Genomic DNA, 144,179 nt, shown 5'->3' with positions numbered 1-144,179 from the left:
TTAAAATATATCGGTAAAAAAAAAAAGAATGTCAACCTGCTGGTGGGGATAGAGGTAGCATCGGGGGATCACCAGTGTCAGGCGTTACCCTCTGGAAACATGAATATCTGTACAAAAATGTAGGGGTACTAATTCACTAATAGTGGTTTTGATATCTCGTCCAGACCAAAGTGGTTGAAGGATCAGGAAAAGAAAAGCCCTTGATGCCAGTCTGGTAGAGTTTAAGCCGCCATGATGGATTGAGCAGTGAATGACAAATATGTATATACAATATTACAAATATGATATTATTTGTAACCAATCCTCTCCAGCTCTGGATGCTACCTCCTCGATCAGAGTGTCTTTTTAGGCCTGGTAAAGGTTAAAAGAAAAAAATACCCATGTTTCCATGCCAGCCCATCCTACTCTGGCATCCTCTACACTTCATTCTTATGCTGCACTGGCACTAGGCCCAGCCAGGTGGCAGTGTGCACATGTCTGGTACTGTCCTCCTTGTTCAACCATCCATCATCCCGTCACAAAATACAAGACTTTCTCTGTGGCGCTTCGTACAATAAAACCCTCGGCCACCCTCCCATCTTTCCGTTTTCTCCTCCAGCCCTTCAGGGGTCTGGCTGTCACAGTATGTTTCCTGTTACAACTCTTCTGGTTCCTTCCTCTGCTGTCAGCCCAACACCCCGTTATCTATTCATCTGAAACACGGAGGCTGACACCAGCTGCTGCCTGCTCTGCAGTGGTTCCACTTGAGTCGGAGGGTGGTGGTCAATTTTTGAGGGGGGTCTGATAGACATGACAGTTTGAGCTCCATCACATTGTCACATATGACCTGTGATGAAAGCAATAGTTCCTTTTGTTGTTAGTACATGGCAAATGGGATTTCTGAGAATTTTTCCATAACAAATTGATAAATCAATTTTCCTTGTAGAATAAAGGGTATTTGCAGCCATGGTGACATTGGCACGGAAATGGGGTTGCTGAAGGGGATAAAGTCCCCCCATACTGGCCAGGTAAACACCAGGGCAGGTATTACTTTACCCTTTTAATTAATCTCTGATAAGCTGTTTTGGATGTGTTTAGTTTAGTGAGGTATCCTTTCTTGACTTCACCTCAGCTAAATGTTTGAAGGAGCTGTTCGACACAATTGGCCATAGCAGATTAATGATGCAGAAAAATGTTCCTATCCAACTTGATAATGACTAATTATCAATTTTTCGATATTTTGTTCAAAGTAATTCTCAGTGTCCTCTTGTGTACACAGTGCAGTAATTAACTCACCACAGACTTTTGCAGGTAAGAAGATGAAATGATAATCAATCATAAACATGTGTATAAACCAGGGATAACATAACAATAGCAACAATTTAGAAATCTCTCACTAAGCCAATGTTAGCGTCTGTTATACTGTAATAATATTCATTTTCAATACACAAAAGCAGTGTAAAAAAACACCTTGCAGCTCTGATTCTACAGGAGGTAATGGACTCAGAAAAATAGTGAAGAAATCCAAGTGAATATGATACTAAACCTTGAGCATAGTCATAATGTAATAGGCTATTTAATTGAATTCCAAGTGTGCGCGCGGTGTCAGGTTCAGTAGGGCTCTTGATTTTGTAGCAAAGCTGGAAAAGCTGTCTGTTCTTGTTCGAATAGTTTACCTCAGTAAATCCCCATTTGAAATATGTATTACGATGATGTTCTCAATGGTTCTCTACATACAATGTCTAATTTAACAATACCATAAGTTTATGGTCTTTAGTTGTTATTATTCTAATTGTGTTTTAGAAAGTATTTTTTACTCCAAATACTGTGATATCCCTGAGCCTCAGCTTTCTTTTCCAGGGATAAGTCAGGTGTGCAAATCAGATCTGAAGCAATGTTAGAACGCTTTTTTTATTGCAACTGCGAAAAATCATGGCACCCTTTGGAAGTCATTAGTTCAGTTATTTCTTACTAAAACACTTTTAGGAGTCCTTGACTTCTGTGCTTAAAGGAATAGATTGAACATTTCAGGAAAAAACAATATGAATTCTCTTGCTGAGTTAGATAAAAGGATGGATACCATTTTCATCTCTGTGCGGTCAATTTGAAGCTCCAGCCAGCTGCCAGGTATCTGCTGTAAATGGTGAAACTGTTGGCTAATTCTGTTCATCAGTAGATTACTAATTAATATGTGACATCTCGTTGGTTTAGTTTGTCCAAAGCTAAAAACGAACAGGTAGTGGTTTTAGGTGAGTTCATGTAAGGGACTATTTATCTCTGGGGGCGGTGACTTCCTAGAGTCATGTCGCACCGTGACGTTGCCAGGCAAGAAAATTGGTCCCACACATTACCCGCCGTATAATCACAAGTTGTTGCTTCAAACTTTGTGTTATTACTGTCTTTGAAGTGCATGCTGGTAGCTGTATTTCCCACTCTTTATGTCAGGCTTAGATAACAGGCTGATTGAAGTAGCTTCATGTTTAGCTTTTAGACATTAGAGTAGCAATTCTCATCTAACTCGGCTTGAAACTTTTAACGTATATAATAGCTGTGTTTGTCCTTCACTTTTGATAAAAGAACCAGCTATTTTCTAACACAGTTGCTCAACATTTATACGAATAATTCATGCCCATTTAAGCCTTGGAAGTGCTTCAACTACTGTACCAGCACTTTTATTTCCAGAATCCGAGATGCCCAGATTCATTCCTTTCACTTTGATACCTGACGTCTTGCTTAAGAACAAATGGGCAGGGTGGATGTTTGTCTTTGTCTTTGGCTGCTGATCTACAAGCCTCTTGCAGTGTCTTACTGAGAACTGTACAGGAGTACAACACGATACGATGAATGCTTATGGATTTTCTTACATATGGATTACATGGCTATGAATTTGTGCATTCACTGAAGCTGCACAGGCTTTAAAATGAAATATTGGTTTTATGCAGATTGCACATGAAGCAATCGAAAAGTGTTAAAAAGGAGAACGTGAGAACTGGCTGCAGAGACTCACGTAGCAACGCAGCATACGAAGAAGCAGCAAGAGGAAAAAGCGACAGATGAGAGGAGAGGACAGAAAGAGCAGGCAGAGGAGAGGAAAAGATTACTACCATAGTACATCAGGCTTAGCTTCACATCCTTAATGGTAACCATGGAAATAATTATAGAGCAGACAGACAGACTGTGTTCGAGAGAAAGGGAGGGAGTGAGCGCTACAGAGAAAGGGAGGGAGAGAAGAGACAACGGGAGAGGAAGAGAGAGAAAACCACGGGGGGGTAAAGTAGCTAAAATGTTTGTTGGAATCCCTCCAACCATGTTTCTACACACTGGTGATTGGGAACTATTTGAAGATGGCATGAGCGGTGTGATGGAGTGTAAACCTGCGGAAAGTCAGTTTCACCACCGACTGACAGAAGCTGCAGTGGAGGGAATTATATGGTGAAAACAGGCATTAATAAATATATCCACCATCTGCACAGAGGTCATTTGACTTTAATCCATATTTATATCTTACAGCAGTAAGGGACTCTGGCGCGGTGAGTACAGCAAGAGTACAGTGACATAATACGACGATGGTTAAAAAAGTTGCTTCAAACCCACAGTTGTCATGGAAACAGATCTAAGATACTCTTTACCCCTCTGGAAGTGCTGATTGCTTATCATTGCTGAAAGCCCAATCAATGTTAATGTTTTATGTTGATGACAGTTGCACATTTATACTAAGTCAGATACAGCCCACAGTCAGATGTATAAATATTTGGGACATTTACATAATTGCATGCATTAGTTAGCTATTATATGGATTTCTGAGCCGTATTTATATATTAATATGGAGCAGCATGTGAGCTCTTGGGAAATTATCCTGGATCATGCAAGGCTTGGGTATAGAAATTAGCATTCTCATTTTTTATTTTGGATTGGTCATGATTCACCCGTGGGTGGGTGTGTGTGTGTAACAGCATGCATGGGCAGGTGGTACACTCTGGGCTCTGTGGATATTGTATGGGTAATGACATGCTTGCATGCTTCCACACGTTTGCCCCTGGCACTGAACTTCATCGTTTGACGTGTGTGCAGTGCACATGTGCGTGACTGTATAAGGTGGTAGGGAAACAGAAAGAGGTGAGAAGCAACGAGGAAAACAAGGAGAGGAAGAATTAGACAGAGGAGAAAAAGTGATGAGGGTTTCTGGTGGGCTTAAAATCACGTCCCAGTGGGGATGCAGCCAACCAAACCCCTCCCAAATATCTCTCTCTCTCTCACACTCTCACACTCTCTCTCTCTCTCCTGTTCCTACACACTACTCGCAATACACAGATAGAGGGAGAGGGGAGAGAGCGAGAGAGAGAGCTTGAAGCGCAGGGCAGGGCATCAGTGCGCCGCTGCTCCTCGCTACACTGTAGTCTCTGTCCACCTGCACAGGATTATCTCCGTCCAGGCAGCAGACAGGAGACACTAACATCCACAGCTGCCAGGTGGATTACTTGACGATAACCTCCGTTGGTGGGAAGGAGGACGGACTAAGTTGCCATTATCATCTCGTTTTTTTTCTAAGTGCTGCCCGACAGCTACTGGCACAGAGTATCCGTTTTTATCCATTTTATCCGTTTTTAGAATACTTTACTCTGTGGTGATTTCTTCACCACTCCAACGACTCACTCCGATTTGTCTCTATTTAAAAAAACGCTCTGGGTTTTTTGGTGCTGGTTCTCTCATTTCCGTGCATTTGAAAATTGAATTTTCCGTTTTTTTTCCTGGTGTGCTCGGTCGCTGCCCCACGGAAAGGGGTCCGTTCAGGAGGAAAAGGCACAGTGGACAGCAGAGAGGAGCACATACAGAGAGGCGGACCTATTCCGCACAGCCCCTTCACGTGCACGGGCATGCACGCTCACATGCACGTGCACACACACACGAATGCCAGCCACGCAGCTCTTTCCTTCTGCGAGCATATAGCTTTTGTTTACTATTAAACACCAGAGTTTCGTTCTGAGTACAAAGCAGAAACGCGTTCACCTTCCACCCATCCATTCTTGGCAAGTTTATTTTTCACATGAACAAGATGGACAACCACTAAGGAAACCATCGCAGAAACATTCCCATCTAAAAGATGAGAGAAATTGGCCTCAGCGGATCTTCCGTCAGTCACCGGAAGTTGCGAGTGGAGGTCGGGGCGGAGTGCACCGGGGAGAGAGGACAGGGAGAGGCCAGGGAGGAGGAGCTCTCAGCCGGACCGCCCGCTGCGAAACAGTCGCTGCTGCCGGTGCTCCAGAAGCAGGCTGCCGGGGGGAGGCGGGGGGAGGGTGAACAGTGCCTCAGTGTAAAATTATAACACTCAGCTGGCTTTGGGAGTGTTTGTTTTGCTGTCGTTTTACTTCTCTCTAATTAGTTTGAAGTTGCGAGATAACGAACAGTGGCCTACTTAATAACTGTCACCCTTTCTCTTATCATCGTGGCACTTTTGGGTCATCTTAAAGGTAAATTAAGGCCTCCAGTTCCGAATTTACCTGTGCAGTACCTTTTTTAAGGACATCCTCCCACCTACAGGCCACTTACAACAGTTTAACGTTGTGTATGATTACTTTTTTTAATAGTGTTTGTAGTCAGATTTAGTCAAGCAAAAATATTAATAATATTCCTATAGTCTTTGTATAGGGACTTCTAGTGTGTCTGTGGACCTCAGTAGTGAGTTTATGGTCACCATATTGCACTTGATGGTATTTTTTATCTCTCTAATATTACTAAGCTATTATATTTATTTAACATATTATATATAAATATATCGTTTATAGTTTTATGTGAGATTTGTAGAGTACTGTACTTGCATTTATTATAAGCCAATACAGTTCTTTATCTATTATTCTTTAAGATTTACTGTAATATATCCAAATACCTTGAAGAGCCCCGTTTCTAGGTGCCTTGGTAGGGAAGGCTAGCTGTTTATTATTTATTCATATACCTAATTATCTATAAAATATTTAGAGCTCATGGATTGAAGACCAACATTCATAAATTTGCAATATGGAAGTGTGCTGCTGGGCTTTTGTAGTAAGATAGTAGAGTCAATTTAACTGGCTTTTGTTAAGTTATTGTCCTAATATTTGTTGGTGTAATTTACTGCTGGCTATTTTAGCAATATTTCCTTGTCGGAACTTCAACCTGGCCTTAAAAACCCTCCAGAGGATGGTCACCTGCTCATCAGAAACTCAGACAAACACATGTGTGTCTCGACACTCGTTGGCAGGTGCCGTTTGCAGATACACTAACACGCTCAGTTATTTATAGACGTTAATATCACTGTGTGATTTTGGAGTATCGATTCAGAACAAGCGTCGATGCTCGGTGGAATGTAACACAAACTACGGCGCTGCTGCAGTTTCAAACATACACCGACACTCGGTGGAATACAGGCTGAAGTCAGTGAAGGCATCTCATCAGCTCACTGTGGGGTCATATAAACTGGAAACCCAGAGACATTTTCTTGGAAAGTCCGGACACAAAGCACAACAAGCCCCACCTGATCTAGGTAGGACATATTTGTGTTCTTATTTGACCTTTGTTCCCCTTAAATTCATATACTGTATGTGAATGCAACTCATATCATCCAATGTAGGCATACAGTATGTTTTAATCTTAGTCAAAAAAGGATTGAACATGTTGTCTCTGACAGGAATATTCATGAATATCTCAGTTTTAAACTGCAGTTTTCTAATTACAGAAATGAAAATGACAATGACATGGGTTTAACTGTCATAGTGCCTTTCTTTCCAGCAGTCATGATTTACGTATCAATTTCACTGACGTATAAGATAAGAAGTACTTTATTGATCCCAATTTGGGACATTTTTTATTCTAGGATTACATTATTTGAATTACTTTTAAATACATAAAAAAGTGTCCATGTACTTGAATAGCTGTAAATATACTTCTAATCGTCACGTCATTTGCTCCCATCCTCGAATGGTGACATCACTTCTGTCTCTGTGTTTCTGGGGTTTTCATCAAGCTCAGAGCACAAATAGTCCACTGCGTACCATCTGCTGTTTCCTCACATGCAATGTGATATTCAAGCAAAAGGCTCGGCATAACACATTATTCATCTTGCTGATTCAATGATGGACAGTTCAGTTCATTTTTGTGACTGTTTAAAACAACTCTTCACCAAAGCTAAAAGCAACATTAAAGATTTAAACTCTTCATAAATCCGACACCTGTTATGTGCCACTTTGAGCATTGCTCACATCGCTGTTTGATGTCAGGGTTTAGGTGTCTGGTGGCTCCAGAAGTGTTTGTGTTGCACCGTGGGGAGAAACACATGTAGTACACAAATAATTTACTTCGAGAAGCATTAGCCAGGTAAATCAGATCAGACTGTACTCTCCTCTCTGTGGCCTAAAAATCCAATAATTCCCAACGTGAAACAAAAGCATGATCCAAAATTAGACTTTTTTATTTCTTTGCGTTGAAGCTGCAGTAGGTGCGTTTGGCAGAGAATCAGAGTACCTTGCTCTCCCCCTCCTCTTCTATTCGGCAGGCAATTGATTGACAGCTCAGAATAAAGCTCTGCTGCTCAAAGGTTTACCTCATATGCTTCACAACATTAACGTTGGCAGAAAATAACCGAAAAATGGCACTATCAATATCATCCAGAATCTGCCATTATCTTACTCATTTTTCTAAACCCGGCATGAGCATTACTTTTGCCTGATTCATAGAAAATGTCAACTTATAAAGATCTACATATTTAGCCATGTACAGATAATAAGAAAAGAGAGAAAAACTGTGGCTAGTGGTTATGGAATTCTAAAATAATATTTCCAGGCAGCCCCGCTTTGAAACATGAAAGGATTGTCCAGGATTGTGGTGGTCTGCCAACTTGGCTCTTACTGTTCATGTAGAGTAGAGAAACTTCTGATCAGCAGTCAAAATGTGCCATGATCGGACTGTTCGCTGATGCTTGTTTGTCACGTGACATTGAGTTTGCAGCTACAGTTACTATTAGAACCCCCATAATCTCACTGTACATTTGAGTATGATTGTGTGTTTTGTGCTTTCAGCTGTTGTGTAACATTCACACACTAGAGATTATTTGACTTGTTTATGTAACAATGAGTGCATTTCTATTTTAGACTTTCAAATATTGTTCTTCCAGTCAGGGTTTTCATGGCATGCTGTATATTTTATTTGCTGTAGTTGTTAGTTGATTATCATTCCACTGGGTAAAGGTGCTTGCTTCTGTTGCATTCGCTTCTATAACTTGATGCAAGTGTGTTTTAATGGATTAGTAACTATATTGTAAGACAAAACAGGAAGAGTGGGGGGATATGAAGTCAAATGTATTGCAGTAGCCAATCCTTGGTATTACAACCTCAGGGTCTGTCACATAATGACTTACATTGGGGAACAGATTGCTGTTGATCTGCATATCCATTTTTCAACTAATATAATGTTTATTTAAATCCGTCCTAAAAATTGTAAAGAGTAAATGACCAAATCCAGAGTTATTTTTTCTTACTCTGTTCATTTAAATTAGCCCAACTAGATGGCGGATATCTGCATAAGATCTGGGTAATTGTATCACTTGACAGTCAAGCAATTTGGCTTGGAGCGCCACTGAGAATCGTTAATAGGAATGAACAGGGCACCGCCTCCAATGCTGTGTTCAGTTATCTTCATACAACTATGTGCAGGAACTGCATTTAGAAATTGAAATCTTCTTGATAAATGAGTGAAATTTGTCCGTTTCCATGAGTCAACACAACATTCAAAGTGGGTCCCTCTTCTCCAGCTAAACAGCACTAGCCTGCCAGTTTAGCAACCTTCAGTTTATCTTAACATAGTATCTGTGTCCAGACACGAGAATGTAATGTGTCCTGCACCTCCGACTCACAAAACACCGATTACAGTGTCAGCCAGGGCCGAGCAGTGCCCCGGGGAAGAAGAGGAGTGATAGCTGAATGCAGAGGCACAGCGAAGGGCAGAGAAATGCCCAGAAATGTCCCGAACAAAGCAAAGTGAAAAGATCAAATACAGGCAGATATTAGATATTTATATTAGTATCAATAATTGAGAAATTATGTTAAGCTGAATTAGTTAGCATTTATTAATAATCATGCTCATACTCATCATAATGGCATAAAGCATTTTTATACAAAAATATCCTTTATTCTTATTTAAGTTATGTTAAAAAAAAAAAAACTCTGGCATACCCCCTGCATTACTCCAAATTACCCCTAGGAGTACACATTTCCCCATTTGAAAAACACAGATCTAAGTTTTGTGGGCAATTATGTTTATTAAGGGCCTCTAAAAAAACGTAGTATTTAGGTGATTTACAAATTATAGTCCATAATAACACCTACTAGCGTCTTTCAAGTGACCCTCCCTCCCTGTTGAACACCAACGTCTTTCCAACTCCACACATGACAGTTGGTAACACAGGTTCTCGGTTGAAAGTTTGAAGTCTTGAACTGAAACTGAAATGATGTTGAAGACTTTAGAAAGATCCCCTGGAGCCACAGAACTCATTATATAACTGAATAATGATGAGCAAAATGAAACCGGTGGAGTGCACCTGTCATTTACTTAGCAAAAATGCCAAATATTTGCTGTTTCCAGCTCCTCAAATAATGTGCCAATTTTCCTGTTTTATAAGAGTATAGTGGTCTTCGTCCAAATAAAATTGTAACAGATTTGTGATGACCATTTATCACAGATATTTTGTATACTAAGTGATTACTCATTATCATTAAAACAACAGCTGCATCTAAAATGACAAGGCCTGTCAGTTGCAGCTGTATTTATATGCATGCAGCATTACCATCAAAAGCCTCTCACATAAACTAATATGCCTTCTCAGCAAATAGACCCTTACACAGTTAACTTGTCAAATCTATAAATCACATTTATCATTCATTGAAACATACCATAGCTGTTTGCACACACTCCATTAGCAAATTGTTCAGAAAGCAGAATGGACTTCGATAGAGAAGTCAAGGTCTGCTTTGCTGCTGCTGCTCTTTAGAGGATTGAATCTTCACACGTTATCTGTGTTTCAAATCATCTCTGTGCCTGTGTTTCTCCACAACCGAGCACATTTTCCTCTTTTGGATCAGTTTGAACAGCCACTGCAGAGCTTTTATCAGCTCAGCGAGTGTCCAAGACTCTGCCAGATAAGGTTTGAAAAATATTAGCACTCCAAAAGGTTTTCTGTATGTATTTACGGTAGGGAGTGAAACCCTAAGGTCTAGTGCATTGCTTTACCTGCTGGGTAGTTATACATCAAATGATGTAATGAGAGGAACACGGGAGAGGCTGCATTGCATCTGTAGTCACAGTTCATGGATCAAAAGCAAACAGGGAGCCAAACAGTGTTCTATCATAACAAAGGCAAACATACAAAAAGCCCTGAGCGTTTCAGCGCTATTAAGACACCCACTCCCACTCCAGCCTCCATCTCTGGCTCTTGTACTCCCTCCCTCTCTCATTCCAACTCCCCCTTCCTCAGTGCAACTCCCCCTCATCCTCCCTTTCTCTTGTTACTGCTCCCCCTGATGCATTTCCTCCATTTCACTCCGTTCTTTATTTGTTCCTCTCTCCATCTCTCTTTTCTGTCTTCACTGCATAAAGTCTTGCTCTTGCCCTGTCCCTGCTACTCCTACACAAACACTTACCCACCAACCCTACACACACACACACACACACAGTGTTCCTTTTTCTGTTTTTTTAACCAACCTCTTACTCATGTGTGTCTACATCCCTGCCTCCCACTCTTTTAACTCTGTCTCTCTCTCAGTTCTCTCAGAGGGTCTAAGCTGGAAGCGATTGCCACCCACACATTCCCTCTTCAGCGTTCTGCTTGACATCAGATTTACATTCACAATGAGCAAGCGCAGCATTTCACATGTTGCCTAGCACATGGCTATTCATACAAACATGTGAACACATGAACCGGTGGTCCGCACACATGAATACTCCTTCCTTTACCGTGAATGTGGGGTTGCAGGTTCGTTTTCTGTGGTGTACCTGCTGATCTTATGCTGGACTGATCAACCAGTAAACCCAGCTTGTCTGAGCATTTCTCTCTGTTATGTAAGATTTTAAATCCATTATTGCATTTTTTTTCTTTTTATCTGGTGGGACAAAGAAGCAATGGAAAAAATGTCACCTTACACTCTGAAAAAATATGTTAATGTATTACAATTTACGAGCAAATGTTTTCATACAGCGTACGAATATAGCAGCAAACTATTTTCTAACAAAATGGCTACCTTAGCCAAAACCAAGACTTTCGTTTGTTTGGAATAGCACTGAGTGGAGATAGTGGACAAGATCCCAAATGTAGAATAGGATAGGATGGTGATCTGGAGTGGCACCAAGAATACTTCTATATGAGCATATGCCCTGTGTAGCACACATTACAGTGCGGTGAATCAACAGCAGGTTTTTGCTTTAGCTAAGTGAAATGACGGTCCTCCAATACGTGTGATTTAATCATGATTAATCACGGATTATTATGTTGTTACGTGATTACATTGTATTCGATTGACCTTACAAATAGCTACTTTTGGACACAGCCATTGCCTGTATTAACGTCTCATGTGAATAATCAAGTGGAAATGGAGTTTCACTTGTGATTACAGTGATCTGATCGGTGTGGTTTCTTACACAAGATTTGGCGAGACCCTTTTTCCCCCTGTTTCATCATCACGGATTAAGGTCTTAATAGACTTGCACCGGCCATCACAACACAGTGATAGTGATAATAGGAACTTGAACCATGTTATTTCAGCACATGGATGATTTATTAAGAAGCCTAAATAAAAGAGACAAGCATGTCTAACCGGCCGCATGACCCCAGCCAGACCGAATCACCACCTCCTGTGACAAGATGATGTCTCAGCACGGCTGCATATTTAAAGTCTGCTTTTCAAGCTATTACATCATCTCCACACAGTAGATTCATAATTGCATTTTAAAAGAGGTATTCATGGGTTTGCAGATGTCTCCACGCTTTGCATGGGCGTCTCTTTATTCTTGTTGTATGGCATGTTTTAAACCAAAAGGTAAGGTACTTCAGGATAAAAAAAGAAAAAAACGGTTGCCATGGCAACGAAATACAGAGCCTTGTTGTGATTGAAAGGGAGAGTGAGTGAGGAAAAGATTCAAACGGACTTGTCCCGACTTTTTTTGTTAGCAGACCGAGGCTTTTGTCACACTTTAATATGCCATTAAAGTGAGAATGCAAGTGTTTGAAAAAAGACAATGACCATGCCATTAATTTTGGTTTAATTTGTCACACCGCTCAATAGCCCTGCTAACTCCACCCATCTCACATTCTCCCATTGCATAAAAACTGTGGATCAGATGATTATACACTGATTCTGAATAGGGTTTTACTCGCGCAGCCACCCACATTTCTCCACCCAGCGCATGTTAAGTGTAAAAAGTGGCAGGTATGGTGTACTGTATTACTGTATGTTCGAGCAGAACATGAATTTTGGTCTCTGTTCAGTTGAAGAATGCCATTTTCCAAATGAGACAAACACTCTCAGCATTTACTCTGACCAAATGATAGATAATGCCGCCTGGGGAGTAAATCTAGGTGCATGAAAAAAAAAAATGTCAGGTATCCAAACCTGTGTAAGAGCTTTATTCTGGGTATAAATCTAAACAGGCTTTTAGCAAGTAACTGTCTCATCTATTTCCCACTATCCTTTGAGAGCAAAATGTGACAATATTCTTTAAAATAAACAGGAAGTAACTTTATTCTTTTGTTGGATACAATCTGCAGCCAAAACTTAAATGATTAGTCATAACTTAAGCCATTTTCTTAGAGTTATCTAAGGAGATTTCTGTGTAGGATAGAATATCAGTTTAGGAGCAGAAGTTATTAGATGAGAGTTATGTTTTGATTCAATCAATGTTGTTACAACCCACTCCTAAAGACAGACTTCTTAGTATCCTTAATCACTTCTCTGCTTGCTGATTGAGAAAAAGCAAAACACATTTTATATTTGGACAAAAACAATGTTAATGAAGATCCACTTACTTGTTTTGTCAGGGGCTTTCAACCATATCCAACGGTCTTATCAGCGATTCAATCCTTTACAAGGGATCATATCTTAGTACATTGTTTGTGAGTGAACATTACCCCTTACCCTGCTTTATACTTTCACAACGATATTCCTTTTTAGGGGTCACTACTAACTTGAGTCCACAAATGGACTTTGGCCATTTTAAAGCAATATAAGATAATGTGCACATTCCTTATTCCCTATATACAGCATGTAAATAAATGAATGAATAATATATTTTACCAGCTTATTATGTAGTTAGTGAATTGTAAAAAGAAAAGCACAAAGTCATTGCCATTTGTTTTAGGGGGACTACTGTGAGATACCAAGGAATCTGAATGAAAGCAGACAATGTTCTCACTGGGAAAGTCTAGAAATATAATGTCTTTGAGGTCAAACTGCATTTAAATCCCAACACTGCTTCGGAGTCTCTTTGGAGATTAGGAAAGTAAATTGCTTACACGGCGCAGGGGATTCTTGCTCAGCAATTTCTGAATAAAAATATAATGTGAACACAAACTGCTGCGAGTGGCTGTGTTTACATGCTTATATAGTAAAACACTTAGTAATTATGATAGAATTTTGTTTCTTGTTAACGGGTCACTCGATAATTTAACATTCACATCCATAATTTGTTTTCCATTAGGCTATTTAATGAATTTATCCCCCTGATTATCACTGCATGGACAGCCTGAATATCATTTTAAGTCGTTACTGAGGTCGCCAGTTTAGGTTTCAAATATTTCATATGTTCATGCCTTTTATTTCTTTTAGGAGATAGACATTATTGATGTGGTTTTCTTTGAAGTATACGATGCTAGTGGCCAAATATCACCAGAGTTCAGCGCACCTGAAGAGCAGCACCCCTCACTAAACTAGTTAAAATAAAACGTACAGGTCAAATCTGAATCCGTCAGCTTTTAGGGGGCAGTCATAGTGGTTAGTCAAGACAAAACAAACTCTAAAAAAAGAAAGTAGTTCATCCGACGACATCGTGTTTAAAAATGTTATTAACAGCAGCATATAGTTTGAGTTTGGCTTCAAGGCTCCGGCCTCATCACTCCCAGCGAGTTCTTTTTACATAGAACATTGAGAAGTGATGATTAAATAACTATTCCTCTGAGCCTACAGATGGAAGCTGGGTTTGTAGTGGGGCAGAAAAGCAGCATTAGCGAGGCAGAGGAAGAGATGACAAATCTTTCAATTTTAAATAGAGCGTCAGATTACAGGAAATGTGTTTGGTTGGTTGTATGAGGAGGTAAGGCATGTCACATGTGTATGAATCATTGGTGTTTGAGTGAACTGCCTGAAGTAGCTGGCAGGCTGCGCTCCATTTTCTTTTTGTCGTACACACTTTCTATCCTTGAGGGGAAAACAACAAGAGCTGCAACTACATAAAGCAGACAAAAACTTGTTTGATTTCCAACCAAAATTCTGACCCCAATGAAACCCTCCATTGAAGGATGTAATATAACACATGCTCTCACTGAATCTCATGACTCAAAATTGGCACCCAAAGAAGAGGTTTTTTAAAAGGGGTGGGGCGATATTACCCGAAGGCTTTGGATGGTACACTCACAGACTGCTTTTTGTTTTTCAGAACTCAGTTGTATTCTAATTTTTTGTTTACCCTCGTACAGATTCCAGTTGAGTGTACCAGAATGCTCTGTCTAGCACAGTCTGCTCCTCCAGGAGAAACTAATTAGTTTGGGGAAACAATATATTCTGGAGCTAATCTGGATATCACTGCTCTGAGGCCTTTTAATTGAGATGGCTGCAGTTGTGATGCATACATAAAGCTGGCGTAACCTCCAGCCGTACAGGGCAGCACCCATGATAACTGCTCCTCATTAACCACTTCATGCAGAGTAACAAACACCTAAGAAACTGGGAGTCGTACTATGGAGAGCAGAGAGAGATGGCTGCCACACTAGGATACATTCAGCATATTTTCTCCAAATGTCCTGAACTGAAATTCTCTATATTTGAAGAATATAAATTCCTGGAACAATTTAGCCCCATCAGTAACATGGAGTTATAAAAATCTACCAGGAACTGTATAATTGCCTTTCATTTCTGTCAATCTTCCTGAAAGCGTAGGTTTACATTTTCAAAGGAGGAAGGGAAATTGCCATTATGCAACCAGCTATCACAAAACGCAGGTGATTTAAAATGCCCTACTATTCATGAAATTACGATTAACTGTTAAAGGTGCATTTTAAACCTTTTAATGGAACTAGATGGTGAGTTATTTCTCCCTCCACTGTGATTTCTCAGTCACCTCTTCATGTTTGATCCCTGCTCTCTCAGATTTAATTTAGAAGACTCCTCCACCAGTCAGTCATCTTGCAGAGTTTGATTTGGTAGCTGTTAAACTGTGGATTTTGCAAGAAGACAATTGCATAGCTGGGTTCCAAACACCTTCCTGGTCATCTTTTTCCCTCCTCTTGTGGGTAAAGAAAATGTCAGGATTGCAGACAGTCGTTGCGGTGAAAAAAATTGTCCCATTTGGACAGGTTAAATGAAGAGTAGAACGATAGGGGCGACAAGGATAAAAGAGGAATTCAGATGCAGGTAATGTGGAAAATGGAGGTTCTAGATGCCACAAATGTCTGAAGGGGGAGAGAGCGAGAGAACGCGTATGAAAAGAGGGAGAGGGTGCAAGGAGGAGAAAGGATAGGAGAGAAAGAGAGAGGGCGTGAAGAGACGAGAGGGGATAATGCACTATTTGAATTATGTAAAAATAGCTGCGTTGGGAGAGAAGAGGTGCCGTGGTGTGTGTGGTGGGTGTGTGTGTGTGGGGTGTGTTAAGTGTGTGTGTGTTGTGTGTGTGTGTGTGTGTGTGTGTGTGTGTGTGTGTGTGTGTGTGTGTGTGTGTGTGTGTGTGGTGTGTGTGTGTGTGTGTGTGTGTGTGTGTGTGTGTGTGTGTGTTATTAGTGTGACTGTGACAGGCTGAGATGGGAGGAGGCAAAGGAAAAAGCAGAGACAGACATCATGAGGACAGGCTGCAATGCAGAAAGAAATAGACAAGACTTAAGAACAAACAAGCAAATGTAACCAAACTTGTATTTTATGTGAGGGTTATAATGCTGTGTAGATGTTTCTTGATAGGGACATGCAAATAAAAAAGGGAAAAAACAAGGAAAGGAACACATGAATATGAAACGGGGAAAAAACAGGATGTGCAGAAATGTACTTTGATATCATCCTGCTGTTTAGAGACAATAACAAAAGACTGTAATGAATAATGCTCACCCAGGCTTTATAAGACAAGGCACTGTTGCGTCTTCATCTGGTGGAAACGGTAGAAAAACTGTTGACTTCCAATAACTTTACATATTCTTGTCTAATCGTGTATGTACTTCTTTTTCTGTAGCGGCATGGCTCTAGGGATGGAAATCAGTTTGTCTGAAATATCAGAGAACTGTTACTATTATACTATTTTGCCTGGTGTGCGTTACATTTTGTGAAGACATCTTGACCCCCGAGGATGATTTAGCAGTCCTCCTATTTTCATTTAACTCCACCAGCCGTTCAAATGTTCCACTTGTGAAATATAGCACATCGATTTGTAAGAGATTTTTTGTACATCCACGGTTCCAAGACGATGAGTCTAAAGACTGAATTTGATATTGTTATAGCAAACTGCCAAAACAGCAAAGCATTTCAAAAATCTTCCACATGCAAGAAATGACTCTGTTTTAGCCCTTCCTCTAAACATGGTCAGTCGGACACATGGTAGATCCTTTGATCATTTATTTTATAGTGTGGATCAATTTCATATTTTAGAAGCAAGTCTTTTATGGTCCAACTATTTATTGATTTATCCAACTATCCTGAGTTTTGGTATGTCATTCTGTGGATCATGAGGGCCATTTCTAGTCTTTCTTTTGTTCACTGGTTGTCCTAAATGTCACACTCCTCATACAAGGCATGTATAAGACTTTCCCTTAAGGACGTTTGAGATAGACATACAGTCCTGACATTTTATTGAGTTTTCCAACAGTTGGGCGAGGGACAGCAGGGACGGGGAAGTGGAAGTCAGGCAATATATGTACACTTTCAACATTCACTCACATTGTTGTGGCTGCAGTTCATCTGAGTTCAACCAGGCCTCTTGTGTTTTGTTTCCTTTGTTCTCTAAACTAACTCGCTCCATCATCCATCATGCGCAGGACACAAGTTTATTCCCTTACTCACCAATCAAGTGCATTAGGCACCGACTCTCTGACGGAAGTCAATAAGTGCTTTGTTTGTTTAATGCATGCTTCTCTCTATCTGTTCATCTCCCGGTCCCTCCCCTCTCCCTCGCCTCAACATACAGGCTGTTAACATTCGCTCATCTGATGTCCAGACAGAAAATCTATCTCTGAATAGTCTCTCGCCCACTTCGTCCACCTCTCCCCCTCCACACAGATGACGGTGTATTACAGTTCATGAGTCCGCGCAGCAGCGCTGGTGGACGACCAAAGATGGTTTTATTTAGACAGACTGTCAGTAACAGCTCTCCCATAGCTGTTTATTTCCACAATGGCAAGTCTTTCTCTCCCCACATCCTCTCGCTAAAGGACTAAAACCAGACTAATGGACAGTTTCATCCCTCAGGCCATAAGACTGTTAAACACCTGAACTTTTGAAAGGACATCCATAACATTCATCTGTTTGCAACTTATATATATCAATATTGTAATTACTTGTATATAGACTATTCTGCACTATTGCTACCATATTCTATTTTATTTTATTTACTTGCACTGTTGGAGGAGCCTGTGACCTAAGATTTCCATTGACATAACTACACTGTAGCTATGTACAAATGACAATAAAAGCCTTGAATCCTTGAATCCTTTAGCTTTGTCTCGGCGCCGTCACTCCTTGTTCTGCCCTCATTTTACCTTCAGATGTTTCCCTCCTCCTGATATTTAGTCTTACCTGTCGACCTTTTCTCTCTCTCTGTCTGTTAGATCATCGCGCCCGGCGGAAGAGCATAGCCACTGGGAAGCAGCCCAGCATGGAGATCCCTCCCAGTGCCCCAATTCAACCCTTCCGACAATCCGTGAGTAACCCTCCCTGTTCCCGGCCTCGCTCGCTGCCCCCGACCCTCTCTCTCTCCTTCCTCCCGTCTCCCGCCCTGGGCCCGCCACCCTCCTGTTGTCGCAGGGCCAGCGGGACCCCGCATTACCCTTTTCCCCTCTCCCTGGCTGTCTCCCCCTCACATGCCCTTGATCGGCAGAAGCAGAAAAAAAAGGGCTCCAAAAAAGGGCCCGGCACGCCCCCCTTGCCCCGCTCGCTGCCCCTCTCCCTGTCCTCCTCCCTCTCCCTCTCCCTGCCCCACTCGCCTGCCACCTTCTCCTCCACCTCCCCCTTCTTGTACTGGGGCGGAGACTGGAGGGCTGCTAGTTCGATTCCAGTGGCAGGAGGGACGTTCATTTCACCACTGCCCCCCGTTGAGGTATGTGACACAACTGTGGCTGAAGCAGAGACACTGGCTACTGCATTTATGATGCCTGTAGAATGGAAACATCTTGTCTCTCAAATTCAAATTCAATATTCACAGAATGATTAGAACAGTATACCACAAAGGGTCATACGTGTGTGTTTGCTAGTTTTTGTTGGTCCTTAAAAGTAAACTGAATATTTTCAATTGAATGTATTTCTACTTTTCGTGGTAGCCGTTGGTCTCCATTCATTTCCAGAAGATACGAAAATCAATTAGCCACCTTTTGAAACATAGTCTAATTGAGATGGGTAATAGGCATTCATGTCTGTCAAAGTTACTTCATCATGGTGTGGTAATGAAGTTTAAAGTGTGGTTTTATTTAATACATCTGCACTGCTTTTGCCTAATGAATAGAAAGAGTAGAGGAGAAATTGAAAAGGTGATACAGAAACAATTAAAATAAAAGGTCAACATGTTTTATGTCGCTTATTATATATAGCAGCTTGTTATTATCCTTATAGGAACTGAATCTCCATATAATCTTATTGTAAAGCACTTCTCAACTGTTTTGAAAAGTTCTATATATATTCTATACAGTATAAATAATAAAAATGATGATTATTTAAAAGGGACCTATCATGCAAAATGCACTCTTGTATGTCTTTTATACATGAATATGTGTCCCCGGTGTGTCAGGGAACTCACCAAGTGTCAGAAAACACAACCCTCTCTCTTTTCCTCCAATACCCAAATCTCTAAAAACGGGGCTGCAACGGAGCTGATACAGATTTGAAATTGTTCTGACGTCAGAAACAGGGAGCTCCGCCTATATGGGCAACTCTCCACCTATCAGGGGAATGGGGGGTTGGGCCACGGCCACGGCCATTGCCGCTCGAAAGCGCTGGAGACGCTGTAGTACATATGCCAGGCCTGTAAGTGGCGCTGTAGTCTGCCACAAAAGCAGCGAAGAAGACTTCTCACAGAATCAGCCCTTGCAAAAACAGGGCTGGAAAAGAGCAAATAGAGCGAAATGAAGCATGGCTAAAATGCATGATCTGTTTGGTATTTTGAAAAAAAAACTTCACAGACATGTTTTATATAGGTATGGCCCTACAATATATTATTCAAATATAGCATGATAGGTCCACTTTAAGGTATTTTTATGTAATGCATATAAAGGAAAAGCAGACTTAATATTCACTTTGATAAAGTGCACACGCCTGCTAAAAGGATGTCATCCAATGGGAACTAAATAATAACCAATGATTACCTTCAATGTCCTGAATTGACTCGTAGTAAATCGGTTAAAACACGCAGAACACATGGTATGATTCTTTAATGTCACCAAAAGAAGAGTCATATCTTTTTCAAAGTGTACTGTCACTGCTACTCCTGGGATCATTGTGTCTCTTTGTTGTACTGGAGACAACTTCAGTTAGAGGAACTGGCAGCAAAACATATTCTGTCTGTGGACGGAAATAATCTGTTTATTGTTTTATTCATAGCAACAGAAATTAAATCCCATTGTATCACACGTGCACCTCAAAGGGCTTAAAGGATAGATTGGTGTCTTATTAAGTTTGTGCAAGTGCTCCATGTTACCCATCTCCTTTCTATTATTTCTGCTGGTGTTTGCGCTTTAGCTGGAAATAGCCGGACTTGTTTTTCTCTCTACACAGGAAACTATTTGCAGCCCGTTCACTGTTGCAGTATGAGAAACGGCAGGAGCCAGATAATCCATTAGCGTGAACGCAAAGCCCAGTTTGGCTTTTGGCTCAAACTTTTTGTTTTTCATGAATATTTCATAGTGGCTAAGATGAGAGATTTCATATCAATATTTCAGCTTTCTCAGATTCAATGAGCAAGCCTAAAGTGCAGGACAAGTGTTGCAGTTTAAAGACCTTTGAACCCTTAAAGACAGCCTTTGTTATTATCCTAAATCTAGCTCACTTTAAATCTGTATTATATTCTGTATTCGATCTATTGGCTGGCACTCGTTTAATGTACGCTGTGGCTTTAACCTTCCCGCAAGAGACTCATTTGATACTAAAAGTACCCCAACACAAGGGAAAGTCTATCATAGAAAGTATGACGTAAGTATAAGTATGTAAGTAGCATTTCATAGTGAAATTGTACCTACATAATCAAAAGTACCAATACTTATAATACTGGAAGTTGCCCTTGTGAGTGTGTCAGTATTTAACACTGCTTTGTAGGGCTGGAACTAACTGTTATTTTCTTCATGAATTCATCTGCATATATATTTAATAAATGTATAATAGTAAAACATTGAAATACAGTAGAAGTATACATTTGTGAAATATAGTGCCAAAGTAAATGTACTTTGATGCAACCTGCTTCTAAATGGATACAGAAACATATAGGGTTAAAGCCCTAAATAACACTAATATTCTTCTTTAAACTGAAGTGAATCCGAGTCACTCTGAGCATGCAAACAAAGCCACTTAATATAAAGTCCCCCACTCTCTCTATTACCTCATTTTATAGTATCTCTCTCTTTAATGTATCACTTTCTCTCTATCGCTCTCTCTTTTTGTCTCCCTCTGTATTTAATTCTTTGACTTTTTGAGACTTAAAGTGTCAGACGGAGCAGCTAATCTAATCAGATTTAGTCATGCAGGCTATTAGCTTGGAACCAGCAGATGGAGCCAAGTCTTTAGTCATATCCTCAAGACAGGCATCAAAGCTTTTTGACTCATGACAGATGATGAGGTGTCATTTGCCTGCAGCCATTCCCCCGCTCGACAATGCTGTTATGCTATAGGTATACAAATGATATTGTTTATGAGTCTTCAGGATTCACTTTATAAATGAATATATGAAGTGTCACAGTTTTACAGTACAAAAAAAGTCAAATTTCATGCATGATTTAGGCTTTGAAGTTATTTACACAGCCATCAGTTCAAGCTTCAAGCTCATATTAACATCCAAACATATGAAAACAGGAGAAAAAAGCTATGAGAATTAAAAACACTGTTCTGAAAGGTGTTAAATATGCAGTTACGCCACAGTTGTGACTTAACAGCTCAAGGATGCTGGTTGTCAATGTAACAGAAAACGCTTTCTGGCTGGGGAGTCTTTTTAGGAGCTCTACGTTCAGAAAGAATAATCACGACCAGAGCAAGAGATTCTTTGACAAAGTAACAGAGGTCAAATAACTGCTGACACATCCATCTTCAGTTTGTGACAAACAAATCTGAGCCACCCTACAAAACTAAAATCAAACTGAACACTAATCCACTAACAGCTTAAAATACATATTCTGGCTGCTTGTGTTAGAAACCATAAATGTGCGATCTGGCTCTCTCATCCCTAGTATGCGCAAAATCAAGTTTAGTCAGAGTTCAGAGTTGTGCTGCTTCAGTTTAAAACGGCTGAAACCTTATTTTTGTTGCATTGAACGCAAGCCTTTGTTCATTTAGAAGAAAAATAAAATATATATTGTGTTCCATATATTTGTCACACAAGTAGACACAGAAATACCCCTCAGTGAGTATTGGTACACACCCCAAGTAATGACCTCATCAATGAGCAATTTCCTGCTTATCAGTGTCTCCAGATTGTGTTTCTGATCATTCACTGACATGTACTGTCGAGCTTATTTTTGGACTGTATGGCTCAGCACTGCCCACCGCAGGATCTGAGACCACACTGCAGTTCAATGTGACAAATTGCCATGTGTGGGTGTATGATTTTTAGTTGATAATAAATGTATCTTGTGCTTTCCCCTGTCATGCATCATGTATTTCATTTGTCTGTGTCTTTTTGTCACTTAAATACGTTCTACACAAACCACACCGACTCCATGGAAACCATTTTATATTTTACAATCAATCTTTCTTCTTAAATCATCCCTCACTCTCTCTTCACATCTCATCTTATCATCTCCAACTCACGCCGACCACTTCTTCTTCTTCTTCTCCTCTGTCACTTTGCACCATGCACGTCCTCCCTTTCCTCCTCCATCTGTCTTGTCCTTGTTGTTTCTCCCCTCCTCCCTCCACCTCCAGAGCTTTCTCAGCAGAAGGTTGAAGGGCTCGATCAAGAGGGCTAAGAGTCAGCCCAAACTGGACCGAACCAGCAGTTTCCGCCACATGATCCTCCCCCGCTTCCGCAGTGCCGACCAAGACAGGTCAGTGAGTGAGAGTGATGTTGGACATTCATGTGTGGATTAATCTGCTGTGTCAGGCTGTGATTGGCTGCTAATCTGCAAACACTGTGCAGTTGCATTTATGTATGATAGCTAATTTTTGTCTTGTTCTCCCAGTCTGTTTGTGTAAATGCTTTGGCATCACAAAAACAATTTACTCTCCATCTAATTCTACAATATAAAGCTTTGTTTTGAATCAAAAAGGAAGTGTGGATGGAGCTTAACACACTCAGCGGAAATTAAACAGTGTAAACTAATTCAGATTGGACACAATGTGAGTTTTATAAGACAACTGATGTGGAGTATCTATCTATCTATCTATCTATCCATCCATCTATCTATCTCTCTCTAAACCTCTTTCTATGTATCTTGTCTATCTATATTTGTCTTTATCTGCCTATGTATCTCTATCTCCTTCCATCATTTGCTGGAAATGGTTTTTTATTTCTCACTCTGTGTCACATACAATTAAAGCACTCGGCACCATCGTTGTTTCTCTGCTGGGTGAAGAAAAAACATTGCCTCTTTCTCCATGGCAACCAGCTGACAGCCATATGGCGGCTGTACAGACCATAATGAGTCAGTGGGAGATTTGCTTAATTATACCTCCTCTGTATCTTGTTCCTAGTTGCAGCAGCACCAGCGTTCGTCAGGCACAGCAGCACAAGAGTTACAAGGATCATTTTTGAGGGGAAATATCCTCAGAGACTCAAGTTTGGCAGAAGTTTGTTCTAAAAAAAATAATCTCGAAAGGGAAATCAATGATATATCCATATAACAATTGAAGTTGTTCATTTTTCAAGTAATGTTTTTCATTTTTTACCTTAGAATTATCTTAATTGCTGTTTAAGACAGCAGCATTGTGTCAGTATTTTATGAAATTATTTCATTAGAGTTTTAGGGAATTATAAGAGAAATAAATGAGGAAGGCTTTTTTTCTACCTAAACTAGCCTGGTTAACAGTTATTCAATAGCATTGGTCTCTTATGTGCACTTCGATAGCTCAACTAGCGCAAATGCCATGTACTGAAGGCTTGAGCCCTTTCCACAGAATGAATCTGTGATGTTGCCCTCTCTCTTTACCCCTTTCTCGTCTATATTCAGCTGCACTAATGAAACAGAGTTAACAAGAAAACTACAAATAGTTCGAAATAGAGATAACTATAGTATTTTATCTATCCCTGCAATAATGATAACGTTCTCAATGAATCAATACTGAAAAATCACCATTTTCTGTATTCCCTAAACTCTAATGTGACAAAAAAAATCTCTTTCCTCGAACGATAAATGCGCTGAAACCCCAAAACATTCACTCTCAATGTAACTTAATAAGAAAAAGACCAGCCACTCATCAAAATTGAGGAGTTCGAGCGAGATAACTTTAAAAAAAAACGTTTTAAATGACTTGTCAAAAACAATTAGCAATTTATTTTCTGCCTGTCGGACAAATGAATTAACCCACAAGAAGTTCTAACCTTTATTTTGTTAATTTATTTTCATCTATAAGCTCCCACTGAACAGCCACAGCCAGGACAAACGTCCGATGTGAACAAGGTCATGTTGATGATCTAAACACAGCGCGGCCGAGCACTCGAGAGCGCTGAAACCTTCCCTGAGCCAGGTTTCTGCCATGGTGCGTCTACACATGATTTATTCACTCGGGAAGGTTGTAGGTGTCTATTATCCACGGCCAGTCTGAGAAAACACTGAACAGACAGAAAAGTCAAGAGGCGAGGTTGAAGTCGGGGTTGTTTGCCTCTTTCACATCTCCTGCTTTACTCTGGGTGTTCCCTGTCAGCCATGACGGTGAACATCGGCAGCTTTGATTATTATTATTCTCTTTTTTTATCTTTATTAAGTTTGCACAGACAGAACACACGCTGCTTTTTTCAGCGTGGATTGATATTCATGCAGCTATAAACACACCTCTGAGTTCCCACACAGGCTGTAAAATAATGATATATTTTTCCACATGTTCTCTATAAAAATATCTTTGAATTGATTGCTCATGCAAACACCCAATGGGTCTCAGAGCTACCCTCCTTTACATACTGGAGATAAATAAATATTCTCTGTATCCTAGCCTGTTACTGACTGAAAGTATTTCCTGTCGTGCAAGGTATAATAGAATAGATAGAATAGGGAGGGATGAAACCCTCTTTAATGGTCACACATGCAGAGCACACAGCACACACAGTGAAATTTGGCCTCTGCTTTTAACCCATCCTAGTACAAGGAGTCTAGTACTAGGAGCAGTGGGCAGCTATTGTACAGCGCCCGGGGAGCAATGGGAGTGGGGGGGAAGGGGGGTGTCCGGTGCCTTGCTCAAGGGCACCACGGCAGGGCAGGAGGTGAACTGGGACCTCTCCAAGTAGAAGTCCACACTCCATATTTAGGTCTGGTCGGGGACTTGAACCAGCAACCCTACGGCTCCCAGTCCAAGCCCCTACTGACTGAGCCACTGCCGGACTGTTCTAATGTTCTATTTACTATTTTATTTTGTAGATTACTCACATTTTCTAATTATAAATTGTCACAAGATAATAATATTCACCAGTCATACCTTTTTGCATGAACCTTTAAACATAATAAAACATTTATTTGAAATCATATAAAATAGAAATGTAGCAACTTAACATTTGAGATGTTAGAACCTGCACATTTGAGTTATTTCTGCTTAATAGATGATCAAAAATAATCATCCATTATCAACATGTTTGCTGATTTATTATCTGTATCATATCAATATAAAGCTTTTTATTCATTACTATGTTTACATTATATTCATTTTAATCGTTTAGTTTATGAATTTGGGAAAAACGAAGTGAAGAAAGTCCATCACAAGTTCTAAAAAGCCCAACTTGACGTCTCCATCTGCTTGTTTTGCAGCCCATAAATCAAAGCTATTCCATTTTTAATTATTTTAAAAAGGGGAAAGCAGAACATCCTCTGTTTTTACACTGGAAGCAGAATCATGTCTAACATGTATCGCTTGATTCAAAAGATAAGATTCATTTTCTACCAAGGAACTAATACTTTAATGTACTCTTAGTTTCACCTCTACTCTACAGAGTGGTGTCGTTGAGTTACGTGTCTTTGTATCAGACGTCTTTTCACTGCAGTGAAGCACAAAACAATATTTTAAATCTGAAGAATTGTATCTGCTAATTGTATTCTTGTTTCTAGTCTATCATTAGAGGTGCTTAGGTGGTTTTCTTAGATTTGAAGTTTATCAGTCGTGACTAGTGGATTACAATTTGTGAGTTGTGTGTGTGTGTCTTTTCATGTTTGACTCCTTCCTGCACTTCAGCTCCCCACTGAGACCTTGCATAGACCTTCTTTTACCTCCAGCGCTCTTTCTCTCATCTCAGTCCCTCTCTCCACCTCTCTTCCCTTCTCCTTCTTCCCTTTAATCCACGCTCTCACTTTCTTCCTCTCCAAAGGATCCACTGTTTACATAATCAAAGTGATTTCTCTCTCTATCCCCTCACCCTTACCTCTCCCAGTCTTTCCTTCTCTCTCATCCTCTCATGACCTCCCCCACTCTTTCTCTCTTCTCCTCTGTATTCCCCCTCAATCTGACTCATTCCTTTGGGTCTATTTTTATCTATCTCCCTCTCTCTCTCCCCCCTGGTCCCATACAAGTAATCAGTGCACTGTTGATGAACGTTACGATTGAATGTAGACAAAATCAGTGTGAGCGCAGGGAAGAAGCTGAGAGCCGGACGCAGCACGGAGGACATACTGTATCTTTTCTTTCTTTCTTTCTTTCCATCCACTATTTTCTTCTCTGAGGGGCTTCGTTCACACGTGACCATCCCTCCTCGCGCTCTGGTTGGACTCCCTGTGTCATCATGCGTCCGTTTTAGTGACCGTCTGTTGAGCTAGTCTGTAATTTGACATCCCTTTGTGCCTGCATGAGTGTGGGAGAAAGTGTGTAGGTGAGCATGATGGAGGGGCTTTAGCGAAAACCTTGTTTACTTATGGGTTTCAGGATTATTGTTAGTATTAAGTACCATCTTGAAACATTGTGTGGAGAGTTACACATGTTTAGCCTGGAGGGGAAAGGCTGGATATATCTGGTAAGACAGTTATGTAAAAACAAACAACAATTAAGATCTCTCCTTTCGTTTTGCCGCCAGTCATCTTTATTCTATTGGTTTATCAAACTGCCGAAAATAGATATAATCAAATAATGTGACACATTATGGGGAACATCCTTTTGATTGTGTGTAATGAAAGGAGTGATTATTTACATTTCAAACAAGGTTATAATGAGCATTTCAGTCACTTTGGTGTCAATTCTTTTTACTGGATTTTCTTAAAAGTTATTCAAATGAACTCTTGCTATTAGAGGTTTGATAAGTCTGTTCACTTTAAAGCTGCCTGTTCAATTATTTACAATGGATAGTTTCAACGTCTTCATTCATTTTCAGAAGTGTCTCATTTGCCTCTTAATAATACAAGCTTTGAGTAATCACTTGCTTTCTGATTGCTGTTTTTGTACTAGGAGCTTATTCCTGTATTTCCATTTGCAGACTGCAGTATGAATAGTAGACAATTTCACCATGTTATATAATGAATATATGTTGTGTTATTTACATATCATACATCATATCCACCATTGCACACAGACACTTTTGCGTTATCAAGGTACAAGGGTTCAGAATTATAGAGAGTATAGTTAAGACTTACATTTTGTATAAAAAACAAAGCAGTTTCTTGTACACTGAACTGAAATATAATGCAACCTTTAAAAAAAAAAGGCTCCCCCCCTCCTCATGTCTAACCACAACTATCATTCCCCCAGGACCCGTTTGATGCAGAGCTTCAAAGAGTCGCACTCCCATGAGTCCTTGCTGTCCCCGAGCAGCGCTGCCGAAGCTCTGGACCTCACCCTGGATGAGGACGCCGTTATCAAACCTGTCCACTCGAGCATCCTGGGACAAGAGTACTGCTTTGAGGTGAGAGCTGAGCTGCTCAGTGTGGACAAACAGCTGTCACACACTCAGTGCACAGAGAAGTAAAAAGCATCAGAATCCTGACAGTGATCTTAAAGGTCCCCTATTATACTGTTTTTCATCAATATATTATAGGTCTCAGATATATACAAAACATGTCTCTGAAGTGTTTGGCTCCAAATACCAAACAGACCATGCATTGTAGCATCCCATAATCCTCTCTGTTTCAGCCCTGTTTCAAAAGTGCTGATTCTCTGTCTGTTACTTTAGATGAAAATAAGGAGACACTCCCCACGCCCCTCTGAGAGATATTTGGTTACAAATAACACAATGGTGCTCTAGGAGGAAATTCAGGTGATAAGGTGGGGGGGGGGGGTTACCTTGGTTGGTGATTGGCTAATGGTTACACAAGCCAAAAAAACGTTATGACATCATAAAGTGTCCAAAATCTAATCAGCTCATTTTCAGACAGGTTTTTATATAAATGGATCAGGACAAAAAGAGAAAGAATCTTTTTTCCTGAAACTTTCAGAATCTCTTTACACAGAGGGGACACATGTTGATGTATAAAATACATGAAACTGTGGATTTTGCATAATAGGTGACCTTTAAAGAGACTGTGAATTGAAAATATAACATGTGAAGAATGAAAGGACATTGAAATGAGTCCCAAAATAATTTCCTGTAGGAGTCTGTCAGCTTTTCCCATCATTTTTCCATTAGTGCAACATGACAGAGGTTGAGAGTGAATACAAGACATTATTTTGGCGCTTTAGCTGCAGTCTCCATAGTTACTAATGGCTGTGGTTGTTGAATTTACCATTGGCTATAACCTCAGGTGACTACGGCATCGGGAACCAAGTGCTTTGCGTGTCGCTCAGCTGCAGAGAGAGACAAATGGATCGAGAACCTGCAGAGAGCTGTCAAGCCCAACAAGGTGAGGGGAGAGAAAGGGATGCGGTAGAGGAAGAAAAAACTAAAAGGATGATCCCTCTGTCTGTGTGTCTCTCTCTCTCCTCCCCGTCTCCCGTTGTTGTCTGTTTTCAATAAGAGCGCACCGCTTCATTTCTCTGTGTGAACTCCATCCTTGTGTCTGTGTGTGTCTGTGTTGAACAATTTAGTCGCTTCTCCACACAGAAATATTAAATCTGCACAGGGTAATGCGAGATGGTGGGGGATTGGTGGCAATTGCTGTTATTTGGAAAAAACTATGATATCCACCAATCAGGTAATGCGAGGTCAGTACTGTAAATTGCACACAGCAGGATCATTGTTACCAACCCAGCATGTGTGTGATGCTTAATACTGAAGAATACTGAAGGAACAAGAGCTGAGAGAATGAATTCTGATGAGTCCAGGTCATTGCTCTCTGTGGGCCTAATTTATTCACGCCAATTTAGTCCAGTTTGGATCACTCGTGCTACTGTGAGTTTATATCCATCCTCACAGCTCAAATAAATGAAATCTCCAAACTTTATATCGACTCAAAATCAAATTTTCAACCAGCTTACTTAGTAAAATTGTCCTGTAACTTCCCTCTCTGTTATTAAAAAAACGTGAACACACATGCAAGAAATGCCGCTTTGATGGCAACCAGGCAGTAAGAGTTATTAAGCCAGACTGAGATGGAACATCGCCCGAGCCGAATGCCTCGGCCAGATGCTCGGGCCGCGGGGGTCCTGGCTGAGTCATGGAGCTCCAAGGACTCCACATGGGGGCTCACTCCAAAAATCATCGCCCTCCTACCCCTAAACAACATGCACTGTGCATCTCAGACCAGATGCATCTTCAGAGATAAGACTCACTGCAGAGACAAAGATTATCATTATGCTTCTTAACTTCCTGGAGCCTTTCAAATCCCTGTTTGAGCTTTGAGTGTTTGTACTTCAAAAAGGAGAGCTGCCACTTCACCCTGTTTTCATGTTTTACTCGTTTTTTTTTGCTAGTCAAATCAAGATCTGACTGAAACGAGTGAAGATGTAACATAATATCAAAGCAGAGGACTCGAGCCCATGCTGTTGTTGCTGCACTGTATGTGCACTAGCAAACTGAGCCACCAGATGTCCAGCACATTCAAACTGCCTTGTGTTTGGCGCTGATTATCAAAGCGCATGCAAATGGAGAACTTAAGAACTGTGGATATAGAACCGTGGTGCTCGCATATTGAGTTGTCTAAATTAGGACTTCAATAGTCTGCAGACAAACAGGGGGCTAACAACAATGACATTTAAGCCTAGTTGAAATGACTCAGAAAACATCATTCTGCAATCAACACGGCACTCTCTCCTCCCATGGGGGAAGTCAAATATTGCTTGAGCTTTGTGATCATGATTAGGAAGTGTAGCTGTCTACAGAAACATTACCATCATTGTTTGTCCCTCGTCTTTGCAGCACATGTGCATCGTCTCATTTGTGTCTTTCTACTTTTTAATGGACCCATTTTTCTAGCCTTCGCAACCTACTCCCCTCCTTCACAGTTTCATTCCTTCTGTGTCCCTGTCATTCTGCCGTCTGTCTCTGTACTCAAGCCCTGAGTTGAAAGCAATGTATCAAGTACATCCTCCACAGTCACCAGCTACTTCTCTCCTGTCATTTGCTCCTGCAGGCTGACCTGCTGTCGCCCTTTATTCACATTCACCGTCTCAGTTTTCATATCTCTGATCTTTTTTCTTTGTCGTGTTTTCCCCTGCATTGTATCATCTTGTCTTGTAAAGCTTTTTTAATGACAGTAAATGCTCTCGACCTGATTTGACCCAGCTTTATCTCCTCGCAGGACAACAGCAGGAGGGTGGACAATGTGCTCAAACTGTGGATCATCGAGGCCCGCGAGCTTCCAGCCAAGAAACGCTACTACTGCGAACTTTGTCTGGACGACATGCTGTACGCACGCACCACCAGCAAACCCCGCACCGACACCGTTTTCTGGGGCGAGCATTTTGAGTTCAACAACCTGCCAGCTGTCCGCAACCTACGCCTTCATCTATACAAGGAGACAGACAAGAAGAGACGCAAGGTGACACACACATCTCACCATGGAGGTCTCATATGAAAGAAGCACTTATTTGATATTTGGGTTAATTTAGCATTTTGTTGCTGAAAGATGTGGTACGATTTTAAGGGAGTAAAATGTTTCAATTACTAAAAAATACCTTAAAAATAATGCTTAAAGGTAGGGTAGGTAAGTTTGAGAAACCGGCTCGAGACACACTTTTTGTTATATTTCATGGAATGCTCTTAACATCCCGATAGCAATGAATATCTGAAGTGCTTTGACAAAAAATCCATTAAAAAAAGTCATCTGTGGAAGCCGTAATACTGTAAAAAGCACGACCAATCATTTTAGCCGGGCCGGCTAAAATGATTGGATGGCCTACCTGCCTGTCAGCCTTCCATCTGTGCACAAACTTATCTCGTGCCCTCATTGGTCATGTGCGCGTTCGTGTGTGTTGGAGGAGGGGCTCTGTAAGGAAGTGGGAGATTTTCTCCGGTTGTGTATTTTCAAATTCTAGCGCACTCGAGCTGGTTTCTCCAAAATGACCTACCCCACCTTTAAGTGGATGGAATTGAAAATGTTCACAATAAAATCAATTCTATGATAATGAGAAAACAATTTGACACAGTGACAAAAGGCACTTGTGATGATAAACCTGCAGGAATGTATCACCCTTATCTCAAGATCCCCTTAGCAACACATTTTCAGCTCATTATTTAGCTGTCATACCTGTAGCTTTACACGTTTTGCTACTCTCATTGGGCTGTTCAGCAAAAACAAGAAACAACTTTACCATAACTTCTCACCACCAAAACGACAGACAGACACAGTTGGCCACTAGCTGGTGCAGCATTTAGAGGCAATATACCACATATTTCCCTCAGGAGTTAGATGAGACCAAAAACAACAAAAAGAAGCACTTTGGCTCATTAGAGCATCACTTCAACAAGAACAAGAGATGAAAAAATGACATACTGTGAGGAGTGAACATTATGTTTAAAGAGCTACATTGTCATTCAGTCGTCTTATAATGAAATAGCCAGTAGCAAAATGGGGTCTTGTCTGCAGTGGCTCTGCTTTTGTCTTTGTCATTTGCTTTAATAGCCTTATAACAAAATTATGCAACGTCCATAGTTTGTGTTGGAGGGAAACAGGAGTGTCTTCAAACTGCACTGACTCTGTGAAAAAGCAGAGGGCCGGACGTGAAGAATGAAAATCCAGAACAATCTTAATTTATGACAAATTGATTAGGTCAATGCCATGATTTATTATTACAATACCATTGCCATTTACTATTTGGCAGTAAAAATTGTATTTTTTGCCCCCTCATGTCGCTTTTAGAAATAAATTATAGTGAGTCACAAATATGGTAATTCCTTTTTCTCAATTTAGTACAAGAGTACCAACACCATAGCTACATAAACTTATTTCTAGCTTCAAACGACACTCCAGGGATCTGGTGTTTCTTCTCGTTATTTATTCAGTGCAGAAGCTTGAAATTAACTTTTTTGACATTTTAAGATTTTCATTTTTATAAATGTATGAGGTTATTATTATAAAATCAAACAGCGCAGCTTTATTTAATAGCTTATTATTAACTTATTAGCTTTCTTTATTAGCTGCTGCAACAAAATGTTTTCCCAAACTGGGATTAATAAAGTACATCTAATCTTGTGAAAAAGTACTCTAAGCATGCTTATCTCTATGTCTACTCTTTTTTTGTTTTAAGGAAAAGAGCACATACTTAGGACTGGTCAGCATCCCCATCTCGAGCATCACTGGACGTCAGTTTGTGGAGCAGTGGTACCCGCTCATCCAGCCCAGCGTCCTCACAAAGGGAGCCGGTGGGGGGGGCGGGAAGATCATCAACGCATCCCTACGCCTCAAATCACGCTTCCAGACCATGAACATCCTGCCCATGGAGCTGTATAAGGAGTTTGCAGAGTACGTCACCAATAACTACCGCACCCTGTGTGCTGTGCTGGAGCCCGTGCTGAGTGTGAAGAGCAAAGAGGAAGTGGCCTGTGCGTTGGTGCATATACTGCAGAGCACAGGGAAAGCTAAGGTAGGGGCTACTCTATCAGTATGTGAAGTTGAAAACAAAGATTTTTCAGTCCTTACTTCTGCTGTAAACATTGTGTGTAAGAACAATAGTTGAGTTTTTTCTTTTCCTCAGGACTTCCTGTCAGACATGGCGATGTGCGAGGTAGACAGATTCATCGACCGAGAACACCTTATCTTCAGAGAGAACACTCTGGCCACCAAAGCCATAGAAGAGTACCTCAAACTGATCGGACATAAGTACCTCAAGGACGCTATAGGTGAGCCATGCCAGTGAAGCACATGCAGTTGAGTTAGTCATGGTATAAACAGGGACATATTCCATTTTGAAATGATTTAAAATTCAGGAGATAAGTTTTGGAAAGACAACACTTTTAATTAACACTAGAACCGCCAGAGATTTGTTATACCTAAAACCGCCACCTGGGTCAAATTGACCCGCTATTACAATGCATTGATTTTCAAGGTAAAATGTTATTTTATTGAACAGTGAGTTTTGATCGCACAGGGATGAAACGTATACCAATATAATCTGTGGACTCTCAGGGCTCGACATTATAAATGGCCCGCTGGCCCGGAAGCATTATTTAGACACCGCGGCCAGCATAATGTACTTTCAACTCGCCCCACAGCTGTTTGCTGCGGAGCACAGCGCGAGCAGTTTCCCGTGAGCGGGAGCGCACTCCTTCACTACAGACTGTCTCTATCTCTCTCTCTCTCTCTCTCTCTCTCTCTCTCTCTCTCTCTCTCTCTCTCTCTCTCTCTCTCTCTCTATCTATAACTATCTATCAATATATCTATCCATCTATCTCTCTCTCTCTCAATCTATCTCTCAATCTATAAGGAACCGCAGTAGACAAAAGGCGTTGCTATAGCAACACGTCATGTTTATATGAAAAGGGGTGGGGTCAATATGACCCGCTGGGCGGAAATAGGTATAAATGGCAATTTTTTGGGCGATTTCTTCAATCTGACTTCATATTGACAATTGTTAACAACATAGGGTGCTACATAACACACATTCAGGAAGATTCACGGACTGGAAGACTTTAATATTTTATTGAAAAAAAGTTACACACAATAAAAAACAGCTCTGGGTCAAATTGACCCGATTGGCGGTTCTAGTGTTAAAGGAAAATTCGTCCCTTAGATACTGTTTCTTTCAGTCTTCCTCCATTCCTTTGCTTGATGGGGGATTTTAGATTTTTCCATCTTACCCACAGAATAATATTTTGTCATATCTTTGCACTGAGTTTGACGATATACTGAATTATTTGATCAGCCAAGTGCAGCTCAAGTGCCTGAAGTCTGTGGGATAGGGAAGCAGCTATTCTTGTGGATAAATAAAGCTTTCTTAAAGAGAGAGAAGGACATCAAATATAATGTTCTCATTAGCTTTGTGTCGTTAATGAATGTTTTCACGAGCATGTACAAAAACTTGATAATAACATTGTTTTATAGTCAACCACCATTACTCTGGATACTTGTAAACAGGAAGTGAAAATGATGCAAGATAATGTCAGTTTGTACTGTACAAATAATATTAATTATGATGAAGATGGGTTGAAAATATGCAGTATCACTCATGTAGTCAATATTCTAAATGTCGTTTTTTTGCCCCAATCTAGTCCACTTTGAATTTTGTCTTACTTTGATTTCAAGTATATAGTTCCACGTCCAACATTAAGCATTTTTCTTTATTTCTGTTAATTACTTCCTACTTTTAATTTAAATGTAATGTATTTTATTTTTCTTTCTAAATCTAAATGTGTACAATGTTATGTTGTTGCCTGTGCTTTCTGTATTAACAAAACTGAAATCTTCAAGGCTTTTTTTTTACAATTTCACCAGTTACTAATGAATATAATTTGTAGGGGAGTTCATAAGGGCCTTGTATGAGTCAGAGGAAAATTGCGAAGTGGACCCCATGAGAACCCCACCCTCCGTGCTCCCAGACCACCAAGCCAATCTCCGAATGTGCTGTGAACTAGCACTCTGCAAGATCGTTAACTCCCATTGGTGAGTAGCTATGCATGCTTGTTTTCAGTGTGTCTTTTCCTCTCTGCCTTTTTAAAGATGCATGAGATTTCAGACTCTTTCACGGGGGACTTGAAAAAACTCTGAATTTCTACTGAGTCTGTATTTGGTATTTCCCCTTCCCAGTGTTTTCCCTCGAGAGCTAAAGGAAGTTTTTGCCTCGTGGAGAGTGCGTTGTGCAGAGAGAGGTCGGGAAGACATCGCTGACCGTCTCATCAGTGGTTCCCTCTTCTTGCGCTTCCTGTGTCCTGCCATCATGTCCCCATCGCTCTTCAACCTCACCCAGGAGTATCCCGATGAACAGACGTCTCGCACACTCACCCTTATCGCCAAAGTAGTGCAAAACCTGGCTAACTTCTCCAAGTCAGTTTCATTTCACTTTATCTACAGCTTTTAGTTTAGTACTTTGTAACAGTCAGTTTTTCTCCTTAATTATGAACCTATGAAAAGATGCATGTTTCTTCACAATCTGAAAAACATAGCTTGAGTTAAAAATGTGTAAAAAATGTTACCTTATTTTCAGTCATATTGTGCTACAACTATAGTATATACAAAGATATGTCTCAACAAAATGGCAGTGGATATAAAGGACATGTAAGAAACAGTGTTTCAGTTTAAGAGTTATCCGAAATTGTGGCTCCAGTTGACATTACATTTCACCGTCATGTGTTGCTCTGTCACTTTCCTATCTCTACTCGTTCTAACCCTCCATCGGCTTATCTCCTTACTGCCCTTTCCCTCCTTTCCCACTTGCAGGTTTGGCAATAAAGAAGAGTACATGGGTTTCATGAATGAGTTTTTAGAGATGGAGTGGGGCTCCATGCAGCAGTTTCTGTATGAGATCTCCAACCTGGACAGTGTGAGCAATGCGGGCGGCTTTGAGGGATACATCGACCTGGGCAGGGAGCTGTCCATCCTGCACAGCCTCCTCTGGGAGGTCATCGCTCAGCTCAGCAAGGTACGCCCAATCATGGCAATATCTGTGCCATTATACTATACAGCCATTTCCAACTGTAATTGATTCCAAAATAAAATTCTAGACCATAGTAATATTAATGGATATTTAAGTAATATTATTTATGTAACATTTAAACGTTTTTGTCCCTTTTTTGCTTTTAGATTTCTCCTCTTTTTACACAAGATTTCACTAAGGTCTTTATCAAAATTTGAGTTTTTCTATCAATTATTCATTGTTCTTATTTAGTCATAATGCTGTATTTTAAGCTATTTGATATATTGGGATAAGGCACCTACATTTAAATGGATATAAACCATAGCTACACGTGATAGTATATTGTTAAAATTCAAAACCACCAGTAATTACATATTTTATTAAATACATTTCCATAGATGAGTTAACACCTTTCCAACAACAGAAGTCTTATTCATACTATAGCTTTTACATTGAATTACATTATGTTGTGCAGGTTTTGTGTCCATCCCTTGTACATCCCTTCAGGTTTTATTACAGTGAGGCCAAACTTAAACAAACTCAGACTGAATATTTCAGGATTTTTCACCTTATACCTAAAGTCTTGCTTAATTTTAGCTGTAGAGTAAGTCTTTAATCAGGCTTGAGCCCTCATTAACTTAGGTGGAGATGGACATATGGCATTTTTATAAAAGAAACCTTGCATTAAATAACTCAAAAATATTAAATTTTTTAATTCCGCAGCAAAACTCAGCCAAAATGGTTTTTCTTGAACCACAGGATGCCATCATCAAACTGGGTCCTTTGCCCCGCCTCCTGAATGACATCAGTATGGCCTTGCGTAACCCTCACCTCCAGAGGCAGCCCAGCCATCAGACAGACAGGGTGGTGGAGCGGCAGGCCGACAGGCTGCTGTCCCGGCCCAGCTTCAACAGGGGCATCTCGTCCGAGTTCCAAAATCTAATGATGAGGGATCTGAATAGGTAGGCTGTAGCGGACTCTAGGTACATACCTCACCATTGTCTGTGTTATCACGAGCAATCAACATCAATCAATTACTTTCACATTAACCCAGCAACTGTTGGACAGTGTCAGTGTGTTACTATGGAAACAGAATGTTGAGTATAACGTGTGCCAACATTTTTTCTTGTTACATTTTTTGGCTGGTAAATACACAACGTACTCATTGAAAGAAGAGAAAGAAAGTAAGATAGAAGTTGTTTGTATGTATTTTTTTTTTCACATCTACATGGGTATGTTAAACACTAAACGTTTCACTTTATCTTAAGAATTATTTCCAATTGAAATAACTTAGAAATGTATAAAACACGCAGCCAGAGTGCTATGGCAGTATATCTTAAAAGATTAGTCTAGAGATCAACTAGCTGTTTAATCAACAAGTTGTTCCTTCTCTAGTAACCCCTAGTCTCTATCTCCAGCTATTGTTGGCCTTACTAACTGCTGTTCTCCAGCTCTATAGATATCACTCGCTTGCCTTCCCCCACCTCCACCGGAGGGGTCATGCCATCCCGCTCCCAGATGAATTTCCAGGACCGTGACCACCTCCATCGAGTGCCCTCCAAAGACATGTTTTACGTATCCCGTCCTCCCCTGGCCCGATCCAGCCCGGCCTACTGCACGAGCAGCTCGGACATCACAGAACCAGACCCTAAGGTGAGTTTTTAACACGTAGACATGGGGACTCATCATCCCATTCGCTAGGTCTATTTTTTATCAAAGTGAGGTTAGTATAACGTGCATGTTAGTCATACTTGTTAGAATCTGCCATCGTGTGATCGAGGCTGTAGTTTATCATGACATCTGCTTTTTTTCCACTGATTCACCACGCAACTCATCATAACGGTATTTCCTGGGAAATACTTTGAGGCAATCCGATATCCAGGCCTCGCGGTAAAAACACCCCGCACCACCCTCACCCATATCATCCGTGGCCACGTAACATACATAATATTAGGAGGCACAAAGGCCTCTCATATCCCTTATAAATTAGATTTTCAGTGTCAATAAAAGCGTATCTATGATGGACCTCCAGGATTCCCGATTGAACAGCGTGTCTAACCTGCAGTCGGTGGAAATGCTCAACTCCTCCCAGGCCTCCATCGCCGGCATGGGCAGCTTCGGAGGGCTGAGCAGCGGAGGCGGTGGCGGCCTGGGGTCCGGCCTGAGCAGCCAGCTGCGGGCCGGTGGGAGGTTGTCAGCTGGCTCTGGCGGCTCCAGCATGTCCGGCGGCCTACGGCTGAGCCAGCTGAGCCAGATGGGCAACACCACCGACTCGCTATCCCAGCAGCAGCAACAGCAGGCCGCCGCCATGCGCTACCCGCTTTCCTTCCAGAATCCCCTCTTTCATCTGGCGACTGCTGACGGGCCCCAGCAGCCACAGCTCCACCACCAGCACAGCCGGGCTCCACCTCCAGCGCCGCTGCTCCTGACCCCAGAGCCCGACCCCTCTCACCCGAACTACATGCCACAGTTCGCCCACGGGGGGTTCTCTCGCAGCGAGGACCTGTCCACCCTCAGGACCAGGGACGGCCACCTGGGCCAACCCAGCATCATCCACTCTCACAGCTACAGCGACGACTACAGCAGGGCCGACTACGGACGCAGGCAGATGTCCATGCATGCGCAGGTACATGTGTGTTGTATTCTGGTGACGTCTTAAAGCCACTGAGTGGAGATGTATATGTCTCTTTCGAGTGAAAGGGGGAGGACGTCAACTAAGGGTTGTTGTCATTATTAATAGATCTATTCTGATTTTAAAAAGTGAATGTTTGTAGATCACACATTTCCAGAGCCCAAGGTAACTTCCTCAGGTTGTTTGTTTTGTCGACTATATTACAAATTAGAAGTAGTTTGGATAACTAAACTTCCTGGATCACATTTCAAGATTCAAGAAGATTGTCTATCGGTAGAAATGTGTGTGAGTGGCTCACAAACAGCATAAAAACAAACACACCCATGAAAACCTCACATAATACTACATTAAAATACAGTTAAAAAAAAATTACTACCCAAAAAAGAACTGTATCAAAAATGAAAATGCTAACTTAATATCTACTATTTTTCTTCCTAAGGATAACCTCCAACCACAACAACAAATGATGGGTATAGCCAACCAGACAGGAACCTCACACTCCTCCCTGGCTGCCACACCCCCCACCACAGTCCTACCCATGCGCCAGAGTTCTGTGGCCCCGCCTCCCACCCAGCGCGTCAGGTCCCAGACGTCCCACCAGCTGTCCGTCAGTGCGGCAGCTGCACCTGCTGCTCTGGCAAAGACTCGGCCGCCGAGCGCGAACCTCCTCCAGTCGCCGGAGACGGGCTACGCCGGCAGGCAGCACGGGCCCCGGCAGCTGTCCGTCAAAGACAACACCGCCCCGGGCCTGCCCCACCAGCAGAGCTCTGTCAGGGAGAACCAGAGTCCGCAGGGAACCACCACTCAGAGCGCTCAACAGTCACCACAGCAACAGCAACAGTCTCAGCACCTGCTCAAACCCACCATGAGCAAACAGGTAACACCGGCAAGCTCTCACTTCATTTTTATTCTCTTTGTTCTTCTCTGAAGTATTCATGTGTATCCACCAGCACCTGTGCTCATGATTATTTCTCAACAATGTTTGTAACCCATTTCCCCATTCCCCGTTTATAAAAGTATTCCTAATTCTGATTCTGGAGATGTCTGTTACTGTATAAGTGAGAACAGCCCTAAAAATGTCAGGAGTTACAACACAAAATGAATAAACTCATGCAACTCAGAAGATCTCTTGTTGTGTCCTGACCTCCTCAACAGAAGAACTCATGTTCTCATATTGAGTGTGTTGGCCTTTCTTCCCAGGGCTCCCAGACTCCATCCACTCTCAATCCCCCGACCCCAGCCAATGAGCGAACAGTGGCCTGGGTCTCCAACATGCCTCATCTGTCGGCTGACGTTGAAAGTTCGCGGATTGACCGTGAAGAGTTCAAACTGAAGGAGTACTCAAAGAGCATGGATGAGTCACGCATGGACAGGGTAGGTATTCTTCTAAAGTTTCAGAACTGCCCTTTAAATAAATGAAACTTTTGTCCATGCTTTGAGGAACATTGAGTCATGTCTATCATTTCTGGGCAGATGGCGCTCAGAGCTGGTCTTAACACAGACATCAAGAGGTCACAGTGTGGGAATCAGCCAAGTGTTCAAATGTTTTTCAGTGTATATCAGACTCATCATTTTGAAAGCTTTTAGGTGGTTTCCTACTTCACAGTGTGTCTTGTTGAATATAAATGTGGATAAAGAAACTTTAAATCCACAAGCCATTGAGGTCTCAAGGTTGGTCAACACTAACCCAGTTGAATCCTTTCTAATTCCTCCTTCTCTCCACACCTCCGCCTCAGGTAAAGGAGTACGAGGAGGAGATCACCTCCCTGAAGGGCCGCCTGGTGATGTCCCACCAAAAGCTGGAGGAGTACGAGCGGAGGCTCCTCACGCAGGAGCAGCAGACCAATAAGATCCTCCTTCAGTACCAAAATCGACTGGATGACAGTGAGAGGAAGCTACGGGCACAGCAAGTGGAGAAAGACTCCCAAATTAAAGGAATAATTAGCAGGTAAATGGAGGCTGTTGTTGGGATGGAGGGCAAAAGACATTATGTGGTCTTTTATAGGGCGGCCATTTTGCGGGCCGCATTGACTTTATCTTTGTATATTTTCCTTTGTTGAGTACACTATGAGTCTTCTTCTGAAATATGTGGAAAAGGGGACATATTCTCTCAGATAAAGAATGCTAGCATTAATTAAAATGCATTCTCTGCTTCTGAGGGGTTGCAGAAGTCTTTGGTTGATACACTACTACTTTAGCTTATTGGATTCTATTTAACACGAGCGAAACACAAACTTGAAGCGGCAATGTTTTTTTTTCCTGAAATACTTATATTGCATATTGGAATATAACTCTATTTGCAGGGGTTGTTATCTTGCAGAGAATATTGGAGAGTAGGAGGTTGTTTCAATTTCATTAAGTAATATACAGCCCTGGGAGCAAGGCAAGGAGCCGCACTGTATATTGGAGCCAGAGCTGCAGATATGTAATGAGTGACAAATTAAATGAGAGACTATTATAAAGGGAGACAGAGATCGATATCTTCTGAGATACGCGTGCAGAGCATGTTCCCTTGGCGGTTGGGTGTTTACAACTGAGTTAAAGTGGTCAGAGGAGTCTGATTGTCCTCTGAGCTCTTGTAGTGATAATATGCCATATGACCTATTTGGATCCCTTTGGAGACTTCCAGATGAGTCCTAATATTATTCCGTGCTTGCAGTTTTGGAGCTCTGTCTTGAGATTGTATTAATCCCCAGAAAATGTTAGTAGTTGATGGGAAAAGAGTGGAATATTGATCGAATCTCATTTGTGTTCAGGCACAAAAACACAAAAGTTGTGCGTTTGAATGGATTCCTTGAGCAAGTGTGACTGCACATTTGCAATACTGCCCAAATTTAGTTCAATCGATGTTTTCTTGCAGAGAGAGTTCAGATAGGAAGGCTGTGTAAGAAAGACAATACAGTATTTTCTTGTTCTGCAACCAAAGGGTGGATATCTGTGAGAATATTGCCACTTCTAATCCACTCCAGGAAAGAAGACTTCGAATGAAGACAGAGACAGTCCTGCTCGTCTTTTATGGGAAAACATCGTTAACGCTATAACCTTGTATATAAAACCTTTTCAAGCACCGTCCCATATTTCTGTGCTGCGGCACTTATCATCAGCCTTTTTAATGAACACAACTTTGAAATGGATCCCGGGATCATTTAACATGATTCAAGCTATCCTAATTTCCAATTGACTCCAACAAGATTGCACTGTAAAAGCACAAGAGGATGAAATTTGATAACTTCAGAAACATGTCTGCACTTTTTAAAGCGACGCGTAGTTTTGGACCTTCAGGCACTGGACTATGGAAGACCATGGTTTAATATTAGCTCTTCCATTTTAATCACGGTGAACCATGTCCACTGAAGGACTGCTGACGTATCTTTCTGGGGACGCTTCTCTCCTTTTGTTTTACATAAATACGATGTGATATAAGGAGGGGAGAAAGGCACACATAATGATAAAGATACAAGCATGAAAGCAAAAACAAATATGCCACATAATAGAGAAACTTTATCAGAGCACTTAGAGCCAAACCTTTGTTTATTGTTCTCCTGGAGTGTAAACTTAAAGCAAATACAGTCAATCTGCTGCACTCATAGAGCATTGTGTGCAGGTATCTGATATCTCCAAGGAATGCACTTGTATCCTGTGTGACTTTTATTATCTGACCACACAAGGGTGAATTAAGTAGCAGATCTGGATGCTTCCAAGTCAGTTTTACTCACAATTCACTGAGCCAGACCATATCATTGAACGCATTAAGACTTGCATTGTCTGGATTTTTAGTTTTAACGCATGTATGAGCAAGAAAAAGTGGAAGCCAAGAAACACGGTCAGGCCATGGAACGCCAACACCTTATTGAAATGACAAGGGTATCCATAGCCTTATAATATATTTTACCTTACATTTATGATTATGATATATCTTCACATTCAAATACATTATGCCGATGCAAATGCCAGCTCAGGTTCTGCAAAAGGAGCTTAAAGTGATGCTGAATTCATGGCTCCTTTGTCAACATTTCCTTTTCTGCAGAACTAAAACACTTAGCATTGTGTTTTAAGTGTCAGAGATTTTCTTTCAGAGAAGCCTTAATGTTCTGTGTATAAACTTTACTTTAAGCTCGGAGCAAACCTGTCATTAGGTCAGATACACTTTCTGTCCTTTAACAACTTCATTTAAACCAAAGCCAAATATTCCGTTTTCAGTTATGCTAGGTTAAATCCACTGAAAACACTGAATCCACTTTACCTGTAGCAATTGTATCTATATATTGTTCCTATTAGTTGGCTACAGGCTCACCTATTATTATTTTTGTCAAAACATTTTAACTAATACAAATATAAATTATTTATTTTCCCTAAGCTGTTTGCTGTGAACTGATCAACAGATTAATGTTGAGCCTGCAGTAGGGAAAACCTGTCATAGTAATAATCTATTTTTAACTATAATCCAGAGCATATTAAAGTCTGTGATGCAAGAGCCATAACAATAATGATATATGAAATATATATAAATTCTATTGAGAGTGAGATTATAACTATTTTACCTTGCAATAGCTAACTTTTTAGCGGGAGAAGCGCAATAATAGATATAATATATACATGTGCTGTCTGTGCAGATGCACATGCAGGATCCTGCCGAGCTATATCGTATGAATCTTGTGTACATAAAAGAAAACGTAACTTCCTGCCAAAATATTTTACCAGGTGCCATTCACAGTATCTAAACGGACGAAATAAAGACCTGGAATACTGTAAGATGCAAAGTACCACAGAGACAACATGACAACAATGACGTGACTCTTTGACAACAGTATGTTCTGCAAAGTGTGTTCCTCAGTTCTCAACTTATTTTGGCTTCTCTGTACGGTGTTTGTGAATTTATCTGCATCTAAAATGAAAGCCTGCATTGGATATTATTTATTAATTAAAGCGCACATTTCCTTATACCTGTATTATTTGCTGTATATGCTTGGTATGCCTTTTGACTTTCAGTCCGTCATTGATGGTGTCCAGTGACATGGTGAATCAGAATAGTTGTTTAAGAGAGTTAGACAGTACTGTCATTTACCTTATGCATTTACATATTATTATTATTATTATTATTATTATTAATAAAAAGGCAACCCTATTATTTATTTTTCCCTCTTCAGAGATCTAGATAATATTCTGGTGTCAGTATATCCGCCTCTCTTTTGTAGCAAGAATATATTGATAGGCTGTATAGATTGTACTACGGCAAAACTTGTGTTTAAATCTTGCAAATGAATCCATAGTGGTGATGAGTTTTGGCTTGATGTGTGTGTGATCAATATCGGTCTGATTGACATGGCTTGTAGCAACAGCCAAGGGTTTATAGTCACTTTTATACAGACCTGTGTCAAATAGTTGCAAGTAATTCTTAGTTTTATTTTAACCAAATGGTTTGGGGGGAGGGGGGGGGGGGGGGGGTCTGCTGCATGAACACCAATCAAATGTTGAGAGGTAAGTTTTCAGTCATTGAAACATACTTTATGTTGCACTTGTTGGCAAAGAAAGAGAAAGTATTTGCAGCTGCTGTTTGATCCAGGTCTGATGTTGCTTTTCATTGACATTACATCAACTTTACATCCTATTTGACGCCTTTGTCTCCTGCCTTTTTCTCTGTAGCAAAAATATTCAGACATTGTGACCTCATGTTGGTAGATACACACATTGTTTTGACTACATGTACGACTTGACCTCAAAAGCACACTACTTGAAGTACAACTGGATATAAAAAGCTCAACTCTTTTTTTGTAACATATCACCCACATGAATCATTGTCTGCCTCTTGAAGTCATGTCGAAATCTTAATGCTGTATACCCATGTTACATTCCATTGTTTTTTGGGACAGTGCTTATATTTCTGTGTGTGCTTACAGTATGATTGATTATTTTCTTTTCCTATATCTCTTCTTTTGTAAAATAACTCAACACTGTACATTATTTATGGAATAAAACATCCAAACACTTGTTTGTTTGAAACTTCACCTGTGGATTTCCGTTCTTTATTGTCAAACATGTGCTTCTCTGTGTTCTGAATAAAATGATATACATGTGCTGAAAATGAAGTGACACATTTTGACTTGATTACTGGTGTTTTGATTCTGCTGTGAACCATGTATGGCAATTAAAGGTTGCTGTCAACTATATGATTGACTTGATGGCGTAATGAACAACATTTTCTGGTAATTCATCACAGATAAATTGACATAAAGGTACTCCTTCGTGCAGTGTTACGATCAGATAATATTTCAGCGAGCTTATTTCAGTCAATAAATTGTAAGGATGTTTTTCTGCTCCTGCAAAATCTTGTAAAACACACGGAAAGTCATGGAGGCAACCCAATGAAATCGTGTGAAGAAGGGTTCATGTATTCACACTAACTTCTATGTGGCATTTATCACCACCATAACAATACTCACAGTTTAACCAGTTGGCTTCATGATATTCCTGTATGAAAAATATCCTTAAATGACTCTTTTTGGAGTAATTCCCTGGCACTTGGAGCTGGGAAACTGGCATTGTCCGATGCAAAGTAAGCTAGCTCATATTTGCGAGTGTTTGAAATGATGAATCAAAGGATTCCTCCACTAATGCCTTGGTCTGTCAATATTACATAAGTTATGCAATTCCCTGGGGATGATCAGGATCTGTTACTGAACCGTTCACTTCACATAACCGAGTTTAATTGTCCACAGTTGGCCTTAATTGCGCTTTGAAAACACCTTAAATCGGGCAAAAATGCTTTGATGAATCCCATGGGCGGAGGAAGAAAAAAAAAACGGCTCCTCCAGTGAAAATTGGCAGTGCCTGAAAAACATGGCCTTGGTTACTGCTGCTCACCATTTTCATGGGCTAGAAAAGATTGCCTATCAGATTTGGGTTCCAGATTTGAGATACAGGTAACCGACATCTTATCACTGTGGTGTTGAGGCAGATGATGGAGATGCACCTGCTCAACTTCTTGTTAAGTACCATCTTGGATTCATAATTCTCCCTCTCTTTCTGTCAACCCTCCCCCCCTTCCCCCCTCTCTTTCTCTCTCTTTCTCTGCTTCCAAGACTCATGGCTGTGGAGGATGAGATAAGGGGAGGACCCATGATTGAGACAAAAACCAGGATTTTCCCTGATCAGGTCTGTGAGACTGCTTCTTCTCTCGTACGATGGCCCGTGCTATCTTCCCCCGCTATCTCCCCCCCTCCACCTCTCTTTTTTCCCCCTGCTTCTGTTGTGTTATTTGGTCTGCTGTGTGTTTGTGGTCCCTCCGATTGCCTCGCCCTGTTCCTGACCTGTCCCTGTGTTTGGGGTTTGACTGCCATCTGTCTACATACCTGGGAGCTTTGAAGATCAGAGAGTGTTGTTGTTTGCATTCCTCGGCTCAAGCTGTTGAGATGTAGCTTGGGTTTGTGAGCATATCTGGGTCTGTGGTGATGTTTCTGTGAATGTTTCTGCCGAGCATGTCAGGGTTGAAACTCCCTCAAGCTGTTTCGCACATAATGTAGAACCAGACTCGGCTTATTGAACAGCTGAGCTCCAAATGCTGCGTGGTTGTGGTGTTGTGGAGCTTCAGTCTTTGGTGCTTTTCATTTCATGCTCACAACCCGCCCCATTTCTTATCCTGTCAAAGTGAACTAGCCCACCTCCAAGTATGACTCATGCTGTAAATATAGTGTGTGCGTAAGAACATATAGTTTTTATATATATGCATTTTTTGTTCGAGGAATAAATGCTAAGAATAGAAGAGGTAATGCGAGCAACTACTCAGCCCCCTCATGCTCAGAGTCTTGGACATTAATCCAGATCAGTTTCTTTTTAATTAAACCCAGACACTCTCATATTCACACTGCAATAATTCCTTTTCCTTCTTGATGATTTCCCCCAGCAGTGGTAGAAGCAGTACTCAGATTTCTTACTTTAATAAAAGCAGTAAAAGTCATGCATTTGAAGTTTTTGCTCAAGGAAAAGTATTATATATTTCAAGTGCCAAAAGTTGTCATTATGCATAATGGCTAATTTGAGAATATTGCATTATATATTATTGGATTTGAATTATAAACAAACTAATTGTATTCAATTAATATGAAGTTGGATAGTTTATGAATACATCCTTATGGATCAGTAGAGCCTTATCTTAGCTTATATATAATCATATTTTATCTGTTGAGAGATTAGTTATTTTCATTGTGGAATGTTTTTTTTACATAAAGAAATTATACCTAACTGACGCCTTGTGGAGGGTATTCTGTGTGACACAATGTGACACATTTTAATGCGAAATATTAGCAAAAGAAATTCCCACAGAAAGTTTTTCAAAGTGTTCAATCAATTGCCCAACTTCATATGTTCTTTAATTTCATTCGGTCGTAACTGTGATATATTAGATTGTGAATATATCTGTGAGTCATTTTATTCCCTGAAAATTCAAAGAAAAGCCTCAACGTGAATTCCTAGTCATTCATCAAAAGCGGAGGGGAAATGATAAAACACGCCAAGAGGAAAGAGAGCTACTCATGGTCATTATTACACCCAATGAAACCATTTGATATACTGAGAAATCCCATAAGGCTTTATACTTGTACTAAAATGTATATCAATATATAATTAGCATTAAAAAGTTCTCACTATTGCAGAGTAGCTCCCAGGATTGTGACTGTAAGTCTGTGAGGAACCATTACGATAAAGGTCACACCAGCATTTAGCTGCAACATATGGCTTTATATCTACCAGAGACAAGTTAAGCTCCAACTCTGCCTTGACAAAAATGTTTATTGGATTAAAGAAGAGCACACTGCGAGCAGCAACCTGCTTAACATTCAAACTTTGCTGAGGTTATCTGCAAGCTGCAGGGCACTCTCAGTGTTGAAGGAGGAATATACGACTCCATTTACAGAGCCCTTAATTCCAACATTACAAACCACACAAAGGGATTTTCATTAAGTCAAGACATCTGTACTCTGTTTATACCATATGTAAGATACTTAAACATGGTATGCTTCTGTTAAAAAGGATCTTTAGGGCTTTCCAGTACATTATTGGCTTAAAAATGTGATCATTTGAAGGTGAAGGATCTTAAAAACTAAAATGGCCACTGTTGTTTAAAAGAATACAAAACCCAATATACTCTGATGTCAACATATAAACAATAACGTAATTCTCATTACAGCCATGCTAGCAGCTTTGCTAATTCACATTTTTTAACTAGCAGTAAACACAAGTAAAGCTAAGGCTGATGGGAATAGTAGTCAATAGTTTTGCAGGTATTTATTCATAAACCAAAGTAATGGCCTTGGTGATAAATCATGTGTTAATGGATCATTAAATTAAGTGATCCTGAGGGGGAACATTGACACCTGAACAAAGTTTCAAAGCAATTATTAGTCCAATTGTCTCAATACTTATTTTAAAACACAACGTGGACAAATGTCATTGTCATGGTCGTGCTCGAGGAAAATATTGAATACATCTTCCTGGGACCTTGAATGTCTCTACAAACTCTCATGACAATCCATCTAAGTGAGAGAGTATAGTTTAAAAAGTATGCATCACAGGGATGTTGAATTTATTTGTATTCTATTGTACAAGTGTTTCTGTTACTCCCATATAAATCAGTATACAACGTTGATATACAGGAAGAAATGAGACCACCTTAAAGCAACATGCAGCTCTCTGTGCTTGTTGCTAAAACAGATGGTGCTTTCAATGAGAATTTGGTGCCGTTTTCTATTTTAGCTACAGGGCGTTCTGTTCATAAACCGCAGCATTTAAGACAAGCTGACAGTTGAGTCCAGCGTGATGACACTCAGCTTTACCGGGGGGAGACTGGAGCTCTGAGAGAGGGAACGGTAAATGAACAGGGAGTGAGAGGGGAGAGGCATGATGCCATTTTATCCTCGGGCTACTGCTACTAGCTTCCAAAGCAGCAGCCCACACTTAATTAGAGCTCACATAATAACACAGGTGCAGGATGCCTTAATCTTTCTCACTACAGCATCCTGATAAACATACACTGCAAAAAGTTGACTTCCCTCCAGAGATTTCACAACTAATATAAGTAGGACATGAATGCATTAGTGACTACTGTATAAGTATACAAAAGCATGTGTCAGCGACTAATACGAAAACCACTGCCAAATATTATAAATGGGCATCTTGCTGTCAGGAGAGACATTATAAACTACAAGTGAGACCATTGCAACAGTGAAGTGTACATTCAGAAAGCTGATCAGTACTTTTTAAAGGTAATCTGCAGCATCATCACTACTATCAGCACTGGTGGCCACACTGGATAGGAAGCTTATCGACTTGTAAAAATGTCATGTCAATTTTCACAAAGAAGAATTTAAGTTATTGATTAATTGTTTAAATCATCAATGTGCCTCCGCTCATCTGGTCATGCTAATTGGTTGTTATATAGGTTTTTTTTTCTGTTGGTACAGCTGTAAAAAAAAAAAACGCAATCTTAATACAACATATAATAACTTATGATAGCCTTATTGTCCCTACTGGTTTTCTGTCATCCTTTGACTGGTATGACTTGAGAAAACCGCATAAGAATGTATATATTACAGTATGTGTATTTCACATAAGTTTTGTTCCTGTTAAATTATTAATTTCTAGAAGCTTCCTTTAGTTTTTCCTTGACTTTGTGTACTTTCTTTTGAGCAGCAGGTATCAGTAGTATTTAAAGAGGAAGCGGCCTTCTGAGGTTTCAGTGACGTCAATCATATCAATGTTTCATTCATATAAGATTTGATTGCACACTGCCTTATGTGCACTTTTTGTTGCTACTACTTCTTGAATGTTGGTCATTTTTGAGTGAGAGTGGGTTGTGTGTTCATTCAAATGCAGAAATCCTATTCTCTGTGTTTTTAGGATATAGTGTGTTGATGCAAATATAATTATGGGTTTTTCAAGTGTGTATATTTATCTTCATGTAGTAGATGATTGCATGTTTGTATGAGCATGTTATTTTACGCTTCTGAACCAGGAAACGTGCAAAAGATACAGCTTTCCAAAGTCTATGGGATTTATCAGCTGCTTTCAGATGCAGATGTCGCTTAATGCACACCTTTTTCTTTCTTATCCTGAGCATGATTTGTGTAAATGATACACCGCATGGCAAGCTGCTTAAACGCTTCCAGGCTGCTGGGTTATCTGATAATGTTTTGGATGAATGGTTGCCATAATGTGTGCGGAAATGTGCGTTTGTAAGCATTTTTATGTCCTTGTTGTTTGTTCACTTTTCGTTTTACATTGTGTATGTATGGGTTTGGGTGGCTGTAGTTTCCTCAGCTTCCTCCTTCTGCCTCTTGCTTTCAATCCTCCCTTCCTCTCCTTTCCTCTCCTCCTATGTTGATGAGATACGGTGATTTCTCTTAGGGGAGGCGTCAGTCCATCCTAGTGCAGCCCCGTCTTGCGCCTGTCCCACCCCGAATAACCAGGTAATAAACAAACCGGAAAACTCTCACTCTTCATCCATAACCTGCTGCCTCTGTTCCTCTTCTACTGTTCTCTATGTGCGTCCCTGTCCATACGCAGCATCCTGTGAACTCACTGCAAGCCAACACACTGACAGGCCCACTCACGTTCCCATCTATCTCTCAGAAAAAGAGGCCTGTCACAGAGTGTTTGGACAGTGGTTACTTGAAGGATTGGGTTGAAAGAGTGACAACAAAAACATTTCAAAGATTAAAACCTGCACTAAGAAGATTGAGGGTGAACGCTGTTCATCTGAAATAACTGTAGCACTCATAAATCATGTAATGCAATGTAAGAATCCAGCACCAGGCTGACTGATCACTTTTTACTCCAGAATAATAACTTTTCAAGTTTTTGATTGAAAATTGCTGCTATTTAGAATGACCTATTCCAAACAGACTTCTAATTAACCCAAGACTGTGTTTGTAAGCATGTTAACCCATTAGGAGACGGCTAACTATTCCAAGCTAGCTTAGTTAGCTAACTTCTTAGCATAGTTACGGTTACAGTGAAAACCCACTTGTGGTGTTGTGAAGCTATTTCAGGTCCCGACAGATGAAGAACTCTCATTTATTCTTCCTGTATACAATGTAATATGACTCAGAGTTGGGACACTTGAATTGTTTAAATCAGCATGACAATGTGTTGAGTCGTCATGGCAAAAGATTAACAATTTACTTTTTCCTTGCACATCGTGCCTAATGCATCTTTGAAGGATCTTCTCTATAATGATGGCATTTTTTAAATGTATGCAAAGTGCCATGATCGTCTTCTCTTCACGACACAACAAATATATATTTTCTTTGTTTTTTACTCAACAGGAAAAATATGTTGGGCTGCTTTGGTTTTGTTGTCACCCTCTCAACACAATAACTTGCCTTCTTGTAGTCACTGTTTATATTCTGAGACAGACTTTGAAAAGGAAGTTTATTTGAATTATATGACATGAATGAGGTTGCTTGTCTCTTTATGTTGACCAATGAGCATATGACATGCCTTTGGGAACAATATTAAACATCAAATGTTTTGTGTGTGACTGTTGCAGCCCTCTGCAAGTGAAAATGCTAACACACACACACACACACACACACACACACACACACACACACACACACACACACACACACACACACACACACACACACACAATTCAACCATAAACAACAACCATTAAACATACAGTATACTCTATGCTAACATTATTTCAGCAAATGATTCTCATGTCATATACGGAGACCTTCCTGTAAATCTTTGCATCGGGTGTATCTTTGAAATGCAGGGAAATACAAAAAATCAATGAATATCATTGATTCGCTCCGATATTTTCTGATGATTTTCATCCCATTTTAGACTTTGCCTTGGTTAACTTTAAATGTACTAATAGTCTTAATAAACAACACTCATTTGAACAACCTTTCAATAAAAAATATACAATATTACCATTTCTGTACACACAGGAAGCAAAATACTCTCTGTTTTACAATAGCCCAGTGAAACCCTGATGTCATTCTTAAACAATTTTGATTGCAAAATTGTTATTTTCTTTCAAGCAGCAACGTTTTTAAAAAATCTGAATTTAAAGAGAATACACACATGTTTTATGTTTACATAGACTTCTGTCCAGATTTTTGAACAAGAAATAAAATATTAAAATTGTGGTCTTTAACTTTAGTAAATCTGTCTGGAAGTCTCCAAAATATTGTGAATTCTCTTTTATAATAGATTTTTTTTCCCTCACACACTACATTTTTTTAACGCTTTTTTCTCCTAGACACATGAACTTACATTTCCATTAAGTTTGTCATCACTTCCGAGCACAGCCTCAGATAAAGAACGTCAATTATGGGAAATCTCCGTATCCGACCCGATCCTTCCCTGAAGAACACTGATTATTGTGCACATGTTTTTGTGTTTTCTGTTCCTTTCAGTGAGTCTGTGTTTCTGGTATTTATGTGTTTGTGTATGTATTTGGCACCTGAGCACACTTTTGGTTGAATGGGGGCGTCGCCATTTGTGCGTCTGAGGATGAGTGAGATGCTAATAATACGTTGGTTCTTTTAGAGTTAGAGCACTTAACCTGGCTAGCTTTAGTCATCTTAAACCATTTTCTTTTTCTTTGCCACATAAAAGTCGATCAAACTTTCACATGTGGAAGTGAGGAAGATTTTACAAAGATTGCTTTATAGACATCCACGATAATTGATACGAGATTGGAGGAGATGGGTAAGAACCTGTGTGTACGATACTGTATCTGCATCATTACAATACACCTAACATTTCAGTTCTCCACTAAGTGTTTTGTGTTTCTGTCTCCAGTACCCCCAATTTGCATTAGCATAAAAAACACTCAAACCAAGCTGTAATTGAATGCACCAAGTAATCAAACACTGCAGCCCACAGAGAGTGGAGCGAGTTTGGTAAGTTTTTAAAAAAAAAGGATGTCAGTCAACATGTTGCCATGTCTTTGTTCAGCTGTTTTCTTGAGTTTAATAGACATGTGTAATGGTCTACATATGGATATTAAACGGCACTGTTGGTTGTTTTTGAGAGTAATCAAACAAGTGTTAGTGGAGTCATGTTACTGGCATCCTGTAACTGTCTGTAACCAAAGCAGATACTGTAGCCGTTCAGAGCACCAGTTAGCGGCTGCAAATGTTTTCATTCATTTTGGTTCTGATTGAGAAGAGAAAAAGGCCCTCTAATTTACATCAGATTTTGGGGTTATTTTTTTCTTTCTTTTTAACTTTTTTTCTCCCTTTTTAAAAAAGTGAAATGGAAACACTTTTCACTCACAATGGACACACCCAACAGACACAGCTTATCCAGTGATCATTTGCCTTTGATTCATTTCCTATACTGGATGCAGACCAAACTATCTTTCCTACTTCCTGTCTCTCCCTCTAAAGCACCTCATTCCATTCATGATACAGTATTTCATACTTCCTGTATATAAGCATTACAGTGGTATATAATGTCACACACATTTTGCAATGTACTGAGTTAAATAACTGCACACATATATCCACTTATATGGCTCTGCACTTGAGCCTCTGTAATTATGTCTAGACACCACACAGCAAATGTGCCAGGCAAGATAAATCAAGCGCAATTATTTGAAGAGGTTCTACCAGAGGTCTGATGGTAAAGCTGTGATTTTCAGCTTTTAAAATGCATCTATATTCAAATGATCTTGCGGTAACTCTTGGATAAGTACAGTTTTATATAAAGTCCTCATAGATGTCTATGGGCACAATAACCCAATTGTTTTCTCTTCCCACTGCTCCTACACAGACGTCAGTGAACACGACTGGGAGTGAAGGCTGGCAAACAGACCTTGATATAAACTAATAATGAAACTAGTCTTGCATTGCTGTTATTCTGCACCTACAGTATGTCGGTAAGACAAGACGGCAAAACCAAAACTTTGACTTAATCACTAATCAAAAGCTCCAACCCAGGATGAACACCCATGCAGCAGCTCATTGCTTTGTCGCCAATGAGTTTGGGTTGGACTCTCGGTTGGTGAATTCGACAGGTTTGGATTTCCTGCCAGGCTTAAGGATGCAACTTTTTATCTTGCTTTATTGAACTTGGCGCTGAGCTAGTTGCAGCTTAACGTTTTTTTGCATGGCTTCAGTAGCAGGCTGATGCTAGCTATGCTGTTAAGATAATTAAAGAAGCCACAATTGTAAAGTTTTTCTGTAGTCTTCTCAAATCTTTCAGCTACCCAATCTCGCACATTAAGTTGTTATTGAACATGATATGTTCTCAATGACACTTTACTTTTCCTCACACCCGATAAACACTACTTGCTTCTCATTAAAAGTGGATCAGGACCCTTTGACCTCAAGAATTGTAATTCCTCTTCATCCCCTCTTTCCCTGTGTCCTTTTTCCTGTGCTGCCATTTCTATATGTGTACGTCATGCATCAACTTCGTAACTCATTTGTCTCTCTCTTCTCTCCGTCTCTCTCTTTCTTTCTCTCTGTGTGATTCTTCCAATCCCTTTTCACTTTATTTTCTAATTCCTCCCTACTTTGCTTCTGACATTGCTTTTCCATGTACTCATCAAACCGGTTCTTTGTATTTCTCAATGTTTGATGTTTTCCCACTTCCACACAATACGATCACATTCTTTTCTGGTGCTTTTCCTCCTTGTCCTTTTATCCATCTTGATCTTACTATTCTCACGTCCTCCTACACTCTGTAATGTTTCCCTCTACATGTCACGTTATCTGCCTTGATTGGACATCTCCTTTACAACTCCTCACATCCCTCCAATCGCTCTTCTACGACCATCTCTCCCCGCTCCCACTCCTCTTTCCCCTCCCCTCTCTCTCTATTTCGCCAGGAAAACCAGCTTTCCTCCCTGGGTTACGCAGACCCCGGTGTGAGAACTGAAGGTGGAGGGGGAGGAGGAGGAGGAGGAGGAGGAAGAGGAGGAGGAGGAGGAGGAGGAGCGCTAACCGACGATCAAGGCCTCCGAGTTTCTTCCTCGGGCATTTCCTCTGACAGCTCGCCCCACAATGGAGTCCTCCCCCAAACTGTAGACCCTCCCTCTCTACCCACTCCTCATCAACATCCTAGTCAGAATGGAGAGCTCCCTGGCAACCAAACATCCTCCCCCATGACAACCTCACAGGCAACTGGAACCACGGCAACAGCAGCTACAGTCATAGCAGAAGAAGGGGGAGTAGGTCAAACACAACACTGAGCCAAATCAGAGAGAGGTGACACACAGCTGTCCTGGCTTTATCCCCCTATTTAGATAATGCTCTGAAAATGATCCGTAGATATTCTTATTCCCGTGGCAAGAGAGAGAAGAAAAAGTGTGCAGGAGACGAGTCGTAATCATTCAGCTACTGTACAGTGCATATCACATGAACACACAACACAAAGGGCTCTTCACTGGACACTTGTTCTCTTGATGCTCACATGGAGCTGCAGTAAGTATCAGTCTTGCAGGACAAGATTATGATACCTTATCACGTAACTCTTAGAATTAGTCAAACGAAGCATTTGACGTACAAGTCGACATGTGAACACCTGCTCTGTGCACTCATTGCCCGGCTGTGGCTTCATGAGAAATCAATACATGTAAACAACAAGCACTATAGAATGTCTTGCACCCCAATGACTTCATAGTAGCCATTAGCAAGCGCTATAAGCTAGCTTATAGTAACCCCTTGACTCCCGTGGATGTAGGTGCGTTAATTTTACCTATATCTGAACACGCCAGGCTGCAAATTGTGTAGGTAGAGATGTGGTGATGTAGTCTGGCTTTCTTAGTGCCTTTGAGTGTTTTTCAACAGGGTTTTCCAATAGAGATCTGATACAGAGGTAACAGATGGAGATCCAGGTTAGCTTTGCTAGTAACAGGAAATGATCTGTGGGCTGAAAACTGAGAGTCAAAGTCACAAGATCAAGCGTCGTAGAGGTTTGTGTGACAGAAGACTTTTTTGGGGAATTCTTCTTTCTTTTTTTTTTATCCAAGGGACTTCTTGTTTTTGGACTGAGCTTTTGCAATTTTTCTCTTCTCAATCTCAAAACCGATGTGTGATAAACTGGTGCTAAACAGAAACAAATGGTGCCATTTTCCAAGTCAAATGTTTGTGTCTGCCATAGCACTGCCTCTTTCATGATTCACTCACTGTCTTTTCTCTCTTTCTCTCTCCTGCGATTTGTCTTTGACAGGACTTGAATTGCTCCAGTATGTTTTCTATGTGTCTTTGTCTTTGTTGTTTGTGTGCATCCTGTTATGTTCTTATGTCCAAAAGGATTGTCTGGGTTTCCATATCTGTGTTTTAGAAGCGCACTCCTCCAATCTCTGGTTTTATTCACAGTTAATGAAAGCAGCTCCCTGCTCAAATTTGATGGATTATCTATTGAGCGGGTTATTTCATATTTGTAGAGACCCAGCCCCAAAGTGCTCAGTTTTCACAGAGAACTAATACTATTAACATTGAATGAAGTTACTTTGAATGAAATGGATGAATGGCGTTCTAAGGTTATTTTCTGTTAATAACTGTTGGTCCATTGTTTTCATATAAAGAAGATAAGCGGTGCCATTAGTATTAGTATAGTATAGTGTATAAAACATTATTTAGTAAACGTAAATATAAATCATTTCAAAAACAGATTCCTCTCAGAGTTTTCACCAAAACTAATGTTGCAGCTTTATCATCGTCTCCTTATGTTTTTGATTTAGGCCACATTTATCAGATTGTTTTACAAACATTGCCACTGTTGCATGATACAATTATCGTGTGTGAAAAGGCAATTTCAACCATTTAGGTTTGCCTGCCATTAAGTGCCTGGGATAAATATATTGAGCATCCTTTGGCCAGTAGACTAGCTAGTCATCGACCAAATGCACATAATAATGCCTTGCTTAAGACAATAATATATACCACCCCTGATGCTTATTAGTTATTTGTGTAGTTTCCATAATATGAAGATTAAAACCAAAAGAGTGGCATCTATTTCAAAAACCGTTTGATAACAGCGTTACATTAAAAGACGTTCAGGGTACATTTTAGAAATACTGTATGATGTGTTTATGAAATGAACTCTTCAGTTGTCATGTGTCAAATGCTTAAAATCCAAGTCTTTGAAACGTTTGTATTGTGTGTCCATATTGCTTCATTTTGTGTATGAACTGTCTGTTCTAAGTTTTGTCTCGATGTAAACTTGTTTTTGTCTTTGTAGCCTCGCACACTGGTGTCGCTCTAAAACAACTCAGCTTGTTTAAACGTGCAGGTTGAAGAGTTTCACATCAGCTTTGTGCCAGCCATTTTTTTTTAGGGTGAACAGACTACTTTGCAGTGTCAAAGGTCAACGCTAGCACTTTGTAGGCCAATGCTAGTGGATTAGCTTAGATTCATACTCTCAATGAATGTTTAACTGTTGAACCACCAAATGTTAATAATGCTAGCAGGGGAAGATTGTCTTCTATTGAGACAGCTCGTAGGGCTACTTTTTTCTTGTGAAATTACTTGTGTGGGAAGAATGTTGGATTTAAAAGCGCTATAGGTTTGAGCGTCACTCTCTTTTCAGAGATGTGAGATTATCCGTGATTGAGAAATTAACATTGCTGTGAAAATACCTCAGTGACTCAGGTAAACAAGCAGTTGCCTCAGAGCTGAACACAAAAACGATATAAAGAGATGAGTCTAGCTTTGGAAAGACTGCCACCATGCAGATACTCGGTCTCAAGCTATGCTTAAATAGCACCTGATCAAGCACCCTCCCCCGTTTCTTCTCTCTCTCTGTCTACCCTTTTTTTCTCCCCCTAGCCACTCTCAAAGCTTCATGGAGGACAATGTGGAACGTAAATGGCTGATGCACCATCGGCAGTCCGCAGGGTGGCATAGCCAAATGTCCAGAGCCCTCTCTCGTGACGCGATTGGCTGACAAAGGGAGAACTTGGGGCATTGGTCCCATTCTCTTTGCTCAAAGGATGGTGCAGAGCCCCAGCGGACCATGTAAGGAAATGCTGGGTTTTTTTGGTGTTTTTTTTTACTTTACTTGGGTTCTCTCTCTCTGATTTGATAACAAGATTTTTTAAATGTGTTTGACACCTCGGGTTGGATCTACAATTCACTTTTTAAAAGGTAGGCTGGACACATATTGGTGTTTGTTAGCCTGCTGAGCATGCAAAGAACAGCTATGCACTCTGATCGAGCAAAACGGAGGAACACAAAGGCCAAGGAAGGCGTGATGCCCACAAATGAGAGAGAGGGGAGGTGTATTGTGGGTAAGATGTATTTCAAAGGTGCTTGACTTCTCTTAACATTTCAGTCAAAGCTGATTTACTTTCAGAGCATTTATTTCTCTCAATCTATCTCTCATAGTCTTTTCAAATTACCCTTTGACTCCGCTTCATCTACTCACTCTTTATCTATCAAGGATTCTCAAAGCATTATTTAACCACTTTATTTTTACTCCAATTCAGACACACTTGGTCTCTTTCTTTATTCATAGTTTTAGCTTTTCCGTTGGATCTCTTTCAGACTTTGAGTTAAGAGGAAACTAAATATGCACAGCCTAATACAACAAATGAAACTGCTTCAGAACAAAACTCTTGCTTCAATGAAGACTTTGAAAAACCGGACAGAATGTTATTATTTATATTTCTATGATATTGCATATTCTTACAATAGTATTTAAAAATAACTCTTCGTCAGAAATCTTCCGGAGCAGATGTTTATTTCTTTTTAAGTTATCTAATGGAAGTTCATAAATAATCCATTTTATATGAAGCAAGTATTCTTACTCAGACAATCTTGTGGAGAGTATCGTTGCCCTAAAGGACTGTGAAGAAAGGGACAAACTTGTGTTTTACCTACTCCCCTCGCAGCAGTTTGCACGTTGCTGTGACCTGTGCCCCCCCCCCTTCCTGTTCGTTATAATCATTCGAAACAAAAAAAGTGGACGGATGTTTCTCGCCCAACAATCGCCATGGAGCTCTCCATTTACGGACGATGTGAAAGTCTTTGGATGAGGACATTCTTATTGTTTTGTACTCCACTTTCGACTATCTTTCTGTCGAGTTTAACCGAGCAGAGGATGACATCTTGGTTTCAGTGTGGCCTCATTTCTGCAGTCAAATTGCTGTAAAACTCCCCATTCATTTCAATGGATGGACCCCACTGACACGAGTTGAAATCCCTGCCACTCGCACTTATGACTGAACCGACGACAGAGAGAGATATGTTAGAGGTCCTGCTGAAACGAGTGAATGTGTTTGTACATAATTGAGTGTACTGGCTAAATCTTTGTGTATATACTGGATAAATGTGTATATATGGTATGTCCATGTGTATATACAGTTTGTTTGTATATGCAGAGTGTACAGTTATTTTTCCTCTAATGTTTCTCTCTCTTTCTATGAATAGGTCTTCTCAAGTTACCAATACTGAGGCATGGAAAGGTTTTTAAATGTACTGAGCTATCAGAGGCACTTAGTGCACGGACTTAGACTATCAGCAAGGTCTGTCACTTAGTTGCATTCTTAAAGCTCTCATACAAGAAGTAACTCACATAATCTTAAGCTTGCACTCATTTTCTGACCAACTCAAAAGCTTTTCTAAGTAGATTTGGGTGACCAAGCAATGTTTGTACATATATAGACTAAGACAATTTTTCCAGAAACCTCCATCTGCATTTCTTTGAAAATTCTCGACCTGTTTTGAGTTCTTGCGTATCTGACTTTCACTTTAGGATATGGTATATGTTTGCAACGGTTGTCATTCAGAGTTATATATTTATTCCGACAACCCTTATATATTTCTTGACATTTTGTTCCCCAAATTCTGCCTTTCATGGAACCCTCTAACCTTTCTTAAGATTCGGTTAGACTGGCAAAACCTTCCATGAAAGTAAACTGTCGTTACCTAACACTGCTTGTTTTTGTATAGGTCCTTACTAAATAAGTGTGCCTCCCCCCCTTATACTCTAACTAACCTTAGCTCCATTTAATCCTCTGGTCACTCATCTTCATACCCCTTGACAAGCCATAGCCCCCCCCCTCCCCAAAATTCCTCTATTGTTGTTTTGACAGGACAGACATTTGGGGATTTTGTGTATATTAATGGAAGAGTGGTGTTGAAGAGTGTATTGCAGTTGTATATGGATTTGTTATGAATGTGGATATTCTGATCATTGAATTATTATTGTAATAATGATAATAATTATTGCCACTTTGATTTTGTTGATTGATTAAGATGCCATTGTTCCTTCTTTTCTTTTTTTGGAATACACCGGAATTTATATTTTTCGGGTGGGTGAATCTGGAGATAGAAATACATAAATAAATAAATAAACAAATAATTAAATTCTTAACCTGCTGTGGAAATGTGTGTTCTGTTCCTTAATGCAATAACTTCTTCTTCATTTTTCAAAGTGTCTGTCCATTTCAGATTAAAGCTGGCATTAGTCTCTCTTTTTGTTATTCTCAGTCACAAGAACACCATTGTTGTCCAAAAACTGTTAAAAACAAATCAATAATCCACACTGTTACACTACTATATGTTACCAGTTATTTGGCAATTAATCCATGACTGAAAATAGTCCAAACTTTTGCACCACTTCTCCTGTTTGAATAACATTTGCTAACAACTACAGTGGTTAGCTCACTTTAGGAAATTGCTCAGCCCTATTAAAAAATGTTTAGCAGGAAGAAATGAACTTAAAATATAGGAACACATTGTTGATGTTGGTCTTTTTGGTTTTGGAAATTGTTAAAAACAAAAGGATTCCTAAATTACTTTTAAATGTTTTTTCCGTTTATCAACTAATTGACTCAGCACTAGATTACTAGACTATACTGTATAATTTTGCAGTATGCACACTTATATATCAAGGTTGTGAACTGTAACAAAATATATATATATATATATATGTCTACAATTCTAAACTAAAGGGTATTGATCTGCTTTTGTACCTATTTTGTCAATGTCTGCATTAAAAGGATTCATTTTGGATTGCACTCTTATGGAGGCCAAAGTCCTTGCTCATCTGGGTCAGGTACGTTTTGCCTACGTCGAAGAACTGTGATTCTTCTCTTGGTGAGCAGAGCAGATCATTTCCTCTCCAGCTGAGGTGCTGAGAGCGAGGATGGCATGCAGGCAGGATCCGGGAACTGGGGACTGGACTGGATATTGCCAGCTTGTAATTATCTTCATCCTCCTGCACTTAATCACCTGCATTTCCTTAGTGGGCTGGCAACTTCTGAGTTTGGACTGCCGGAAAAAATGTTGCACAATGGAGGAGAAATTAGATGGTTTATATAATATAAACAGAACAACAGAGTTTACAGTTTAAACCTCAACATACTCAAGCCTCCAGCATGAAATACATTCCTGCAATATTTCTGCAAGGTTACACTCTGAATAATATTGATGTCACAATAAAATTACCAATAAGGTTTTCATTTTTCATATCAAAATATGTACCTATAAAACATGTGATCAATTTGCATTGAATAATGCCACACGGGAGGCGTGTGGCGCAGTGGACTAGTGCGGTGGTGTTCGGATCAGAGGAGCATAGGTTCAAACCCCACTGCAGTCAGCATGTCGTTGTGTCCCTGGGCAAGACACTTCACCCCAAATTGCTCCTGTGGGGATTGCCCACAGTATTGAGTATGTAAGTCGCTTTGGATAAAAGCGTCTAGCAAGTAACATATGTAATCTAAAATCGCCTTTTTTTTATCATTTCATGCTGACTTCAAACAACCCAACTTTTACATGACCAACCAGCACCTCAATAAAATAAAAATGTCCCTAACTGAATTTATTGATCCCCCTCCATCATCGTCTGTCTTACCAAAATCCTGTTTTCAAAGTCAGGAAATACATATAAATAAACTTTGATATAAAAAAATAATACAAACATATATATCTCGAAATGCCATTTCTTTGCAACTTTATAGCCTTCATAGGGATGTTAAAACGTCTATGATCTTTGTAGACCTCTACTGGCAACCGAGAGGAATTACAACAACAGAGTTTATAGTCGCTATGGTCACTGTGCAATGGAGGGAAAGCATTCTTATTAATAACATAATGATGTCTTCATTAGCAGAAGTTTTTTTCATCAACCTCATGCCCTCTTAAGAAAGAAAGACAAGGAGGGCAAGCAAATTATCGAAAGGTGAATGCAAATACAATGAGAAGTGGAAACTATTTATGTTGTTTGTGACACAGCCATAATGTTATTTGCATATACATATACAGAATATAAAAAAGTCCTGTATGCAAGTATATATTGCAAAATTAAAGAAAGGCAATTTTGCAAAGAGCATTTCTACTTTTGTCAACTTACTTACTTAGAAGTAAAAAGTCTCAATATTTCCTGCACCATATATTTTCTTCTTTTCTAAATGTCTAATTTCCTGTGGCAAAGGAAACAAGTGGATCAAGATTTTCGGAAATTGGGGCATCAGCATGCAACCTGGCAACCCCTGTTTTAGTCTTGTGAGTGTGATCTGTACTCTCGCGATAATCAGGCGGTCACTGCCTGATAGAAATAATGGCCGCTTTCGTAGCAATGGCTGGAATGGGGAACAACACAAGAGACATATCAGAGCGTTTTAGCTGACCAGGAAGACCCCAAATCACCAGGCACCCCCCCCCTACCCGGTTTTCAGAACGAATGGGTAGAGGGGGTCTTGCCATAGGACACAATAAACGAAAGAGACTCGGAGGGAAAGGGAGGAAAGCTAACCTTGATAGCTAGCGCTAGCTGGTTGTCACTGCCGGGGGAACAAACCCGAGTATCCGTGACAACTGCGTGTCTGGACGGCTGGAGGGAGCGGGAGCAGCCGCTGGAGCTTGTGTTCAAACCTCTGGAAGCTCGCTAACATGAGTGGACCGGGGCAGGACAGCGAGCCGGAGGCGAAAGTCCTTCTCATCAAGCGGCTTTACAGGTAATGTTAAGATGCCGAGGCCGTTTTGCGTTTAGCTAACCGGGGTGCTAATTGAACGTTATTGTGCTGGGTAACTTCGCGCTAGCCCATAATGTTGGCTACCACAATAAAGAGTCCGTGATCTATTCTTCTATTCAGTAATATGTCTGTACAAGGAGAAGCCCAACTCCAGATACATCTGACCGGGCACTCCTCATGCTTTGTGTAGCCTGAGTTAGCTGCATGTGTCATTGCTTCTATTATGTATTTATGCATCTAATAAAGTAAAGCAAAAGAAGATGCATATGCTATTGCATAGGAAATTGCAAAGATGGGATGTATAAACCCCTTATGGCTTGTTGAGGACTCCCACCTAACATTGAAATTAAAGAAAGCTACACGTATGCTTGCACTAGTTGACAAACGGATGTAAATCAAAGGATGAAATTGAACTGTATCATACCTCATAAACATAGAACTGTACTTTGTAAAAACATAGATCAATCAAAATATCTGGTGTTAACCATAACAATGGTTATAAGACACAGTTACAATGCCACTGTGAAAGGAAATAGGAAGTAACTTCAAACATTTAATTACAAAAGTACCTCTCTATGGTGCTTAGTACAGAGATATGAAACAGAAAGTATGGTTGCTAGCTTGATCGCCCACAGTATAAAAATCCCAACATTAGCCTTGTCATTATGCTAACTAATGTTCTCTATTTGCCCAATGCTACCCAGGGCTGTGGTGGAGTCTGTGCACAAGCTGGATGTCATCATCGGCAGCAAAGCATCCTACAGAGAGGTCTTCAAGCCGGAGAACATCAGCCTTCGCAACAAGTATGTCCATCTGTCTTACCAGCATTGTGTGTAAAAGGAGGCAGACGTTCAACTTTAACATCTGGCCAGTTGTTCTGAACATAATTATGAATTTAAACCCCTCACACAGCTCACCTCCAGTTCATTTGGCTGAAATACTTTTTTCTAGGAGGCTCTGTGTTAAATTGGGCATGACTATATTCCGCCTAGAGCATCTCTGTGAGATTAAAGACTCAGATCTGACCTGATATTTGGAATCCAAGTTCTGAACAAATCCAGTTTTCACATTAGAAACACGTCTAATGTATCTTAACTGGACCTGTAAGCTTCAACGTCTAATTTAAATCTATGTGTGAGGAGTTGTGATCGCTGCATGCATACTATGAACTTAAAGCTCCAAAAGAGAAAGTGGAATTTGGAGTTAAATGTGAGGAAGGTACTGTATTTACTCACAGACAGAGAGACAGTTTCTCTCTGTGACTGCCTTAGGAACCAACATGCACTCTAAAGAATTCAAGAGGTCCCTTTATTTTTCTATCAGGGCTGCATTCAGAGCCTAAGCAACTGGCTGGTTAAGCAATTAAGCAGAACATTTATTGTCAACGACTTGGCTAATCAGCTAATTGTGTCTGTCGTTTTTCAAGGAAAGCTGCCAAACACAAGCTAATTCCAGTGTCTTATTGTGAATATTAGCTTGTTGTGTAATAGTTTACTGAATATCTATAGATTATGGACTGTATTGGGAAACATATTTTGGTTTTATTCACCTTTTTATGACCTTTTTTAGACAAACCTCATAAGCTGTTATCGAGAATATAATTTCAGCGTTTGTTGCATGTGCATTTACTACAATACCAGGGCTTTGCATCTCTGTAGACCCACCCCCAACATCTTGAATAAGTGTTCAGATTCTTCCACATTTTTACACCAATATTTAGAGCTTAATCTAAAAATGATCAGTTCACACAAGAGTCATAATTTGTACTTCACATGCATATGAGATGATCTGTCTCCCTAGTGCAAGGTGAGGCTTTTTTATTATTGTTCTTGAGTATTATATTATCTTCTATGGCTTTGAAGGAGCAAGCAGACGAGCATCTCATCAAAGAGGAGATAATGAGAGATACTGCGGCTAACTCTATTATCAGAATTGTGTCATTGCCCACACACATAAAGGGGACAATGATTTCACAATATTCTTGAGAACAACTCTGACTTCTTAAACAGTTTACACGGACCATATGAGTCACAGAAGGGAAAGGCATGCTTACAATTCATTTGTATTTGACAGCACCAGAATCTTCAGTTGTCTTTCATGTAGTGTCTATACATTGGAGCGGCAACTAAAGGTCATTTACAGAATATGAACTTGTTTAATCATAAAAAATGCCTACCAACCAACTTGTGTCCTTTAAGGGTTTAATGTAAAACATAGCCCGACCTGTTGTTGTGAAACTATGTGACTCATTGGTCTACTTGTCAAACCGGTGACCCAACTACCTCCCTAACTTATGCATGTGTGTGCTGCTTTTTGTGTGTGTGTTTACAGGCTGAGGGAGCTCTGTGTGAAGCTGATGTTTCTCCATCCTGTCGACTACGGCCGTAAAGCCGAGGAGCTGCTCTGGAGGAAGGTCTACTATGAGGTCATCCAGGTTATCAAGACCAACAAGAAGGTAACTGGCCTCTACAGCAGTGTGTACAAAAACCTCCTCGCCTGTGTTAGCCAGACAGTTTTCTGTTGTTATCCAGCGTGACTTCCTGGCTGCCATTTAAAGGTCAGCTCTACCTTGACATCTGCCATTTTGTGGTCACTGGTGCGTAACGTCCAAATGGTGTGTTCATTATATGCATGGACGGTTTCAATGGAAATCAAACTTCTAAAATATCCCTGTTGCCACTTTGCTTTTGATATTGGACCAACACCCTGAAAACAGTCCCAAATGACTGCCCTTATCAAAAGTAGCCCGATCATTTCTGTTGTGTACCTAGTGTGTGTGTGCTCTGATTCAGATGCTTGTGAAAATGTCGAAGGTCAAAAGCAATTTTAGTAATTTGTTTTTTACCTGTGTACGTAAAAAAGACTTCTTAAAGTGGAACTCCAGCAATTGGTTTTGGGTTAAATACTAGTGTTTACGTAGTACTTTTATCAAGTGCGGGACATCTGTGAGAAATCGTTTTCATGTCCTCAAGTAACTCAGCGTAGGAATAGAAGTTTGAAAATGGAAAAGAATGTCTGCTATCGTGAGTTCATCCATTCGATGTAGACCACTCTTCCTCTCTGCTTGACCTCAGTGGCTCGAGGCTGTGTTGACCGCTGTTGGTTTGTTTGTAGATTCAAATGTGTTGCACTGACCTCGTTTGATTATTATGTTGGTAATATTTGCGTCCTGTTTTGATAAGGAAAATAAATGAATGGTAAAGATATAATTCATCTGGTTCTGCTGCATCAGTTTGAATGAGTCCAACAATATGCTATACAGTGGAGTAGTCTTGTAAAGCTGGTGTGCAATATATTTGAGTTTTCTAGACTTTTGGGCCTTTTTGATGCTTATTGTAAACTACAGAATGTTATACAACGTAGGTCCTGATTCAAATTGTAGTTGTGGTTAAATCTATAATATCCTGCTTCCTCTCCTTTCTTTTTCTTTTCCTCCACTGTAGCACATCCACAGCCGCAGCGCTCTTGAGTGCGCCTACCGTACACACCTGATCGCCGGTGTGGGTTTCTACCAGCACCTGCTGCTTTACATCCAGTCACATTACCAGCTGGAGCTGCAGGACTGCATCGACTGGACCCACGTCACGGACCCACTGATAGGTGAGAAACTAATTCACACACAGAGAATGACTGTATATAAAACAGGCAAACACGCAAGCAGAATCTAATCTCTTTCTAAAGGTTTTTTTAAGAAGGATGTGTAAAATGTACATGTTCTGCATGTGCTTGTCAATATGCATGCCCATATATTACAAATCATCACATTTATAAAAAATCCCGATCAATTTATTGGCTATTTTCACAGGAGAGGTGTGAATAATAAAATGACTTATAGCAGAATTCTATTTAGCTGCTTTGTATTTTGCATGCTGGTTCACTTTAATGGCTTACTACAACAGGGTGTCCGCGGGGTCTTAAAAAGTATTGAAAGTTGATGAATCAATTTAGCGAAAATTAAGGCTATTAAAAAGTATTAAACGGCATTTTCCAAGGTATTACATTTTGTAGCTTGTTTTCAATAAGTATATAAATTGTCCAAAGAGGTTGTATTCTACAGTTTGCCTGAATGTAATCATTGCGTAGGTGTGTAGTGTGATTCTGTGTAGTTTATTTATGGCATCCTGTTGGATTTGACGTCATGTGAACAGGACATCTCACGCTCACTGCTTGATAGCGCGCGAAGTTTACACCGGTTGTTAAACATCATCGTTATGGGGAAATGCAAGTCTGCGTCCAAATGGTTGGAAGATAAGGAGGAAGGACAATCAATACTGTATATAGTAAATGTGAGGTAAAGTGTGTCGCCAATGTAACCGGTTAGAACTCGAAGTGGCGATGAGGTCTTAAAATGTATGGAAAGGGTCTTAAAAGGTATTAAATTTGACTTCAGGATTCCTGCATATACCCTGTAGAACACTTAATAGAATATAACTGAACAATGGTTAACTTGTCCTTTTTCTACTATAACAACTTGACATGCTTTTCTCTTTTTCTTTTCTTGAAGATAAATCCACTAGCGCACATCTTATTCTATTACCATCTTAGCAAATCAAATGAATAATAAACCCATAGTACCCACTGTAAGTTGACCAACATTTACAGCTGGCATTATATACTTTCACACTGGATAATGAATGGTGTGATCCCAGCATTGCATTTAGACCAGGTATTAATGTGTCTATTGTCTGAATATAGTCCTATCAGATGTCAGTGTTCCCTCCACTATGCACAGCAGTCAAATGGGTGGAGAAGTGCCAAGTCAGAGTATTGTTGGTGGACGAACGGAAGCAGGTGCAGGGTCACCATGGTTCTTGCTATAGTGCAGATGATACTAATCCTTTTACTCAGAAGCCATCAGACAACAGGGGCTAACGGGTGAAATGTAAATGTCCTGTCTTCCGGCATGAAGTGAAAGTTTATCTAATCTAGACATATGATCTACTTTGCAGCCTAAAACAGAAGCACTTGTGAACTTGAACACCCCAGGGACAGAGAAACAGGACTAATGTCTCAGAGCTGCTTCTATCATTATGACTCTGCTGTTTGCAAAATCGTGGCTTTACAGTGATTTGAGCTGGTCCTTTTTACATAACTCAAAGTCATTTTGGGTAGGTGCTTCAGCTAAATGCTTGAAATGAATGGGAAGAAAAACATTGTGTAATCGTTCCTCGCAGGTCGAAAGAAACCCGTGTCAGCCACCCCCAAGGAGATGGAGTGGGCACAGATGGCCTGTCATCGCTGTCTGGTCTACCTTGGAGATCTAGGTAACAACATGATTATAGAATATGCAATTATTTCTTCTCTTTTCCCAGCTTGTAAGGGTGTGAGGCAGCATGTGTGTGTCATTCAGCGTGGGAAAAATTGGCGTAGCTATAGAATTGACAAGAACCTGTTTAGTTGATTTAGGCTTACATGATACAGAGATATAAGTATTTTATGAGACACATTAAAATACATTTTCAGCATGTTCAGTGTGCTTATTGATATGAAGGGGAATATAGAAATGATTCAGTGTACATTTATATATCTTAGCCTGAGTTGTATCCTGTTGTTGACAGTTATTATAACTTTATTCCTGTTAATAATGTGTCCTCTGCAGCACGTTATCAGAATGAACTTGCCGGAGTGGAGTCTGAGCAGCTGGCAGAAAGGTTCTACCATCAGGCGCTGTCTGTCATGCCACACGTGGGTGAGTGACTGTAATGTAACCATTTTTTTTAACAAATCCCTTGCTGTTGCCATGGTCAGGAAGAATGTGGTACATTTTCTGGCCTCTGAGAGTGACAGGAGTACCGTTTCTAAAAAGATGTGGAAATGCTTTCATAAGTAATATTTCTTTTAGATGTCAAAATAAGTGTTGAATCTTAAAGGTCACCTATTATGCAAAATCCACATGTTCATGTCTTTTCTACATCAACATGTGTCCCCCCCCCTCTGTGTAAAGAGATTCTGAAAGTTTCAGGAAAAAAAGATTCTCTCTCTTTTTGTCCTGATCCATTTATATAAAAACCTGTCTGAAAATGAGCTGATCAGATTTTGGCCACTTTATGATGTCATAACGATTTTTTTGCTTGTGTAACCATTAGCCAATAACCAACCAAGGTAACCCCCGCCCCCACCGTATCACCAAATATCTCTCAGAGGGGCGTGGGGAGTGGCTCCTTATTTTCATCTAAAGTAACAGACAGAGAATCAGCACTTTTGAAACAGGGCTGAAACAGAGGGGATTATGGGATGCTACAATGCACGATCTGTTTGGTATTTGGAGCCAAACACTTCAGAGACATGTTTTGTATATATCTGAGACCTATAATATATTGAGGAAAAACAGTATAATAGGGGACCTTTAATGTTCAATAGAAAAACACAGAAATTAAACAAAGGATGCTTTCAGAAATGAATTTTCTTCATAATTGCGTTGTGGTTGAATGTGGTGTTTAGATTTCAGTGAATTATGTGTTCAAACTCAATAAGAAACTATTTTGAGGAAACACTGGCTTTCTTGGCTTTCTTTGTGAGGGTTGTATCCAAACAGCATCTGCAAATACAATGTAAGCCAGCAACCACTAGCCTAGCTTAGGTTAACAAGTTAAAAAACAGAGGGAAATTGCTAGCTTGGCTCCGTCCAAAGTGTAACAACATCTTCTTATCAGGACCACCACAGCTCACTCACACATGTCTTGTTTGTTTAATTTGTACAAAAAATATTAAAACAACAATTTGCCAATTTACAGGATGCTTGTGAGCCAGACATTTTCTTGGCCAGGAGCCGTAACTTCTCCGCTGGTTAAATATGATGTAATATTAGTACGAGTCATTTTTACTATTCAGTTTTTATTCAAATTAAACAAAGGAGCTATAACATGTGACTCATTGAGCTTCATATGTGCTTTGATCAGAAATGTATGCTTAAGTGGGATTGCCGATTTATTTGTCTCTTTTATTTGAACTATTTTGTTACTCCTTGCTACTTTTCTCCTGAAGCAATGCATACGGTGATCAACTTTGCATATGATATCAGGATCTTCCTGTGAAATGACAAAATGTGAATCCTAGTTAATGGCACTGCCTACTTTTTTGGGCATGTATCGTCTCTTATTTATTTGTCAAATTGAGCTTGACGTAAGGGAAAGGATTCTCAGTCGACACATTACATTACATTTCATTTAGCTGACGCTTTTATCCAAAGCGACTTACAATTACAGGGACATTCTCCCTGGAGTAACTAAGGACTAAAGTGCCTTACTCAAGGGCACACTAGTGGTGGTGTTCCTGGCGGGATTTAACTCACAACCTTCCGATCATCAGCCCACCTCACTATCCATTAGACCACCACTATCCCTCCACCACACATCACACAGCTGTTGAATAATTCCCTTCATCTGTCTACAGGAATGCCTTTCAACCAGCTGGGCACACTGGCAGGGAGCAAGTTCTACAACGTGGAAGCAACCTACTACTACCTACGCTGGTGAGTAATGTCTCTGTCCAATTACGTGTGATGTTAACCTTTTAAAATACAACGTAATAAGATAAGAGTCTTACCATATGTTTTACCTGTGCCAGCATCCAATCAGAATCCCCCTTCGAAGGCGCCTATGGCAACCTGAAGCGCCTGTTTGACAAAGCTGCCAAGATGTACCACCAAGTGAAGAAGCAGGAAATGAAGAAGCTGTCTCCATCTCGACAAAGGTGAGGACGAGCATTCACAGAATAAAAAACTAAATCTCCCCCGACACATTAAAATGAATTACGTCCAGAGTGGAAACATTTCTGGTGTTCAGGGAAACATGAGCCCCCTCTGGACAGCAGTGGTATTAGTAATGGTTTTCACTGGCTTGCCTGGTTCAAATCAGACTCAAATTAAATGTTTTCACTTCACTGAGCAGAGCCATTTTGGTTCCAAGTGACATCTGGGGATTCGCATGATTACCAACTTGCTTGCCCGCCGTTTGAATCACAAACACACTCTCACCAGTGTTTGGATAAGCAGCGTCTCTCTGCAGATGGGATTAGATCATTGATGATCCCTGAGGGGAAAGGATATTGTTCAAGCATGAAAAAATGCTAGTAACACCAAGAAGTAGGAATTAAAGGCAAATGAAGCATGTAATAAAAGCATTTCAAGAGATTGGAGACTGGAGTGTAAAATAAATAAACCAATGTCATGTTGTTTTTGTGTGTATGGGCAAATAACAGTATTTTTCATTATACGTTGGTAGAAACCAAGGCTGGCTTTGTTTTATTTACCGAAATATGGGTGTCATTTTGCCATTTGTTTGTGGACACAGTAGTTGTTTCCCTGCTTCCAGTATTTATGCTGAGGTGTTTTGGCTCAAATGTTTAGCTTGGATCATTTCACCACACGCACACGCGCCTTTTTAAAGTGTTAAATGAAAATGCAAACAAAATACTGAATTTGATTTAAAGAATCTGTGTTAATAAGATCTTTTTGCTGTGACTATTTTGTGCAGATCTAAAGACATTAAGCACCTCCTGGTGAGCTTCATGTACCTCCAGAGCCTGCTGCAGCCCAAGAACAGGTGAGTGCTTGTGCGGTCACTCATCTCCCATCTTTCACCACTGAACCAGTTTGTATTCTATTTATGAATTTGTGTTTGTATGAATTTGTGTATGTACATATGTGTGTATATATATATATATAAATATATAGAGACCATTCTCCTAACTTGCCTGTATATATTATATGAATGATTATATCAATTATTCAAGATTATAAGTATACATTTAAATTGTATGTTAACATATATTAAGATGTAAAAAAAAAAAAAGGGAGAAGGGGTCGGATTAAATAAGTGTAAACTTCTTCCGACCCCTTTTCGGACGTGTAATTAGCTAAAGCTTTGTTGTTTATTGATATCAGACAATGATACTACAGATTATTCAATTATTAATTAAATGTTTCGTTTTGTTATTGCATTCATTTGTATAGTACTGTCTGTATCACCTTTTGTTTCATTTGTATTTTCTTTGGTTTTACACGCTCGAAAGAAAAAAATAAACTAAACCAGTCCACAGTGGAAATAAGGCTCTGGCGTTAATGTATTTGTAATCGTTAACCAGTCTATTGGTATGTTAAGACTACATGAACACAGTTTGTTGAGCATTTTCATACTTATAATCAAATGAATCCATCTCTAATGATTCCAGTGATATCAGATATTTGGTTTTGTGGAATTTGGACAGAGATTAGAAGTGTCCAATGTTTACTTCCTGAATAAATGGTAAAACAAACTAGGGGAAAAAATGTACTCATGAGTAAATATGAAGTACGGCAAAGACTAGCATATGATAATTCCTGGTCACTCTACTTGCTCCACTGAACTGATACAGTGTTGTGATAATTACCCATGGGTCATTCACTGTTATATTGTCTGCAGTGTATTTCCAGTGCATTCTTTTCATTATGATCCTTGTGTCTGTAGCCTGATGGAGACGGAGCTGACGTCGCTCTGCCAGTCGGTGCTGGAGGACTTCAACCTGGTGCTGTTCTACCTGCCGCCCCCGTCACATGCCGGGGCGCACCACCCCCCCAGCGAGGAAGAGGAGGAGCAGCAGGTCGCTGAGAGCTCCTGCCCCGTGCTTCCCGACAGCCTCGTCTTCAAGATGGTGGTCACCTGTCTGATGGTGGTGCACAGCCTGAAGAGGGGAGGTTAGTGTGACCTCATGTGCATTTCACCATTTATTGGATGTAAATGTTTTCAAATACGTTTCAATAACTAATCTATAACTATAACAGAGCAGTGCACTTTTTTTCAAAGCATATTCATTGGGTTCGGTTATCTAGCTTAGAATTGGAGTAATTATCAAAGGAGGAAAAAGACACCACACAAGTGGAGCTTTGTAATTAACTAGAAGCACATATAATGCTCTCCATGTTGTCCCAGTTTCTAGCCAGCATAGTTTCTGATGGATTGTATACCAAAACATCACACATTTGAGTGTGTAACGGGTTTAACTGTGCATGATTTATACTGCCATGGGAAATGCTTTCTTGTGACAGTTATCTTTGAAAATCTAAGTACTAACAAATGTTGTTTTTATGTCTTCAGGATCGAAGCAGTACAGTGCGTCCATTGCTTTTACTCTGGCGCTGTTCTCCCATCTGGTGAACCACGTCAACATCCGGCTGCAGGCTGAGCTGGAGGAAGGGGAGAGCCAGGTGCCGCCGCTTCACACTGACGTCACAGGTGAGAGGGGAGATCTCCGTATCTGAAAAGGGAAGGAACAAACAATCAGCTGCAAGTTAGTTAAAGGTGGGGTAGGTAATTCACTTCAGAAGCACTTTTTGTTATATTCCATGGAATGCTCTTAACATCCCGATAGCAATGAACACATTAAATGCTTTGACAATAAATACATAAAAAAAATGTCTTCTGTGGAAGCCGTGGCGCTGTAAAAAGCACGACTAGCTGGATGGCCTACCTGCCTGTCAGCCTTCCATCTGTGCACAAACTTATCTCGTGCCCTCATTGGTCATGTGCGCGTTTGTGTGTGTTGGAGGAGGGGCTCTGTAAGGAAGTCTGAAGGAAGGGGCAGATTTTTTTCGGCTGCGTACTTTCAAATTCTAGCGCACTCGAGCTGGTTTCTCCATTCTTACCTACCCTACCTTTAAGTCTCAGAGTCAGTGTCTGACACATAGATCAATGCATCAAATCCCCATGGATGTATTCTCATTTTATTTAGGATTTATGCTGCTTTGTGTCATTTAAAATGTAATCTTTTGGGAGAACTACAGCTATTTGTGAAGTTAAAAGCAATTTAAAGCTTTACACATCTTGACATCTTTTACAATTAACATGAAGGAATACAAACAGGCAGTGAATTCTTATTTTCTTTTCCAGATGACCTGGAGATGAGGGATGTGTCCGCCCCAGCGACAGAGGGGAAGCCTCTGCAGAACGGCTCCCTGGAGCAAGAAGATGAAGAGGAGGAGAAGGAGGAAGACGGCTCTGAGAGGGTTGGTGCCAAAAAGCCTTGCAGTGTGGAAGAACAGCGCAAGTTAGAGGAAGAGAAACAGAGACAGAAGAAGAAGTACACCCGCCTCTCCAGACTGCGCCGACGTCGCTGCGCTCGCAAGGACACTCGAGGAGGAGAGGACGAAAGCGACCTGAGCGAGGGCTTCGAGAGCGAAGAGGACGAGGATGAGGAAGACGAGAGGAGACGGCGTACTGATTCAACGGGGACTACCACGACAGCAGCCCCGGTCAATCCTCCATCCGTCAGGAAGGAGACAAAGAGAGGGGAGGAGGGGGTGTGGGGGAGCGGCTCAGAGGAAGAGGAGGAGGAAGGGGGGACGGCGTTCGATGTGGAGACCGACTCGGACATGAACAGCCAGGAGTCTCGCTCGGACCTGGAAGACATTGAAGACGCGGAAAGCCCGGACAACTTGGAGGGTCAGGCGCGGGAACAACAGGACGAAGAGGAAGATGAAGAGCAACCCAAGGAAGAAGGGGGCGAGGACAGGGACGGGGACACGCCTCCAGCCACTAACGGCCCTCTGACGCCCAGCGACTCCAGCATCAGCAGCAACCTGCAGGCCATGTCCTCCACGCTCTTCCAGGCCAAGCGCTGCTTCCGCCTGGCGCCCACCTTCAGCAACATGCTGCTGCGGCCTCAAGCCTCTTCCCCCCCGGGCATTCCCACCCCCACTGAGGTCTCTGCTCCCCCCTCCCAAGAGACTCCCCCTCCTCCTGGGGAGACACCCTGCGATATCAACCCCGGTACTGCCAATGGAAACACCACTGAAAATGGTAATGTTTTGCCTCATTTTAATGTGATGTGTTTTTTTTATCTGTGCTTTTTTTTTTCAGTTGATCAGTTTTATGCTTATTATCGTGTCACATCTAGACTTGGACTCGGACACAGAAGGCAGCCAACACAGTACTCAATCAGTACCGAGTGAGAAAACCCTCTTAGAGAAGCTGGAGATCCTGACCAATCAGGGGTTGATCCAGGTGGTGAAGGTGTTTGTCGACTGGCTGAGGACAAACACCGACATTATCCTCATGTGTGCACAGGTGAGGGGAGGAATGTCTTGTTTTTTTAAATATAAAACATTGACTTTGTCGGAGTATATCTAACAACATGCTTCCTTCTGCAGAGTTCTCAAAGCCTGTGGAACCGACTGTCTGTGCTGCTCAACCTGCTACCAGATGGCAGCAAGATGCTCGAGGCTGGTGAGTTACCGCATAAACATTTATCTTCCTGTAAAGCTCAGCAGGCGCACGATAGCACAACAGTATCTTGGTTTTCATTCCGTCTGGGTCCACTAATACAAAACATTTCCCTTGAGATACTGGGTAAAGTATTTAAAGGAGTAGTTAAACATGTCAAGAACTACATGTATTTGCTTTCTTGCTGAAAGTTTGATGATACTCTCATATCTGTATGCTAAATATAAAGCTAGTGAAAGTGGGTGATTTCCTTGGTTACGCATTATTATTGTCCAGCTAACCGTTAACCTCTATTAGCAGTTTTCAGAGCTAATGACCTGCTGGCTATATCTGAATTCTTAGATACAAGTTTCATGTGTGTAGGCTATCTTCTCATCTAACTTTCTGGAGAAAGAAAGTCAATTACTCTATTTCCCAAAATGTTAATCTATTAGTTTTAATGAGTGGTAAAAGAAAACTCCGGCTTACTGATAAAGATAATTATATTTTCATAATTTCAATATTATTATGTGCTGAATCATTTCAATAAATCATTACACTCATAGTAAAGTTGATGATTAAAAGCAAGTATTAAATACAAGTTTAATGCAGTTTGGTGGTGTGATTATTTATGTGGTTTTTCCATGTTGTGATTTGTATGTTGTCCATATCCCACAGCTCTTTATTTATCCCTGTACTGTGTGTACTAACTTAATAAACAGTGATAATACTGTGCTTTCTCTGTGTTTATCACACACTGATGACTGTGCTCCAAGTCAACAGCTCATGTATTTGTTTATCCGTGTGTGTGTGTGTGTGTGTGTGTGCCGCAGAGCTGGGTCTGAGTGCCGAGGTGACGGAGCTGTTAAATGAGTGTGAGCAGCCCGGTCTGATCCAGAGTCTGCTGCTGCCCGAGGACTTGGCCCTGCGACACCTGCCTGCTCTGAACGCAGCTCACCGCCGCCTCGACTTCACTCACCGCAACCCCTCCCTCAGCTCCCTACAGGAGGTACACACACACTAACACACAGACACACACGCAATTCATTTTACAGATGTTCAGTGATGGTTGAAAACTCAAAAAAAGCATAAGCTCTACCATGCCAAATACCATCATGGTAGAATTATTATATACCGTATGTTGCCTTTTGTGTTTTGGTCTGAGCCTAGTTTGCAAATATATTTAAACGGTCCTTATGAAAGACAGACCTACATAATTGTACATTATTTCTATAATCACTGAAATGTAAGGATCATCTATACACAGAACCCTAACCTAAGCATGGTAGAAGTGACAACAATTGCCACTATTTTAAAAACATTTATAACAGATTGATTGAAATGACCTCCTTTGTTATGTGTATTATATGTTAAAGAAACACAGATATATGTCTGTAAATCTTACCCCAACACTGAAACAGTGTCGTGTTAAAACACACACACGATAAACAAAATGGTTGTACTTTGAGTAAAACAAATGTAAAGTTCATTTATCCTGCCCATTATGTATTGATCAAACATAATACAGAGGCTTTGAAGTATTTCCTCCTCCCTCTTTCCTCCAGTGTGTGGTGCGAGTGTGTTGCATTCGCAGTTTTGGCCACTTCCTGACGAATCTCCAGGGCAACGTGCTGCACTTCAACCCGGAGGCGGGCATCTTCACCAGCATCAGCCAATCGGAGCAGGATAATCTGGTGCAGCAGGCAAAGGCCCAGATCCGAATGGTGAGTGACATTCAAACAGAGCAACGGGGAGGAAGAACCACAGGGGGCTGCATTCAGTCAACTCTCATTATTGTGTGCAGCTCATACAGTGAAAATGGTTTTGTGTAACTGTTGGACTCAATAAATGTTTGATTAATGACCTGAAATCAAAGATGGTTTTTAAGCAAAGCAAATGTCCCTTTTTAACGCCAACTCTCCTGTCTTTATCTTTATTTGTCCAGGCGGAAGAGGAAGCTCGTCGAAATCGCTTGATGAGGGATATGGCCCAGCTTCGACTACAGGTTTTTAATATTATCACTCTTTCCACTGACTGTTTACCCTGTCTGTGTTTCCCTTTGAAATCTGAGCATTGATACAGCATAGACCCAATGCTGTGCTCATACAGTCATCAGTGACAAAAGAGCAGAGTTCCCAGGCTTTTGGGAGAAAATGTATTCTCTTTTTTTATGTTTGTTAAGAAATAGAGCTTCTACAATAACCTTTATTATAAATTATAATTAAAGATATAATTAGTGAGGAACAATATTATCTTAAAGACAATGGTTAAGGTGACATGAACATGATTCAGTTCAAGTCTAAATCCTTCTAAACAGAGACATCTGATTGAGGTTGAGCATACCATATAGAACCCCTGATATAATAGTATATAAACCCACACAAACATCCTACATGAATCACTCCTAATCAGTTGTATTGTTTCTTCCCGTCTGTTCCCTGCAGTTGGAGGTGTCGCAGCTAGAGGGCAGCCTCCAGCAGCCCAAGGCTCAGTCCTCCATGTCTCCCTACCTGGTGCCAGACACAGCTGCTCTCTGCCAGCATCTGAACCTCATCCGGCAGCTGGCCGGCAGCGGCTGCTTCATCATCATCATCCCCCGGACAGGTCAGTGCCCCCAGCAGCACGGTGCGTGTGTTCAGGCCCCTGTGTGTAGCATAATAAACAAGGTAGAGGGTGGGGATTCAGAGATTTGATGCATTTCATGATCTCTAACTTTACAGCAGAGGGAGAAAATCATGCTGAATATATTATATAATATTATTATCTTCCATTCAGTTATCTCAGATAATGTTATTCCATATCTTTTACCAGGCTATCTGCAGGTTTTGAATAGAAAATGTCAGGTCATTTAATCCAATTATCAAACAAATAATTGGTGATTTCATCCTGTTGATTGGATTTGTCGTTTTCGTAATTTTCTTGGGCTCTTGATCAACCATAATAGGCTATTCTGACATGTTATATACTAAAAGAGTTATTGATTAATAAAAAGTTCCAGCCCTAAACACTGGTGGGGTGACAGCTGTGGTTTCAAGTGGCTTGACCAGCCGTGCATCGATGATAATACAAACAAGAAATGTGCCTGTTTAAACAGCCAAACCAAATGTTATTTTTTACTGTCATGACTATTTGTTCGGGTATTTCATCTGGACTATTTCTGTGTTGCAGTGATTGATGGGCTCGACAGGCTGAAGAAGGAAAATGCCGGTGCGAGGGACGGCATCCGCTTCTTGGAGTCTGAATTTCGCAAAGGAAACAGGTGGGTGTTATATTACATGTAAGGTAACTGATGGAGACCCTTGCTGGGTTTTTTAGAATTGGATGTTGATGGATGTCCTATATTAAAACTTAATACAATAATCTGTATGTCATCCTTCTGTAGGTACATTCGCTGCCAGAAGGAAGCTGGCAAAAGTTTTGAAAGAGATAAACTGAAACGTCAGGACATCGAAGCCTGGTAAACCCTGCTGCTCTTCTACATATACCTATATTTGATTCTTAACATACTCATGATTGGATGAGTGTGACCTCTATTCTGATTGGTCCTCCTTTTTTCTTTTTCTTTTTGTCTAGGCAATTATACAAGATGGTGGACAGTTGTCGTCAGCTCACAGTCTCCCAGAGCAATGGAGATGAAGACACAGCCGGCATGGTGACCATTCTCACTGACCATCAGGTGGAAGAGCTTTGCACTCGGTCCGCAGCGATGAAGGTCAGTCACTGATCTTATTGTGTTGAGTTACAGACACAAACACTCAGGAAGTTGACATTTTTCACGACAACATAAAGCTGTGGGATTTTCTTTTTGCTACAGTGGGGCCTTGGGTCTTTTTTTAATCTCGTTTTATGTTGTTTTAGAAAGCAAGAAGGACTACACCCTCAACTTATAAACAGATCCTCACAAACACACCTTTGGTTTTAAGCTTGTAGCCATTCGATTTTACACACTTTGTATTCAGTTTACTTTCACTTAAAAAAACGTGTTAGAAAAACCTTTGAATAGAATTGGGAGAGATGAAACCCTCTTTAATTAATGGTCACACATGCAGAGCACACAGCACACACAGTGACATGTGTTCTCTGCATTTAACCCATCCTAGTACCAGGAGTCTAGTACTAGGAGCAGTGGGCAGCTATTGCACAGTGCCCGGGGAGCAATGGGAGTGAGGGGGGAAGGGGGGTGTCCGGTGCCTTGCTCAAGGGCACCACGGCAGGGCAGGAGGTGAACTGGGACCTCTCCAAGTAGCAGTCCCACACTCCATATTTTAGGTCTGGTCGGGGACTTGAACCGGCGACCCTACAGCTCCCAGTCCAAGCCCCTACTGACTGAGCCACTGCCGGACAGTGCATACTGAGGACCGGTTTTGTCGCTCACGTTTTGTATAAATTTGAATGTTTGTTTGTTTCTCAGGCGGCGATCCAGGCCGCAGGCTCGGCGGGGATGGAGCTGAAGAACATCGTGGAGTTTTACCGGCAGTGGAAGGAGATCGGCTGAGAGTTTTAACGGGGGCAGCTGTCGGCGCTGCGAACAGCTGATCGATCACAACACTCGCTCCCTCTCTCTCTCCCACTCTTTTGCTCTGTGTGTATCTGCGTCTCCATAGGCAAAAACCAACTCAAAAGAAAGCTGAATCGAAGGAAAGAGTTTAAGCTTAGAGGGGTGGAAAAGTTAAAACAGTGGAGTAATGAATAAAAAAAAGAGGACTGCGGGCGAACTGGCGCTATAAGAAAGAGCAGATCTCCCACCTCCCAATCCTAAACATAAAGAGTGGTGCGGGGTGCGGAAACGGTGGGGGAACGCTACACAACTTTTTAAGTGCCCCTGGTTCACACCCTAACCAGGAATACACTGTATATGTTAGCAAACAAGTACATACGTGTCGAGAGAGAAACCGCACCACACATAAACACATTCATGCTCAGATGAATCCATATAGATGTTTAGAGCAGTGGTATGGGTTTTTTGTTCCCTCCTTCCCTTTCCCTTCAGTCTTTATTTGAGAAAAAAGGGTAAAGAATGTGCGAGTCTGGTAGGGCTGCGTTGATTTGGGAAGCCGAGGGTGTATGAAGACAACTTAAAGGCAGAGAAAACACTGTCCACCTGACACCTGAGGCTCCAGCCCAACAAAACAAACCAAGCGTCTCATAGCTCATAGGCCGCTAGGAAAGCTTGAGGAAGACAAATGTTTACTTCTCTGAGATCGGTTTCTTTCCTATGTGGCTTTTTTTCATTTTCATTTGGTTTTCTTTATTTGCAGTGTTCTTTGTGACCAGTGACTTATGTATTGTGCTAAAAACACGACAGGCTTTGCCCTGTTATAAGTTTTAATTTGGATTTTATTTTTGTACCCAAATGATGTTCTTTATTTTGCTTTTTGTAAGCTACATCTGAATGAGATACGCAAGAATGTTTAAGGGAAAGGGAAGGGGATGTTGTCGTGTGTTGATCCACTGAACAAATCCTTCAGTACTGAAATTAACCTATAATCCAGAATATATTTATCAAGGTGTCATTTTAGAGGGAGGCATGAGCTGATTAACCTCATGTTGTAGCTTTTCATCGAGGAGGCCCGGAGGAGAGGGGCCCGCTGACTTTCCCAGAGGACTGAGGGTAGTGTTTGGACCCCTATAAACTCCTAAAATGTATCCCATCTTCATCACCATTTCCATAGTGACTGTCCCATCATGCACAGTGCAAAAGAAAACCAGTATATGTGTGTGGCCATGCATTGAACAATAAAAAGAAACTCGTATAAGATGATGACTTCTCCCCTCTTCTTACAATTCCTCTGTGCCATCAAATTAATTGCTGTCCAACACAATTGCATTCCACCACTTTTTGCACATAAAGTGGACTTTAGTTTTCATGAACACTACTTAGCCTCTGAAAATATGTGTGCGATTACTTCAGTAGCTTCAAAGAGAGATCAAAATGTCAGTAGAGCAACACATGGGCCTGTATGGGTGTTTCAGAGACCAGTGGGACATGAAATACATTCCAGGAAGTCCTCTCAGTTACCAACACATTGCACAGAGGTTTCAAAAATGAGACCTGAAACTTCAATTCCTCGTGAATTCTCTCTAAGGACGTTTCTCAAACTAGGTCTCCATGTGCCATTCTTTCAGTTTTTCCTCTTGTGTCCCTCTCTAGTCCGGGCCCCATGCCCACCACTGACCGAGCACACTGAGTAAATAACCAATCCCCTTGCAGCAGGGTCAGTCCACTCCGACAAGACGGCTGGCACTGGGACTGGCCTCATTTTTTTGTTGGGGGGGGTTGGGAAACCTCACTGACCCAAGGCAATCCTCTTTCTGTGAGCCCATGAGGCTGTGGGGCTGCAGGAACCTCAGAGTAAACGGATTGGGCTGCAGGGACAAAAATGAGAAGTGTAAACATAAAAAAACGGCCATGAGTTAGATTTATTACTTGAGTTAAAAGCGCCTGTGATCTGTTTGGGAAATGTCCATGCAGGGGTCTGTGCTCGCAGTGGGCAAATGCCTCGACTGTCTAGAGTTTATGTGTAAGTAACCTCTTGGTTTTTGGGAATGTTTGGACTTCACATGTGCTCCTTATTAACCATTTCCTTGCATACATTCTCTCTCCTCTCCATTCAGACCCTAATGCCATACATGTTTGCACCTATGTTATTGATCCTGGAGCTCTTGCCCTCAGCATTCCCTCCAGACAGTGAAAAATAATCTTTTTTTTGTTCTTTTGCCACATCCAATGGAAAGAAGTCTCTGCCCTGAGGGTGGGATTTCAACATTGGGGGCTGCAGTAGTGTTTTATTTGGTTACTGCAGGAATGTGCAGAGGAAAGAGGGGGGCTGTTCAGTGCAATAGGGACAGGGCCCGACTCTGGAATGACAATGGATTTATAACTTCTTTTATTCCCAGAGAAGTATTTCTTCACTTAATTATCAACGTTTGTTATCTGTTCATCTGAACCTACAATGATCTCATCGGACACCTAAAGCTGAAAGGTCAGACCGGGTTCCTGCTTTGATCTGCAATAGTTCTGCAGCTTCTATCATTACACAAACAGCGACTCAGTGTTTTGTCTTACTGGAGACCCTTGTTTTTGTAAACTCACTCTCCTTACTCTCTTTAAGAGACTCTGGAGGTCTTTACTTGTAAGACACTCCCTGTTATTAGGAACTTCCATTTGTTAGGAACTTGACGCGCTGAATAGTACTTCCAAACACTTTGGGGATATCCCTCCCATGTTTTCTTACTTTCAAAGAATTGATTTGCACATGCTTTCAGTGTTTGAGCAGCCTGGGTCCAGATTAGATTATGTCTATTATTTTGTGCCCAAAACTATTAAAGGTGGGGTAGGTAAGTTTGAGAAACCGGCTCGAGATACACTTTTTGTTATATTCCATGGAATGCTCTTAACATCCCGATAGCAATGAATATCTTAAGTGCTTTGACAAAAAAATCCATACAGAAATGTCATCTGTGGAAGCCGTAATACTGTAAAAAGCACGACCAATCATTTTAGCGGCCCGGCTAAAATAACTGGATGGCCTACCTGCCTGTCAGCCTTTCATCTGTGCACAAACTTATCTCGTGCCCTCATTGGTCACGTGCGCGTTCGTGTGTGTTGGAGGAGGGGCTCTGTAAGGAAGTGGCAGATTTTTTCCGGCTGTGTATTTTCAAATTCTAGCGCACTCGAGCTGGTTTCTCCAAAAGTACCTACCCCACCTTTAAGTAATAATATTTGAATTGTGGATATATGTTCTCATTCATTTTTCAAGTTTTTTATTTATTTATTTTGGCTCCATCTTCATCTTAAATTATTATCTTTTGTTATTCATTCATTAACATTTATGGTACTTAAAGTGCTTGAGGACAATTTGAAGTGTACTTTATTTGGGTGTTTCCATCCAATCATGATTTAGAGATAAAACTATTGGGGTTTTGTTGTACTCCAATAGGTTAATTTGGTTGGATTATAAAATATGAGGCATCACTCTAAATTGAACTGGGCTACTTTTGCTTATGCTACCACACTCTTGCTTGGGTACATTTTGAATGCAGGGCTTTTTATTTGTAATGGGGAATTTTTATTATTTGATATTACTACTCTTAATTAACTTAAGTATATTTCACCACTGGTATTTGCTGAGTTTGCCTATCTTGAAGCCCAACCACTGCCTATGTTCACATTAACTTCAGGAACATTGATTCATGGTAGATAACTGCATGGTGAGGTGCGGCGCTTACCTCTGCCATACTAAGTCAAGTTTTCATCTTGCAATTAATTATTTATAGCTAATGATCAATCAATGGGTTCCTCCAACATCAAGCTCATACGGTGTTGTGCTTTTGTTAGGAAGCTAAAGTGTTTGGTCCTAAAATCCCAAAAAGTCATACCATACTTTTGCAAAACATTTGATGGGATCAAAAAGTTGTTTTGACAAAAACTCAATGTTTTTCTTTTTCAAAGAAAGGAGGATCCCACAGGCTCACATGAAGCCTCTCATTCCTCGAAAGCATGTAGAAATAAGTCAAAGGCAACTGGACTTGTGAAACCTTGAAAAATGGTGGTTGACTGACATGCTGGCTGTCATCGCTGTCATGTTACATTACCTAGGGTGGTTTAATACACATTTATGCATTATATTTTCGTTGCAAATACTTTTGTACTTTTACTCAAATTTGTAATTTGTGACTTTAGGTACAAAAAAGTTCTCATGCAGAATGAACCACTATTATAATTAGTGATGTGTGAATGTTGTTTTTACTAATCTTAATAGGCAAAGTAACTAAAGGTATAGCCTACTTTCACTGACGTAAAATCCTGATATGTAAAATCCTTTTACTTCTAAAAGAGTATTTCCGTACCCTGTGGTAGAAACTACAATTTTGATTTGACAAAAGCTAAAAAATGATAGTAGCCCATTTCTTTCACCCCACCTGGCTAAGTCTTTTCTTAGCACCTATGCTTACGGCCCCTACACACGGCGGCGTGCGTTGACGCTTCAACGCTTCTGCCCATTCACTTTGAATGGGGTGACGTCACGATTCGCCGAACTGCATTCTGGGAGCAAAGCGTAGCTTTTCTCGCGGTGCTCGCTGCAAAAGTAGAGCAATGTTCTACTTTTGAAGCTGAGGCGGAGGCGGCAGCCAATCAAATCCCGCGTATGCAAATCTGACAGTTCAAGCGCTAGCCAATCAAACCGCGTGTATGCTGAGAGAGCCAGACCGCAGTTCATTTCCTCATATGCCAAAAAATTGAGGAGAAAATAATCGGAGCGGTAGGGAATCACCCGGTGCTTTCAGTCCCTGTTCACCTACCGGGATACAAACCGGAGGAGCCAGGCATGGAGGGAGGTGGTAGAGACAGTGGGTGAAACTGGTAGGTTTTCGCCTGTTTGGGGAGTTTATATCCAGTGTACTTCGTTTGAATGGACAGCAGGCATAGACAGTATATTTAGCCACCATGCAATGTTGCATAAAATAGCACCATAGACATTAATTAAAAATCGCTTTTTAGACATTAATGTCTATGGTGAGATTCATACACGGGAGCCTTTTTAAAGCCTTTTTACCCCGCTGCAAACACGCCCACCGCCAAGCGGCAACGCACGCCGCCGTGTGTAGGCTGCGGATACATCTCTAGGAAAGCTAGTAAAACAATAAAATACCCTAAAAATAAACAAAGACAGCTGGTTTCAGAGATTATAGTTCGTGTTTGCTTGTTTTTTTCAAATGAACATGATAACATATTTCCACATTTATCGCTTTCTAGTATTGTCACTAGGCGTTGGACACATGGCTCGTGTTGTTACTCCAGTGATGCACGTGAGCACCGAGCAGCGCTTCCTACTGGCTCGCGGGAACAAGAGGAGTAAAAAAGTCGTTGAAGACCGGAGTGTTATAAAACCGAGAGACACAGAGGAGAGAAGACGCCCTGCAGAGGCTCTCAAACACGCCAGTAGCTTTTAGCGTTTTAACTATTTTAACACAGACACGCGTGGAGGCATCCTTTAACCTCCGCATGCCCGAGGGTCGCGGTAAGTCGAACAAAGTATTTGTGTGACAAAAACGCTAAGAAATGTGTTTCCTCGTTGTTCACTGTCCCTTTGTTGAGGCGAAGTTTTGCCTCCACCCTCCAGTAGTGCTGTTTGACTTCTCGCTGTTGCAACACCAAACCTGTGTGTTCAAGGAATTCCTGGAAATGAATGTTTAATGAGTAAAAAGGGAGAGGAAAAAAGAAAACATGCACGGGGTTGAAGGTTGAGACTCTGAGAATTGGCTTCATGTGACTGCAGTGTTTCCTGAAGGTGTGCTCTGGAGATGTGTCCAGGAGCAACTTAGAAATGTTCACATGGACTTGAACTCCTCTTTCCCTATTTACATCTCACTCACACAAGCCACGAGTAAGGGAATGTGTGTTTTGTAGTTTTACTTAATTCACTGGTGGTGCCACCTTCTAGAGTTGCAGCCTACTTTATTTTTCGATCATTGACCAATATGATCTACCATTTTGACGATCAATAAATGGATAAACAGTCATTTTTCATGCTCAAATGTAAAAAAACGACCTCCTTTTAGCTTCTCAAATGTGAGGATTTCCAACTTTTCTATGATTTTAAGCACTTCTTAAAGTTACAATTATTATTTTTGGAGTTTTGGACTGTTGGCTGGACATTTGAAGATTCTGGGAAATTGAGATTGATATTGTTTACACTTTTCTGACCGGTTATATATCTTATTTTGTTTATTGGAGGAAGTTCACAGCAATGAAAATAATCATTAGTTGCAGTATTATCTATTTAATGTTGCTGTTTTTCTTTCACTGCAGCTAACCACCTTTTTACAGTTGGACTGCAAATTCTTGTTGCACATGATGTACAAAAAGTGTTCAGGTACTGCAGTAGAGCAATGAGACAGGGTAGAGGTTACAACATGTGCTCATGTCGACACACACACACACACACACACACACACACACACACACACACACACACACCCCCAGGTCTTCTCTCTCATCCCTACATGTAAGACCTCATATTTAATTAGCATTGACTTGAAACCGGTTTCTATTTAACATTGTGTTCCTTTGTGTGGGACACAGTCACATGCTATGCTGATTGATGACTTTGACTGTTAGCTAGTATTGAGAAATGTTTTTTTCTTTAACAGCTCCAAGATCTTTTAACAATGAAAACATAAGATGCTTTCTCAGAAGTTAACGGGTTTGATGTTTCAATGAGAGTGACAGTTAACTCTGTTCCAGCTGTTATCCATGTGATGTGAGAACATAATGTTACATAACGTTGCGTAGTACATTCCTTTAATGTGTAATTCAGACTTTTTCCAGGAAGGGGGTGGTGACCAAGTGAAACACCTTCTTGAAAAAAAGTATTTCAGCATGACTTCAGGCTGAAAGCCAGAAGAGGGAAGTTATAAAAAACAGTCTGAGGTTTAGCATATGTTCCTGTGTGCTGGGTTACCCCACGAGGTGTGAAATACACAAAGTAACCTCAAAGTAACACTGTGTCAGGGAAGAAGTGCTTTGTGCTAATGGAGGAGAAATTAAAGCTGGATTATTTTTCTTAGTGATGATTTTATTCGAATAATTGTCAGAAAGTTGTGAATACCAAAGATGAACTCTTCAAATAGCTAATTTTGTTTGTCTAAAACCTAAAGATCTTCACTTTTCACTGATGTAGAACAGGGTTAAGCAGCAGATTCTCCTCAGCTAAAATGATTAATCGATATACAGAAAGTTATATTAATTACTCAACTGTTTGACTTATTTCATTTTAAGGAAAAATGCCATAAAATCACTTGTTTGATCAACTCAACATGACAAGTGTGTATACAAACATACATTAATTCATACATGCATGCACATGCCTCAATGTGTGTACAAATCTGCTTAAACAAACAATCAAATCAATACAAATCTGACTTTCTGTTCTTTTTCCTATGTGGAGCACGATCAGGCATCCTGTGGGTGGTTGCCGAAAAGAATTCTGCGGAAAATAATCAATTTGATCCCAGTTTAGGACGTTGTAAATTAACCATTTATAAATAATCACAACATGTCACACAATTAGTCTTTCATTGACATAAATGCATTAATGATCGTGGAAACTCATTTATTAACAGTACGTGCGGATGTTTTTTGTTCTGAGCGTGTTTTAGCGGGACAGTGGACTACTCTATGGCGTATGCAGCAGAACGAGAACATGTTGTACAAGGCTCATGTGTGTCTGTCTGTGTGGGCAACATGCTCTCTTGCAATAGCCTTCTTATTGTCAGCCTCTGGCCAATAAAGAAGTCCATTGAGAACGGTCATGTGACGACATCACGAGTGAGTGGGAAAGAAATGTGGTTGTCTAGAAGAACAAAAAAAGAAGGAGCTGTTGTTGGGGTCATGTCAGAGTTGCCACAGGATGTGCAGGTACCAACGGCAGCCTGGAGGTGAAGGCAGAGGTTTCACTGCTCACTGTTTGCTTATGAGCCGTCAGATAACACCTGGCATGTCACAAAAGACTTGTATTCCTCGTGTTTGCTGAGTAAACAAAGTAGTGTCACTTTGCACACACTGAATGTGTAAAAAGTAATGAATGGAAAGCACTACTGCAATTGTAAAGTCTGATAAATTGACTATATTGAAATATATATAAAGAATCTCCGGGCATGGAGTTGTGTTTCCCAGACTTTTGAAGCTCGCTGCTCCTCTGTTAGCCACAACTAGCATAACACCTGAATCTCCAACTAAACTGTCAGCTGTCAGGTTGCATTGTGGGTACCATAGGCACCATGTTTTTGTAAAGGAATAAGTATTTATGGAATGAAAAACAGATCATCTGATTATCCTGCATCAGTTGTTTATTTTTTTTAACTGTTCATTGACAATGTTATAAGTGCATTGTGAGTCAGGGAAGAAGTCTTTTAATACGATGTGTGTTTCATTCTACTTCAGCAAATTGGGTTGGAAATAAATTGACAATGAGACCTTCAGATTTATAGAAATAGTTTGCTTTCATTGCATTTTTGCTCAGTTAGAGAAGAAGTTCCTGCACAGTTATGATGTGGATTTAGACACCTACTTACACCTCTTATTCATTGTATCTGTTTTAATCCAATATATTAAACCAACATGAAATAAATATCACTATTTCAATACTTTTCACTGAATTGTGCTTAGCCAAAATGAAGTATTTGTGAAATAAAATAAGTGTGAAGCAGAGCATGTTAAGCAGATGGACAATATAAGTTTCGGATGTTTACCTCAGGGATAGAGGAGAGGTCAGAATACATTTCAAGAGCCAAGAATGTCTAATATCAAAACAGAACTTCTGCAAGTTCTAAACACCCTTAGTTTCACTTTGACATGACTTTCTTAGCTGTACTGGACAGAAAGAGCCACATGTATCTTCTCAATATGTCCATGAAACCACAGTTAACTTCTTAAGGCTGATGTTATCGTTTTGCGGGAGGATGCTTGCAAGATTTCATCAACCACTTTAACAAAAAGCCCATGCCAAGTTAGAGAGGATCTAAATAGGGAAAACAGGTTTTCAGCGTCAGATTTTCAACCCTGTCTTAAAGGTCTGCATGATGAGGTTTTATCTAACTCAGCAATGTGTTTTATATCATGTGAAGTTGAACTTGGTGGCTGACTCGGTTGTTACATCAAATGAGCAGGATGACCTCAGAAAGCAGGAGGTGGTGAAGAGGAGTGTGTTTTTGGTCTCTGCATGCTTGAATGATGCTTCACCTCAACATTGAAATATCATTGGTTTCGTAATTCCTAAAGAGCTGAAGTCAAATGTGTTTATTTCACCACATAGTGTGTGATTTTGGTGAGTCAAGCCGTAACGCAAGTTCAGTTTTCATAACGGAGTATTTATCTGCTCATTTTGTAGACTTCTCATTTCAGAGCTATACAAAAAAAACCACTCACTTTCGGTCCTACTTTCTTGTGCTTTATTGAATGAGCCACATGTCGTGCTGAAGTTCCTCTTGTAGTCAGTCTTAAGCTCGAAACTCTCACTAAATGCTGTTGTTGCTTTTTATGCTTGTTGGACAGCATGTCAGGTCACGTACTTCCTGGGTCACCAAGGTCTGAAAGGCTACGTGCACAAGTGTCTCTTTATGTCAATGCTCAAGAGTTGTTTGCCTCATGCCCACAAACATTGTGTCAACTGTCCAGAATCACAATTACTGTTGAGTTGTTTTGCTTCTAAAAGCTGCATTCTGATCGTACATGTCATCTTGTATCTCTCATGGCCAGTTATCCTCCAATCTAGATACATTTTGCATGCATGCATTAATGTTACCATTCAAATCCAAGTTTGCAAAAATATTCCAGATCTTGAAGCGGCTATTCAAATCATTGGTGCCACCTGATCTGAATTCAAATGAGTTTTTTTTTCTCACGCTGCAGTGAACCCAGTGGCTTTTCATAGCTATTGTCATTGACACAAGGTGTGTGTGTGTATCCAGCCGTGATGAATGCAGGATCCAGCGTGCACGCATGTCAATGTTCAGATTATTTTGTAATCTGCTCAAATGATATCCAGCCGTGATGAATGCAGGATCTGTACCAGCGTGCACGCATGTCAGTGTTCAGAATATTTTGTCTCCATGGCAGGACTCTGTGTGTGAGAGTGTGAGCAGCCTCATTTCCATCCAGTGCCGTGTGTAACAACGCTTCAGCCTGCACAAAGCTCACTTTGTCACAGTGAACAGGCCAGGGCCTGCAGCTGGGCTGGAGTGAGCAGAGGCCGCCTCGTGTTACCCCCCCCCCTCTGCAGGAGAGGAGCCCCTCAAAGTGTGAGCTGTGATGACAGGAGCCTATCAGGTCCAGCAGAAAATAACAAAACTCTGAGACACAGGCAGGTCAATAACAACACGGATTAAAGTCTGAAAGCAGCTCAGTGTTTCAGTTTAAGAAATCATTTGGTTCATTTTAAGAATATAAAATTACTATTAAAGGTGGGGTAGGTAAGTTTGAGAAACCGGCTCGAGATACACTTTTTGTTATATTCCATGGAATGCTCTTAACATCCCGATAGCAATGACTATCTTAAGTGCTTTGACAAAAAATCCATAAAGAAATTTCATCTGTGGAAGCCGTGGCGCTGTAAAAAGCACGACCAATCATCTGAGCCGGCCCGGCTAAAATAACTGGATGGTCTACCTGCCTGTCAGCCTTCCATCTGTGCACAAACGTACCTCGTGCCCTCATTGATCATGTGCGCGTTCGAGTGTGTTGGAGGAGGGGCTCTGTAAGGAAGTCTGAAGGAAGGGGCAGATTTTTTTTCGGCTGCGTAGTTTCAAATTCTAGCGCACTCAAGCTGGTTTCTCCATTCTTACCTACCCTATGGCGCGTTTCCACTACAGCGCGCAGCCCGGTTTAAGAGGGCTGTGACGTCAGCGGCCCGTCTTTGGTTGCGTTTCCACTTGGCCTAGTACCGGCCGGCGGGTCCTAATTCACAGTTTTTCTGGCCTCATAAAATCGCGGGTCTAGGGCCAGAGACAACGAGGCTGAGTCGGGCTGAGTATGCTAAACTAGAGAGAGAATCGCTGGCAAGGGGGCTACAACTACAACAAGATGGACATATTTGACCGTGATTTAATTGTAATACACATTTCAAAATGATGCCGAAGTAACAACATACTGATACCGGTTAGTAAAAACCATGAATTAATGCTTTGTCAAGTCTGCAGACAGACGGCAGGCGAAAAACCTTTTAAAATGCGTGTGTTCTAAATGGAGATTGGCTAAGCTAACGCAGTATATGCTCCGACCGTCCACACTCACAACAATGGCCTATACAGACATAAATAAAGCAGCGACTGTATTCGCCATGACACAGGCAGTCTGTGGTTTGTACTTGTTTAACTTTTGTCTAGTTTCTGAACATATATGAGGAGCTGTGAGCTCTGAGTGCTAACAGCTAACGGCTGTGTTGTTTTTTCTGGGGTTCTCTGAAGATCACGTCACGGCTCCGCCTACACTGCGTTACTATAGATACTGCCCCAGTTCCTAAACTGTAATGGAAATGCGCCATAAAGTGAGCCAGTCCCAACGAGGCCCAGCCATACCGAGCGGGGCCGAGCGAGGCCGTGTAGTGGAAACGCGCCATTGCTGTACCTTTTTAAAATTGCGATCTGGTGGCCAAACTATTTCTGAATTACATAAGGCTGCGTTTTTCTTCATGATAACACATTCTTCTAAGTACATCCTCTTCGCACCTTATTGATTTACACAGCAGTGTGACAATGTCAGGCATTCTTCAAACTGATGTCTTGGTATGTCTGACGCTCAGACACAATAAGAGATTGTCCTCAGTGTCTCTTCAGTCAACACACAGCACTCTCAGGACCCTGTCATAATAACTTATCAATGCTTATATACAGGGGTTAAATTGGGCCGGAGCTGTCCGGGGCTCAGCCCCGGCACATAGGACGATGCTCTGACGTCATCACCCTCGCTCATTTGTCATTTGTTTAAGCCATATGTTAAAACATCTCTCGTTCGTAATATAGACTTTATTTAGGGTCGATATGTGTTGACTTTACTTTAAAATAGCAGATCTCTGTGACAGGATATAGTTTTTCAGCTTAGTGAACGTGTGTCTCTGCTCCGATTGTGTGTGTGTGTGTGTGTGTGTGTGTGTGTGTGTGTGTGTGTGTGTGTGTGTGTGTGTGTGTGTGTGTGTGTGTGTGTGTGTGTGTGTGTGTGTGTGTGTGTGTGTGTGTGTGTGTGTGTGTGTGTGTGTGGTGTGTGTGTGTGTGTGTGTGTGTGTGTGTGTGTGTGTGTGTGTGTGTGTGTGTGTGTGTGTGTGTGTGTGTGTGTGTGTGTGTGTGTGTGTGTGTGTGTGTGTGTGTGTGTGTGTGTGTGTGGCCTGCAGCGGTACCGCCAAACCCCCGACCCGTCTTGTAACACGGAGCCCGTTTCCTACACCATCAGGGCCGGTTCTAACCAATTTGCTGCCCTAGGCGAGATTTTAGCTGGCCAGATCGGTTTACATTTTAATAACCAAATATGTGAATATATCCATAACCAATAACCTACCATAGCCAATAACAAATAAATGTAACTTATTTTATTTTTGTTGTTCATTCATATCTTGTTTTACCTAGTTAACATTTATTAATGCATATTTTTTTATATCTCCAGTTTTAAACGATATTTTTGGTTTACTGTCCTATAGTATACATTGAAATGATTTCAAACCTGTTTAACCAAATAATTATAAAGGAGTGCCTTGGAAATATTTGTTTACATAAATTGCATTTATCTCTCTCGCTCGATCCCACGCCCACTTTAGCTGTGAGCTGCGGACGCCTGATAAGCCAACACCCCCCACTTTCATCACTTACAGCGCCCGTCAGGGCAAATGAAAAGTGTAACCGGGGTGAAAAGGGTGTTACATTTACTTAATTATGAATGTTGTTACATCAAGGCCGAAAATTAGGAAAAGCGCAAACAGTCAAAAAAGATTTCCCTCCCCAGATCTGGCGCCCTAGGCGACCGCCTATGCCAAAAAACCGGCCCTGTACACCATGCTAAATGTGTTGTAAATGAGTTATGATCAGTCATAATAACACAGAATTTGGTGATGATTAAATAGTTTACAGTGAGATTTACTCCCATACTTTTGGCCATACTCACGCAGCCCTACAAATGAATTGAGATTTCCACACAAATGTTCTTTAGCAAGTGTGCAGAGCAGTGTTGATTTAAAAAAGCAATTTGAAGGTTGGATATTTGTAAACCTTTTTTTGTGTATATATATTAATAATTTAAGATGTAAATGAATTCCAGTTTATTTGTAGTACTTTCTATTTTTATTGTGACATTTGGTGGCATCAATGTGTGCATTTGATACAGATAATGGAGCAGTTGCTTTAGGGCCACAGTGTATATCCCTTAAGGTCAAATAATGAGATCCTCGACCTCCGCCCCCCTCTCGCACCTCCACACAGAGCCCCCCCACATATCAAATCCCACCTTAACCCCTGCTTATATAACATTCGCTCTGTGACTATCATTGCAAAAATGAACCTAAAACAAAATGTTCCAAGGTTTTCTGTCAGTGACTGATTTTTTTTTTAACAATGATGGAAAAGTCTGAAGGCCGTTGATCAGTCTTGTTTTGTCTCTGTTCGTCTTTTCTCTCAAAGCCATTGATAAATACATGCTATAAGATTATTCAGTCTTCATTTAAGTAACATTTTATTGAAAAAAAATATAAATATGTTGTCAATTGGAAGGTTTTGGATATAATGATGAATTCTGCTTCAATCCAAATTTGAAAGCCTTTAGAACAATTTTTTTTTTAAGCTGCTTTTGAAATCCTCAAACAGATACTTTGAAACTTAAGACATTTCGTAAAGCCTATTTCTATTTACAGAGATATGACTCGGCATGTATTTTTTTCAGCATACACAGAATGAACAGCCAGCAAACCATGAGGGAAAATCTTCTAAATAAAAAAGAAATGAACTAGATTGAAAACACAGACTCCACCTTTTAATTAATTATCATAAAAAAAAAATGATAATGTCAGACAACAAGTAAGTCTAACACACTGCTCTGGAGCAACGAACGACCATCAAACCCTGATCTGTAGGCCTCAGGGACATGAGGACACACTGCAGTACATCGCTAAAGTAGGCACAAGCCTGAAAATGTAAAGGTTTAAAAGTGACAATAAGAATCTTAAAATGGATCCTGAAGTTTTTTTCTGTTCTGTTGGTGTCTCATTGTGTGTGTTTGTTTTGTGTCCCTGCAGTGTTCCCGGTGTGGCGGGGGATCGGGGTCGGTGCTGGCGGGGGGGGCAGCTGGATCCAGGACTGGGGCCGCTGCCTGCAATGGGAGCCTGACAGTCCAGGAGCAGGGGCCCGGATCCCGGTGTTCGACTACCCCGTGTGGGTCGTCCTCTGTCAGGGGGGACGCGCCAAGCTCAGGGAGGTCTGTCAGAGAGGGAGGGGGGCCATCAGACTGCCCAAAGACATGCTCAGCATCAAGCTCCCCCAGCTCTTCGACATCCACCAAATCCCCAAGGTGAGGAGGGGGAACTCAACAACATTTATGGGGATCTTGGTTCAGTTTGCTTTACGCTGCTGATAAAACCTCATATTCCGAAGTGATTCTCAGTTCAGGAAGTAGCCCACAGTCACTGATTATTAACAGGTTAGGTATTAAGTCACACAAGGTAGTGCTCCATTGAGAGTAATTGTAGATTCAGAAAGGTGTGTTTCATGTTGTGATTAAAAAAACAAATAGGGCTGAACGATTTGGAATAAATATCTTGTTTTTATTATTAATATTTGTAATGATATTGCAATTGCAAAATGATTCAAGATATTGAAGGGAATTAGTTTTGAATAATTATAATTCATTGAAAAATCACCAAAATGATAATGGTGCCTTTTTTCAATTAGTAGGCAGCGACTTCTCAGCAGCGCAACAATACTTACCTCGGAAAAGTGTTTTGGTATATTTTGCCTTTTTAAGATGTATCATGCATCCTCTGATGCCCATATGGCATTTTTAATTGATACCGTTACATTTTTGTAACAAGCGTCTTAATTAAAAGACGCTTAAAAAATGTCACATCCTGATAGTCTTTTTGACAGGAAGGATTCGCAAACATCATCGCCTTCTTCCTTTCTTTCTCTGAAACTACAAACAGCTTACCTCCCAGTAGTTATATACCATAAACAAAACAATTTGCTGTTCCTAAAAGCCACAATCAATGTACATACATGAGATCAAACATCCACGCCTTAGCAGGAAAGATCTGTGCTAGCTGCTTGTGGCGGAGATCCCGTCCTTGAGGAGGCCGAGCCCTGCAGTTCAAGCATCTGCGTTGGCAGGCGTCCACCAGACTGGATCTTATCTGATAAGCAGTCAATGCTGTCGTGGTCCACAATATCCAGTCTCAGCGTCAAGGGCTGAAATATGTGTCCTTGAGTTTGCGCAGTTAATCACGTTTCTATTACATTATTTCTGTGTTCAGGAAACGTTGAGGAGTTCCTCTGCACAGCTGACTCGCAGTGTGATTGCTCATCAGGAGTGTGTGTGTTCATCAGGAGTGTGTGTGTTCATCAGGAGTGTGTGTGTTCATCAGGAGTGTGTGGCCGTTTCTCAATCGCGAGGATATTGGCTTCCAAGCCAATATTTCAAGGATGCTACATCATCGAGTGCCGCCGAAAAGACTGTTCCAATCTCCAGCATACTTGGAATTCCACCGAGGCCGCGTCCTTGGTTTGGGGGAAATTTCGAGGCTGCACATGGGTAGACTTCACGTCCTTAAAATCCCCACAATGCTTTGCGCATGGACCAATTTCCCCAAATCTGTGGCGGAAGATGTAAGGCGGGGCCTCTCATATGACGCACACTTGCTAGCCTGTTCCACTCTTTGTTTTCCGAATGCCAGGAAGTATTCTTGCCTCGCTTCTGAAGCAAGATGCTCGGCTCGGCTGTGCTACCAAGCCAGCATCCTCACGATTGAGAAACGGCCTGTGTGTGTTTGTTCCTCAGGTGTTCAGGGAGGAAAGCATCATCTCTGGATACCGCCACCCCCACAGCTCAGCGCTGGACTGCGTCCTCAGCAGCTTCCGGATGAACAACGAGACGGTCAACATCTGGACCCACTTCCTGCCAACATGGTGAGTGCAACTACAGGGACATCTGTGTTTTTTTTAAAGATTTGCCTTGCTCCATCAAATGGCTAACATTAGACAATGACCACAAGATCAACATTCACTACTGTGTTCAACCTGGTCCAAAGTATCAGTACATTTCATTTACCACTTGAAAAAAAAACATATACAAAAGTAATACCTTTACTTACTTTGCACTTAGGTCATTTATATCTTAAAAAGCCATACATAAAATGTCTTTCTGTATCTTGTACACGTTTTGGGTTATTTAAAGCTGGTGTACTTGCTGTTCTGAAATTGTATCCTCACCGTTGATTGCATTTATTGTTAGTGGCTTTGGATGAAAAGCGTCTGCTTAATCAAATTTGAATGTGACATAAAACCACATTTGCTCAAACAATAGATATGGAATGATTTTTTCTTAAACCAGGTTGTGACGAGTTGTATTCAAGACTTATCTTATCTACCGCTGAGAAAACATGGAAGAGTTTGTAAGGATCAGTAGAAGTATGAGCAGTATCTGTGATGTAATCCCTCAAATCCTTCATAGTGCTGCAGGTGGCTAAAATGTACCCTAAAGAACTTTTAGATAGGTGGGAAAAAGTTCCTCAAAATATAACGAGCCTGAATCCAAACAAACAGGAGACTGAGATCAGGATGATGGATACATCCAAGAATAACAGCTCTGAAAAGTGAGGGACAGTTTTGAGCTTATTGTCATGCTTAAATAAGACAAACTGGTGTTTTCAGGTACTTCCTGTGGCGTTTCTTTGCGCTCTGCTCCACGATGAACTTCCTGACGGACAGCTACACCTGGCCGCTGCTGGTGTACATGCTGCTCATCTGCATCTACCCCTTCACCTCCAGCTGTGCTCACACCTTCAGCACCATGTCCCCAGAGTCCCGCCACATCTGCTACTTCTTCGACTACGGAGCCATCAGCCTCTACAGTCTGGGTAAGACTCAAGACACATCGGGAAATCCTGAAAATGGAAGCTTTGGTGCATATTTTCGTCTTAGCAGAACTCAGATGTGACTGTCTGAATATAGGCTTGATGCTCTTCCTCAGTCATGAACATTAAACATTCAAAAACTACAGTGAACAGGAATATTACTGGTCCATCGAGCCACAAATATCTTATGGACGTTGCTTTAATGAGTATTTGAGAAAAGAAGGGTGAAATAAGCTATACATGAAACCTGGTGTGGTACCGTTTGTAGCAATAATTGAATTTCAAGAATGCTGACTAGGCATCGTAAAGGGAACTATAATTTATTACTTACCCTGCAAATGACATTCTATTTGCATTTTTTGCACCCCAGGCAGCATATGCCTCACAATCAATTATCTGATGGATATTATTTCCCTGACACAGTGCAGAAGCCTTGTAAGAATTCAAAGCTTTTTGCATAGGTTATTTCAAAATGTTTTCTTGCTGCACCTGCTGTCACTGTCAGTTTGAACTTGCATGACAGGTTTTTGTGGGTGTGTTTGTCGTTAATAAGGTGAAACTCCTGTATTTACTGTCTATGTATATGTTTAGTGTGTGCATTTCTCTTACGAAGAAATATACAATAGTGTACATTATTGGTGTCTTTATGATCCCAGCACTGAAAGACCTGCAGTCAAACATTCAGAAACTCAGGCTTCCTCCCTTCCCTTTACAGTGCTTTGTTCACATACTGATCCTTAATCACAAAGCCTCTTAGTGCCCAGATTGGCCCAGTTCCAAATGTTCAAAAGTCCTTATGGGTTTTCTCTGGGTTTCTCCCTGCAGGGTTAGGGAGACTTTACAGTAGAAGTTACACCTTTTGAAATTGTTTATTAGTACACTGAAAAGGCTTCAGGTGGGCAAATCCTTGCTCGAAATTCAAAAATGTTTAGATCTTGAAATATTCCCACCTTGGCGACCTCCAGTGGTTGAATCAGAGATCACACTGTAGCAGACTGCAGCCTTTCTTATGTGATACTCTCTGACACCAGAAAAAACATCTACAAGCTGTGGTTTAAAATGCCAAGTGTAATTATTTCAATGCATGCATTTCTGTTAAAGAAAAAAACAACAGTACCTAGAATGACGTGATTTTTAAAGTAAAAAGATTTTGCAGAAGAGGTAGGAAACTAAACTTTATACAAAAACCTCACAGTCCAACTTCAGTTCCCCTATTTTTACTTTTTCCAATATCCTGTGTTTGTGTTCAGGGTGTGCCATAAGCTACGGGCATTATGTCATGCCAGACGGCTGGGTGAACACCTGGCTCCATCAACACTTCGCCCCCATCGCCATTGGAAACACGGTGCTGTGCACCAGTCTGTCCTGCTATTCCAGGTAAGAGCTCGATGCACTATCTACTCCTCCTCAGGCTAAGGATGTCAAATACATTTTTCAATGTCAAAGCCTTACATTTGTGAGAATCTTGCTTTCAGGAGTTTGGTTAAGATCAAGTAAATGTGCTCAAGGTAGTTTGGAAGAAGGAATAATATGCCTAGAGCTTTCAAAAGATAGAAAGATAGATGGATGACCTCTCTGCAATGGCACTTGATTTATATAAATGTGACTTCTTAATGTCTGAAAGGTTTCAGTGTTTCTCTCAGAATGTGGTTGTCACGATTGAAACTCCACTAAAACAGCATTAACACTGTCATGTGACACTTAAACTATTCACTGCAAAACAAATTAAATCATTTTTGACTTGGTAGCTCTTTATCTTAAATAGTGTACTTGAAGCTTATAACATCATATAGTAGATGTCTCTGTGGGGTCACCACAGGGTAGTTGCTATGTTTTATCTGATCATTTCTCCATGTGTGTGTGTCCCTTTTGCTACGTATACATATAAATGTCCTCTCTGTGTCTCCACAGGTTCCTGGAGCTGCAGTTCCCCCAGAGGAGTAAAGTCCTGAGGACGGGAGCGTTTGTCCTTCCTTTTATATTTGACACTGTTCCTCTGTTTTACAGGGTGAGTGTCTTTGGGTCTGCTCTCACTCACATATTATAACAGTGTGGATAAACTGTGTGCACAGAATGCGTAGTTTTATGAATTTGTGTCATTATGCAAGCGCTGGGAGCGGATTAGTGCCATGCTTTAATACTTTGAGCAATGCTGCAATTAATAATAATTCCTAATCACTGTTAGAGAATCTGCAACCATTAATGCCCACCCTGACACTTTTTAAACAGTATGTTATCTTCTTGATTTCTATTGTAAGACTTTTAAATAAATATGTTGTTTTTTAAGTGTTTTTCTAAATATTTTACTATTAAACCTGTGTGTTTTTCTGCGTGTAGATCCTTCTGTGCTGCGGGGGAAACTGCCTCCCGAGCGAGGCCCTGTCCAGTCACTGTTACCACCTCGTCTTCGCCTTCCTCACCTGTTTCCTGTTTACCTCCCACTTCCCGGAGAGGTTGGCCCCCGGGCGCTTCGACTACTTTGGTATGTCCTCCATGATGTTGTTGTGGCCTGTAGCTAGCTCTGCACAGCATATACTGATAAGTACTTCAACATGGTGATGCCCTGGTTGAGGAAATAATGATAAAGGTTTATTTAAGATGCTGTATCCCCAGTTTCTACTGTTTAACTGTGGTTGAGTTCACTTTAAGAACTGAAAGGTTGAGAATAAGCTAGCATTTAGAGTAGAAAAAGCTGGCATCCTTACATTTTTTTATTTGCCGTTTGCTTTTTTCTGTTCTCCCTGCTTACTGCTGGACACTACAGACACAACAAAGCCTCTGCATCAAACAGACCTTTATTTGACGGAGTGTAAACTAACTTTTCTTTCTGTTTCTTTGCTCATAAAAAGGTCGTTATCTTAAAAATCTTCTGTTCCTGTGGTTCACACACTTCAGGATAAAGGCAGAGCTGCTGTGTTTCAGATACTGATTGTGCAACATGGCAGAACAACGGCTTGGTTTGCTTCTGTCCTTGGAAATAGAAGTTAAAACACAGTCACGTCTAACATGAAATAAGGCACTTCATTAATTTAGGTAATTGGAACAACACTTTAGATTCTTAGTTTCATAATTGGCCATCTCCCTAAAGGTTTTATAGCAGGCTTCTACTAAAACATTTTTTTTTGTCGCTGTCCTCTTTGTGTATCAGTGTCCTTCTGTGTTCCTTTAAACCTTTTTATTACATGGCTTAGTTGAATACTCGATTCTGATTGGTCAATTCAGAACACGTGACACGTTGTTAATCCAGTAGTACAGACCGCTGTCAAGGACTTATTGACCGTTGTTAAGGACGCTCACATCTGCAGAAAGAAGTCTGGTCGATTTAACTGTATACAGTTTGGCTGAAAACCGTTTTCAAACTGTTTGCTTGTCTTTTTAGGTTTCCGTTGTCTACCGTCTGAGAGCAACATGGAGGATTTTAATATTAATTTTAATATATTTGGAGAGCACAGTAATTTGGATGAATGGTTAGTGGCTGATGAGTCCCCAGCCAAGAAAAGAAAAAGACAAGAGGGACAAGAAAACAGCGGAGAAGTAACAGGGCAGAAACCCTCCACACGGAGCTACGGTCCTTTTTACGCGACGGTCCAGACATAGACATCAAACGGCAAAACATATTCAGTGTGCAGTTCCTTTGGCATCAGGGCAGGGATATCTAGATACTTTCCAAGGTTTGACATAATGAATTGTGCTACTTTTAAAGCAAGTAAAGATGTTTTCAAATCTGTAATCAAAAAGCTCTGCAAAAACGCCTGCCGCGTTCCTGCCGTTGCTACGTAGTTCAAACGGTAACAACGGACTATTTTTCTTAGCGGATGCATTTCATTTTAAATCAATAAAACAATTTTTTAAATCAATAATACTATTTTTTAAATCAATAAAAACATTTTCTAAATCTATAAAAGCATTTCAATTAATATTGGGAGTCATGTCGTTACTTTGTTGAGAATGTGGCCTTGTGATACATTTCATTACATTACATGTCATTTGTTAGACGCTTTTATCCAAAGCGACTTACATACATTCAGTACTGTGGACAATCCCCACAGGAGCAATTTGGGGTGAAGTGTCTTGCCCAGGGACACAACGACATGCTGACTGCAGTGGGACTCGAACTTGGTACCCCCTGATTAGAAGTCCAGCACTCTATCCACTGAGCCACAGCCGCCCTCCAATAAGCTGGATAATGTGAGATCCCGCTTGGCGTCGGGCTCCTGATCTGCCTGTCGGCTGTTCTTTTACCCATAACGACCGCCTTGCTGCACATTATCCCTTACATAACAAGTTGCTCTTCAAAATAACAAAACCTGCCATGAATAATTCAATCAACCAATGAATTGACGATGCATCAAATATAGTCTTTATCAGAATATTAAATTATTAATGGTTTGATCCGCAAGTGATATCTTAATGTTGTGGTGATCTGACTATAGTACAGCATCTCCCTACGGTTGCATTGTATAAACTGTTATAATGTATCATACTTAATTATGTGAGCGCAGCCAGGGGAAATATAATAATAACTTGTTTGATTTGAGATTCATTGTACTATTATAAATGCCAAAGAAAAGCATCACATTTGGAAACCGGTAATGCTTGGCATTTTAGTTTGAAATGACAAAAATGATGAATCAATTATCAGAAGAGACACTGTGATATTGACTAAATGTTGCAGCTCTTGCTGAGATACATACAGATCATTCCACTTGGTTATATTGGTTCAAAGACAGCCATCATTCTTTATAGAAAACAAACTATTATTAAGCCATAAAATGTCAGGGGATATTTAAAAAATGCCCCTGACAAGGTGACATCTTTTGAATATCTTGCTTTGTGCATCTTACAGCACAAACCGAAAGATGTGCAGTTTGAAATCATTTGAAGACGGAAAAGAGCAGAAAATGTTGGACTGAATGGATTAATAAAACATTCTTTGCTCCAAGGGGAACTTGCTTTGAAGGGAGACTACAAAAGAAAATCAAATGTAGCCTAAAATAACATGAAAACATGAGCATCATAAAATATGATAAGGAAACATCATTTGTGAGACAGATAAAAAACATCTCGGGCGAGTTTAAAAAGTTCAAAGATTGAGCAGCTGAATTCAGCGTTGGACAAAGGATGGAACGCTTCTGTTAGTTTGCATCCTTGGCTTACTATACATGCATCCTGAAGGTGAGCGTGCATATTCAAAAAAGCATCACCCGAGAATATATACTCCAACACATCCAGAACTCTGCCGCCCGCCTCCTCACCCACACCGCTCCGATACCACATCACACGTCCTTTATATTATGTATTTATTTCAACAAGGACCATGCATACAAATACATTCATCTCAGAAAAGAGAATTATGCCAGATTTGAGCTAATGGCTCATTTCCATCTGCAGTCCTTAGGTCGGTACATAACAAACAACAAACACTCAAATCATTGCATAATCTCTATCACACAAACAATTATAAAACATGATTTAAGTACAGGTCAATAAAATAATACATAGTACAGTTAAAATATAATATTACAATACAGTTCAAATATGAAACTCACAGATTACAGGGTAATTAATGTTGGCATGACTGGTTGCTTAATATCAATGTTCTTTCAAATCTGCACTGGTTCCCCGTCCGTCAACGAATACCTTTCAAAAACCCCCTCCTTCCCTCAGCCTTCGCTCATCAGAAGCCGACCTCCTCTGTCCCCACTCAAACCAAGCACTGAACCTGGGGGGACGGAGCATTCGCCATCGCTGCATTTTTTTTTTAAGTCTTCATCCCTACCTTGTTGTTTCCTACACTCAGTCTTGTCTTCCCCCCTCACACAGGCCACAGCCACCAGCTGTTCCACATCAGCGCCGTGGTGGGGACCCACTTCCAGATGGAGGGTGTGATGGCGGACATGGCGTCGCGGCGGACGTGGCTCCTGGCCCACGGAGCCGGGCCCTCCTTCCTGGGGACCATCGGGGTGCTGGTGGCCAGCCTCGTCCTCAACCTGGGCATCATCGGCATTTTCAGCGCCCCGTTGCTGTGGAAATCGTGCCACAGCTCCAACCAGCCGCACACCTCCGCCTGCGAGTGCAAGGAGAAGTGACAAAGTGTCTCGGGCAGTTTGAGATGACTAACAGTCACCGTATAGCTCGTTTAACACCCAAGATAAAGATTTTGAAGCATCACGTCCACAGCTCAAAGTATTTCTCTAACACCCTGACTCCTGAAGTATTCATTCATGTGTTCACTCAGCAGCTGAGGACCCAGTCGCCTTTATTGAAGCCTTTTTCTGATGCTACATTAAGCTCCTATTTGAGAATACATGTTTGCCGTGTACAAAATGTTTATTTATTTTCCCCAATGTGCATCTTAAAAAGGCGCTGGGTTGAAGGAAGCTTGCTGAGAAGTGCCTTATTGTAGACCCACACTTCATTTACAATGTTTACAGTTCATCACTAAAAGTCCATTTCAAATCTCAAACTGGAAACATCTAATATCGCAGGGATTATTATAAAAAAAATGGTTGCATATACGAGGCCAGAATCTCCTTTTACGTTATTAAGGATTTATTGAAAATATTCTTTGTAACTGGACTTCTTGGTTAGTGTGTGTTAAAGCAGTGTTTCGGCTCTCCTTAATACGATGCAGATTGGTTGCCGGCTCTTATACATCCACCTATTGATTTCACTCTGCAGGGACGGGAATGGATTTGCAGATCATGTGGTTTCTTTTTTTCTGATTGCCTGCCTTATTATTAACCCCACAATCCACTCTCAAAAATCTTACAGCGCGGCGGTGATTAAAAGACGGGTACCATTTTTATAAAGGTACATTACCATGGCAACACTATAGTGGCCTCATGCCCCCTGAAGGTCTTGAACAATTGTTATGTTCAGAGCAAACGGCATCATTTTTCTCTTGTTCTTCCATCACATATCTGCTCCGAACATTTGTCACGTACAAAAGCACTGAAATTCCGCATTTGCATTTTTCCATTACAGTCACATTTCTAACCCTTGAGGTTTATAATTTAAAAGTTAAGAATGAAAAGATATGTAAAGAAGTATTTTCAGTCAGATTGGAGTCTTTGTGTTGCAGTACTTTGGTGGACATGCAGTTTAACAAACTATCACTGTTTTATAAATGCACCACTAAACTAATAATTGTATATTTAAAAAAATGTATTATATTTAGTAATAAACAGGAATTTGGGGTACTGTAGATCAACGGTACAATTAATGATGTTATTAAAGTTCTTACTAAAATAACAACGTTGTAATTTGCATCTGTTTAAAACAAGCAGGAAAAAAAAAGACAGATATTGGGTTTACAATTTTTGGCATCTTTCTCTTCAACCCTTATTTCTTACCTCGTTGTAAACTTAATATCTTTAGGTTTTGGCTTTCTTACCTCGACAACTCGGCAAAGGGCATTTTCTTTGTGTATTTTATGGACAAAACAATTGATGGAAAAACTGGCAGATTAGTTAGGTAAAATTTCAAATCAATTGCGTTCAAATGATGTGGTTTCTTTCACTTATTTTAAGAAAATAATATGTCAGGGACCTAAATCACGTAAATTGGATAATTGAATCATGTTGTCATAGCAGTACTGTACATACAAACTATGCTTCAGACACTGGCAAAGAGGTGTTTATAGGCTTTAATGGGACGGGGTCTAAACATTTGAGTTGTAGCGCTAACATGTAGGTACAGTGTTCAACAAAGCTGCTCTTACTTGACAAATGGTTTGGAAGGCACATCTGTATAAAACCAGTGTATGCTTGTATGGCACACATTCACACTAAATACCACTAGTAACACCATTGGAACTCACACTCACACTCACACTCACACTCACACACTTTTCTTATAGCTGTGTTGGTATATGTTTTAATAAGAGGGTTAATGTATGTGATATTATGGGATGAGGTGCGTTACAGGTCCGTGTTGGATGCTGAGGTAGAAATGTGGGACGGATTGAATTTGTAGATTCACAAACTCACACAAGAACACACACTTTGTATCGGAGCAGGGGAGAGGAGATGTTCTGAAGGTTAGTGTGTATAAATATCACGTCGGCCTTCATGTTGCAGACAAAACAGAGCAGTATTTGCCCTCAATGGCAGCGACTATTTTTGTTTTATCTCCACCCCTGCCCACCGTGGATCGATATTTAATTTTCTCGACAGTCATCATCTTACAGCGTTCCTGGGTTTGACCCTGTTGATTCTTGGAATTGCATCATTACTGGCTTCTGTGGTGGTTCTCAGCCATCGACCCAAACCAGTTTGGAACTCATTTATTTCTGAGCTGCTGTTTTCTTCTGTCATCTCACTCGGCCGTTTGGTGCCTGCACTGTTTCCAGCAGTTTGACGGCTATGAAGCTCGAAGATGCTTCAACATCAAAAAGATCGATGCGGATCGATGCTTTTTCTGAACAACATTTTTGCATTTATTCTGAAATGATCAGTTCTGAGCCCAGAAATTCTCCAGACCACACCACTGTACCTCTGCTGTTTTTCACAGTGAACTTGTTGGATTACTCCTCAGTGAGCAGATCAGGTTGTAATTATCAGGAAAACTGGGCACTTTTCTTGCGACGACTCTTTAAAAACAAATACAGCGTGTTGAAGGATGCTCAAATATGTGGAATAGAGAGAAAAGATGAGTGCATAATGAAACATTTGATACAAGAATACAAAACGGGGTTTGGCAGACTCAAAGGTGCCTTTTTTATTTTGTTTCATTGTGTCTGTTTAAAAAAAACTAAAACAACAAACTACTCTTAAAATGTATAAATACTTATGTGTTCTTTCCTGTGTATAATGTGTAATTTGCTATTTTGTTCTAATAGACTTGTGTAATAAATTAAGCTTTTTATAAGTGTAAGAATTCTCACTGGAATCATTTTAAGTGTCTTAAAAACAGATGAAATGTCTGTTTTTACATTCATAGCATGTTATCAATAGGAATGTCTTAAACACAGTTTAGCAGACATACTTAATCATTATTATTTTAACTACAGAATAAAATATGCATGTTTACTGACTACCAACAATTGTTTTAAATATTGATTAATCTTTTAATCTACAAAATGCCAGAAAAAAGGAGAAATACAGAATGAATTTTCCACATTTTAAGGTGATATCCTCAAATGTCTTGTTTTGTCCGACAAACTCCAAGATATTAAAATGAACAGATTGATTTTCCTTGCAGCTCTAGTGTGATATGCTGATATGAAAGATGTCTTTGAGGAATGATTTAAAAATCTGTGCAGACATCGCAGATCCTTTATTTTATCACCAGTCTGTGTGCGTTCCTTTTCATGCTGCCTTATCCTTTCGTGTGTGTGTGTGTGTGTGTGTGTGTGTGTGTGTGTGTGTGTGTGTGTGTGTGTGTGTGTGTGTGTGTGTGTGTGTGTGTGTGTGTGTGTGTGTGTGTGTGTCCAGCAGAGGGCAGAACTCGACAGTAAGAGTGTTTGAGCGGCTGATCGCTGCTATCCGCTGATCTGCTTTCATCCCAAACCAAATGTGATGCAGTGTGAATCCCCACAGATTCATCTGCAGAAAGCCTGACTAACGTGTGCACACATTTAAGAAAAAAACATATTTGTACAAAATCCAGCCTTCAAATGAGATTTCACTTAAATTGTGTGAGACTCTTCGACTGTTCCCAGTGAAGGTGCTTTAACTGTGAGTGTTCTCAGTAAATACATAAAGAACTGCAGATAAAACTTGATTTCATTCTACAAAATCAAAAACCGCTGATGTGAAATGACCTCTTACTGCTCACTTAACATCCAGAATGCTGGTAGACGAAATCATTTGAAAGATGTGAATTTGTTTTTTGCGTTTAAGTTATCCATATTGTTGAAAGCTGCAGGCTGTATATGCAGTGTACATATACGCTTTTCTCATTGTTGCTACTCATATCTCTGATGTTTTATAGATAGGACTGCTCTGGTGTAAATAGTTTCAACATCTGTGCAGCAGTTATTTTCCTAAGTCACCATTTGTAATGCCCTGCAGTATTGATATTGAAGCATTCAGAGTGGTTTATTATTAGCAGGACACAGACCACAATTAATCGGCATTGACATTATCATAGAAGGAATAATTACCATAAAAAAAAATCAATTCCCTTCATACATGCATTATACAATGAGGTGGAAGATTAAAAAGGGAAAGTTTCCCTCTGCAAAGCTCTAAAAGGGGTTCCATTTTGAAAATGGCCTCATTTCCAGCTCTTATTATAGTCATATCCCATATCCATCCAGGCTGGAGACTCGAGTGCTTATTAAAAAGGTCCATTCTGAAACCACAAACGGGGACAACACTACAGAGTGTACTAATCCTATCTGGCCCAGAATCTGCTTGTAGACACTAGAAGAAACAATAAGCCAGACACGAGTCCTCCAAGTGTTTTCATCCCCCCCGGCACACCAGAGGAGGTAGAGGGAGAGAAAGAGACCGAGAAAGGGATGATAGCATTACTCACAATCCATTACCACTCCCTGGAGACGCTCTGCATACAGAGTGGTGGAGGGAGGGGGGGAGGGAGGGAGGAGGTGAGGATGAGGAGGGGGTCGGTGGTGTGAGGTAGAGTGAAGGGTTTGGGTCGGGGTTTGTTTGCTGGAGGCCCGGCGGTAAGGCAATATGAAACTTGATTATTCCTTTTCAATAACCGTCTGCTGAGGATCCCGCGGAGACGTCGCAGGTTGCTGATTAGTTCGTCAAAAAGAATAGAAGGCTCTTGAATGGCCTTGTTAAGATGTCTAACTTTAAACTACAGACCGCCGCCCAAGTCATTGTTCGCTCTGAAGCACACCGTAATGATGGATGGATGCAGAGGGATGGTCCTCCCCAGCCTGCAGACATTTTTTGTATCAAGTTTGTTTATTTTTAAGGGCAGACAATATACAAAGTGCTGGAGTAACAATACATGAATATATAGTTTCTTACACATTAATACAGAGTATGTACATTTAGTATTTACACTTAAAGGCATGTTTGTATAGACTCAGTCTTTCACCCTCTAAGCGTCTCATTAGGTTGAATTTAAACTTTTATTTTTTCTATGGAGTTGGCCCCACCTACAGTCTCTGTTTCAGAGCCATCTGTCCCCCTCCTCCTGGAGTTTCACTCACTTTAATCCATCTGTTGCCTCAGTGTGTCCCCTCCCCACCATCTTGCCCCCGTACTGAATTTCACTTCAGTGCTTTGATTTAGAAGGTCGCTACAGTAGCATGTTGAACATCGCTAATTTGTACAAAAGCCTCTCTCGAGTGTCCAAGGCAGGCCACAGGTCAGACTGTTGTTCTTTGGAAGTATTTTTGTTCATATTTGACAGGAGAACCGACAGAATTAAATGTAAACATACACTTTCACTGCTTATATAGGACATTTTGTTCTTAAAAAATACTCATATGATACACTGGATTTGACAGAAACAATTAACAAGCTTTTGAAGTTTTTTGATTGTACATTTTTGATATCTTATATACATGTTCTGATTGCCGTTAAATTACCTTTCATATCAAAACCTATCCAAAAAACAGTAGCTATACTGTACAAGGGACTGTCTACTGTGCCCTAATCTGAAACATTGCTTTCCACTTTTGACTCGTGAGGTGAAGTGCCCTCTCTTGTAATCATCTGTTTCATTTTCTAATTGCGTTTCGACACAAGTGTTGCTTGTAGAGTTGTATAAAATGAAGCCCAGCTCAGCTCAGAGCCAATATCCCCCAACAAGCCATCATCTGATATCCCAGCAGCGTAAAGCCCATATACAGTTACTTCAACAATTATCCATGCATGTCCCTCCATCTGGCGGATCTCACTTGAGATAAACATTCAACACTTTGGTAAACATTTGACAGGTTTCCAGAGAATGAGGGGCAGTAAACGGGGGTCGGGGTTAAGCCGGGGTGAGGCGTAACTAAGGCGGAAAGGGACTGCAGATGCTTCCTCCGTCAGGCATCGAGGCTGGATATGGAGCAACTGCGACATATTTTTAAATGAAACCAAGAGCAAGCTGTTTAAAGAAATGACCTCCTGGATAGAGGAATGAAATTAAAGAAGAAGCTGAGGGTTCAAATCAAAACCTCCCCAGCTTCTGAACTCCGCTCGCTGGTTGGTCAGCCCAGGATGTCCAGGTAGACGGGGGGGCTCTTGACCAGCGCCAGCAGGCGGCTGTGGAGGTCCTTGATGACCATCCTCTGCTGGGGCTCCCTCTGCCAGCAGCCCTGCATCAGCAGGTGCACTTCTTTGGGGCAGGTGCACGGCCTTTCCAGCTCCCGTCCCTGCGTGATGCATTCAATGGCCTGTTGTGGGCGAAATACAAAATAACGCAATATTAATAAGGAATATTTTGTATTTATCCTCAATTGCTCCAGGACAAACAATAGAGACTGTTATCACTCTGTTAATTGTTTTAGTGTCAGGATGCAATTACCTTCTAAATAACACCTAAGACAAAGTACAGCTAAGGGTGATGGGATATCCAAAGGTTTGCAAGTAGTCATTAACTAAACTGGATGTAGCCATTTCCCGACATTTTAAAGGCAATACACAAGGGTCAGAAGATACCATTTATTTGCAATTGATCCTCTGGATGGAAATAGTTTGAGTAATTGCTGAGACATTACATTTCATTACATGTTACTTGTTAGTCGCTTTTATCCAAAGCGACTAACATACTCAATACTGTGGGCAATCCCCACAGGAGCAAATTGGGGTGAAGTGTCTTGCCCAGGGACACAACGACATGCTGACTGCAGTGGGGTTTGAACCTGTGCTCCCCTGATCCGAACATCAGCGCACTAGACCACTGCGCCACACGCCTCCCTAAGCCAACCTCCTGATAATCACCACAGTTATTGGTTCTCTGGGAATTATGAATCTGCACAACATGTTGTTCCAATCCATGTAGTTGATGCTGATATATTTAATATGAACAAGTTAAAACTTTGAGTTGCTAGGGGTGACATTTTTAAATTCTCAGTCTGCTAAAAATGTATTCAGTGAAAGCTCCACCAAGGATAAAACATTTTGTTTTTTAACTAACGGAAACTTCTTTGCCCAACTACCTTCGAATCTACAGTTCTACAGACGTGTCCATTAGTGGAGACCTCGGGGACAAATGACAGCAGCCAAAATATGAATAACCTCCAGCACAAACACTAATGGCTCTGATGACTGATTGAGTTCACACGCTCTCGCTGCTCAGTGAATAAATCACTGCTAAGCCTAGAGAGAGGTTTTCACTGCGCTCTCCAATTGAAGGGTTACGGACTCAATCTCTCTCCATTGTTAACCTTGGCCTGATACAATGAGCAGAAGAGGCCTGTCAGCGCTGAGCCAATTCACAGCAAAATGGCCCGTCAGTCCGCCTCGCCACTCAACACAAAGACTCACATCGCCAGCCCCAAATGGCCGCTGTCGCCACGCGTGCACTGATAGTATTTTGGGATGATTTATCTCTGCCACTGCGTGTTTAGGCAACATGATGATTTTACCTGTCCTTCATTGGCCGAGACAGATTAGGTTAACAAGGTTAAAGCTCATTGGCCCTGGGCAAAAATGAGAGCCAATGAGATTAGCATTGAGTGCTAGGGAAAGTGATCTACCCTTCTCTGGAAAGGAGAGAGGGTTTGGGCCTGTAATAGCACCGCTGTGGTCACAATGGAGTCCCACTTCTTGGTGCTCGAGCTGCAAAGGCTAGACTGAAATGCCCTTAATTACTATGAATGTATTGATTACTTTAGGACTGTAGAGCGGTGAAAGACTTCAATAGCATATGCTCTGAAGTATCCACCACTGCAGGGAAAATGCTTTGTTCTGCATGTTCTTAATGCACCAAAAAACGGCCATTTACAAATGTGTTTGCACAAGTATGGGCTGAAAAAAAAAAAAAATCTGGTTCATTAGTAAACATTTTAATACCAACAACCTATTTCAGTCAGACAATCCACGTTTATATACATAGTTTGAGCGTTTAGGCCCGGGCCTCATCACTCCACAAATTTGGGATAAGAATAGCTTAGCTCACTAATTTTAAAGGTCCGACTATCAACGCCTCTAATGCTCACTAATTAAATTAAGTTGTATCTGGTTATTTGGATACGATTTAAGTAAACAAACTTAGTTTTACGGAGAAACACGTAGACTATTTCAAGCATCAGCTTCAAGCAGGTGTCAGTATGCTAGTTTTCAGTTGCTATGCTAGCTTGTCTGCTACTGTGAAGGTTAACAAGATTTGTACAGCGAAAGGAGAAAGTAAAAAAGTAAATATCATGTCTCCCACAAACAATGTAGGTAAATCTATATTACATTTTTTTGGAAGTGACAGAAAGAAACAATGACACAAGATATATTTAAATTGTCCAGTCTACCAAGGCCCAAAATCAATACAAGAAAAATATTTATCCTTACTAGTTTCACTTTCATTGTTGAGGTCTGGACATCAAATCCATTTTTATTATTTGACTGGAAATCTGAGTGTCTAGTTAAAACTCAACAGTGAAATATTAAACTGTGTTGACAACAGCCGAGAGAAAGCACTCCGTCAAGCAGCAACTTTCTCAGGGTAGAGCCACAATCCTTTCCTACAGCCACAAAAATAACACAATTAGTTTAATGACGTCTATTGTTTGTCTCCTGGTTTTAAAGTGCCATTTGAGTGCTGTTTTATCTTTGGAACAAAGTCTCTCAACAATATGTCGAGTCTTACTAAAGTATGTCTACATAAGGACGGTCATTGACTGAAAAACGCACATGCTGAATTTTATGGATATGGACGAAACCAAGTTACAGGAAAAAGAACGTTTAAAAGAATGTAAAGAAATGTTGGATATCTGAAGACCTTGAAAAATAAAACGTAAGGTAAGTGAGAAAAATATATTTCTTTATTTGGGTGAGCTGACCCTTTGTTTGGTGTGTCCTTTAGTGATAGATATAAACAAAACATACTTAAATGTGTCCTGGCATCAGGAAAGACTGAATGATTTGGCAGTATCAAGTTACGTCTTTGTTTTATGGACTATCAAAGATGACGATGAACTTTCCGTCCCACCCACCTCACTGTTGGACAGCTGGTACCAGGGCTGTTTCCCGTAGGTGAAGATCTCCCACAGGACCACGCCGAAGCTCCAGATGTCGCTCTCCGTGGTGAACTTCCTGTACATGATGCTCTCCGGCGGCATCCAGCGGATCGGGAGCATCGTACGTCCGCCCACCTGAGGAGGACAGTGAGGGAATGTAAGTAATGTTTCATCCTCATGCATAACGGAAGTCAAGGTGCAAATGCATGTCAAGGTGAATATTAAACCACTTTGCTTTCTTGAGGGAACTTAGCAGAAATACCACATTTTGGTAGCACATACATTCAAATCTTGAAGAGAATATGATTCCTCTTCAGCCTTGAACTATCTATAACTCAGCTTGAATGTGAGGCAGACAATCTGAACAATAAGAGTTTAAAAATCCTAATACGCTTCAATACTTTGTATTTAACGTCAGAGAGAATGGACCCAAAGACACCAAGATAAAAACAATTTGCAAGGCCAAACATAAGGGCTGAGTGGGAAATGAAGTCCTGTTATTACACTCTGGCTGAACGGACACTTTGAGGAACTTGTTAAAGTCTTGTGTTTTTATTTTCCAACACTCACCCGGTAGTAATCCGTGCTGTAGATGTCCCGGGACATGCCGAAGTCTCCGATTTTGACCACCACGCCCTCTCCCACCAGGCAGTTGCGGGTGGCCAGGTCGCGGTGGACGAAGTGCAGCGAGGCCAGGTAGACCATGCCCGAGGCGATCTGAGCGGCGATGTGCAGCATCTGAGGAAGAGTCAGCTGACCCAGAGGGGGCATCTTCGTCTCCTCCAGGATACGAGCGTCAGGGCCGTGAGCTCTGCAGGGGACACACCACGGACATGTGAGGGTTGGATTTGGCATCTTTAAGATTATTTCAATGTATATTTTGGGCTTTATCAAAACATGAAAGGGACATATGTAAGAACATACATTAAACCCAGGCAGTGGTAGAATAAGTATTTCGATCAATAACCTAAGACAAATGTCCTTCAAGTATCAAAGTAAATGTATTTGTTGAGAAGAATGGCTGCTGTGAGTGATATAATGTTATATTACATTATGCATAAGAAGCGTTTTACTGCTCTGTAAAAAGCTGGTTGAGGTTTGAAATCTTTTTTCTTATTCTCCTTCACTTTCTTTAAAAACTTTACTTTTGGTAAAATCTCTATATAATCGGACCTCTTTTGAAATTGTTATTTCAATTAAACCATTAGAGAAGTTTAGAAGGGAAAAGTCGCTTTGGTATAACAAACAACAAATAGAAACAAGCAAAGTACTAAAGGCCGAAAATGTGTTTAATCTAGCATAGACGTACTGCAGCATGACATGGACATTTAAGGAGGTAATTGAATCAAGTTAATTACCTCTAAGTACCTCACAATTGTACCAAAGCACAGTACAAGAGTGAAATTGCTTACACCAGTGGACCAGAGTGTAGTAGTTTGAATTGTTGCCTCTATACTGCTATACGTAGGTCTTATCAAGCACCATTAGGTTATTCAATTATTTCAAGGTTAGTTTCATTGGTTCAAGACTTAGTCATCACTGCAATGATCTATATGTCTATAGGCAGTATCACCTTATATTTATATTCACTAATTGAGTGATTTTTTCTGAGGACTCAGTTTGTATCAATTGTAATATATATATAACGAGCCATTGCTTTTAGAAATACTTTAAAGGTAAGATGAGTTTAGACTCATGTTTATGCTTTTTTAAAGATGTTCTTCTTATTACTGCTGCTAGATGACAACATATTTTCCTTATTGGATTTCTTTTCTGCACTGCAGCTGAAACCATGACTTTTGTCCAGTGTAAAGTGGACTGTATGAACACACATATTTCCATTTGTAAGGAGCAGAGCATGCTGGCCTCTGCTATTCTTCTCTGTTTCTATTGGCTGTCCAGATTAATCAAATGCTGGGATTGGGCTCCCAGTATGTTTTCAGCTGTGGCATCAACCTTGAGTGATCTGAAGGACAATGACCTCAGCATGCAATCTGCAGATTGAACATTTCTGACATATATGAGCTCTTGAGAGCATGACAGACCTGGTCGGCATGACCCGGCCATAATAAAGCCATTTAATAGAAACCATAAGGCTTGTAATACGCCTTCAATTGATTTGCAATAATGCAATTCGGAGATGCAGAGCCAATTGACTCTCGCTCGTTCTTCTGTTGATCATAAACACCCACTCTCAAGTCAAACTCAGCCTAAATGAGCAAATCACTGATGATGTGTCTCCATCCATCCTAATATCTCTCCTCTCCACTTTGTCCCCTCCTTACAAAGGAAGTTGTCTATACAATCACTATTAGTTTAAAAGGCAGGTGGCAGGGTGGGAAGGCAGCTGCATTGTGGGGGCCCTTGGACATTTCACCCATTCTGTCTTCTGGAAATGCGATTTCCATCCATTGGTGAACATATATCTCAGGCAGAATATCTGTGTGCATGCATGTGTGTTTGTGTGCTTTCACTCCCAATCTGTCTCCTGTGGAGGACACCTGGCAGACTGCATCCACTGCGTCTGCTCTAACAGTTTAGTCCAATGCTTGCCCAGGTGCCAAGTGAGCTCTGATAGGTCAACACTGTCTCGGTCCTCAGGGACTCCTTCAGCTCCCTCCAGAGGTTTAGACACTTATCATTTATAACAGATTTAAATAACACATTTGAATCTCTTCTGTCATTGTGTATTGTGCTATTATAAACCGTTACTTTAGAAATCACATCTTGTCTATTTCCACTTAAGGGCTGAATCTGAATATTTAAAGCATTTATTAGAATTCAAATCAAATCCTGTAATGCACTCTGCTTAGTATTATCATGGCAGAACATCTTATAAATAACAGATTTGCCCCTTGCCTTTACATGTTGTGAATCACTTTAGCGACAAAGATGTGCCAGCTATCCAACACAATACTCCCAGACTGACAAAGCAAATTGGTTTTCTCTACAATTCACTGCTGGCTTCATTTTCAGTTAATTAATTTCAGGCAAACTTTAAAAGGAGGAAAAAGGATGTGAAATGATGGAGTTGAAGCAAATAGCTCATATTAAGGGATGTCTGAGTCACTTTAGCAAAAGATGATTGCCAATGTATCCAAAAGAGTTGTCAAACTTACAGGAGATTTAAAAAACAGAATCTCAAGGTCCCCAGACAGAACCAAAGTCTTTGTAAATAGTTATTTAGAGACCTCTAAAGCAATGCAGCAGCTTCATAATATCAGTCTATACAGTACACAGTTGTGCCGTTGTCCTTATTCATACACACGCAGACACACACACAATTCACAGATGCCCTCTGTGACCACTGGAAGCACACAACCTTTCAAAATCACTGAAACTGTAGCAGAACTGCAGCTAACAGTGTCTACAAAGACCCAGACACTTTAAATGGTGTGTCAGAGGAAACAGACTCTGACTCTAACAGTTAATGATTAAGTGCTTTTCTCAAAGTCACTTCGAATCCGGTGTAAAGATGTGAGTGAATCTACCTTTTTACCAGAGTCCAGTGTATGGCTGATTCTTACGTTTGTCTTCATTATCAACAATTAACGTTCATTTTGGGACATGAATGTTCTCCTTTTTGCTGTTTTATTTAGTTTTATTTAGTTTAAAATAAATGTGTCTTAATGCCTTTTTTAATTCACTCTGATTTGGCGTGTTGAAAGGTGCTTTACAAATAATATTTCCTTACCTAATGTTATGATCATTCTCTCAATGAATTAATAAATAGTTTGGTCAATGAATTATTATATCCTGAAGCCCAAGTAAAAATATTTTAATAGCTTTTTCATCGGAGATATGCAGTATTAAAATATTATATTCAAATTATAATTTGTGTTATTCGTAGAAATTAATAAAAAGTTCTGGATTCATTTTGTGGCAATCAGTTAATTGTTTCAACTCTTTTATGAATAGATCAATAAATACTTTCCCATTTAGCTGCTGGATAAACTTTAGCATGTATTTCAGTTTGTTAACGCTCTTCCTGAGCATCTTGAGCAGGTCTGCCACGTACCTCAGAAACCGGTTGAGGTCTCCGTGCCTCATGTATTCAAACACCATGGCCAGCGGCTCTCCGTCTGTGCACACGCCGTAGAATCGCACGATGTGCTGGTGTTGGAGCACCGTCAGCAGCTCCGCCTCCCTCTGGAAGTCCTGCCGGGTCGACTCGTTGGCGTCCTTTAGAGTCTGTAACCACACAACATGAAGATTTTGGTTACTTAGGCAAGGCAAGGCAAAGGCAAGGCAAGTTTATTTATAGAGCACCTTTCCGCACAGGGCAACCCAAAGTGCTTTACAAAATAAGATAAAAGACATTTAAGAACAATATACAGATGAAGCACATTATAAAAAGGCATTTTAGATAATTAAGATAATTAAATCAACACAACAAGTATCAAATACATGGATAAAAAGCCATACTGCAGTTAAAATGCATAAAACCACAGCATAAAATACAAGTAAAACCTTCTAAATGAACTACGTTAAAAGCAACCGACTGTGTAAGAAAAGTAAATTGATTGATAGAAACACAGAAGTAAAGTTGCTGTTATAGAGAGAAAGTGTTCCTCCATTGGACCCTGAATCCCTTACGTATGAGTGATGATGTGTTGCAATAAAAGCAAAGTCTGATTAATGGGAAGATAAATGTTTGCAGAGTCAGATTCATGGTCTGGTTTTTATTCGCTGCGGTTTGCACTAACCTGTTGTAACATGAGCTGTGTATTAAACCAGCTGACTGTCCTCTACAAAGACATCTCACTCTGAAACCGCACGATGTTATTTCAGTGTATGGAGGATTTAAGTTTAAGTGCAGTGTGTTTACTCTTGATGATGTGGTATCAAATAGCACGTATTTAATTCTCAGCATGTTTCCATTCAGGACAGTTGAGAGCAGACAGGAAGAGGGAGTTGGGGATCAAATGTAAAAGATGTCCCGTGCTGGACTCCCCAAAATGACTTGTTGAGTGTTGCAGAGTATACAGATAAAACAGTAACTGGTTGTTACTTATACATGTTTCTTTATGGAAAAGAAGGAGGTATCACTTTTTTCTTTTGGTGTATGAATGGAGGGAATAAAGTTACATTAATAGTGTAAGTGATGTCGACATAATGAAAATGACGTTGCGAATGTACTCACCTTGATAGCCACCAGCATCTTGTCGCTGTCGGGGCTGAGGTGGGCACATTCTGCCAGGTAAACTTTCCCAAACGCTCCCTCACCCAGCTCCCACTTCAACACAATGTCCTGCCGTTTGATATTCTGGACACCTGATCATGAAATACAAATACATGTTAGAAAATCTGTGTGAAATGGTGTTTGTGTGGACCAAAAGTGAATTATACATGCATGAGATTTCACAACTTTAGTGCTATAGTTTACTTCCCTTATACAATCCATTTTGAGAAACCTAATAAAAAACTAACCAAAACCTGAAAGAAACAGACAATGTTTAAAACACTGCAAATGAAAAAGTGTAATAATAATAACAACAATCAAGACACTGAGATGTAATAATATTTGGGGGTAATGAGCATAATTGCAGATTTTAGTTCAGTAATAACACTCACACATGTCTTTCTCCTTGATGATGCCGCAGAAGTACTGTGGGTTTTCTACAAAGCTGGATAAACCAGAGTCTTCATCTGAGGAAGGCGGGCTGGTTCCAAAGTTCATAAAACGAAGCGACACGGCCAGATCATCCTCAGTGCCCAGAGCTGATGAACCTAATGAAATGGGGAGGGATGCAAACAAGCCAAACTGAGTGATATGTAACATCTAATCAGACTCCAACCACTTGTGATTGCATTGGCCATCAAAAAAAGATTCAGAGCTCATTTTTCCCCCCTTAGAGAAATCCATGCTCTCCGCTACCAACTAGTCTGTACGTTTGCTGGTGCCATGGTGACAGATGATGACGAGCTCTAATAATCACCATCATCAACCATGCGGCAATCAGGACACATTGAAATGAAAAAAGGGGGAAGGAAGCCTGAATGGTTAGCAACCCCCCGACTACAGTGCGTATTAAAAGCCAAACAAGTGGGGCCCAAATTGTAAAACCCACTCAGCAAGGCAAACCACAGAACCCCTAGAGTCCAACACGGTAGAAAATGGAACAACAAAGAGAGAGCACAGAAGCGATGGAGGGAAGGAAAGAGGGAGCAGGGTCCACTTAGGCAATCAGGCCCACTTAGGCACTTTGAGAGTGAGAAGGGTAGATGTGTGTGTGTGTGTGTGTGTGTGTGTGTGTGTGTGTGTATGTGTGTGTGTGTGTGTATGTGTGTGTGTGTTGGGGGGTGGGAGGTTGGGTCAGAGTGGAGCTTTATCACGTTTAGCTGTTCCTCTATCCATCCATCCGTCCGTCCGTCCGTCCATCCGTCCGTCCGTCCGTCCGTCCGTCCGTCCGTCCATCCATCCATCCATCATCCATCCATCCATTCATTCATCCATCCATCCATCCGTCCATCCATCCGTCCGTCCGTCCGTCCGTCCGTCCGTCCGTCCATCCATCCATCCATTCATCCATCCATCCATCCATCCATCCATTCATCCATCCATCCATCCATCCATCCATTCATCCATCCATCCGTCCATCCATCCATCCATCCATCCATCCATCCATCCATCCATCCATCCATCCATCCATCCATCCATCCATCCATCCTCATCCATCCATCCATCCATTCATCCATCATCCATCCGTCCATCCATCCATCCATCCATCCATCCATCCATCCATTCATCCATCCATCCATCCATCCATCCATCCTCATCATCCATCCATCCATCCATCCATTCATCCATCCATCCATCCATCATCCATCCATTCATCCATCCATCCATCCATCCATTCATTCATCCATCCATCCATCCATCCATCCATCCATCCATCCATCCATCCATCCATCCGTCCATCTTCTTTAATGGCCATCACCACATGGCGGTGGCTGAGGGAGGTTTCTGCCGCCGCTCTCATGCAGTAATTAAGGCACTTTAGCCCGGCCACACAGCGGCACACAGCTCAGTGGAAGTCCTATATTAGTCTGACTCTCCTGCACATTACCTTCTGAGAGCCTGACAGAACCATCTGTGATTTGAAACAATCATTTGGCAGAACGTTTCACTATGGCTCATTGCCGTTTGCATTGTATGCCTTCAGATTGTGGTTCTGGGCTGACACAATGTCGCGGGTAAAGGGTATCATTTTAACTCCACACATGTCGTTTGAGAGTTATCTTGAAGTAAACTTTTAGTGATTCCTGATTCTTGCCGAAGATGTTCCTGTTGTTTCCTGTTCTCTCCTGCTTCCAGTATTTCTGCTAAGCTAAGCTTCTAAATAGACTTCTGTATCTAGCTCTTTGTTAGCACTAAGGTCAAATCATCCGATAAAGAAAGGATGATTTTTATCCTCATATTCAGCGCAAAAAAAGAAGAAGAAATAGCTCAAATGTGAGTCATTCAATCATCTAGCAGCTATATCATACATGCAGTCAATGAGTTTCAGTGATTGTGATTTTTACTTACGGTGGATCCCAAACTTGGAATGCTGACCACACTTGTTAATAACCAAAACCATGATGAGAAGGAAAATGCAGGCAAACACAGCGAGACCGACAGCCACAGACACCTGTTCAAACAAAGACAGATTCATTTCTCACACTTACTAAAATCACAGAGAGTTGTTTTTGGGACAAATGACGCACAGACGTACCACAAACACTCGACTCTCCGAGTTCTCTGTGACGTCCATGTCTGATTTCTTTGTCGGTACTGAAGGGCAGTAACAGAGATTTGTTAAAAAAAAATGACAATGTGTATGCAGTGTTTTTAGGAGAATGAAACAAATACTTACTTGGTTCAGGGACTAGCATGAGGGAACAAGAACACAAAACACTTAAATGAGTACACAAACTTTGGTCATAGCGATTGTTTTGAGGTTTTGAAGGTTGAGTAAACTAAGTATTATTTTACATTTTTACACACACACACACACATACACACGAGTGGGCAATATGTCAATTTGCAGATATCTAAGAGCTTAGCAATACTTATTTCAATAACTTAATATCTAGTATACTGTTATCTTCAAAAGCAGAATTGTTCAGGAGCGACGTAAGTGGTTTCTGACATTCATTCAAGTGTATTGTGGAAATTTTTACAAGTGTTGCAGAATAATGAAGCTATTGTTTCAAAAACGGACCAAGTGGCAGGGTTACAAAATCATGTTCAGCTATATTCCTCTTCAAGCTGCCCTAATGGCCTCCTTGGCTCATTATGGGATTCTGCTCGGAAAAAACTCCTAAACTGTTTCAGGAACTCACCTGGAATTATCCCCTCAGGATCTAACAGGTCGAAGGGGTTCTCCATGAATATCCCCTCAGCTGTGGCCTCATCCCTCCCCAGATTGTTCTGCACGATCAGAGTGTAGTGGCCATTGTTGATGTGCGTGGGCTTGTTGAGGAAGAGACACCCGTGTTTCACTGATCCGTCACCCAGATCGGGGATGAGCTGGGTGTATGTGTATTTGCTCTTTCTGAGATCTCTGCCATTGTAGCGCCAAGTGATGTTCGGTTCAGGATTTCCATCCACAGCGAAAGGGAAACACCAGTGGTGCTGCGACTCTGCGTCTTTCAGGAAGATGATTTTGGCTGAAACTGTTGAGATATAACATTTGGGAGTTTAGGAGTGGTAGAGATGTAGGAGATTGGGAAAGGGAAAGTGTTCACTTTTTTTAACTTCTAAACTGGAAGTCAATTATGAAAGTGAAGATTATAATGATTTCATAAATGTGCTCATTATCAGTTCATTGAGAAATGATATCACTCTCATGTCTGTGTGTAAATATGAAGTTACTGTATCTTAGCTTAGCATAAACACTATAAACGGCCTGCCCCTGACAGAAGGGTAATAGAAAAACCCCCAAAAGGAATCTGCAACTATTTAAATTATTTATTGAGTTTTCAATTACATTCTCTTAAATTAGATGATTTTCTGCTTTGCTCTCACAGAAAGGTATGAAGATGTCACCTTGAGCTCTAGGAACCTCACTATTTATGTGAGATTAACCACATGATTAATCATTTGACAATAATCAACACAACTACTAAAAAATAACTATTACTGTCAAATAAATAGTAGTGAGTAGTAGTTAGGTAAAAAGCACAACATTTTGTAAAGTAGATATGCAATGGCAAAACTCAAAAAACTGTAATTAAGGACAGCATTTATGAACTTAATGTAATTTGTCACTTTAAATGACTGGTTATTGCCGGTAAATGACTCAAATCATGATTATAGAGATGCTCGTTTAAATATACAAGCCTGAGATTTAATGCTTAATGTGCACCATTATCATGTGTAACATAAAGTCAGAGGTTGGTGAAGTGCCCTATAGGTTCCTCTCTGAGTTTCCATGAATCAATGTTCTCCATCTGTACTGCAAACCTGTGCTGACCTGCTATTAATAATGGATCCCGGTCGTTGTTGCGCCCCCGACCACAAAAGCTACCTGGAAGCTCTGCTGGACGTGAAGTTACAGGAAATGGCCTCTTTTAGATCGAACATGACTCTGAAGTGCAGGGACCCCTCATACACACTGACAATGTGCTGCTCTTAACCCATGACCCAGCCTCACAAAGTGCTGTGCTAAGGGGATACTGAGGCATTTGTCTTTTTCGTTCCAGACCTCGCTGAATTCTGTGGCTAAGTGAAAATTAGCACAGTTAATCATTTTTAAATAATCATCCATTTGAGACCCTTACTAAACGTACGCAAGGTATTTCACTGCAGGGGTTACAAGTATGGCTAAAATGATGTTTATTGTTGTCACTGAAGAATTAGACAACAAAAGAAACTATTTTATAATACACAAATGATTCCTAGCATCCCTCCAGGCACATTCATTGTTAACTGGAACCTTTGCATACAAAATATTAACGTTGTCATTGTGTATGTTAATAAAAACGTGCACTCTGAATCCACCTTTTAACGTCAGAGTCAAAAAGAAAAATATTACATTGCAAAAAACATGTTTTAGAAAAGCTCTTCTATGAAAGGGAAGCCACACGGGTACCATGAATCAATGGCACAGAGAGCCACTCAGCAGTAAACACCCACTGTTCTGGGAGGTAATTAAGAGTAATTAAAGGGCTAGCGGTTAACGAGTGTCCGTCCACCAGGGGGGCTGATGTTGATAGATTAGCAGCACTAACGCATTTACAGACTGCCAATCACTGCGGATGAAGCGGTTTTCCGGTGTAGGAGGGAAAAGTCCATTAGCACAGGCTCAAATCAGATCTTAGCACGGGTTATCAGCCCATTTTCCTGACGTTCATTATCTGTCCCTTGATGCTCGTGCATTTGGCTGCAGCTGAATAGGCGCCCCTGCTCTTTTTGGCTTTATTTTCTAATGAGTGTCACTGTGTTGGTGATATATGATATTGTTTAGGGCAGTATTGTTTCAGTAATGTATCGCTAATGCATCTGAGTCTGTTTTGTGAGGGGCCGCTGGGTGCTGTCATTCCTCGGTGTTCCTCAACTTCCAGATGCACTAATGCATCTGAAGAAAACAACAGTAAACCTCCTGGGTCAAGCTGCAACTGTAATTTAGAAGTACGAGGTGAAATAGTTCTTTAAGAGCAAGGAGAGGTAGGTTCACTCTCTATTGTCCTTCCATTGTATCCCCTGCATTAATAACTAGCCATACCTGCAGCACTTCACTCATATTATTTTAACACTTCTCACCAGTCGCCAGAGTGAGTGGCAGATGACAAAGAGCTCCATTAGAAGCATGGTGGGTGCATACTCGTATTTGTAGAGAGGGCATTTAGAAGAAATCAGTGCAGTGCTTTTTTCTTTTCTCTGGCTGTCCACCCTGCCTGCACTAAAAAAATAGCCCTAGTGTGCTCTCGCCCTAACCTCCATTAAGCCCGACGACTTGTATAGAGCCTGTGAGCTTTCAAAAGTGTGGTTTTATTTTGCAGGCACTTACATTCAATGTCTAATTGCACCATCTCCTCCCCGGGCCCAGCTTGGTTCTCGGCCTCACAAGTTAGGTTGTGCAGGTTGTCATTGGAAGAAATGTTGGTGAGGAAAAGGACCAGCTCCAACGTGGAGCCCCAGATTCTCTCCTGTTAGCAGCCGATGGCAGAGAGAAAAGAGCAGAGGAGGTTAATGCAGCCCGGTCACAACTACATATGGATCACTCGGAGGTATACAGGTTAGAGAGATGAAATGGGATACCATTTTCTACATTTACTGGAGATCAATAGAATACAGAACCCATCTGAACCTTATTTATACAGGTTTAAGCTACAGTTTATCTAAATAGCTCACAGCACAAGGAGACAAGCAGGAAAACATTTGAAATGTGAAAGTAATAAAATAAATAAAACTTTAAAAAAAATCTAAACACATGTCAGCTTAGACAAATACAGCCACAAGCAGACAGGCAGAGTTAGAAGCAAGCGAGAGAAAGTGGATCTTAGAGTTAAACCTTGCAAGCATCAAAAAATATCAAATAGACGAGGGGAAGGAATACGATATATTTTGGAACATTTGCAAAACATGAAATCTTAAATCTAGGGACAAACAAGGGATCTCAGGTGTCTCTATCCTGATTTGTATCAATAAAATCTCCTAAGAAAACTTAAAACTGGAGAAGAACAGAACAAACCTTGAGAAGAGAGACAGAGGAGCCATCCTATTTTCAGTACTTGTCAATATCTTTATGATATAAACATATATTGAAAGGAGTTTACTACCTGCGTGAAGAAGTGAGAGTTGAGCTCTTGAGTTCGCCATCTCACGTTGGGAGTGGGACTTCCTGTCACTTGACACGCAAACGTCAGGTTGCCTCCATCTTTAGTCTTTGAGTCTTTGAAGGGGACAATAGTCACCTCGGGCAGACCTGAGAGCAGCAGAGGAGACGTGTGAGATGTGATGGTACAACGCAGTGTGGAGAGCCATGGGGTTGCAGCTGTTCAGAGAAACTCTCCCATATGTTTCCTGGCAACAAGATGTTCCCAGTCTTAGCGATTAAAACAACAAAGCTGAATTTCTTCTCTGCATTTCACTTCACCCCTGCTTGTTAAAGGAATTAATTTGCAGAATAATAACAACAAACGGTTATTTATTATTCCTTTTCTAGTTGCGTCATTTCAAATATTGATTGCACCACATAAGAGAGAGACTTATGAAGAAGATAAATAAATGTTGTGATGTTTAAAACAAAAATATTTAAGGATCCCTTAAAGGTGGGGTAGGTAAGTTTGAGAAACTGGCTCGAGATACACTTTTTGTTATATTCCATGGAATGCTCTTAACATCCCGATAGCAATGAATATTATAATATATATAATGAAATATATAATTTCTAAGACTGGAGTTCATGTCCTGTCAGATATCTGCAATCAACATTTAACTTGTTATTAAAGGTGGGGTAGGTAAGTTTGAGAAACCGGCTCGAGATATACTTTTTGTTATATTCCATGTTATATTCTTAACATCCCGATAGAAATGAATATCTTAAGTGCTTTGACAAAAGATCTATAAAAAAATGTCATCTGTGGAAGCCGTAGTACTGTAAAAAAGCACGACCAATCATTTTTAGCCGGCCCGGGTTTAAAATAACTGGATGGCCTACCTGCCTGTCAGCCTTCCATCTGTGCACAAACTTATCTCGTGCCCTCATTGGTCATGTGCGCGTTCGTGTGGGGTTGGAGGAGGGGCTCTGTAAGGAAGTGGCAGATTTTTTCCGGCTGTGTATTTTCAAATTCTAGCGCACTCGAGCTGGTTTCTCCAAAATTACCTACCCCACCTTTAAGATATAGATAGATTGGAAGAAATTGCTTTAGTCTCCCAAAAAAATCCAACTTTAATTGTATTACAATCCTTAAATCTCCTTCTTTGAGAAATCCAGAATCTACGAATATGCAAACTTTACTGTGAGATTTGATCTATGCTTTACACATGTTATTGTAAACATGTGTGTTGTTCAGTTATGAAGGTCAGATATTACTCACTGCAGTTATCTATCACCAAAGAGTTAAGGGGTACTTCTTGATGATTGGAGAAACAAGACAACATCTGGTTGTCCAGGTCACCGCGTTCATTATGCTGCCAATGCTGGAGCCAGTGGAGGTCACATGAGCAAAATAAGGGGTTGTCCCTCAAAACCCTGAAGAGAAAAAGGAGGAAGAATTAGTTCCACTGGCTAAAAACTTAAAAATGTTATTCCCTTAGATTTCTCTGACAAGATCACACAAGGTACACAAGAGCAGCAACTTTTAATTTTGTCTTGCAAATACCTTTTCAAGATAAAATCTGAGGTCATTTATTGGAGACTCACTTCATTTGATACTTGAATAACCTTTTTTGCTCACTGCATGTATAATCACATAATTGTTGTTTCTCTGCTTTTTGGAACCAATATCAATATTAGAAACATGTATTTTTGATATTTTATAAATCCTTGAAGAATTGTACCTTAAGATCAAAACAATCGTCTCACACCCCTCTTATTTTAAATAATAACACTCTACCCCTATTGGCTCAAAAGAACGTGGCAATAATGTGCTAGCTCAATTAATAACTAAAGATGCAAAGCAGGACTGAGATTCAAAATTGGCGTAAGACACTTTATATTGATTTTGCACTTTGGTGTTTTGTTTGGGCTTTTGGATGAGGACAGTACACAGTTGATGAATACAATTATTCTTCTGGCTAAAATACTTATTTTTTAAACTCAATCAAGGAAAAATCTGAATTGAAGGTGTGTGAAAATTTATTTTGGAAAGGATGATTGCCACAAAGAATCAAAGAGTGGCTCAACACACCATGAAATGGGAAACAATCAGCTCTAGCGAAGAGTGGGATAAAAAGGAACAATACATATAAATATGCTTGCCATGTTATTTTCTTTATTTTTTCATTTTAATCGTTTATTTGAACCGGGACAGTGCACATTAATGAACACTTTAGACAAATAATGCTTCAAGTGTAAATATGCCGGATTTGAGCTTTGAGCTAATTTCCATCCGTAGTCCCTGACATACAACATATAAGAACATGACATTTATATACATAGCAAAAAATAAATACATGATATGCAAAAGAGCATGAGCAGCATACAAGTATTTACCACATGGCAGTACAATATAGCAGCAACGACATATAAAGTGCAAGAGAAGATACAAGAGATGCATAAAGTGCAAGAGAAGATACCCCTGTGTTAAAGTGCATTTAGCGGTGATTACACGTCTGGCTGTTTCTCAACCATTCTTAGAGTTGACCTTTAAAGCTATTGAGAGTGGGACAATCCTGTATCTCAGTTGGGAGGCTATTCCAGAATGAGCTGCCTTTAATGGAGAGGACATTTTGTCCAAAAGTGGTCCGTCTACGGTGGACTTCACAGTCTCCTCTGGTTTCTGACCTAGTGCAGCGTCCAGTGTGTTTTTTGTGGATGAATTCCCCTAAGGGAGGGGGGAGGGAGGGGGGGCAGTCCATGTAAACATTTATGGTATGTGCTTTTGATGATATTGGACTGTCAACCCATTTTATTTATTTTTTGTATTAAATGTTGAAATGAGCTACTGACTGTATTTTATTTTTTCTGTTTGTTGTCTTTTTTTGTCTGAGATAGGAATGTCTCCTATTTTGTAATTGTTATGTCCATGTTTTGTGTCTGTAGCCTGTACAATAAATACAAAAAAAAAGATTACAAAAGAAAATGTACACAATTGAAACATTGAATACCTTAACAAAACGTTTCTTTTCATAATGTAAGCCATTGATGCACATTAGAAGTAGTTTATGGCAACACAACTGATGGGCACTGTGGGCAAACCTAGATGTAAAACCTGCTGCTAGGCAGAATATTATGATGTTTTCCTTCTGATGATGTGCAGCCTAATGAGTGAGATTGTTTTAATCCTTGAAAGCCAACTTCAGGGGCCAGGAACTTTAACTTGTTTTGCTGAACAAGAGAGATTGAGAGAGTATTACTCACAGGTTGAGCAGTGGTAGAAAATGAAACACCCTCCAGGAGATGTGTTCCAGAGAGTTTGATGCCAGGTTCCTATGAAATAAAGAGAAAACACACATTTGTAATGCTGTTTATTTGGCTAAACAATATGTAATACCACAGTCATTCAACCTACTGTATGTTGTACCTTGTTCGCTTTGGCTGAATTATGTGGCTTGATAGTTAGCATTAGAGGGAAATGACCACCCGCAGAGATTAACGGAGTACCTTGGAATCGCATTTTTTTTTAAATGTTATATTGTGTTTCGCATAATACCACAGGAAACATCCTTTCATCAATCAACAAAACTATTCTCAGCCTAAATGAAAGAAAAGTTAAAGTAGTATTGTTTTTATTGTTTGTAATCTAGTCCTGTTCTGCATTTGAGTCATGCGGTGATGTGATTGCTCACTTTTAGAGCAATGCTTACCTGCTTTGAATTACTCTCTCAGTGGAAAACGTTAATGCATCCAAATGGATTCTGATCAATTACCTTGGCAAGTATTTCACACCAGCCAGGAGCCACATGCACAAACACCTCCGGCACACCTCTCTCAGGGTTTGCTTAGTGTTCAGTAAATAAGGTGATTAGTCCTGAGTCACAAACACTTCTCGGAGGAAGGAGGAAGCTCGGCTACAGAATTGCATTTGGGGAAAAGGTTTCCCATTTATTGTTGACATTTGACTATTTGTATGCCGCCATAAGTACTGTGAGTTTCTAGCCATGTTAGCTGCGGAGCTCTAGAGATGAAAATCTCAGTCGCTCCGTCCACCACTTTGGTTCAGATAGAAATATCTCAAGGGCTTTTATGTGGATTAATATCGAGTTTTTTTTAATCAACATTGATGGTCCCGAGAGAATGAATCGTCATGGTTTAGCTGATCCTCTGACTTTCCCCTGGCACCAATAATATTGTAAATTATTAACTTTTAGTGAAATATCTTGACACTTATTGCCATTCAACCTTTAACAGACATTCATGATGTCCAGAGGATGCATCCTCATGGTTTATGTGATCCGGGGACATTTTGATATTGACATTTGTTGTTTTCACATGAAATATCTCATAAACTATTTTTTCTTACCTTGCTATCAAAAACACATTCCTTGCACTCAGGATAAATTGAAAAGACTTTGGTGATCCTCAAAATGTTCCTTTTGTGCCATAGTCAGGTCCTAATTTTTAGATGGTTTAGGACTAAATATCTGCAAAACTATTGTCTTTGTGATCAGCCAGTTGTAGTTATTTCTTTGTTTAGCTCATTTGCAAATGTTAGTAACCTAGCATGACAAACTAGGATGATACATTTTGTAAATAGTATTATAGACGTAACATTAGCATGTTAGCAATGTCATTGGGACCACGTTATCATGCTACAATGCTGTGCCACTAAGTACACTATTATGATGGGCTTTAGCTAAACTTTCAAAACATTTCTATTTCTCTTAATGTAATCCTACCTCTAAAACTGTGTATGTCAGGCAATCATTATGATCCTGTGATAGATGAATGCTACAGTACATATCTTTTGGCCAATCCTCCGAGGGCACTAACATATCATCACAGTGGCTCTCAAATGATCCTCAGACAGCCAAAGAAGCCAGGCTGTAAATAAACCTCCCTCAGAAGATGACAAATAGCCACACTGGGGAGCGCGCACATGGAAGCCAATACATATTCACTCTGGCAGGGCCAAGGGTTCAATTATTTGTTTTCCTTGCTCCCAAAAGTTCATGTCAGATGGGTTAGCCATTGGGGCTTATCCATTACCAGCTCGATTCCTGCCTGGGCCCACAGGGGGAGAGCAGAGCCGGGAATAGCAGCTCAATTTCTTTTTGCCATTCTTAAGGACTGGATTTTATAAAAGACAATTGAGTAGGGGAAGACTAGCGTAAAAAGAGAAAGGAAAAGTGGTTAAAGCTAGCCTCCTGCTTAGTTTGGTTATAGCCTGTCCCTCTTAATCTCAGAAATATATCTGTCACGCAGAAGCCCCTGTACTCCACCCAACCCGGCCCACCGTCTCCCTCCACGGTGAGGTATTGATTAAGTGATAATGGACCCTTAGTGGAGTGTATTTATTATGCATCAGTTGTCGATAATCCGCCCAAAGTGAGCGAGTAAAAGGTGACTGGTGGATGTCTTCTCCAATTTCTCGAGCTCACCCCACCTACCTCACCTCCTCCACCACCCCCCCATATCTGGTCCTCGTAACCCGCCTGTCTTTTAGATAAACAACATCAGACATGTCGCACACGCTCAGTGAAACGATGAGGACAAGATGGTGGCGATAAGGGTCAGCTGCTGATGAATAGACAGAGGTGATTGTTCCAGTCGATAAGTCTTCATGGTATTATTTATTGTTGGGTCTGGATTGAGAGGCCAAACTGATCAGAAATGTAAAGACTGACCCAATTTACAGGGTGTGACTTTTAATAATAAGTGACAAGTTTGTTTTAAATACCCAGCTGATTGCTTTTTGTTTGTTTTTTAGATTATTGATAAACAAGCAGGTAGTGAATCTTGAATCTATATTTACTATCAAACAAAAGTGATATGATTTTATGATACAGCATGTGGAAGACTTCAAAAATCGATTTATTTACTTTTGGCTAAAAATGAATATTAATTAGCAAATAATCTGCACTATTCTGTTGGAACGTTTTTCGATATATCAATGACAGATTTCTCTATGATATATATTAAAGTATTGAAAAATGTTGATCTCAATCCCTCAAAGTTCAAGAAGACGTCTTCAAATTGACAATTTTGTCCATAACCTCATAATATTCGATTATTAAAAACGAATTTATGAGAAACTGAAACCAACTTGGAAGTACACTAATTCAACTTCCTTTAATTCATAATGGGATCCAATGTCACAAAAAACATGTTATATTTATAAAAACGACATAATCAATCTAAAAGGCTTCAAATAGATGCAATATGTGGTTTGAGTATCTTAAATGATCAACAGATTTACCAGATCTCTGGATGAGTAATACAACTATTAGAGCAAGTGTGATTTTGAGAACTGTTCCTCTCGCTTCATCTGACGTGCAATATTAAAGGACTGGCTGAACACTGACTGACAGCGACAAATAGGCTGACCCACATACAGGTCACAACATGACACAGGGAAGACAATCCTTTTGTATTGACGAGGACACTTACACATACTGCAGCTTGAGGTTGAATTGGAAGGCATTGATAGAGATGAGCCTCAGCTTACATGATGTGACCGTGCTGGAGGGGGAGGAAAAGCACAATGATCAGTGAAACACTCTTTGTTTTAGCAAAACACAACACATTACAACTCAGAAATACTGAAATGTGTGTGTGAGAAATAAAAGCAGGAGTTGCAATATAGTCATATTCGATAAATCTGCCAACATTTTCTTTTAGTTTTTGGTTAAAAAACTCTCAATTGAGAGACCGAAATCTATGAATTTCTGGTATTTCTACTTTAAAAAAGGGCTCTGGTCAAGGCCGTTTGGTTCAACTAAGGGAAAAACTCATTTTCACAGCGTACAATGATATTTTGGACAATATGCTCCCAACTTTTTGGAGAACCCTAAACCCCTCCCGCAAGACTGTTAGCTTACCATCCAAAACTGTTACTAGGCATTGCATGCAAGGTTTGGAAATCTCCACATGTTGAAGCGGTGTGTATGATAAAAAGTTTGGGGGGGTGTTTTAGCGTTTACATAACCATACAGTCTAAGGGGTAGATTAAACTATGGATTTAACCGCTGTAGCCTGATATTAGGGAGCCATTCATCTTGGATTGGCTATCAGTCTGACGATGATTTTGCATTTGTATGAGGATATCTGTTTTAAGTGAATAACAAAAAGCTATATTGGTGCCCGACAAAAACGGATGGGTTTCCTACATTACCTAATGGCGAATGCGTTACTTGTCTTTGCCCGCTCTACTACTGAAGAGTACAAATGGAAACCAAAATGCTTACAAATACCAACATTTGTCCCGTCCTAGCTATCCAGCAAAATTCTTTACAACCTGCCTCTTAAGGCTTCTTGCTGGTCTGCCTAACAACAGCAACTTGAGGTTCAGTCTCTTGCTCATGGACCCTTGTACATGAGGATATATGAAGGATAATGAACTACCAATCTTGTGAATAAAGGACAACCCACTCTACCTCCTGAGCCACAGCCTCCACAAATCTTTGTTCTCAGTATGGTATATAAAACAATATTGTGATAGTATAAAACATAAACCATGTGTATTTGTCTTACAGAAAATGGTCTTAGTTAAGAGAAAATTAAATACTTACAGGTTTTTCAGCTCTCTGTAGTAAGCAAGATCAATCTCTGTTATATTCTCCAGGGCGTCTTGGTTTTCAATGTAACTGGTGCGCAAAAAAGGAGTGGAAAAGAGAGAGAGAGTTACAAGGTAAATACATAAAAAATGTCTGAGACCTTCAGCCTTTTGATGTCTAGATAATCAATTAATACCAAACTACATGAAAATAATAGACAGAAAAGAAACCACTTGAAAAAAAATACAAAAATAAAACGTGAATGATTTTCTTCACCAGGGACATGCAAAGTTAATCATCATTTGTGTTTATCATTCAGGGCATTTCAACCAACCAATTAAAGGGGACAATAAAATACTAATTTGACATTTTTAAAAGGCAGTTATGCAGCCAGAACTACAAAAAGGTTGTGCATATTTTAGACAAAGAACACAAAGAAATGCCTATTGAAGATGACATTTAAGACTTAACACTGAAAGCAACCAAGAGGATAAACTTGAATTTGAGTCTCCTGTGTAACATTTGTCTCAATAATGACTAAGTAATTACAGAACCCATTAATGTATCTGTTTAAAGACATTATTAGTGAGAGCTGGTAGAAAAGCTCTCACAGATGGGAAAAAACCCATTGGAGGGAGTTTTGAAACAACGCTCATGTGAATCAGCGTGAACATAAAGACAGGCATTAAATAAAGAGGGTTTAGCGTCCAAATTCAACCCCAATGACACGTCTGACCTCCCTGACATCCACTGAACAAACAGATAACAAAACAAGCCGTAATGTCCAGGGACCCACGAACCACAAAGCTATAATAACTTAATCTACTGCTCATGTGGAAAAATAATAATGCCTTAAGAGATGCCGGGTAGACAAGGCTGATGGGAAAGTCTTCTCAATGAGTAATTTTCCACTTTTCCAGACATAGCCTTCCTCAGAATAACTAGTGAGCTGTAGATCAATTCAGCACTCAACACAAGGCCAGCCATCTCTTTTCATGGGATGTGAATAGATGGCCTTGATAGGACCTAAAAAGGATTTTGCAAACTGTCCACATTTTCTCTGCCATTGCCCATGTAGCTCAGGAGGACTCTCAATGTATCAATGTGAATGTGTTTAAGCCCTCTCATGAACATGTGATCGAATCCTTGGGGCAGCGTTCCTTTGAAAATAAGTGAACAGATAATTGTAATAAAAAGGAAATATTATTTTATTTTTTGGAGAGGGATGAGGATATTTGAGAAAGTATAATATTAAATGATGAGTATATTCAATGTAGTATTATGTGCACCAAGCACTTTAAGGTTAGTTTGTTGGAATCTAACTGAAGGGAATATGTAAGGTTATTTAATTAATGCACAAACAGGTTACGTTTTGTTGGCAATTCACATGGTATTATCTAATAGAAGTTGTATATCAGAGTATTTTCATGTTATAAGACAAATATTTTAAAACCAACTTTTTAGTTAAATAATGGTGAAATATTGGCTTTAAAGTAGCCTCATTTTAATTGGACAGAATTAGTTAAAGAAGGCAGACCGTTTTTTAGAGGGTCATTTGACATAATAGGGCTACAATTTTAATAAAAGCATAAAATGTTGCTCCTAATATGCTGCTAGTACGACAGATCTATTTACAGTATGATTATCAGTTTATAGTTCTCTGTGAAATCCTAATACTATTTGCAAGAATAACTAATGCTGTAAAAATGTAGTCAATAGTGAAGTATTTTCCTCTGAAATGTAGTAAAGTAAAAATAATGAGGTGGCTAGGAAGAATAGATAGACGTATCTATGGGGGCACCCCTTTGTCATACAGTACTGCAATTATTTGAATAAAGATTTGTTCCCATGGTTTTATAGTGTTCAATGCATATGCCAAAAAATACCTGCAGTCATTTCTAGTTGATGACAGCCACTTTCAGCATGTGGCGTTGTTTCAACCTCCCAGTTCCCTGTTTGTCGGCTGCAACACACAAACCTTTTTATTCCTGTGTGATTGACCCACAGCAATAATGTGATTACAGGGCAGGTGGGCCCAGGATCACCCATCGCCGTTACTTATTGGATTGAGCCAAGTGGGTTGTATATCATCTATTGTTCCCGGGTGGAGGCATTGACTGGCAATTCACAAAATTGAATTTATAACTCAGCGCATGATGAATTTTGGCCCCTGTTCCACAGTTAATGGCCCCTTGTTTGTTCCGCGTATCGGCTGTATTGCCTTGCGCTGCCAATACAGAGAAGTGTTGTTGTTTGCTGGCATGTAGAGCACCGCGGTAAACAGAAGCCGAGGAAACGGTCCGCTTACTTATTGATTGAACGGTTTGGAGAGAATGTCGAGCCTCACCCTGAGCTCTACGAAACATGTTTAGCTGCAGGTACAAGGAAATACCTCTGAAATGAGAGAGAGAGGGGAGGAAACGAGAGGAGAAGGAGACAGAGGGGGAGGAAAAGAGGAGAAGTATGGCATGTCGTTGAATAGAGCCAGAAAGCAGCAGTAAATTGACTTGCTCCACCGAAATAGCATTTCACAAATGTAGTTCCTTCTTAAGTGCTAATTGCTCCGATCTGGGGACAGGAACAAAGAGAGAACAGCGTCGGTGGTGGGAGGAGAGTGACATTTACTTTTCCATATAGGAACTGATGGTGGGTTGCATAATAATACAGCAGCCGTCTTTAAATCACAGGTGGTCAGATTTGAGTTCCTTTTTCATACAAAGTTTGAAAAAGCGAAATAATAGTCATCTGCAGCTGTAGCCGAGTGAGAAATCTCAGTTCATCTGAGCACTAACTTGAGTTTTATTCAAACACATCCAGGGAGCGCCTTTCCATAAATATGTGACAATCAAAAGTGTGGCATGTACTGTATGGCTGTGAAGAACAACGTACATCAAACTATCCTCCAGCATCAAGTGACCATCACAAGCGTTCTTCTCTTGAGCACCAGATGAACCACAGCGAAGGAACATGAATTAGGTCCGAACAACCTCGACCCAGGTCAGCAGAAGTGGAATGTACATTTGAGCCTTACAAATTGATAAAATACTGTCTACAACCACTCATATCTCAGATTAAAGCTTGCTGGTCTCTACCGTGGATAAAAGCATGGCGGCAAATGTACATGAAGTAATGATGTGATCTCCAGAACATCGTACACGTGTTTCTTGTCCTGTGGTAGACTTTGGGACTGTGATTTGATAACACTAACTTTGAATCTTCAGATAAGTATAAGAAGAGGTTTTCTCAGCTCAGTTTTTCAGTGTTACACTTTGAATAAATGACATGTAAAGATGCTTTGAAGAATTTATTTGAAGTACATTTTGTCAGAAACAAACAGCAGGCAGCAGTAGGAAGGTTCAAACTGAAGTCAATTTATTGAACTCCAATAACATGGTGATGTACTGAATGCGTACTCTTTGAAATTAGTTTTAATGAAAGAAGAGTCAGATCTTGAACTCAAATAAACATGCAGCTCTCATAACATAAAAAAGCACTGTTTTCTGCAATACTGCAAAAGTCACTAGTACTAGGATCCTTTAAAGACCCCTGAGGCCATATTTTGAGGCACAATGGATAATAGGACATCAGTTCCCGTCACTCTGTGCCAGTTATTGCCAATAGCAATCCATAATTGATTTCCAATGACTAGTGTCCAAATTACTGCCATGCTAATGCATCTCAAACAGCAGTACATTCACTTCATCAATCAGTCTCTGGATTTGGCAAAGAACAAACTCTCTCTACTCTCAACAGAGCAAACATCTGACTCCAACAACAAGTCATACATAACGCCTTGCATATCGCCCAGTGTGATCTTGAGGTACTCATATTTGGCTCTTGTACTTGGTTAGAAATTGTAATTCTCTCTGAGCTGAATACAAACGGCAAACACTGCAAAGAACAGAATCTTCTCAAGATATGAAACAGACCAAATAATGTAGGAAATAAAAATGACTAATGAGAAGAAAACGAATACCTACAAAGTAAACCATCAACCATTAGCATGCAGAGAAGCGATTGTTAGTCTCAGTCATAGCATTAGAGAGCAAGTTTATTGCACAAACTTGAATGATATAGTCAGTGTTACACCTGCATTTATATTACTCAATCCAAAAGCTAACCAATGACTGTAGAGAAAAGTATTAGATAACTATATTTGAACACCTGGACTAGATAACAAACAATGGTACAACAACAAGAATTACCAGCAAACATTGCCCTCTACTAGAACTGCAGATAAGATATTACACCAGTTGCAGATGGTCCCATAAAAAAGACAACTCTGCCATTGAGACACTCAGAACAATTTCAGCGCCAACCCAGAGTGACAACATGAGTAGAAACAGAGAAAATCCAGCTTGGCAAACCAACAATATCAAGGCAGCTCATGCTTATTTCGAGGCACATGCAGCGCAGGTGGCACATCATACTCACATCTCCGTCACATTCTCACTCTCTTGTGTTGCCAGTGCCGGGATGCTGGTGATACCATTGGGCTCCAGGCACTGCAGCATGGCGAAGGAGCACCTGCAAGCCGCCGGGCAGCCTCCCAAAGCGGGCGCCGGTGCCAGGCTGAGCAGGGCGAGCACCAGGGGAAGTGCCAGGGCATAGGGTGCCACAGCCATGCTCAAAGAGGATCTTCTCAGCCCCAGAGAAGAGCTTTGGCAGCTGTAGTTGGAGTCAGTGTCTGTGTGTTTCACCTAATGAAGAGTCAGCGAAGAGAGATGAGGAGCTTTCACACACTGAGGCTCTTCTCTTGGCTCTCTGGCAGAGTGGAAATCCCAGCTGCTCAGGGTCTGGTGCTGAGCCACAGCTGTACTGAGCAGCAGGAGGGGCAGGCAGTCAGGCAGGCAGGCAGGCAAGGGGCCTCTAGGGACATGGTGGTAGTGGGCTGCAGCCTCTCTCTTTCTCCCTCTCTCCTCCACCATGAAGGGAGGGGCAAGATAACAGGGGCCAGAGTCACCAGACACCTCCGAAAGAGAAAGGGGGATAAGGGAGGGGTTGGGGTTAAGGGTGTGTGTTGATGATGATGAGAGGAGGAGATGGGATATGGTGATGGAGATCTCATCTGCCCCCCCTGGGTGAGAGGTCTGCTGTCCTGCCAGCAGCTCGAGGTGCAAACAGAGCCAAGAAGTCAGGGCTCTTGGGTGCCTGGAAGCATGCAGCGGCACTCTCACACAGACACAACTGTAGAAACATCTTGCTGGACGAATGGATGGATGTTTCTCTACTTGTAGAATTGATTGTTGGAAGGTTAGGGATTGTTGAGATTTAGGAGGTCAGTGATGAAAGTGGTTAGGGGTTAGGAGACATTGTATCCACAATAAGCTGTTTCGTAACAGTGTGAACTCCCAGCAGGATTTAATAATAGGAAATGAAAGTAAGAGACTACACGTCTCCATGCTGTTGTTTTCCTCCATAGAGTAGTGTTGCACTTCGCTTAGTGTGATCCTAAAAGGGGAAATAAGCATTGCACTTTCACTCATTTTACGTGATACGAACAACAGACTGAGGAAAACTCTCCAATACTTTGCTCTGGAGCTTCAGTATTATCTCTAGCTACATAACACTTGACAAACCCTAAGTGGTTTTTCAAATATAATAATCTTAAAATGTAATTTGAAAGGTTCCTCTGAAAACTGCGTCAGCATGATTTTGAAATTACGTAAAGTTACCAAATCTCAGCAGCCCACTCGACCTCTTTTGTTTCATAAGCTGCCACTAACATTAAACATCCAAATCTTTGACTTAACTGTCATTGAGTGGTCATTGTCTTGGAGTTCTTTAAAGTCAAAGGGATGTTTTAGTGTGTTGAGCTTCTGTAATAAAACTAGAATACAGTTGTAGAGTTCAGGTTCTATAAAAGTTGTGAAAGTTAGAGATGTCCCCGATGTCCCCGACTGGTAGACCCCGCCAGTTGTCTACTGATGTCCCCAACTGGTAGACAAATACTTAAAACTATTTACAGTAAAAACCCTAAATGCTGTTAGTCAATCTGCTTTTTTTTTAAAATTCTTTCACCTCTTTTATTTAAATATAATCATACGATGTCATTGTCGATTGCGATCAATCAATGTAATTAATCAACACTAGCAACAATGTAACCATTAAACCATTACACCCGTCCATAGACTGTATATATAAAGCACCCATCACACAAATAATCACACAAACAGATTTTGAAAATGTATCTAATTTTAGGTTGTATCAATTTAAAATGCTTGTTTTGTCCCAAAGACCGTCCTAACTTAAGAAACAACAAATCCAACACATTTGAGCAGATGTGAAAAATTGTTGAACGATTCAGGAGGCCTTATGTGCTATCCTAAAGAAAAGGTCAGATAAAGAAGTTAAAAGTCAACCAATAACAAAGGACCCCATGAAGTCTGTGTGAAATGGATGAATAGAGAAATGAAAGTTGGTGGGAAGTGCAGACAATGAGGAGACTAAATAGTTGCGTGAGAAATTGGGAAGTGGTTCGACCAAAACAGGAGGCTTAATAAATCATCAAATCATTGGGTTATTGACTGAGACTTTCTGGAGGTATGATCGGAAGTAATGAAATGTACTAAAAGGGAAATTAAAGGTCACGTAGCCTCTTATTTTGTGGTAAAAGCCAATCACTGCCCTTGGTTGGCTTCGTACTAACCGTCGATGTCCATTAAGGGATTGTAAACAAGGTAGATTTCTAGATTTTCTTGTGAAGTAGCCTCGATTTTTTTGGGTTACAAAAAATGAATACATTTGAATGTACTCTCATTGAAAAATGCATCCTGGATACTAACAGAATCCAAAGTGGGAGGCCTTATTCTTCCACATCCAGGGAGGTTTTAAGGAGAAGAGCTATAAGAAACATAGGAAAGGGATAGCATTTTCTGATTTGATGAATAGTTCTGTAAGATTGCCTTCATGACATTCAAATGGTATTACCGATGTACTGCTGTAAGCTTCTGCATTCCTCATGTAAGTACACTATCTGCATTTTAAGTAAGACGTTCTTCATATTCATTATAATCTGTTCAAGGGTTTCTTTAAAGCTTCACATTGCCTTTCTTTACAGATGTAAAAGGTGGTGTGTGTAGACTCTAAAAGTTATATTTCTCTAGCACTAGAAGTATACTTGCAGCTGTAATGATAAAAACCATAACAATGAAGGAAGGATACTGTCATTAACCTATATGTAATCACATATTATCTCTAAGTCAGGCCACTAAGGGTGCTTGTGGGAAGGCTGTCCATCATACATATATGTTCTTTACATGAGCGGAGCCGTTTCGACCCATGGGACAAATATTGTGCCCCACCCCCATTGCTCTTAGTCCCTCTTCACATGAGTAAGGTCATAGTGTCCTGACCACAATTACTGGCCATAAGCTGAATGGACATTTTTGCTGCCGTCGTCAGGATTATCTGGTGGCTTAATTACTCTTCCTTCTACGCCCCCTTTTTCTTGGTCCTAGCTCAGCAAATAGTGTAGAGGGACAAGGAGCTGTGTTTGAGAGCTCAGACAGAAGAAACTAAACGAGAAGCATTTCAACAACATAATGAAATGTAAGCTGCTTGAAATGTATGTTCTCGTCACATATTGTACAATACCTCCTTTAGTTGTCCAGGGTTATCAGGCACTTAACTGTAAATACTACATAGGCTAAGTGGTTTCATTTCAAGTTTACAAGTCTGGAACCATGACTCTGGGCATGAGTGTCTCCATTGTGCTAGATAGGAGTTGCACACTTGTAGTATATGCTAACAGTTGAGAGTCAATCGCAGACATTTCAAACACCCCATTATATTGTTAATACTTGCTTAAATCTTTGTGTTTGTCTTTTCTAATATATAGCTTGTTTTCCCTCCAGTCTTCCCACTGTGAAGTTGCCTGCCTTTTACCTGAATAGGACACAGACTTGAATCAATTGATTTTACTTTTCAGAAAAACTACAGCGCAATCATTTTTTATAAGGAGTATCTAACTCACAAATCTGCAGGTAGGAGCAGAGTTCCCGTTAGAATATTTTTTTGCCGGTCAACATGTCCGTTAAAGTTGAAATCTTCCGGACAAAATTAGATAAGTGCCGGTTAAAGGTCTTCTTTGTTATTTATTGAGCTTTAAAACAAATTGATATGATTCGACATTAAACAAACTAATTATAGTAGATTAACTACATTATTCAAAAGTGTACAGTAATTTACAAAAACGCGGGAATAATAAACGGAGCGCTCTCTCCTTCTCCTGACAGCCCGTCAGTATCATGCAGCTCGCGGATCCAGTAATGAGTGACCCGACAGTAAAACTAAACATATCTATAACTAGTTTAGGTAGTTTGAGAGGTAATTAAAATAGCTACGTGTGATTTTCTAACCTGAAGTGTGTTTTGCTCTGCTCGCCGCTGCAGGGGATCATGCAGAGCTGCGTGTCGACTCGTCAGCAGCAGCCGATCTCTCTCTCCTGTCAGATTAGACTTTACTCGCATTTATGTCCATATCGATCAGATCTAGCTAGTTCTAGCTAATGATATGACTACCTGCTTGTTAAAAGACACCTAAACAATAAGCGTCGCTATGCAACCGGATGAGGCCACAAAGTATAGCGCAGCATTATGCATTTGTTTACATGCCCACCGGAACCCCGAGGCATTACCAACAGATCAACGCACAATCAACCCATACAGGACATCTCTTTCTCCACATTAAGTGTTAGACATTAGAATTGACAATTTTTGTCTGTCACATACTCTTTTGTCTGTCACATACTATTCTTGTCTGTCACATAAGTGGCGCAACTGATGCGGTATTGCGCTAAGGGAAAATTATTTTGACCGGACATTTTGACCGGAGAGATTTAGATTTGCCGGACTTCAGCATATTTTACCGGTCATTGTCCGGTAATTACCGGCTAACGGGAACTCTGGGTAGGAGGGAAACATAATAAGTCCTGATAAAACAATAACCAATTAGAGTTATTCTACGAATTACAAGTAATCTACACGCTTCGACCAGACACATCATCAATCAGCATCCTCCAGAGGTCCTTGTTAACTTTATAAAGTTAGACAACTAGAATAAAACACCCATTTAAATAAGTCTCTTCTAAACAATGGACGATTATGAGACATCATGTGAAGAGTTGAATTCAATGAGACATCCAACAGCCTGTTTTTAGATGATACACAACAGGAAACTAAAAGGTTCTGTTGTTTAAATACACAACATTTTTGAGGGAGAAAACCTTCATGTATTTTGGTGAATATAACTTTATGTGGCCTTGATGCACACTACTTGTCGACTCCTGATCTCTAAGAGATGCAGCCTGTTGAAACATGACTGGCAGATTACTAAATCGTTTTTATTTCTGTCCATCCTTTGCCTTATTTCAATCAGCACAATTAATTTACAGACGCCTGTTCACAATTCAACCTAATCAAATCATTAGGTAGTATAGTGGACATTTGACTGATAATAATGGCCTTATTCTCTCTGGGTATTTAATTTGATTACGGTTTTTATGCATTATGGTGATTGATGGTCATAGAAAGGGTTAATTGCGACACTTGGCTTTTGAATCAATCTCCCCCTGTCAGGTCAAAGATAAATACACTGGTTAGGAGTCCACTCACATCAACTGCATCCTGTGTTATGGACTTGACTGCGTTACCAGCCATATCTCCATTGCATTGGTCCCTAACTTCCTCTCTATATCTCTCTCTGGAACACACACACACACACACACACACACACACACACACACACACACACACACACACACACACACACACACACACACACACACACACACACACACACACACACACACACACACACACACACACACACACACACACACACACACACACACACACACACACACACACACACACACACACACACACACACACACACACACACACACACACACACACACACACACACACACACGCAAATGCACAGCGCACTAAATCAATCTATACACTGAGATGAAAGGATAAGGCAGCAGATCCGATGAAAAGAAAAGCCTGAGATATCTTCTTCCTCTGTAACATAGAGCTCCATTGTTGTCCAAAAACTATTAAAAACACATCACTGTTGCTCTGGGTGACATGTTCCTTCATTATCACGAACATGGATAATGTATCTTTTCAGTGGATCCCACATACACTGTCCTGCTGCTGTAAACACTGACTAGACACCAAAGAACATGAAATGAAATGTTGGATTTCCTCCTGTTTTGGTGATATTTGCCAAATTATTTTGTTGCTTAATTAGCCACACTAGTCTGTAAAAATGTATGAACAATTTCCCTTTGATCACATCATGGCTTCATATCATGATAAAACTTTTTACAAAACACGTTTAAGGCTGTGTCTCTGTTAGTGTGTATGGAAAATATCTGAGCCGCCAGAACATGTGGGGGATTAAACAGGTGCAGAGAGGAAGAGTCTGCGCAAGGCTGCACTTCTGTCAGACCCTTAAACAATAATCAATCAATTTAGTTTTTATGCCGAGCATCTGAAAGGGAGAAAGAGTGGGGGACAAAGACAGAGAGAGAGAGAGAGAAAGAGAGAGAGAGAGAGAGTAACAAGAGAATGAGCGGATGAGTAAAAGCTCTTTTGGACCAAGTACAAGGAAAGGCTTTTACACTTAAAGTGGTAAATGCACGTAGCTGCCATGTCTGTATTAGGCTGTGTTGCTTATGACTGCAGTTTATTAACTGTACATTAAGTCATGTGTACAGAACACTCATGTGATGTCTTTTATTATATATGTTGCTCTTTTCATTGTTTTAAAAACCACATCAACCATAACTAGAAAATACAACAGATTTTGAAATAAAACATGGGGATGATCACAGATGTTTTTCAGTTTCCCCATCTCATCCCAAGGTCCTTCAGCAGCTCTTTTGTAGTGTTTACATTACATGATCTTCATTATCAAATGGAGTTTGTCCATTTTCCGATCACTTCATGGACAATTTAGAAAAATTGTGAATAAATGACTCTCAGAAAAATGCAAATCTGAACGTCTACAATGCTTTGAGAATTGGGAAACTTAATTTGCTGATGAAGGTTCTGTGACATGATTGAAGGTTTTTTAAACAAAACCTTACAATTTCTAAAAACATTATTCAAAAGTAACGACCCTGTGTTAGTTAGTCTTGAAGTTGTTTTTAATATCGTATCTGCATTGAAAGCCTGCTTAATAATAATGAAACTTTTTTTCCCTTTTGATTGTGTTTTCAGCTAAGTAATAATAACGTTTAGACGCCCTGTGTTGTACTTTAAAGTGGACTATCATGCTATCATGCTATATTTGAATAATATATTGTAGGGCCATACCTATACAAAACATGTCTGTGACGTTTTTTTTTCAAAATACCAAACAGATCATGCATTTTAGCCATGCCTAATTTCGCTCTATTTGCTCTTTTCCAGCCCTGTTTTTGCAAGGGCTGATTCTGTGAGAAGTCTTCTTCGCTGCTTTTGTGGCAGACTACAGCGCCACTTACAGGCCTGGCATATGTACTACAGCGTCTCCAGCGCTTTCGAGCGGCAATGGCCGTGGCCCAATTCCCCTGATAGGTGGAGAGTTGCCCATATATGCGGAGCTCCCTGTTTCTGACGTCAGAACAATTTCAAATCTGTATCAGCTTCGTTGCAGCCCCGTTTTTAGAGATTTGGGTATGGAGGAAAAGAGAGAGGGTTGTGTTTTCTGACACTTGGTGAGTTCACTGACACACCGGGGACACATATTCATGTATAAAAGACGTACAAAAGTGCATTTTGCATGACTGCCAGCAAGTAAACAATGGAGTAAATCATGCAGTTTTAAAAATCATCTTTAAAAATGTAGATGTTAATAATCCTTGAACCAGACTATCCTGAGGCGATGTGAGTATTTCTTCAAACTAAATATTCTGCAACAAGTATTGAGGTGAATAATGAGAATTTTCCTCCAATAAAAAAGCCACTTGAGGTACATTTATCTTCTGAAGAGCGGAGCAACCGAGAAAACTGGCAGTAATGAGACCCTCAACAAGCCTGTGAAAAGTTGAGGACGTTGAGAACTTTTTTAAAGTCCGTATTTCACATTTACATCGATTCCATTTTGTGATTTCAGCATATTTCTCAGAAGCCACAAGAATACATAACGTTTTTCTATTGTGAATGTTGTGTTACTTTTGTGTATTTCAACAAAAATATATCAAAAGCAAGTATAGCTCAAAATAAAACAGATGCATTTATTTAGTTTAAGCCTGTTGCATCTCTGGAACTCAGTCGAGTAAACCTTTAAGCTTCAGACACTCAGGTTGAGATTTCTGAAGGAGTGGGTGGCCTGAGATCAGAGACCAGATCATATTAACGCCATACGTTTATCTAAGGAGCTCTACAGGAGCACATGTCTTCTGTCTCCTATCAGATGAGGTGCCGTTCAGTACAAGCTGATGGAACAAGATACAGAGAGGGGACTGTGTGTAAGCCATAACATGCTACACTGTCTTTATCTACAGATCTGGACATCACAGCCCCAAACCCCTCGTCAGACAAAATCCTCTCCTCCCTGATCGATACACCACCAAACAAAACAACGGTGTTGGGTGTAGCCGTCTCAAATTCTTCCTCACTTCTCTTTTTTTTTCTTCTTACATCACCCACCCCTACCCCATCTTATTTTCCATTTTCATCTGCGGCTGGATCGTCAACACCCAGCCAGCCAGCCACCAGTATGTGTGTGTGTGTGTGTGTGTGTGTGTGTGTGTGTGTGTGTGTGTGTGTGTGTGTGTGTGTGTGTGTGTGTGTGTGTGTGTGTGTCTCTGTTTGTGTCTGTGTGTGTGTTTGTTAGGCACATGTACGTTTGTTTGTAGATTTCTTTTATGGAGAGCACACATGCATTGATTCAGCTTTCTCTGTCTGCTCTTAACTACTGTATGCAAAGCTTATTTCAGCCCTAATTGCCCAGCGTATATGTGTGTACATGCATGTGTGTAATTGTGTATGTGAGTCTTTGCCTTGAAACGTGCGTGCGTGCCTGCCTCAGTGTGTGTGTGTGTGTGTAGATCACATGGGTAAACCCAGAATCAATATGTTGGAGTAGGCTAAGGTAGAAGTTTTTTGTGTGTGTGTGTGTGTGTGTGTGTGTGTGTGTGTGTGTGTGTGTGTGTGTGTGTGTGTGTGCACGTGCGTGTGCGCTTGTGTGCGCGCGTTCATGTAACCTGATCGGCCCGTCTCAGCCCCTCATTAGTAGCCGGTCTGTGGACACCAGAGGCCTCCGAGGCTCATGCAGATGAGCAGAAACCTGAGGAGCTGTGGTGTGAGCTACTGGGCGATACAGCATCAGTTAGCTCAGGAGCTATCAAACGGGAAAAAAATGGTCTCTCTTCTTTCTCTCTGTCCCTTTCTTTCGATGTTTCTCTTTTTCTAGTACTGTCCCGCCTGTTTACAGCCTTCTTATACAAAAAACATGAAGGACAACCATTCTGGCTCTTCACCTTTCCGGCAGCACCATGTGTTCTTCCCTATTTACTACAGTAGTCTTATATTTTAAAGTACTGAGCCTTAACTGTCAAACTATGACACTCTGTTCCAATACATCCACAATTATGTTTCCTGCTGCAAGACAATGCTGAACACCACCGCTTACAGTAAACAAGATTCTTGTGTGAGGCTGGCAGCTGCAAACAAAGCTTCTGGTAAGTATAAATGGGAGAACACTAATTAGCTACTGACTGTGTGTCAGAAAATGTCAGAAATTGACGATTTAAAGACTAAATGTGTGC

General features: G+C 40.6%; 4 protein-coding genes across 6 annotated transcripts in view; 3 read left to right on the top strand and 1 right to left on the bottom strand.

The window, feature by feature from the left end:
• The window catches only part of syngap1b (synaptic Ras GTPase activating protein 1b), an 85,285-nt gene extending 30,266 nt beyond the window's left edge, over window positions 1-55,019 (top strand). Inside the window, exons 3-20 of one of the 2 annotated variants that reach the window (XM_034112847.1) lie at window positions 18,011-18,102; window positions 22,518-22,639; window positions 27,468-27,621; window positions 28,457-28,555; window positions 30,392-30,631; window positions 32,340-32,675; window positions 32,787-32,931; window positions 34,546-34,690; window positions 34,835-35,071; window positions 35,465-35,666; window positions 36,420-36,622; window positions 37,112-37,313; window positions 37,753-38,286; window positions 38,732-39,169; window positions 39,493-39,666; window positions 40,029-40,240; window positions 45,372-45,444; window positions 54,140-55,019. In XM_034112847.1, the coding sequence (XP_033968738.1) occupies window positions 18,011-18,102; window positions 22,518-22,639; window positions 27,468-27,621; window positions 28,457-28,555; window positions 30,392-30,631; window positions 32,340-32,675; window positions 32,787-32,931; window positions 34,546-34,690; window positions 34,835-35,071; window positions 35,465-35,666; window positions 36,420-36,622; window positions 37,112-37,313; window positions 37,753-38,286; window positions 38,732-39,169; window positions 39,493-39,666; window positions 40,029-40,240; window positions 45,372-45,444; window positions 54,140-54,502 (3,971 nt within the window). In that variant the 3' untranslated portion in view covers window positions 54,503-55,019. Of the gene's footprint in view, window positions 1-18,010; window positions 18,103-22,517; window positions 22,640-27,467; window positions 27,622-28,456; window positions 28,556-30,391; window positions 30,632-32,339; window positions 32,676-32,786; window positions 32,932-34,545; window positions 34,691-34,834; window positions 35,072-35,464; window positions 35,667-36,383; window positions 36,623-37,111; window positions 37,314-37,752; window positions 38,287-38,731; window positions 39,170-39,492; window positions 39,667-40,028; window positions 40,241-45,371; window positions 45,445-54,139 lie in introns of both variants that reach the window. The other variant, XM_034112846.1, reaches the window with a different exon arrangement.
• Window positions 55,020-61,809: 6,790 nt separating this feature from the next.
• smg5 (SMG5 nonsense mediated mRNA decay factor) lies at window positions 61,810-80,173 on the top strand. The gene is made up of 22 exons (XM_034112624.1): window positions 61,810-62,218; window positions 62,941-63,039; window positions 64,568-64,691; window positions 65,680-65,836; window positions 67,411-67,500; window positions 67,836-67,925; window positions 69,629-69,707; window positions 69,803-69,928; window positions 70,711-70,779; window positions 71,683-71,909; window positions 72,310-72,447; window positions 73,102-74,010; window positions 74,108-74,277; window positions 74,361-74,436; window positions 75,246-75,421; window positions 75,978-76,136; window positions 76,358-76,417; window positions 76,857-77,016; window positions 77,581-77,671; window positions 77,795-77,869; window positions 77,986-78,124; window positions 78,824-80,173. The coding sequence occupies exons 1-22, from the start codon at window positions 62,154-62,156 to the stop codon at window positions 78,905-78,907; spliced, it is 3,363 nt and encodes a 1,120-aa protein (XP_033968515.1). The 5' UTR covers window positions 61,810-62,153; the 3' UTR covers window positions 78,908-80,173.
• Window positions 80,174-84,280: 4,107 nt separating this feature from the next.
• Window positions 84,281-105,046, top strand: paqr6 (progestin and adipoQ receptor family member VI). The gene is made up of 8 exons (XM_034112643.1): window positions 84,281-84,434; window positions 93,186-93,457; window positions 94,940-95,067; window positions 95,812-96,017; window positions 97,265-97,391; window positions 97,926-98,022; window positions 98,352-98,496; window positions 101,838-105,046. Exons 1-8 carry the CDS (start codon window positions 84,419-84,421, stop codon window positions 102,101-102,103), a joined length of 1,257 nt encoding a protein of 418 aa, XP_033968534.1. The 5' UTR covers window positions 84,281-84,418; the 3' UTR covers window positions 102,104-105,046.
• Window positions 105,047-106,900: 1,854 nt separating this feature from the next.
• ntrk1 (neurotrophic tyrosine kinase, receptor, type 1) lies at window positions 106,901-135,036 on the bottom strand. Of its 2 annotated transcripts, XM_034112641.1 has the most exons (17): window positions 134,846-135,036; window positions 130,427-130,501; window positions 129,306-129,377; window positions 126,117-126,185; window positions 124,132-124,286; window positions 122,872-123,017; window positions 122,100-122,238; window positions 119,431-119,763; window positions 118,962-118,973; window positions 118,821-118,879; window positions 118,634-118,736; window positions 116,677-116,832; window positions 116,246-116,376; window positions 115,121-115,293; window positions 111,673-111,913; window positions 111,079-111,237; window positions 106,901-108,324 (listed from the first exon to the last, which is right to left on the bottom strand). In XM_034112641.1, the coding sequence occupies exons 1-17, from the start codon at window positions 135,034-135,036 to the stop codon at window positions 108,139-108,141; spliced, it is 2,400 nt and encodes a 799-aa protein (XP_033968532.1). In that variant the 3' UTR covers window positions 106,901-108,138. The 2 variants fall into 2 exon arrangements, with proteins under 2 accessions (XP_033968532.1, XP_033968533.1); XM_034112642.1 differs by lacking the exon at window positions 118,962-118,973.
• Window positions 135,037-144,179: the final 9,143 nt, after the last annotated feature.

Source organism: Trematomus bernacchii, unplaced genomic scaffold (genome assembly GCF_902827165.1).
Source record: "Trematomus bernacchii unplaced genomic scaffold, fTreBer1.1, whole genome shotgun sequence".
NCBI lineage: Eukaryota > Metazoa > Chordata > Actinopteri > Perciformes > Nototheniidae > Trematomus > Trematomus bernacchii.
This window is presented reverse-complemented; position numbering and strand designations above follow the sequence as displayed.

Excerpts from the sequence above, each read along its gene's own strand:
- smg5 (XM_034112624.1), top strand. The coding sequence starts at position 62,154 with ATGAGTGGACCGGGGCAGGACAGCGAGCCGGAGGCGAAAGTCCTTCTC. Across the intron at positions 69,929-70,710 it reads CTGTCTCCATCTCGACAAAG|ATCTAAAGACATTAAGCACC; the intron begins GTGAGGACGAGC and ends TATTTTGTGCAG. Across the intron at positions 77,017-77,580 it reads CATCATCATCCCCCGGACAG|TGATTGATGGGCTCGACAGG; the intron begins GTCAGTGCCCCC and ends TCTGTGTTGCAG.
- paqr6 (XM_034112643.1), top strand. Across the intron at positions 93,458-94,939 it reads ACATCCACCAAATCCCCAAG|GTGTTCAGGGAGGAAAGCAT; the intron begins GTGAGGAGGGGG and ends TTTGTTCCTCAG. Across the intron at positions 97,392-97,925 it reads AGTCTGTCCTGCTATTCCAG|GTTCCTGGAGCTGCAGTTCC; the intron begins GTAAGAGCTCGA and ends GTGTCTCCACAG.
- ntrk1 (XM_034112641.1), bottom strand. The coding sequence starts at position 135,036 with ATGGCTGTGGCACCCTATGCCCTGGCACTTCCCCTGGTGCTCGCCCTG. Across the intron at positions 119,764-122,099 it reads GGTGCAATTAGACATTGAAT|TTTCAGCCAAAATCATCTTC; the intron begins GTAAGTGCCTGC and ends ATATCTCAACAG. Across the intron at positions 115,294-116,245 it reads AGATGCTGGTGGCTATCAAG|ACTCTAAAGGACGCCAACGA; the intron begins GTGAGTACATTC and ends GTGTGGTTACAG.